Genomic DNA, 144,179 nt, shown 5'->3' on the forward strand with positions numbered 1-144,179 from the left:
ATCTCAGCCACACCTCATAGGGATCAGTAAAAGAAGGAAAGGGCTGACCCCCTTCTACAGGTTTCTTCACACACTGACAACAGGAACTACAGTTCCACTCTTCACTCGTCCTCTCCACCTTCAAGAAGACTTATCAGCATCCCTCTGTCAAAAGGACTGCCTCGACTTTCTAATGGGGAAGCCTGTCTCCTCTTTCCCACTTCGGTGTTTGGGTTCCTTCCCTCATGTCTCAGAGATATCAGTAGTATACTTCCACTGTCCGAGAAAGCAACTTCAACTCCATCTTGTGCACATGAACAGGCCAGGGATTTCCAAAATTAAACACATAGGTCTGGATCACTCTAGTGCACTCATGCAGTATGTAAAATGCCACTTGAACACAACACATACTGCTCCCCATGCTATGCATCTTGGCACTAGGCTTCCAGATTCACCGTTAGCGTCAGAAATGTATTCTTGTGAGCTAGTAGGCTTCCACTCCCGTGACAGGGGTAAAAAGGCCTGGTCATGCCATCATGCCAAGATCAATAGAAATGTCGGTATACTGCCACCACCATGCTAAACGCATCAACCAATGACAGGGACATGAGTTTTCTGCCACAACTGAGGGATCACTTGGTGTGCCCCTCATGATCCAGGACAAGTCTAAGACCAGTCTTGGATCATAGGCATGTTTAGACCTTTGTGCACCTGCTAGGTTAGTGGGAGGCTGGGGTCAAAAAATAAAAACCTAGCAAACCAGATATTCACAGTTGGACATGCAGGACAGGGGACACTTATGTACACCATCAGAGGGGACACTACTATATACAACATTGCCATCCCGATACGACTAGTAACTTTCCTGAATGTAGAAAATAGGTACATCCTATACATTTCAGCATACATGCCCCTCCATGAAGTGGTGTGTTAGGAAGTAGTAATCCAGGATGTGATGCATTATGCAACCAACCATTTTGTATGCAGCCTCGCTGTTATTTGAAATGTGCAAGTAATTGTTATGTTTAGGAGATTATGGAGGCAGAAGTATATTGAAAGAGCTTCAATGTTAATTCTCGGAAGCCCGCCCAGCCCCACAGAGCACGCACGCAACCTGGGAAGAATCCTGGAGTTCGAGCTCAAAGTGGACCGCCAGAGCAACTCCGTCTCGTCCTCCTGCTTCCACACCCTCCGCCTCCTACGTAAGACCTTCAAATGGATCCCCCTCGAACACAGAAAGACAGTCACTCACGCCCTGATCACCAGCAGACTCGACTACGGTAACGCACTCTACGCTGGAATAAACAAAAACCTCACCCGAAAGCAACAAAAAAATCCAGAACACCGCCGCAAGACTGGTGCTCGACCTGCCAAGACACTGCCACATCTCCCAGCACCTGCGCACATTCCACTGGATGCCCATCGAAGCTAGTGTCACCTTCAAGATGCTCACCCACGGCCACAAGGCCCTCCACGACACCGGGCCAGCATACCTGAACAGCCGACTCAAATTCAAAGCACCCCAGAGGACCCTACGATCAGCCCAGCTCTCCTACGCTGTGGTCTCCCGCACCAGAAAGACCATATCAGGAGGCTGCTCCTTCTCCTTCCTCGCAGCCAGAGCCTGGAACGCCCTTCTGCTCCACCTCAGACAGACAACATCTTTCCCCATCTTCGCAAGAAACCTCAAAACCTGGCTCTTCGAAAGTCATCCCCCCTTTGATGGACTAGAAACTGCTACCCCCCCCCCCCGCGCCTTGAGACCTTGCACCAAAGGTAAACCCATTCAGACAGGTGTTCTCCTGCCCATGACTACAGAAGTAGTTGCCCTCTTTGTCCTGCATAACTTGAGGATGGAAGTGGATGGCTGAGGTGTATACATAGTGATGCTATTTGGATTTCTCTGAAGTCTTTATACCATTGACCATCCATCTCGTCTCAAATGCCTCTTTGATCACAGGATCAGCGACGCTGCTCTTCAGAGGCTTACATCTGGCTTTAGGCAGTCAGTGACCAATCCACCATTCCACTCACCTCCAGAAGCAAGTACATGTGAAATCCTGCTGGGCTGTGGTGTCAAACCACTGCCTTTCAACTGCTGTTGACACAAATCAGCCAGATTTGTGAATGTCTGTGGAGGACAACCTTCAACTATGCAATTGACCTAGAAATTATTCTGAACCAGTAGAATCTTCTGATTAATCTTCAGGTCCTGTCAGATCATATCTGGTTATAATGACATGGTAACTGTTGCAAACTGTCTGAGGCTCACCACAAACAAATAAAAAATCCTTCTCATTACTAACAACTCTCCATTTCGTGATGGAAGACTGGGTGATATTGATTGGTTTTGCATCTTGATTGAGACAAAATCCTGCTCAGTTTCCTCCGCACTGCAAAACAACTAATCAGGAGACTCAAGGTGCACAACTGGATTGCTTCAATGCTTGGGGAACTTCACTGTTGCCCAGGTGCACCCTCATCTTTGAACTCTAGTTCATCGCCTTGAAGGCGGTAAATATACTACTGTGCCTGGAAAGTAAGACCATGATCTCTGGTGGTCCTCACAACACCTACAGCAATCATACTGCCAGGCTTGAGGTTTGAAAGTGTAAGATGGAGAAAACTAGGCAATGCAGGTTACCTGCTATGCACCCAGGATGTAAAACCGTACCCTGACTCAGATCTGAGAAGCTCCATCCCAACATCACTTCCTGAAGAAACTGAAGACACCTCATCTTGATTGGCACCACCCCTTCCCTACCCTTGCTCCTCTCCCCCTCACTCCCCTCATCCTCCCGTGATACCTCTGTCAGCCCCAGCACTTCTATGGTGGGCTCCTTGCATCCCTCTACATGTACCCCTCCCTGCTCGACCACACCCAGATCGATCCCCACCTGCCATCACTTCATGTCTACAGTTCTGTCTCATTCATTGAGTCTGTGCTGAAGGGCTGTAAGCCTTGAGGAAGCATTCATACTAGAGCCACAATCAGCCTCTTTCTGGATGGCGTTTATTTATTCCGTTTTTGTATAACATAATCATAACCCTATTCAAGGGCGCCAGGGCGCTTCAAAAATAGAGAAAGGCAGTTTCTCAAACCAGTAGAGTTTAGCGTTTTAGGCATACGTATGTACAGGCTGACCTAAGTATGCTAGAGCATTGTTGGTAACATATTGGTCGATAGATATACCAGGGGGGTTTAGATCGATTACAGCCAAGAGAATGTCAGACTTGTGTGGGAAGGCTGGACTACACTGCTGGGACTGGCTATAGCCTTCAGGCAGCAGTGGAGGATCTGGGCCACACTGACGGGATTGGCTGTATCCTTCAGGTAGCAGTGGGGTGGCTGGACCACACTGCTAGGACGGGCTATAGCCTTCAGGCCGCAGTGGGGGGGGTCGGGCCACACTGCTGGGATTGGCTGACGCCTTCTGGCAGCAGTGGAGGGGCTGGACCACGCTGCTGAGATTGGCGGTGGTCTTCAGACAGCAGTAGAGGGTTTAGACCACACTGCTGGGACTGGCTGTATCCTTCAGGCATCAGTGGCGGGGCTGGGCCACACTGCTGGGACTGGCTGTATCCTTCTGGGACTGGCTGTATCCTTCAGGCATCAGTGGCGGGGCTGGGCCACACTGCTGGGACTGGCTGTATCCTTCAGGCATCAGTGGCGGGGCTGGGCCACACTGCTGGGATTGGCTGTATCCTTCAGGCATCAGTGGCGGGGCTGGGCCACACTGCTGGGACTGGCTGTATCCTTCAGGCATCAGTGGCGGGGCTGGGCCACACTGCTGGGACTGGCTGTATCCTTCAGGCATCAGTGGCGGGGCTGGGCCACACTGCTGGGACTGGCTGTATCCTTCTGGGACTGGCTGTATCCTTCAGGCATCAGTGGCGGGGCTGGGCCACACTGCTGGACCAGCTGTATCCTTCAGGCATCAGTGGCGGGGCTGGGCCACACTGCTGGAACTGGCTGTATCCTTCTGGGACTGGCTGTATCCTTCAGGCATCAGTGGCGGGGCTGGGCCACACTGCTGGGACTGGCTGTATCCTTCAGGCATCAGTGGCGGGGCTGGGCCACACTGCTGGGATTGGCTGTATCCTTCAGGCATCAGTGGCGGGGCTGGGCCACACTGCTGGGATTGGCTGTATCCTTCAGGCATCAGTGGCGGGGCTGGGCCACACTGCTGGGATTGGCTGTATCCTTCAGGCATCAGTGGCGGGGCGGGGCCACACTGCTGGGATTGGCTGTATCCTTCAGGCATCAGTGGAGGGGCTGACCACACTGCTGGGATTGGCTGTATCCTTCAGGCATCAGTGAAGTGTCAGGACCACCCTGCTGGGACTGGCTTCAGCCTTCATGCAGTAGTGGAGGGACTGGGCCACACTGCTTTGATTGGCTACAGCCTTCAGGCAGCAGGTTGCTGTAGGTGTTTCTGTAGGTTGATTTGAACAATGTGAATGAGGGAGGGAGCTCTGAGAACCTTTGTCGGTAGGGAGTGTCAGCCCTGTGCAATAATTCTATTGTCCCCTGCTCTGGTGGTGTGTGTAGTTATAAGTGCTTAGTTGGGGCATACCCACATGAGTTATACATAAAAAAAAAGAACGCCTACGACGACTGATCAGAAGGGGCTGCACGTGGTGGCCGACACCTACCCACCAATGTACGCCCCGCGGATACCAATGGCGGGCAGGAGAGGTTTACCAGGCTTCGGACGCTTGGCCTGCAGCAGAGGTCTGTGTATCATCGCAGGCAGGGCACGTGATGTAATCCGACCAGGGCTGACTCAGCCTTCCATCCTTCTAATGCCAATAAAATGAGAGCCACTGAGCTGGGTAATAATAACAACCATTGCTCAACTCAGGGGGCAGTCGGTTTGTGGTGTGCTCGGATTGCACGATCGCCGCTGTTATTTTGGTTTCGTAAATCATCTGGCCAGGTGGCATGCCCGACCTCAAGGGGTTCTGATATCCGGAAGTAGATCTACGTCGGAAGGTCACGTACAAGGGTGCTTTACTGGGCTCTGGGGTCAAATAGCAGTTGATTTCTCAGCGCACTCCAAGGTCACAGCCTTAAACATCTGGATAATTTCCCCACCACAATGGCACGGCTTTCAGAGCCGGCAGCTCTCCAGACCCAAGGCGTTTAAAGTCGCCGCGGTCTCCTTCCTTTCGAGGTGAACACATTCCCAGAATTTCAGTAAAAATGTAACTGAAAACTTTTTAAGTTGCAGGAGGGAAGCCCAAGAGTGTGGTATTCCCTCCCAGCCACTCATCTGTCCAATCAGAGTGCAAACTGGACCCCCACCCCACAATCTCGCGCACACATCGGTCCTGACAACTATGTAGTAAGTCAGCTCAGCTAGACGCTCCCCTAAAAAAGTTAAAATAACTTCCTCTCTCCCTCTGCGAGAGACCTCATCATTTTTTGTACACCCTCTCCTTGAAATAGGAGCCTGCGAGAAACTGGGAAAACCGTCCGCTCAGCAATTCTTGCCTTTTTTCTGTTTTTCCAAAAACCATTTTGGGCTGGTGAATAATACTTTACTTCCAAGCGCCCGCAGACTTGGATGGGGGAACCAGAGGGGAACGTGGGAGACGCACGGCTCTTGGAAGCGGCCCCCGGGAGGATGGAGGACACGGCGTCGTCGTCGAGGTCCTCCCTGTCGTCGACGGACACCTCGGAGACGAGCGAAGAGGAGAGGGAAAAGAAGCCCAACCGGCTTGGAAAAAAGAAGAGAAGCGACAACAGGAAGTCCGCCGAGGAGGACGAGGGCTTCCCAAGCCCTGGCAAGAGGGGCAAAAAGCCCACCTCTGGCCCCCAAACCTACGAGGAGCTCCAGAACCAGAGGCTCTTGGCCAACATCAGGGAGAGGCAGCGGACTCAGTCTCTCAACGAGGCCTTCGCTGCCCTGAGGAAGATCATCCCCACACTGCCCTCTGACAAGCTGAGCAAGATCCAGACCCTCAAGCTGGCTTCCAGGTACATAGACTTCCTGTGGCAGGTGCTGCAGAATGAGGACAGCGCGGTCAAGCTGGCCAGCTGCGGGGCCGCTGCCCATGACCGGCTCAGCTACGCCTTCTCTGTGTGGCGGATGGAGGGGGCCTGGTCGGTGTCCGCCATGCACTAGGGGGATGAAGCCTGGAAAAGGTGCAAAGTCAACGTCCCAAATGGTAGGTGGCCACTTTTACTGTGACAACTGAAAATGTTGACCTCTGGCTCCAACAGGAAGGGTGAGTGGCAGGTGATGGGAGTGTTGAAAAATAGAGATTGGTCAAATGTGGTCATGTGACCATGCTCCAGACAGCCCTTTCTGCATTAGGGGGTGATAGTCGAGGTCAGTGCAACTTGAACAATGAGCAATGACATCACAAAGCTCTTTTTAAGGCTCACAGTATAACAAACTAACTTCACAGCACTGTACCTGATCCCACTCATTGGCATTTGATTTATCACCCTTGAAAGGGTGGAAGGTTGGGTCTGCCCTATAAGAATTCCAACCTATGGTTACACGATGCCTCATTTCCAAGCATGACAAGTCCCTGTAAAAGAAAGTGTGACAAAGGGCAAACACATTTGCCCAGTTTTTAGTTGAGAAAACAAATATGAAGGTCAGTGCATTTAAGATTTTGATCTTTGGGAACGTTTTAAAGGAAAGGTTGGGTGAAGTTTTCTAGTGGCACTTAATGCGGTGCTTGGCGTGCTCCTTCTTACAATGGGTGCACAGGAGGACTGGCTAACAGGAAGGTAAAGGGACCTGCTCAGTGGGGTGGCAAAGATGCTCTGGGGCCTGGTACAAGGAGACAAAATTGCCCCTTTGTCCACCACTTGGGAATTAAACAATGGCTATAATAAATCGGGGTTCAGTTGTCCCCCTTGGACTATTTGCAGCTACGCCCCTAATCCCGCTCAGAATCACACAAATTGGTCAAATTGGGTATAAGGATTAGAGTTTGTGGGCCCTGGTTCGACTGTCAACAATGGTATCTCCTAGGCCGCAGTCCATTGCTTTCAGAAAAGTTATTGTTGCTTCCTGGCACACTTCTTCGTCTAGTCACTCTGCTGTGATGGCCGCATAGGTGTCATGCCTTAGGCCAGTATAAGGCACCAAATCCTAAAATTTGAAAGTTCGATATCACAGTTACACCCCACGATGTGCTCTGAAAGGATTTTACACACACCTGTGACATTGGTCACATGACCGGTATATGTATGGCGTTTTCGTAAATCGGTCCATGTCACATTCCTGCTGACCCAGAACACCTCAAAAGAGGAGGGTATGAGGCCGGTCTCGCCTCTCGAGGTGTGACACACGGGCATGAAGCCCGGGCCTCTGACTGGTAAAGGGGGCGACGGGCACCGCTGGTATGCCGCCCCAGGCTGCAGACAGACGGACTATATCTGCTTGCAGGCCAGGAGGGGAGTAGACGCAGAGGCCCACGGGGTCGTCAGGTGTCTCGCGGGCGGCCTCTGACAGGCAGCAGGTGTCAGGTGATGAGTAACGGTAGAGGTGCGCGCGCCACTGAAGGCTTCAAAAGGCTCGAGCCACATGCATAGCTCAAGGCTCAGCTCGAGGTTCTCTTGGAACCTCGAGCCCAAAACGAACCGAGCTTTCATGTAGCTTCTGCCTGACACCCAGGCTGCAATGTCTGCACCAAGAAAAAAAGCCAAATGATTAACCTGAAAAAGGTTAACGGTATGGCCGTCTAGTGGCTACATTCCATAACCTGAAGGCTAAAAACCAGAGTTCAATCCCGGCTTCACCAAGTTGGGTGTGATCCTAGGATATTTTTTTTCACCAAGCCTCCTTTTTCTTCATTATCCATACGAGACCCCCATGAGATATGTGAGATCAAAAGGTTCGCTTTAGAAAAAAAACTCTAGTGTCTGATTTAACATACTATAATGCTGCCCCATGTGCAATAAGAATCCATTCCATATCTAGGGTGGATATGACATAAGACTATCCTCTTAGTTCACTAATGGCCTATTCCTCAGTTAAGCACATTTTTAAAAACGATCACTTTTAATAAATGTCTTATAATACAGTGTACTAAGATGAGACTATCCTGTGTGTTAAAGAAATACGCTTCTTCTAATGTTAAAACGACTTCATCATAGTTGTAAAAGATGTTTGTCTCACAAAGAGCATTTTTCAGGATTGGCTTGTGTACGGGCCCTTAGAGCCAAGCCACACAACTGGCTCGGCTCCGACTTTCAATTCGTTGGCTCGCTCACGTCTATAAAAGAGTTAGTCACGTGTCAGGCGGCTGCCGAACATGAGGCATATCTCACCCCACATCACCGTCACGTATATCGTTTACACCACTGGTCCCATGCAGGTTGCATTATAAGTCAATGTTTTTCCATCTGGATGGCAAGTCGGTGGAGCCTATTCAGAAAGGCATATGTAGTATGGATCTAATACTCTTTTAAGTACTCTTATATAAATGTCACAAACAGTGCTTAATTTACGTCCGTGGTTGCAGGTGGGGAACAGCATTTATTTTTCCTCAACAAACCTTGATCAAGCGCAAGAGAGAGCGAAAGGCACTAAAGGTGTAAAAACAAAGAAAGAGAGGACTGAAAAACAGGGACAAAGGCAGGAAGTAGGGATGAAAAAGAACCCTCAAGAGTGATATTAAGAAGCAGGGAGTTTTTGGTGATGGGTTAAAGGACAATGAGGTGCAATCGAGGCTACACAGCCTGGATATTTGGCGCCCGGACCTTCAATTGCTCCGGCAAGGGGCTTCTGAACAAAACTTTGGTCCCCAGCACTTATTCTTTAACAAATTAGGCAATGTTCACTAAACATCTAAAATAGGAATACTGATGGAATATTCATATACCGTTAGTACAAACAGTAAGGAGTGTCCTCTCTTTGTTCTTTTACTAACTGGGAGTTAGATGTTTTGGGGCAGATTCACAAAGATGTACTAGAGTGCATGACAGCATACTCTGGTAGTACTACTTCCCACACTCAGTAATAGCACAAAGGCATTACCTGTGAGGTTTGCTTCCTTCTGTAAGTTTACCATAACGTCAGCGCAGCTTCGACTCTCTCTAAATGAAGGACCAAAGTTGTTGCTCTCACACAAGAGCCTTAGGTCCCACTGCAAGACGTCGGTCTTCATATAGCGCATCATTGGCCCCTTCGGGGTGCTGTGGGCCTCCAGAGTGAGTGGGATGACGAAGGAGAAGGGAGTACATGTGAAGAGGTGGTGGGAGTATAAGAGAAGGTGGGTCAGGGGAGAATTTCAATGCACAATGAGAGAGAGAGATAATGGAAAGAGGAAATAGGTTCTTCTGGATTCTGTAGTGAGAGAGAGGGGGAGTGGAAAGTTCCTGAATACCACAGTTTGCATTGTGGGACAGTGTGCTTTCCTAGGATTGCACTTCACGGTGCTTTTTCAAGTAACCCTGTAATACACTGTACTTTGGTGGTTTTTTGTATCCCCAAGGGAATATGCGTGTGTGTTTTATTGGTGTGCTGAATTGCTTTCAGGGTTCAAACTGCCCTATAGAGCAATCAGGCTGTGCCAGGAGGGCTGGTCTGACAGGTCAGTGGGTGTGCTGATTTTTTTATGATCTGGCTTGGTAATGCAGCTGTTGCCAGCCAATTATGTAAGTATCGCAAGAAGGGGTTTTGGCTCCTCCCACATGTTGGGAGCCAGTAGTACATGTTTTGCTTGGCCAGAGGTTGTGTGCTTCCACAAAAAAAGTGCTTGCCTTCCACTCAGCTGTGATCATTTTGTTTATTTATCCAGCTGCCTGACCTTGAACTTTTAGGGGCACACATGACATTATAATGCTAATAAAGTGTCCTAGATAATTTATGGTGTTTTTATCTGGCGGCAGCACAGATGGGAGGAGGGCAGTCATTAATCTGCATGGGTGTTAAGACATGTCTTGAAAGTGCAACTGCCTCCTGGTCTTATATCCTTTACAAATATTATTCTACAGTTCTTTGCTTCTACACAAACAGATACCCGTTCCCATGCAATGTACTTGTAGTACTTCATATTACCACATGCCATTCTTTTAAAGCCAGACCTATTGGCATTGCCAATGCTTGTTGGTGTTTGTGGACTTGTCTATGGTCTGGTGTACCAAGGTTTATTGCGGATTTCTCTAGCATCATAATCATTGGCTGCAGCAAACCCAGGGGTATTTTTTATCCAGAAAATTCAGGACTATACAGAATCCTGTATTGATTTTCCAGATTTTAAGTTTTTGCGAGATTGTAACTTCCTCTTAGAATTTACAAACAACCCGGACAACCATCATTTGGTGGACAATTTCAACAGCTTAAGCCATTCACAGATTATAAATGAACCCACTCATCCAGCCAGCCATACTCTTGATGGTGTATTTACTAACAACCTTAACCTGAGTTTGGCTAAGGTTATGCCGATAGTATGGGCTGATCATAAGGCCATCTTTCTTTCACTTAATGTTTTCCCTGACAAGGGCCCAGACGTAAGTGTATCCAGAACCTTCAAATACAGATCTTGGAAAATCTTAACTTTGAAGAGTTAAAGGTTAGTCTTTCCGACTCAATACCAGTGTTAGACAATAATGTACAAATTGCTGCAGAGAATTACACCCAATAGTTAGAATCGGCAGCCCTAAGACTGGTGCCAGAAAATCTAATTAAGTGCCACAGAAAAAAATCACCGCCGTGGTATTCACATGAGTTAAAAACCATCAAATGGAAATGTAGGCTCCAAGAGCGCAGATGGAGGAAAGAGTACTGCCTAGAAGAAAAAAACAAGTTTAAAAGGATCCTCACCGATTGCAATGCTCTAACCATTGCTGCCAAGTCCAAAAACTTCACTGAAAAGATAAACTCAGTTAAAGGCACCACCAGAGAACTATTTAAAACAGTGAAGACCTTGTCCAACTTTAGTAGTGGCTGCACATTTTACCCCGACCAATCCTACTGAAATCAACTCGCAGATTTCTTCTAAACCAAAGTTAATACTATCTTCTAAGTTAATAAGAAAAATTAGACAACCGCCTGTGCAGGAGATGCTCCAGCCACCGCAGATGGCCTAGACACCCAATTATCCCTCAAAAGCCCTGATGATACAAATTTTGATCAATTGAGCCCACTCTCTAAAGAAAAGGTGATCAAATTAATCATCTCCACCAAATCGGAGGACCCAGCAGATCTATGTCCCCCCTCAGGTCCTGCATACGCTCTCCAGTTTAGTAGCAGGGCGGCTTACAGATTTGTTTAATAAAACATTGACCATGGGTCAGTTCCCAGCTATTTGGAAAAAAGCCTCTATTTTACCGTTGGTAAAAAAAAACTCACTGGACCCAAATGATGTGAAATATCACAAGCCCATATCGTGCCTCCCTTTCCTGGCGAAAAAATTAGAGAAAGTCATGAATGACGAAATTGTATCGTTTCTAGAAGCAAATCAGCTCCTTGACGCCTCACGTTATGGTTTTAGAGAAAACCAGGGTACTGAATCGGCCCTAGTAGCAGCCACCGAAGAATTTATAATGGTAGTGGACAAGGGCAGAAAGGCGGCATTGATTCTAATAGATCTTTCTGCCGCCTTTGACACAGTTCACCTCTCACTCCTTTTTTTTTAAAGGTTTTTATTGAAGAAGACAAGAGAATTTTACATACATCGGGTGTCATACATAGAATACAATATAGCGATAGGTGAGCGAATAGACCAATGCAGAGAAATCAATTCACAGGAGTATGCAACGTTAGCAAAGATAGGTACATTAAAGAGGAGAAAGCACGATCAACAATCCAGCAAAGCAGCAGCCTGCAAGGTTCGCCCACCCATAATTCAGGATAGTGAAGACCAAATTAGACACCCGGATAAGTAAGAAAATCGATACAGGATAAACGACCCATCTCTTGTGAAAGGAAAAAGGAAAAAAAAAAGGCCATAGAACTAAACAAAGGCAAAATAACAAACCCCTCCCCATTCCCCCCACCCTGCACCCCTGCAATGGCTACAGCCCATCCCCACTAGCAGTGTGCCTGTCGCCCCGGAACTAGACCTAAAAGTAGGAAAAAGAGTGGAGGAGGAAATATCAAACAGGCCCCCGGTCTCCCTTACCCCCCGCCAGCAGCAAACCACCCCTACACACATCCAGAATAATAGAAGGCAACAATTAAAATCCAACGGGGGGGAACTTGTAAGAACTACCCAACTCTCGCGGCATTATAAGGTACAAGTCCCGTACAAATACAAAGTCTGACTTCAGCGTGGGGCCTTCTGTCTCAGTCGGAGCTTGCTCCGCGGGTAAAACAGCTTGTTCCAGAACCATCAAAGGGTCGTAGTCCGGTCTCCGGCAGATAATATTGGCTGTCATGACCATCCTCTGGATGATGGCGGTGACCTGTGAGTGGAGCTCCCCAATGGCGGCCATTACGGTGTGCAGCGACGGCATACATTCCACCCGTTCCATCGCCACTCACGAAGCGGCAGAGCAAGTATTTGAACCCCGGAGGTCAACTACTCCGGGGTACCAAGCACAGACAGTTCCAATGACAACTGTGGGCACTCGCAAAATCGCGATCTCAACGCCGTCGCCGCCAGCGAGGATCCAAGCCCGTCGACCCCGGGAACGCAACGGGGCCTCCGGGCAACGGACCCCCGACCACAGCAACCGGTGCGTCACGCCACCATAGCTGCAAAATCAAACTGCCACAGTACCACCATCCAAAACGGTCAGGAAACACTCCACTTCGGGAGACCGGACGCTACCCACGTCCCGCGGCCAATGTTATTCAACTCCAACCCGGCTGGGTTAGAAATCGAGGCCCCGGCTTCCAAGCCGGGTTAGGCCGAGAGTGGAACACGGCATATCTTCGTTATTCGAGAAGATGGAAATCTCGGGATTGCACCTTTAGACTCAGTAACACCTCAGCTACACGGGAGTCCGGTGCGAATGCAGGATAATCGTCAGGATTTGTGAGCAACTGGCGGAGGTCGGTGGAGCCGGGAGCTTATGCGGCCATCTTGGCTGCAAGCGTAGCTCCTCCTCCCTCTCACTCCTTCTTAATCAGCTTCAGTTGCTAGGCTTTGGCAAGTCAGCACTGGCCTTGCTGAGCTCATTCTTAAGTGACATACAACAGACCGTGGAGCTGGGAGACTCCATCTCGGACCCTTTCTCTCTCCTCTGTAGGGTGCCTACGAGGTCCTCCCTCAGCCCCACGCTTTTCAATGTCTATGTCACTCCTCTGATGAAGCTCATTTGCAGGTACAGCCTCTCTGTTGTTTCCTACACTGATGACACTCAAATTTTGGGGGCCATATCATCTGACATTGAAAAGGAAGCACTGAACTTCTGCTGCTGCATGTCTCACACAGCCAAGTGGATGCAGGAAAACTGCCTGATGCTAAACTCAAATAAAACTGAGGTTCCGCTCTTTGGGACTCACACCTCTTTTAGGAACACGTCATGGTGGCCATCTGATCGTGGCTCCCTTCCTGTTCCTGTTTAAAAAGCCAGAAATGTGGGTGTCATTTTTGATTTGAAATTATGTTTCTCTCAGCAAATTAACCAAACTACATCATCATGCTTTTTCCTGCTTAGGATGCTAAAGAAGATTTTCCCTTTCATTCCGGTGGAGCTACAAAAACATTAACATTGGCAATTGTCATCTCAAGGATAGACTACTGGAATGCCCTGTACCTTGGTACACAAAAGCAACCAGTGAAAAACTCCAATCCCTGCAAAATGCAGCTGCCAGATTGAATTTGAAAATCCTCAAATTTGCCCCCTATCGCTCAGGCATTGCAAGGGCTGCACTGGCTTCCAGTGAGGGATAGGGTACTGTGTCTGGTTCACAAGGCCCTGCACCGGACTGGGCCAGAATATTTTCAAAAAATCTTCTCATGGCACTCTACTAATCGAATCCTCCAAGTTCAGGTTCAAGTTAGTCATTTGTATAGCGCACTACTCACCCATAGGGTCTCAAGGCGCTTGTGGGAGGGGGTGAATTATTTATCGAATAGCCAGGTTTTAAGTTCCTTTCTGAAGGAAATGTGGTTCTGTGTGAGGCGGAGGTGAGTGGGGAGAGAGTTCCAGGTCTTGGCCGCCAGGTAGGAGAAAGATCTTCCTCCCATGGTGGATCTGTGGATGCGCGGAACTGCGGCAAGCGCTTGGTTGGAGGATCTTAGTTGGCGGGTGGGTGTGTAGAAGGACAGTCGTGTGTTGAGGCATTCGGGTCCTAGTTTGTAGAGGGCCTTGTGAGCGTGGGTGAGGAGACGGAACGATATTCTCTTGTTGACGGGAAGCCAGTGGAGGTCTTTCAGGTGGCCGGTAATGTGAGCTTGGCGGGGGATGTCCAAAATGAGTCTGGCAGATGCGTTTTGGATGCGTTGGAGTTTTTTTTGTAATTTGGCTGTGGTACCGGCGTAGAGTGTGTTTCCATAGTCTAGTCGGCTAGTGACCAGTGCGTGGGTGACCGTCTTTCTTGTTTCGGTGGGGATCCAGCGGAAGATTTTTTTGAGCATACGGAGTACGTTGAAGCAAGAGGATGAGACGGCGTTAACTTGTCTGGTCATAGAGAGGGAGGAGTCAAGGATGAAGCCCAGGTTGCGTGCGTGGTCTGTGGGTATGGGTGCTGTACCCAGGGCCGATGGCCACCAAGAGTCGTCCCAGGCAGAGGGTGAAGATCCTAGGATGAGAACTTCCGTTTTGTCTGAGTTAAGTTTTAGGCGGCTGTTTTTCATCCATTCGGCTACTTCTTTCATGCCTTCATGAAGATTGGTTTTGGCGGTGTTAGGGTCTTTGGTGAGGGAAAGGATCAGCTGGGTGTCGTCTGCGTAGGAGACGATGTTGAGGTTATGTTGTCGCGCGATGGATGCGAGGGGACTCATGTAAACGTTGAAGAGGGTGGGACTGAGTGATGATCCTTGTGGGACTCCGCAGATGACTTCGGTGGCCTCAGATTTGAATGGGGGGAGTCGGACTCTCTGGGTTCTTCCGGCGAGGAAGGAGATGATCCAGTCCAAGGCTTTTCCTTGTATTCCAACGTTGCTGAGGCGTTGTATGAGGGTGCTATGGCAGACTGTGTCGAAGGCGGCGGAGAGGTCGAGTAGGATGAGGGCAACTGTTTCTCCGTTGTCTAGGAGCGTTCGGATGTCATCTGTCGCTGCGATGAGGGCGGTTTCGGTGCTGTGTTTGGCTCGAAAGCCGGACTGTGAGGGGTCGAGGAGGTTGTTGGATTCAAGGAAGGCTTTCTCAATGACTTTGGCCGGGAAAGGGAGGAGGGAAATGGGGCGGTAGTTCTTAAGTTCAGAGGGGTCTGCTGTGGGTTTCTTCAGGAGTGCACTGAGTTCGGCGTGTTTCCAGCTTTCAGGGAAGGTAGCGGAGTTGAAGGAGCAGTTGATGACATCGCGGAGATGGGGTGCGATGATGGAGTCTGCTTTGTTGAAGATGTGGTGGGGACAGGGGTCGGTTGGTGAACCTGAATGGATGGAGTTCATTAGGCGGATGGTGTCTTCAGTGGTGATCGGGTTCCAGGCGCTGAGGTTGTTAGAGAGCGGTTCGGGATTGGAAATGGGTGGGGTGGGCTGTTCTTTCGAGATGTTCTTAAAGCTGTTATGTATATTGGCGATTTTGTTGTAGAAGAAAGAGGATAGCGAGTCGCAGAGGTCTTGGGAGGGAGTGATGCCGTTTGAGGCTGCGGTGGGGTTGGTAAATTCTTTGACGATGTTGAATAGTTCCTTGCTGTTGTGGGCGTTGTTGTCGAGTCGATCCTTGAATGCTGATTTCTTGGTGGATCGGATCAATTGGTGGGGTTTGCGGGTGGCTGCCTTGAAGGTGGTCAGGTTGTCATTTGTTGGCTATTTTCTCCATGTTTTTTCGTGAGGACGGCATAGTTTCTTGGAGTTCTTGAGGTCATCGTTGAACCAGGGGGCATTTTTGCTACCTTGTTTGATCTGGTGGTTTTTTAGGGGTGCTAGTTCGTCAGCGCTGAGAGTGATCCATTGTTTGAGTTTGGTGGCAGCTTCGTTTGGGTCCGATGTGAGGGTTGGAGGGTTTTGGTATGCGATGTGAGGAGTTGGTCGGTGGTGATTTTGTTCCAGTTTCTTCGAGGAATAGGTTGTGGGGGGGTTGTGAGTCGTGGTAGTTTTGTAGCTGAAGTGAACACAGCTGTGGTCCGTCCAATGGAGAGCTGTGGTGTGATTGAAGGAGATGTGTTTGCTGGAGGTGAAGATAGGGTCGAGCGTGTGTCAGGCTAAGTGGGTGGGGGTGTCAACAAGTTGTTTGAGTCCGAGATTGGCTAGGTTGTCCAGAAGGGTGGTGGTGTTGCAGTCGTTTTTCTTTTCTAGGTGGAAGTTGAAGTCTCCCAGTAGAATGTAGTTCTCGGAGGGGAGGGCATGTGGGCTGATGAAGTCAGTGATGTCTTCGCTGAATTGTTTACGGGTTCCTGGTGGTCTGTAGATGAGGGTGCCTCTAAGAGTGGACCTGGGGTCTGTGTGGATCTGGAAGTGAAGGTGTTCGGCGGTTGCAAGGTGGTCGTCGAAGCTGGTCGTGATTCTGATGGTGTTCTTATGGACGATGGCGATGCCGCCTCCTGTTTGGTTGGTACGGTCTTTTCGGATGATCTTGTAAGCGTCCGGAATGGCTATGGCGATGTCGGGTGTTGATGATGCGTTCATCCAGGTTTCTGTGAGGAAGGCGATGTCTGGTGACGCAGTGTCGAGTAGGTCCCAGAGTTCTGTGGCGTGTTTGTGGATCGAGCGGGTGTTTAGCAGGATGCATTTCAGGTGGTTGGAGTCGGAGCTGTGTATGGAGGTCGTGGATTTGGTGTGGCTTTTGATGCAGGCGAACTTGCAGGAGTGGCAGGCGAAGGGACCGTGTGTGCGTCCTGGGGTAGCCTCGTAGCATTGTGGTGTGCGTCCGGGGTTAAGGGCTAGGAGGGTGGGGGCGTCAAACATTATGTGGGAGGAGTGCGGTTTGCGAGGACCAGGGGGTCTGGCGCTGGGCGCGGTCCAGGCGCGGACCGGCGTAGACGGGCTTACCTTTGGCGCACCTTTGGCGCGCATGGGGCGCGACCGCTGCGCGTGAACGCTGCGCGCAAAAGCATCTGTCATATGTGGATAGTGGAGTGGGGAGGGGCGAGGGCGGGGCAGCTGGGAGGCGGGAGCGTGGTGGGGAACTGGGCTGGGGGGTCCAACAACAAACAACAAAATGGCTGCGAGCCAAAATCCTAACACGAAGATATTAGTGCACGACCTGAATTATGGCTAGGGAATGGGCAATGGCGCCAGCACAATCAACCAGAAATCGATTGCACAGACTAAAGGCAGCAAAGCGCTATTGATTGGTGATTACTGCGCACTGTAGCAGTATAGCGCTCTGAATAAATTCGATCAGCTATATAGCGATACGAAAATTAAACAACAATCTGGCACATGTGAAAAGCGGCAGTAATGCGAGCAGAGCGCTATTTCATTCAATCAGTCATGCACAAAAGAAAGCAACAGTAATGCGAGCAGAGCGCTATCTTATACAATCAGTCAGGTACAAATGAAAGCAACTGTAATGTGAGCAGAGCGGGCACAGATGAAAGCAGCTGAGATGCGAGCAGAACGTTATTAATTAGTTCCAGCAAGTAGCAGTCTGGCAAAATATCGCTACGATACCAGCTTCTTCAAGTTGGTATAGCTCTCTTGCGATTTTGGCAACGACTAGAAATAGGCGCAATTACTAAAATTTCACAATGGTGCAAAAATGAAATTCAGGATAGTGAACTAAAGTGGGCAAGAGAGATCAGGGGGAAATTAACAAAATTATGTAAGAAGATGAGCGTTAATATAGGCCCTACTGTCTCCGTGGCTAATATTGATAAAAAGTTACTCAGGTCAGCGGGGAAAGAACTATCGCATGCACAGGACAAAAACTATCTCGCTAGTAAAACTTCGATCTGTTTTATGATTGACGCATGGAATAATGATAAATGTTTCCCTTACACTGATAAGTTACCGGACCGCAAATTACGGAATGAGGTTCGGAGGGTAAGAATTGGGGTAAACCCTTGTTACATGAACAATTCTGTAAAGCGGGCTATGATCAATGAGGAGGGAATCTGCTTTTGCTCTATGGGGTCCAAATGTGATATGCTACACATCTTATTTGATTGCTTGAAATTTTTGGACTTGCGTATTACATTTTTAAAACCAATTTTTATGAAATATGGTATTAAAACTAGGACCCAGGCTGTGACACTGATGACAGAAATGGCCCACTTAGATATTGCTGTGGCGATGGGGAAATATATGCAAAAAGTGAAGGCAGTTTTATATCTTTTTACCGAGTTTTAATAAATAGTAATTTTTAGATCAGATAATTGTAGGTTTTTAGATTAAATATGTTTAGGAGGTTTTATGTGGGTTAATGAAATACTTTGTTTTATTTGATTGAATGAACCTTTTATCGACATGTATTGTTTGTGGACCAATGGTCCGAATAAACGTAAAATAAACTTGACTTGATACCAGCTTCTGGGTCAGGGCAGGGAGCAGCGTTAGGAGCGACCGCTTCTGGCGAGTGCAGGACGGTCACTAATCGAATCCTCCGAGTCAGTTCAGCCAGACTGGCAACTGTCCCCAGAATAAATTAAGCTAAATGGGGCGGGCGAACCTTTGCCTTCGTTGCAGGTAAACTCTGGAACTCGTTGCCTTTAACTTTGAGATCTCAGTCTAATCTGCTGCAGTTTAGAAAACAGTTAAAACATGGCTTTTCACTGAATCAATTAGGTAGGCTCTAGGATTCAATTTTTCTCTACTGACTTCTACCGTCTAACCGTTGGCACTAAGACACCTTTGGGTAATTGCACGCTTTATAACACAAATTTATATTACATTTACATTATAAATGCATGCATTCTCGAATACCTTGCAAAACATTGTCTTTTCAAGTTCAAAACTGCCCTGATATGCAAAAGAGGGTCACTTTTTTTTTTAGCTGACATACTAATGGGAGACGCTTTTTATTTGGATGCCCATGCCTATTTTCTGCCCCAGTCTGACTCGGATTGCATTTTAATAAAGTCTTATCTCAGAGAACTGCATTGTAAATCAGTATTTTTCCTTGCGTCCCATAGGAACAATCCGTGGGCCTTTGCTATGTCAAGAAGACTCCACTGTAAATCACAGTTTTTTCAATTTTTGTCAAAGGATTAAATTATAAATCAATATCTTTCTATGTTTTCCATATGTGCTCACAGTATGTCAGTCATGGATCCCTTGGGATTGCATTTTAAGTCACAATTTTTTCCTGTATCTCACAGAATTGCATTGGAAGTGGGTGCTTTTTCACGAGTACAATAGAATGATCTTTCGGTGTGACGCATGGGATCGCATAATAGGTCTATTTTCCACTGTTGCAATAGGATACGTTGAGTAACACTGTTTTTTCGTGTGTCCCACAGAAATGTATTGTAAAACACAGTTTTTTTTGTGTGCATCTTTCGACTACGTTGTAAGGGAGTTTTTGTTCATGTGTTTCATACAGATGGCATTGTAAGCCAGTGTTCTCATGACTGCCATAGGGTTGTGTTGTAAATCTGTACTTTTCATGTGCTCTTTAGGACTGCATTGCAATTCCGTGCTGTTTTCGTTGATCTGAGGAGGATCGCAACGTGTCAGTGTTTTTTCCGTGTCACAGATCACTTTCTGAGTGTTAATTTTATGGGGCACATGCATCAATATTGCATTTTGCGATTCCTTAATTGCGAAAAATAAGGAATCGCAATTAAGGAATTGCAAACTGCAATGCATCAAGAAATCGCTATAAAAATAGCGATTTCTTAAAATTCCTTAATTGCGATTCTCTAATTGAGAATCACAATTAAGGAATACCTCCCCATCCATTCCTATGGGCCTAGAGGCCCATAGGAATGAATGGAAAGACATTCTTAATTTGCAATTCACCATTAGAAATTCGCAAATTAAGAATGCAATTTCAAGGGTGCAGGGGTGTCCAAAGGACACCCTGTTGCACCCCTGAAATCTGCTTAGAAGTACATTTTGCACACTCACATGCCTCAAGGGCTCCCCTTATTTGCGAATTCGCTAATTTTTAGAGTTTGATGCATTGCATTTAAGGAATCTCAAATTGAGATTGCGATTTCTTAAATTGTGAAAATTACAAAAATGTTAATCCATCCCAAAAAATGGGAATTGCATTCGCAAACGGCCGAATTTTGCGATTCGCACCATTTGCGAATGCAATTTCCTTTGATGCATGTGCCCCTAAATGTCCTAAGAAAATTGCATAGTTAAATCTGTGTGATCCATATATCCCTTCGATTTCCATTGTACATCAGTTCTTTTTTCGTGTCCCATAGGATCATATTTTAATACAGTTTTCTTTCATGGTAATAAGTGCTTTTCAATGTTTTCTGTAGGACCACACTGTATACTTGTGCTGTCGTGTGATCAGATCGCACTGCAAGGCAGTGTTTTGTTATGTGTCCCATACGGTTGCATGTGATTCTCAGCAAAACAAATTCTAAGGACACCAGTTCTGAGAAACCATTTCAACAAAATTTTCAAGATGAATGGCATTTCCTGTTTACTAGAAACCAAATAATTTTTCGATATTGCCATATACATGTTTTCTTTTAAAAACCATTCATATGGAAAGTGGCTTTTCTCTGTAGTTTTTTTCTTCCAGGATTGCCAGAATACTTTCATCCTTCACCCACTAAGCCTTTCCATCTCTTTTCACTGGGTGATGTTTCACTTTCTTAAAAATATTTTAAGCTTCGGTGGCTACCCCGAAATACTGTCCCTCTTTTCTCGGTCTTTTCTGGTCATTCTCCCTTTCTCCTCATCCTCCTGCATGTGTTTTTGGCACTGCCTCCCATCACCTCTACTTTATCCATCTATCAAATTAGCTTACTTACATCCTTACTTACATCCTCCCATTTTCTCTTCCCCTTTCGTTTTTTTGTGGGAAGGTTCCATTCTATGCCCACATTCCTCCTCTTTATTCTTTCCTTACACTACTTCCCTTCACATTTTGTCTGCAGCCTCTTTTTTCCCCACTTCTGTATTAAAATGATGTTTTCTAACTAGGATGGATAATGGCTCTTGCATTTTTTTTTTTTTACTTTTTTTAGTATTTAAACATTTTTTTTAAATTACTTTCAACCACATTGTATTGCTGCACTTGTAGTTGCACTTAAACATGAGTGACACAGAGAGATGTAAATGTGAAGCTGTTCCTTTTCAGTAAATTTACCATTTTGGGTGGTTCATTAGAAGCTGTCCTGGTGCTTGTATGTATTTGTAGGGTGTAGGCTTGTAGTCTGACCTAAGTGCAAAGTTTGTGGTGTCATTTATAAGTTTCAAGAAGGCACTTCAGCCCTGATACAATGATCTTGAAGCTGCATCCATGCTTCACGTGTGGTAGAAGAGTGCAAGAAGGGTACTTGAGGATAAGTATCGTCCTTTTCCAAGATGAAGGTAATATGAATGAGCCATCTTTTCGGGAACACTCAGTCTTTTTTCACTCCTTTTTGACCTATTGGTTATCATGGTGTTCCTCATCCTTGAGACCTGGAGCTCCAGAGACGGACTAGCTACACAGAGAAGGAAGTATCTCGTACCCACATATTTCTGAAGGGAGGCAGGGTCAGGAGTGGAGCCTTTCTGAATAGAGCATCCTACTTTGAGCCTATCTCTACAATTCTAGTTAGAGGAAGGAAGGTCTGATGCCATGGATGGCCTGGTGGTTGAAGTACAGAGTCTTGAATGGCCTATGTCTGCCAGAGCTAACCAGTGGAGGGGCTGCTGGACTGGGTGTAGCATTCTGGATTTTATGGAGTCTTTGCAGTACGTAGAGGGGGCTTCACTATATAGTTGCATGTTTTAATCTAGGCATGAGAGGACCAAGGCAGTGTTGGCCGGAAGTCAGTGATGGAAGCCGCGGTGAGGGAAGAAGCTGCATATTGTTCCTACTGTGTACCTTTTGCTCACCTTGAAGCACATCTGGCTCAACTGAAAGGTTGTGTGCTGTTACTGTGCTTTGGTATGTACACTTTAACAGATGGGGAGGCTGCTTTAGCCTTCAGTGCTCAACAGTTATATGAGTGGCACAGAGCGAAACAAAACATTAAATAAAACAGTACTTTCCTCTCCCTTACCCCGATTTCATACTCAACAAGAAACTGAAAACATGACTCTTCAACTAGACTCGTCCTGGACACAGCCCACATAGCACCTGCCTATCAGTGCCAGGACACCTCCCGGGTCAGTCATGCGCTCTACAAATATCGATAGTGTAGGAGAACAAGGGTACCCCGAAATGTGAACCTGGGTTTAGAGTGTGTTTGATGAGAACAATGGTTCAGGGTTGGCCTCAATAGGTCCAGAGCAAGAAACCCCAAGGGGGCAATGCAACTTCAATTTAAACTAGACAATTAATCGTTAAGGGAGCAAGAATGAAGGGAAACATATATAGTGTGTAGAGTTTATTTTACACTGGTTTGAATTGGTACTACAAAGTATTGTTAGGTGATCACATAAGTGAAAAAGTGCGCAATGTGACAGAGTGAGGGTGAACTAAAAGCATAACATCACATTGACAAAAAGATTGGAACTCCACATGAATAAATACAATAGAAGGGGTACTTGTTGTAAGGGTCGACGGTGTTTCGATCTTTTAGTTAATTAAGATCATCTTCAGGACATATAGTGAGCAATCTGAAACTGAATTAGAACAATGCATGATTACCATATGTCTCTACGTAAGAACTCTATGCAGTGAGTCAGTGCTCCCAGTGTTATTATAATAAAAAACAAATTACAACGCACTCTCTATGAAATTATGATCAGTACAATTTATGTAACAGCATGGGGAAGGGAACCCAGGGAGAGTGGGGAGGGTGGATGGGCGCGTGAGGGACAGAGTTGATTAAATGTAATTAATAAACGAGTATGAGCAAATGGGCACATTGTGGAGAACTTACTCTCAATAGTTGTTGCTATCCATGGGGAGAGTTGAACCACTAGTCACTTAGTCACTTAAGCGGTGTTGTACAGCCTCATGCGTGGGGAGGCAATGTAGATATGATGATGGGGGAGAGAGCGTTAGTCAGTGCCCACGTGGATCAACTGGGCGTAATGAGTGTATGTGACCTGGGAGTCAAGGTGAAATAAAAGATGAAAAAGTTGGCAGGTTCTATCAGTTAGCGTCAGTGGTGCCTGCTGAGACCTTAAGAATTTCGAGCGCTATACTCACAGGTTAAGTTGCTTGGCCAGTTCCGAAACCTATCAGTGGGGTAAATCAAGGGGTCAGAGTCGGGTGTAAATATCGATGGCATAACATAACATACAGCTAGGCACTTTTTCGGAGCATTTGTTTTCATTATGTTTCAGTTTGAAGTGTCATATACAAAAAGCCCTGAAAGTGCAGATGATGAGAGAATGAGAGTGAGCAAGTTGGAGGGAACCTGCCAATCGCTCCTTGGTGGTTGCTTACGTGAGGCACAGATTTTACTTACTTTTCAACACGTGAGAAACAGCTTTTGAGCATAGGACCTGTATTTGTTTTCACATATATACATGGGAGGGTTCATAAGTGGATATTATACCCTTCCCCACTAGAATAGAAGAAGTGGGGCCCATGAAATATCGACATTATGTGTAGGGTGCAATAAGGGCTTTTTTGTATATGGTATTGTTGAGTGGAGGGCGCCATTTTTTGCTATTTCCTTCTAAGGCTCCTTCTTGATGAAGTTCAGTTTGAAGTGTGCCTGAGGTATGTCTATACTTTACAAGCAGCTCACTTATCAAACCACTTTACAAAGATGGTAATCCTACTGCTAGGAGCAGGAAAACATATGCATTTATATGAGAATGAAGGGAATCAAAGGACTGAGCAAAACGGGTGTGAAGAATTCCAAAATGTCCCCTCAAAGATCGCCTCCATCCTCTTACACCATAAAGCATTAGTGTCTACGCTTTGGAATTCGACCCACGTTTGATGTCCCATAGAAGCACAGAGCTTTGCCATCATATGCTCAGGATGGGACAAACTTGAGAATTGTAGTCTAGAGGTTGTTTCACAGCAGGGCTCTTGGACATGCTTTCCTATTCCATCTTTTCATGCAGTGACCTACTCAAATGTTCAGGGCTCGGAATCCTTCAGTGGGACATGGTTGGGAGCAGCAGTCGGGCAGGGCTCTGTAAGGTCACATACCTGGTTTCCCCAGTCCTTCTGGGACCCTAAACTTCACTTCTAAAAGATCTGAATGGGACGAACCAAGAATCTTGGCCACCATGAGTTACCTTAATTTGGGTAGCCTTGGCACCTGATCCTGGTGTTAAAAAGCGTAAAAAGCAAACCTTTCCACAACTTTACAAATGGCTAAGTATCTTCTTTCTAATAACTCCTACAGTTACAAACCTTTCCGCGCCAGCTCAAGGAGTGCCAGGCCACAGATAGCAATGGACAGCAGATTTCTCCACCACTTTCTTCAGTAAGCGCTACTGCCACTGTTTATTCCACTGACCTCTTGTTTATTCTTTCAATATCTCCTTAGTCCTGTTGTTCTTGAGGACTTTCAGGAGGCCCATGTCTCTGCCAAAGAAACAAATGGCTTCTAGCTCTAGAGAGTCAAGAGTCAGAGGTATTTCCTCAACCCTTCCTCGGGTGACAAGAGTACACCTCCTACAGGTTCTTAGGCTGTTAGTCAAGTTCTAGCAGCAATCTGTTTTCAAACCTCCTCCCCCACTGTGTCCTGTTTTCGTGAGGTGAATGCAGATGACATGGGGTCCAGCCTGTCTTAGTGTTGTAAGCTGCCCCAGTGTGCCCTTTTAACATCACAACTGCCCACTACTTTTTGCAATAATATTTTCTTCCTCTCCTGCCAGTTGCCCCAGAGCTGGCAGTTCTGCTGCTCCAAAAGGTACACCTTCCTCCAGGTAGAGGATTTGATGAGGGAACTTTACACTTTTCTAGCCAGAGATCTGAGGCTGGGGAAATCTCATTTCTGAACCGGTTTGGAACCAGGTTCGTTATGCAGAAATGTTTAACCTTTCTAGAAATGATTACTGTGGTATTTGTACTGATCACAACTACGTTTAACACTGAATAAACATTTCATTATTTAGTGGAATATCATAAGAATTAAATGTTTAGTTTGTTTCTAATTCTAGAGGTGAATTTTAATGTTTAAATATTGTGCAGTCTTTGGAAAACTGCTATAAAGCCAATTAGCATTTTGGTTTATGTTGGAGTAAGTACAATTTACATGTGTTCTGCTTCTGAACATTATGTAACTGGGTCTGCAGGCTCCAGGGCACACTTTAGAGTTGACTTATTTATCGTCAGAGTTAAGCCTAAGCCTGTCCGGTTTGTTGGCCGCAATAACACATGGCTGCTTGCCAGCCCATCTGTAATTTTTTTTAAATCTCACATGTAGGTGGTATGAGGCCACATTATGTCCAATATTGCACATTTGTGCCACTGCCTCAGTTGTAACCTGAACTGATCCAAAAGACAAATACGCCACCTGCTGTTTGTCCATTAGTCGACCTGTTTTATGGGGTGAACATATGTGGACTAAAAGGTGTTTCGCATGCTGTCAGTGCTCAGAGGGCTGAAACTGCTTGCAACCTAGGTACATAAAAGCGAAGAAAGCTGGAGGAATGTGCAAAAAAAATAAATCCGTTTTTGTTTTACCGCAGGGAATTTCAAAGTTTGCTGGCTTGGACCGAGAAGGAATAATATTTTGATATTCATTGATATTTTGAAGCGTGGCACCTATATTAGTTTGAGTGAGTTTAATTTTCGCTGGTGTAACTTTGACTCGATTCCTTGGAGTGCAAGATGTATTATGCGCCATGGGTAGTGGATCGGCAGACTAATGCATCTACTCCAGGGATCTGTGTTTGACGTCATCACCACAGGTTCGAATCACAGCTGGTCGCTCAGCCATTCATCATTCTGAGCTTGATTAAATGAGTACCACTGAGTTGGGTAACAATGAACATGTTATATCAACACCCAGATACCTTTCAGGGAGATTGTGAGCTTTACAAATACACGTGTTATTTTATGTTATGTTATTGCATGCAAAGAGCCTTAAAAGTGATTCAGCATTTAACTGGAAGCTTAAGCAGATTTAACAGAGATAGGATAATGTGATCCCAGGGTTTAAGGTGTCGGAAAAGTGTTGCTGTGAAGTATGCAACCCATTGCAATTTTAGGATGAATTTTTGTGCTTCTAGATAAAGTCCACTCACACAATCTTGGTGGGTATTGAATGAAGAAGACAGGTCTGGAAGAATCAGTGGAATAAATCCACTGGGTGTAGTCTGTTTTCTAAATTAATGCAAAGTAGATAGTGGAACAGATTTTAAACTGCTGAGGAGACTGTCATTTTTTCAGTAAATTCCAGCATTTGAGTATGAGCTGCATTTTCTATCAGTTTTTCCAGTTTGCTATCTGGTCTGTATTTGCTTGCTTAGAAGCACCAAGACCTGGTTTCTTTAGAAGTGTTTTAATGAATGCACAATTAAGCGAGTTTTGTCATGGTACAAGTACAGAAAGAAACCTTGCTGAACCTTACTGCTGCCTCCAAGTTAAGTTTAATAACTTGGATTTCCTTGAAGGTCCTACTGGGCTCGCTGTCTAATGCTAGCCCCAAGACGCCTTCGAGCATTCGCGTGCTTTATAAGTCTTTTCCTGACTTACTTACTTGCAAGGGAGCGTGGGTGGCCAAGCAATTCTGAGTTTTTACTGTGTAACATCAGTTCTTTAATAGAATATTCTGAGTTGGGGAGGAAGCCACTATACTTGTTAGGTCGAGCCTAGCGCAGCGCGCATGCGTTGCTCTAGGAGATGACCTTTAGAAATCAGTCTGCACTTTTCCTCACACTCGTGCGTGTGACGGCATCCACCTTGCGGGAGCCAACAACGGGGTGCAGGGGCCATCTGTCTGAAATTAGCGTGGCCGCGCTGGCTTGCTTTTGCCTGTGCACTCCCGCAACCCCTCCCACTTGTTTACTTCACGGGCGCCCGTTAGGAAGCATACCCAGGGCGTCACTTCCGTTCTGTTCACTCTCCCCCACCCCTCCCCCTTGTTTATTTCATGGGCCTGCACTCGCCCGCCGCTGTCCCAGATAGCGACTTCCAGATTGCCAACCTGCCTGCCCCAGTCCCTGCTCTTGGCCACGCTCCCCCCACTTGTTGTATTTCACGGGCCTGCACTCGCCTGCCGCCGTCACGGACATCGGGTCGGCATTGTAGTTCATGCATGTTTCCTGCTCCCACTTTCTGCCCTGCCCATTCGGAGCTCTTCTTCCCCCGCACATCGCCGCCGCCCACGTGTGCCCACAGTCTCTGTCTCATGCTGCTCCAGCGCCTGCCGTTGCACAGTCCCCCCGCCGTCTGCACACGCTGCAGAAGGATACCACCATGACCAAGCTCTTTATTGGCGGCCTCCCCTACCACACTACAGACGCCTCGCTCAGGAAGTACTTCGAGGTGTTCGGGGACATCGAGGAGGCCGTAGTCATCACCAACCATCAGACTGGCAAGTCCAGAGGTTACAGCTTTGTAAGTGCTGCCCGGATATAGCGCTCTCTGCGTGGACGCACTGACTAGTGGTTTTATTTAGGCACTGCTGAGCTTGTACTAGTGTGGGGACTTTGTACTGGACTTTACATTTATGTTCTTATGTGAGGGGGCCTGGATACATAGCGCTCTTTACACGAAAGTGGTTAACTGTATATTGCAGATGGTCAGGTGGCCTGTGGGGTCCATAGAGAGTTTTTGGGTTATTTCCTTACCCTAGGTCTGGATCAAGCGCTCCGTGAAAGTAGCCTCACTGCCTTACATGTAGGGAGTTGTTACAGATTTTCTTTTGGGTTTTGTGAAACGCGCAGAAATACCCAAGCCGCTAGAGAGCTCTGAGTTAGGAATACCTAAAGCAGGGGAGATTGCCGTGGATACAGAGTGGTGCACGAGCACTACGAGGCAAGGTGCTGTATTTTCTTTCCAAACACTTGAGGCTAGTGCTGCGGCTGCACCTGCCTGGCCTCCTTTATTATACGCTTTGCAACTGCCTCGCAGTCGACTAACTGCCTAGTGTGGATCAACAACATCCCTCGGCATACCCCAGCCCGGGGTTGTGACTTTAAATGTATAGTAGATGGATAGAGTGACAAGTGTGGATGAAACACTAATCAGCAAAGCTGCTGGTCTGCACCCGTCCTGCGCCTGCCCGCTCGAGGCGCTGCTTTCACTGCTTTGTGCCGCTTATGTCCTACCCGGTCTCGCGTCCTGTTGTCATTTTACTTTATTTGATGAGGAGCTAAGTACAGAAATGGTAAGCTGGAGCAGGGCTGAACTGAATCTCATTTCATTGACAAGTGGCGCTATATAACAAGCATTGGCATAGCCAATAGGTCTCGCCTTTGGGACATTATAAGTATTTAATTTTTCAGCACAATATTCTTGGTGCAACATCAACTGTTGCATGGCTAAACACTTATAATTGAATACTTTGGTATGACTGCGCACTACTTTTATTTAAACAATCTTAATGAAAGTTGGATCGTGCTCCTCAGGTGTACTCCCTGCGTTGGAGTAAAGACTATAAACATGAAGGTTGCACCTACACAAACGGTGTGAGTGTCTCCTGGGGCACAGAAATGTGCGATATATCTGCGACTGTTTTTTCAAATTTAAACGAATAACACTATGGAGTGTATTTCCAAAGTATTTTAATCATACTTCATTTCTGTTTATCTTCAATTCCATGAATCAACAAAATTTCAAAACAATCAGCTTCGGTGATTTTCATTCAACAATTTCCATATTAACATTCCTTTTCGTTCCAATGCATTTCGACAATTGATTTGCCTTCATCAGGGAAATCTGCAAAAAACAATAAACCATTCTAATATTTCACCTCTAAACTCAATGATAGCACTATGTACTAACTTTCAACAAATGATCCAACAATAGACTAGTTATCTCTGTATTCAATGATATCGAAAACTCATAGTCTTTAAATGTATACAGTTTGTGGTTATAAACACTTAAAAATAAACGTAACGTGACGAAAACAGACAGTCATTCTAATGTTGACTATATCAAACTGGTTGCTGTATCGGGTAATTAAATGATCTTTTACAACGTACTAAATGATGCAACATATGTAGCTAGGACCTCTCATGCACAATGTTAATAAATCAGATCAAAAGTAATGAGGCAATTATAAACACAAGCAGAAAAGAAATTATATACATCATCACGGTATAACGTGCATTATGTCAAACCTGTTAAACAACGCTGGGAATAATAAAGTGTCAGCACGCGATAATGAGTTAACGCGTGTATGTGGTATATCGAGCTATATCAATGCAACAATGTATCAGGGTGCATTATACGCTACTCGCGAGTGTGTATATAGTTAGCTAATGTTATACGTATAATATTATGCCGTCCTGCCGTGTACGCGGCTGAACGAATATCTAAATATGCCAAATTAGCGCTTACCGTTCAAATACTGGAAATTTAACAAGACGTCAAGCTTCGTGTATACCGTAGCTGAAACCGGAGTGCACAAGTAACCGTTACGGGTTCACTCGTCGTTTGGAGTTGGCGTGTGACGTGCGGTAGGGGGAGGGTTATAGCGAATGGCTGCTGAATGCAAAATAAGTTAAACGGGAATGCGCAAAGCTAGTGTGAACAAATAAAGTTCAAACAAAGTAGGGAAAAAACAACTCTGTTAGCGCTAAACATGTGGGTTTGAATGCACAGTGTCGAAATTCATTATAGAAGGCGTGATGCATTAATGTATACGATCATTAAATACAGAATGTTCCAACATAGGGAGTAATGGAGAGTTAATTCAATTGAGTCTTATGGTTGGTAAAGCGATCAACTACAGCGCTGAAAATATCAATAGTTACAAACATTAAATATGAAGCTACTATGCAATAAAGTTCAAGTAAAGAAGGTATCATTATAAGTAGAAATTAAATTCGGTCCTGTCATTCATCCCTTTGGGCTTCAATGTCTGTAAATTATATATCCAATAATTTTCTCTTTGAAGCAAGGTTTTTTTGTTGTCTCTATCAATTCTTTTCTCAATTATCTCCAAAACACAGGTTTTGATCTGACTTATCTGATGGTTAGCTTCAATGAAATGGGTTGCCACGACTGATTTCAAAGCTTTAGCCCTGATGTTACTTTTGTGTTCATTCAACCGTATTTTTAATTTACGTTCAATTTGTCCGATATAGGCTTTGCCGCATGGGCATTTGATCATGTAGATGATATTAGTAGTATCGCAGGTCGCATTTACTTTCAAACTGATTTTGTTACCCCTCATCGGGTGAGTGATAGTATTACCTTGTAAGATATTGTTGCAGTTCCCGCAATTTCTACATGGGATGGTTCCTTTGAATTTTTGTACATCAGGTGGTTTCAATGGTCGTTTGATTAATTCACCCAAGTTTCTACCTCTGTTGAAGGCAAAGATAGGCGGATCATTGAAAATGTCTTTGAAATCTGGTTCTGTTTGTAGAATATGCCAATTCTTTTTAATGATCCTTTTATATTGAGGAGATATTGTAGAAAATTTACTGACACGTTATTTTTGGCTCTTTAACTGTTGTTTTTGATACCAGCAAGCTCTGTCTGTCCCGACTATTGACTCGTTCAATGGCTTGTTTCAAAATCCTTTCTGGGTATCCTCTTTGCTCAAAACGCTGTACCATTTTTTCTGATTGCTTAATGAATTCCTCGGGGTCAGAAACGATCCTTTTTACTCGTAACAGTTGTGAGTAAGGTAAATGTTGTCTGAGTGTTTGAGGATGGAAGCTCTTGAAAGCCAGCAGGTTGTTGCGATCAGTTTTTTTGGTGAATAAAGTAGTTTCAAATTTATTGGAATTCCTCCTTACTGTGACATCTAAGTAGTTAATACAATTTTCGTGCATCTCGAAAGTAAACTGTATCCTGGAATCAATTGTATTTAGTTCCTTGATGTTTTCAGTCAACTCATTTTTAGCACCTTTCCATAAGATGAATATATCATCAATGAATCTGAGATACAAACGTAGTTGATTCTGCCATTTGATGTTATGTAAAATGTGATCATGTTCGAATTGATGCATAGCTCGATATACCACATACACGCGTTAACTCATTATCGCGTGCTGACACTTTATTATTCCCAGCGTTGTTTAACAGGTTTGACATAATGCACGTTATATCGTGATGATGTATATAATTACTTTTCTGCTTGTGTTTATAATTGCCTCATTACTTGTGATCTGATTTATTAACATTGTGCATGAGAGGTCCTAGCTACATATGTTACATCATTTAGTACGTTGTAAAAGATAATTTAATTACCCGATACAGCAACCAGTTTGATATAGTCAACATTAGAATGACTGTCTGTTTTCGTCACGTTACGTTTATTTTTAAGTGTTTATAACCGCAAACTGTATACATTTAAAGACAATGAGTTTTCGATATCATTGAATACAGAGATAACTAGTCTATTGTTGGATCATTTGTTGAAAGTTAGTACATAGTGCTATCATTAAGTTTAGAGGTGAAATTTTAGAATGGTTTATTGTTTTTTGCAGATTTCCCTGATGAAGGCAAATCAATTGCCGAAATACATTGGAACGAAAAGGAATGTTAATATGGAAATTGTTGAATGAAAATCACCGAAGCTGATTGTTTTGAAATTTTGTTGATTCATGGAATTGAAGATAAACAGAAATGAAGTATGATTGAAATACTTTGAAGATACACTCCATAGTGTTATTCGTTTAAATTTGAAAAAACAGTTGCAGATATATCGCACATTTCTGTGCCCTAGGAGACACTCACACCGTTTGTGTAGGTGCAACCTTCATGTAAACACTTATAATGTCCCACAGGCGAGACCTATTGGCTATGCCAATGCTTGTTATTTCAGTTGTCAGCAAATCTGAATCAAGGTGCATATTTTTGTTGTTTCATCTCATCTGTGAGCTCAGAAAAAGTGTGTAGCTCTTTGGCCTTTCCCAGAAAGTGAGAGGCAAGGGCACATAGAATATTCGTTCAAGAAGCCTTTTTCTCTGGGCAAACTGTCAGATTATAGAATTCTAACATAATCCTAAGGATCTTCCTTGAAAGCCTGATGGAGGGGCGAGAAGAATGTTTCTTTCCTTTACAGATTGCTCCACTGTAAATGTGAAACTGGTGGGTGTACTGATGTCTGGGTCTCAGATTTTTCTGCATTTTCTCATCAGTGTTGTGTTGGTGACCTCATGGCTCAAACTTCTTTGGCCCGCCCAGCCCAGTCAGGGGACTCCTGTTTAGACCACGTTTTTTTTGTGTTGTTAAATGTTATAAACCAATGGCAAATATGGCTCATACCAGCACTATTCAGTTACTCGATGTTAATGCTGAAAATTCAATAAAATGGTTAAAAGCAGCGAAGTAACTCCGCAGAGCCTGGGCACAATGTACTGTATAAGAGAAAGGGTTTTGAGCATGGATGGACTGGGACTGCATCATTTCCAGGGATTAATTTGTAAAAAAAATAAAAAAATTAAATTGCTGGGGCCCTAGTTAGGAGGCGACTTTAGCTTGCACCACTCATTGCCCCATCACTACCAATACCAGGTATTTCAATAGCGCAAACTAATCACCTGTAAGAGTCTTAAGGTGCTGTGGGCCATTGGGAGATTAAGTGAGCTATTGCCCAGAGTCGCAGGATGCTGAGCAGATCTGCCTCCAGAACTGGGGATCGAACCGTGAGCCCTGCGCTCAGAAGTCAGCCGCCCTGGCTGCTGCGCCACACCTCTACCAATGACCGTAACCCTCACAGCCCTACAAACCGGACTATTTCAGGCCCCCAAAGCTATAACAATAGCTTTGGTGGCAGATGTTAGTCATTTTTATGTATATTAAACTAATAAACAACTGAAGTTGTGCTAATTTGTAAATAAGACTAACAGGGCCATCATGTGGCAGACCGTCATAAGTGCTGTTGAGAATTAAGTGCAGGTGCTCAGCACTGGAAACCACTGGCTCAAATTAAGCACTAATTATTTCTCAACAATAACTGTGTTATTTATCACAGAAAAAAATAGATTTTAATATGTATACATTTCTTTCCAAGCGTTTTTCTTTTGTGACGCAGCATTAGAACACACACAGAACAGCATTAGAACAAACATAAACCAATCAGCCACAAAAGAACAACATAAATATGTGAGCACAAAAGATGTGTTATAAATTAAATCAAATGATATATATGGATTCTATTGGACGACCTATGGATGTATTGTGGACAAAACACTGATAGACATCCACTCTGCTTTGAAAAACGACAGGCAAGGAATGGGTGAGTCGCTTTGGACTCCAAAACTGTTGGAAAAGAGAAACATCAGCTCTGATGCCAATTAACAGAATTGGCTTTATCATTTGTTCCATTTCTTAAAGGAATGTTATGTGTTCGCTACATTGTTGTGCTGTCTTTTGTGGCTGATCTGTTTATGTTTGTTCTAATGCTCTGTTTGTTCTGTCTGGGGTCACAAAAGAAACTGTTTGAAACGAAGAGTATACAGATTAAATCTCTTTTCCAATGATAAATATCACGTCATTGTTGAGGAATCATGCAGCGCTATCCCATCCCTCTACAGAGCCCTGTTATATAGAAAATTCAATAGAGCTCTTTAAAAAAGAAATGCGCCACGTTGTTGCTGGGTGGAGGGGGCAGGGGGAGCAGGGCTCATCACACAGGGCAGCCAGTGGGCTCTGTGCAAGGGTTTGTAGGGCATTCGAAGTGGTTGGTCCTCTGGAAGGGGCCAGGACCCAGGATGTGACCGAGGCAAAGGAGAGAAGAGAGTAGGGGAGGTGAAAGGAGGGAGTGGAATAGCATGAGCGCGAGAGGCCCCTCTACCACTGGCCTCCCCTCCCGCTCTCCATTGGTCCCCGCCGCCCCTCCTGTGATCTGCGTTTTGGGTAAAGCAGGCTCTGAAGCCGAGGGTGAGGCTGCAGAAAGGACAGCTCGGTTGTCACGGCGCCAGCAGAGGGAGTGGGTTCGGAGACAGGCTGGACGCGCTAATCTCAGACTTTCATCCGAAAGCCTTGCTCGGTCCCCTCAGGGCGGCGCGAGGAAAGAGGCCAGGACGACTCCGGCAGTGTGATCAGATGGGACGCGGGCCAGGCCCGGGCCAGAGAAGAGCAGTCCCCAGACAGGAAGGGGAGGCGGTCCCGGGAGGACCGCGGCATGAGTCAGGGCACAGGATGGACTGACATATCATAGAAAGACAGACAGACGTACGGATGGACAACCTCTGGGGAGGTGGGCTGCCTGAGAGCAAAATCCTAACACAAACAGGGTCGGACCGGGACAGAAAACAGGCCCGGCACCAAAATAAAAGTGCCCCCCATTAATGAACTTTTTAGTTAGAAAAACAGGGCCACGTTGCAAATTGGGGAAGTTTTTTTTTTTTAGTTTGAAAGCTTTATTGAAATAAAGAATTAGCGATACAATAAGGTGACAACAGCAGAATAAAATGAGAAAGGGCAATCATAGGAGAATAACATGAAGTCAGCTGATGGCACAATGAGGGAACAAAGCATTTTAAGAGTTTTAAGGGAGGGAAAGGGGGGGAGGGGAAGGGAAAATAGAACAATGTATAATACAGTTAAGACTACAATATAAGAGAAGCAAATTAGGTAATGGCAAATAGAACAGTAAATGCACGAGTGACTAATAAATGCACAAGTTAAAACCTTATTAATATATGAATAAACAAAGGAAAAAGGAAACTTCCAATAGTGAGAACTGAAGTATAAACTGACAAGCAGAAGTACAAACGTTCAAGGGGGTTTAAAATTGTCAGGGGACAATGAAGTATAAGTCTTTTTGGTGGAATTGAGGTAACGGGTTTTTAGGAACCCGTTTGGTGCCAGGGGATAACACCCGAAGACCTCTGAGTTCTCCCTGTTCCGGACCACAGAAACACGGAGTCTTCTAGTCGAGTCAGAGATCAAGTTTTATTGATAGCTACCAAGTAACAGGTGTCCTAGAAGCACGACAAACACGGGTCATGTGTTCTCAGGAGACTGTTCGTTTTTACAGAACCAGCCTTCTCCTTATATACAGAAATAATAGCTGCGAGCGAGAATTCTTGAGTTTATGATATGGCTATACACATATTTCTACAATAATACAAAAGAGCGAAGTCATGTAGGCAAGCCCGTATTTTAGATGTCCAATGCGTGATAGATTACTCAGCCAAGCCCGGAACTCCCATCAGATATCGATGAAACCCCAATAAAGGAAGGCACCTCCTAGTCATAAAACTGGCCATAAACAGGGAACAGGACAGGTGTGTGTTTGTAGAAAGCATGGTTTGTATGTAGTGAATGGTTTGAGGAATGTTATGTATCGATGCTATCGCATTTGGCCACTGGGCGAGGGGCTGCCCAGACAGGTTTGGCTAAAGGCAATGGAGTCAGTTGGGACAGGTCAGGGGGGAGTCAGGGAAGGAGGACGTGTCCTTTTAGATCAAGCTCGACCTTTAATTGACTTATCATGAGGGCAAGACGTAAGATGAATGTCGTTCACAAAATGGAGTCTAAGGGGTCGGGACGGAAACTACGATTTGGGGGTGCTGGCGACCCTCGATTATGACGCAAATGTATGGGAATGATGCCCTAATCATTATCGGTTCGCTGACACCAAATTCGTCATGGTACGTTGATATTTTGTGACACGGGTATTGGACCTCGTTATTGGGACGACAACAGGGTCCAGATTTTTAGAACCACAGACCCTCCTTTTGCCCTTATGTAAGGCAATAAATCATATTAATCTGAGTCCAAATCCGTATGAAGGAATTCGTGGAGATGCTGCTGTAACATCATTCTGTTGCTCAGTTCGCCTCTTGACACAGGCTTCCGTACACATGACGTAGCACAGAGGCCACATAGTGAAGGAGCGCACTGTATACACAGGCAGAACATAAACAGAAGTGCTAAGATCATCCCAATGAAGATCAGTGTTTTCCATCCCCATGTAGCGATCAGTTCCCAGAACCACCCTAGTAAGGACCAATCTCCATTTTCCACGTGGAGGGAATCAGATATTTCGTGTAGTTTAGAGATGGCTTGGTACACTGTCGGTGCGTTATCAGGGATGAAAATGCAACAACTGGATTGGATCACTCTACACACACCACCACGATCGGCGAGTATGATATCTAGGGCAACTCGGTTCTGGAGGGTCATAAGTCGATCCGACTGAAGTTCGGTCGTCAAGTTTCCAAGGGCTCCGGCTGTTGTAGTCACGGCGGATTCAACTATCCTCGATAACTGGCGAATATTCCTGCTGTTTACCATAGGCCCCCAAAATGGCAGAAAACCCTTTGCGAAGTCAGCGAATTCCTGACCCGCGGTGTCGTCTTTGCTCACGACACCTCTAGCTGTCCTTGTCCGATGGTAATCTGGTCTGGCCGTGTAGGTGGGAGGCAGCAGAAATGCGATAAAGCATGTACCTGAGAAGTCAGGGGGTAACCACGTGTAAGCTTGGTCATGGCAGACGAAGTACGTGCCTTTGGCTGCTAATAATATAGGGGAAGTTCGGGAAGCGAACACATATGTTTCCGCGCATATACTCTTTCCTAATTGAGCTTTGGGATCCCTGCCGATACCCTGTAAACATAAGTGACCTCGGTTGGGTACTATCCAAACTGGGCGGGATTTCTTTGCTGTCTGGCTCTTACTCAGGTAAACCCCATATTTAGTTACGTTCCAACGAGTGTACGGAGTGAGTTCATCTTTGGGAATCGTAAGATAGGTGTCGAACTCTCTACTCATATTTCTTATCCCTGCTATTAGTGCCTTGTTACTGGAATCACTTTCCGTAGAACGTGTCGGGTATGGTTCTAGGGCGAATAGGAACATGGTCTGGAAAGCCCACAGAGAACCATAATAACTGAAAGGCAGGATGAAGTATGGGATACCCTTATCAGTCGTGTGTGGCATGAATCTTTAATTACGCAGATGATACTCAGCTCTTAGTCCGGCTGGACAACACCAAAGAGGCCCAGGATTCAGTGAGGAATCTGCTCTCATTCACAGTCAACTGGATGACTAACAATCTGTTGAAAGTGAATGCTGATAAGACGGAGGTGCTGGTGATTAGCAACAAAGAGGATCCCTGGAGTGACCTGTACTGGCCCCCCGAGCTAGGAACCACTCCGTCTCCTGGCTCTGTGGTAAAAAGCTTGGGGTTAAGGATCGATGCAGACCTCTCAATGGCCCCGCAAGTTTCTGCTGTGGCAGGATCTTGCATAGGTGTGTTGAGGCAATTGCGAAAGCTAGTCCCCATCTTATCTGCCTCCACCCTGCAATCGATCGTATCCGCCACAGTCATTTCGAGACTTGATTATGGGAATGCCTTATACCTAGGCCTACCACAGAAGCTGTTGAGGAAGCTGCAGGTAATACAAAACGATGCGGCCAGGCTGATCCATTCTTTGCCTAGAAACGCGCATGTAACCCCACTGCTTCAGAAGCTGCACTGGCTCCCAGTGAAATTCCGAGTGCAGTTCAAATGTCTCTGTATGGCCCATAAGGCACTCTTTGGGAAAGCCCCAGAGTACATTAGGCAACGTCTAAAGAGGTACACCCCGGGGAGGCTACTGCACTCAGGAACAACCTCCAACCTGTTTCAACCTAGGTTCAAATTAAAGACCAAAGGAGGCAGGGCCCTGTCCGTGCTCCTTCCACAACTGTGGAACGAGCTTCCACCTACCTTGAAAGCGGAATCGCAACTTCTACCTTTCAGAAAGAAACTAAAAACTTATCTTTTCAGAAAGGCTTTCATGACATCATAGGAGGTGAAACAACTGAGGTTCTAGGGTCATCAGTGTGTTATGTTCTTTCTGGTTAAGCGCTTAGAGACCGGCGGTGATAGGCGCTATACAAGCAATCTCTAACATAACATAACATAACATGAGTCCACATATCCAACAGTTCGATGTGTTCATGATGGACTGGTGTTGGTGTAGGAGTTGAATAAATGAGTTATTTACAAATTCGAGTCTTCTGGCAGATTCGTGTTCAGGTAGAGGGTGAAAGTAGTGTGGAGAGATAGTAGGAGGAGGCTGTGGCCGGGTGTCATTTGAAAAGGTAACTTGGAATACGAATAGAGTATAACCAGTCAAAAACATCGTTATGCTACACAACATTAAAATACATGTTATCAAAAACTTTCTTTTGGCCAGTACAGTGCATAATTGTCTTTCAAAGTTTGGGAGTCTGGTAGGTCTCTTTACCCTAGGAAACTCCATCCTCTAGTTGCTGCCCGCGGTGGTAGGTTGGTTCTCCCAGGGAGTGCGCTCTGTTCAGTCCGGGGTAACTCCCTTGGACCAACCAGAACCGTTGACCTAAACGTCCCCAGTTGCACTCCCCAGACTTCAACCGCGACCCTAGCAGCAGAACCGGATGGCGGTTCGAAAATCAAAAATGAGCTAGTTTCCTGAGAGTGAGAGAGCTGAAAAATCAAAAATAGTTCTTGGGGGAGGGAAAATCACATTAGTTTGTTTTTATTTAGTCTCTTCGTTTAGTCCTCAAGTTGTACCGTCGTTTTCCTGGCACAGTGTGGTCTTCAAACAATGCCTCAGGTTCGGTAGTGTCCAACTGCGTAGACTGTGGCACAAATCCTTGTAAAATATGATCACTCTCCTTTTCGGTACCAGTTTCTTTTAAACGTGCATCGCTGAAAGGGATGAAACGAGGTATGGATTCTGTCTCGGAGTCGGCAATTCCTTCGTTGACCCACCGGTCGTATGGAAGGGGCAGAGGGACCCGTTTACAATGGGTCCCGTGTACCCAGTTCTTTTTGCCGTCCCCCCGAACCGCTGACCTCGTGGAAAGAAGTACCAGGTAAGGTCCGGTCCACCTCGGCTGTCCGTTGTTGGTGCGCTGGAAGTTCCGCACCAAGACCCACGTGCCGGGTGTGATGGAGTGACCTGGATCGTCAGAGGCTGGTGGAGAGGAACTGTGAACCTGTTGGTGTAAAACACGCAATTTAGTTGTCAATTCGCACAAATAGTCAAGCAGTACGGGGTGCTCTATTTCGCTAAGTTTCTTTGGTCTTGGCACGCCCCAGACGTTGCCTGGGCGGCCAAACACTATCTCGTGAGGGCTAAGTCCTAATCTGGAATGGGCAGTCATCCTAGTTGACAAGAGTGCTAGGGGCAAGGCGTCGGGCCATTTAAGACCTGTACTGGCTTGGATCTTGGCTAATTTGAGCTTTAAAGTGCCGTTGTAGCACTCTACCAATCCAGCTGATTGGGGGTGATTAGCAGAGTGGAATTTTTGCTGTATGCCTAAACATTCACACACTCTCTTCATCACGCGTCCTACGAATTCACTTCCATTATCACTCCAGACGATTCTAGGCATGCCAAATCTCGGGAAGAACTCTTTAACAAGGGCTTTGGCGGTTGACAAGGCAGTATTATCTTTAAGGGGGTACGCTTCCACCCACCTGGAGAAAGCGCAAACAACAACGAGCACATACTTCAGATTGTTGCATCTCTCCATGTGGATGAAATCGAGCTGCAAAACCTCGAACGGATACGTTGGAGGCGCAAAATGACCAGCTGGAGTTGGGGTTCCCCTACCGGGATTGTACTTCAAACACACCATACAGTTTCTGACCACATTCTCTGCATATTTCGGGATGTTGCTATTTTGCCATACTGGGGCCAATACTTTACAGATTCCTCTCCAACTGATGTGTGCAAATCCGTGAGCCATTGTTACTACTGCAAGTACATAGGCGTTAGGCAATAACCATCGCTGGTGTTCTGACAATTCGACCCAACAACCATTCGTATCTAATCTACCCTTACTTTCTCTCCATTCATTCACCTCTTTCTCAGTTGCCTCGGCTTGTATAGATTTCACGCTTTCAATGGTGTCCTCACACATTCCTACATCAGTAATCCATCTAGCGGGACCTACAACATACATCTGACTCATTGTGTTCCTTGCAGTCTCTTTCGTAACCTCGTCTGCAAATGCATTCCCGCGGCCAACATCATCCTGAATCTTTTTGTGTGCACTACATTTTATAATGGCAACTTGTAGTGGCAAGGTCAGTGACTGGAGGAGCTCATTAACTAGCTGACCATGTTGTATCTTTGCACCATGTGACGTAAGAAACCCACGTTCACGCCACAATCTCCCAAAACTGTGAGCCACACCAAAGGCGTATTGGCTGTCAGTGTACACATTCACTCGCTTTCCTTTCGCTAACACACATGCTCTGGTAAGCGCAATTAGCTCTGCAGCTTGTGCAGAATTATGGGAAATGCGCGCAGTCTCTATAATGGTGTGTAATGTCGTTACGGCATATGCTGCAGTCGTATCACCATTCGGCAGCTTGAAACATGAACCATCAACCCATAAAGTATCATTGCATTCAGGAAGGGGAGTGTCCTGTAAGTCTACTCTCCCTTTTGTCTCTTCTTCTGTCCTAAAGCAGCAGTCATGTTTATCAATCTCGTCTGTTCCTGTCGGAATGGGTAATAACGTTGCGGGATTCAGTGTATCGCACCTCTTTATGTGGATGTGACTTGCTAGCAGCGTAAGTTCGTAACTGGATAGTCGAGCGCTAGTAAGGTGTTGTGTCTTCGTCCTGTTTAGTAAAATGTCTACTGCATGCGGAACCATAACGATCAGAGTATTATTCATGACTAATCCAGCGGACTGTCGGATGCAGACAGCTGCTGCGGCGGTAGCCCTCAGACAACTTGGTAGGGCTTTAGCCACAGGGTCTAGAGTTGCCGAAAAATACGAGCATGGGCGCTGTCTGTCCCCAAAATGTTGTGTTAAAACTGATAATGCACAACCTTCCTTCTCGTGGACATATAATGTAAAAGGCTTACTGTAGTTGGGGTTTCCCAACACAGGAGCCGAACATAATGCATCACGCAACTTGTGGAAACTCGTCTGGCAATCTTCAGACCAAGGCATAGGATTTGGCGTGTCTTTACAGAGTAGTGCCAGCAAGGGTTTAGCTAGTAGTGAGAAATTCGGTATCCATTGTCTACAGTACGCTGTAATGCCCAAGAAGGCTCGAACCTCTCTCTGTGTCCTTGGGGCACTTAGTTCTGCGATTGCCTGTATTCTTTCTGGTGTCAGTCTCCTTCCCTCCTTCGACAAGATGTGACCTAAGTAGGTTACCTCTTGTCTGCAAAATTGTAGTTTGGAGAGAGAGACTTTGTGCCTCATGTCACATAAGTGATGCAATAATGATAACGTAGCTTTCTTGCAAATCTCTTCAGTGTCTGCAGCGATCAGTAGATCGTCTACATACTGAATCAGAGTTGAACCATTTGGTAGAACAATCGTGTCTAGTTGTGTTTTCAGGGCCTGACTGAATATTGATGGGCTTTCGCAGTAGCCTTGAGGAGCGCACTTGAAGCGGAAACTTCGTCCTCCTAAATTAAATCCGAAAATATCTCTACTCTCCTCAGCAATCGGGATACTGAAGAAAGCGTTCTTCAGGTCAATCACCGAGAACCAATTTGCTGAAGCTGGAACCATCGTCAGCAAAGCAGTAATGTCGGGGACAACTGGAAACTGTGGGATAACTATCTTGTTCACTTCTCTGAGGTCGATCACGAACCTATACACAGGGGGCTGTGAAGGATCAGTACGTTTTAAGACGGGCAAAACTGGACTGTTACAAACATTTCCTGTTGTTTCTTCGATGACGTCTTTATCAATCAGGTCATAAACAATCGTCAATAACGCCTTTTCACATTCGCTAGATATTTTGTATTGGGGAATACGTGGTAACCTAATGTTGGCTTTCAACGTTATGACATACGGTGCTATCTCCAAACGACCTACATCATTAGAACCGTTTGCCCAGAGTACATCAGAAAGACACGACAATTCAGTTGCAATATTTTCTTTTGACACATACATTGGAGAAACGATTTTCTTACCTAAAGTAAGTTGTACTCCTAATGGTGAACAGTACAAAGTCGCATATAACCTTTTTAGCAAATCCAATCCTAACAAATTTTCACCGCAACCTGTGGTAAGAATGAGGGGTGCCTCTAATTCGCATGGGCCAATGGAAAGAGATACAGGACTGGAGATCGGGTTTCTAACAGGGGCGCCAGAGAAACCTACTGAAACATTCATTTCGCCAGACAAAGGTGCGCCAGGAAGTTTCGAGTGCATGATAGAACTTTTTGTAGCACCAGTATCCAGCAGAAATGGCTCTGACACTCCTGAGGCTATTACCTCGACATAAGGTCCATTCTGATCTACTGGAACTGAAACAACTCCCTCTCTTTGTCCATGGCTGTCCTAGCAATCGTTACCCTCATATTCATGTTCGGTGTAATAGTCGTCAGCATAGTACTGAGCTGACCTGGTCGACGCATTATTCTGTTGGTCGAAGCTGTTCATCGAATTCTGAGGCGTAAAAGAAGTTGTATTCTGCGTGAAATTTCCACGGCCCCTACCTCTAGGGGCATGTTGAACACCTCTTCCCCTTACACCCGAAGCACCGCTCAAACGTCGCGCAAGAGCCGGACAATTACCTTTAAAGTGACCCTCTTCCTTGCAATATGCACATTGATTCGGGCCATAAGCAATACGCTGGTGGGAAAACTCGTTTCCTTGCGCGTTTCTCGAATACTGATGTTGCGGTTGATAACTGGGCTGACTAGCCGTACGAGGCGGATAAGCTTGCTGGAGAAGAACTTTCGTTTTTAAATCTTTTGTCTTTCTGTCTACTTTATCTAGCTCGTCTTTGCGCCTATTTTCATAGTACTGGGCTGTAGCTAAAATTTGAGCTGACGTAGAGACAGCCCAAGCACTCTCTGAATCTTTCAATTTATTACACAGTTCAGGGATTAAGTTATGTACGAACTTGTCTACAAACAATCTTTGGCCACCCTCGGTAGCCATATCCTGACCACTATGATCGGTGAAAGTCTCCTCGAATCTTGTGAAAAAGTCAGACACATTCTCATCTTTCTTCTGCTTGCATGCAGATAGCTTGTCCCAGTTTACGCGTACTTCAGGCATTATTGTTTTCATGTACGCAATAATTCGACCGGGAAGTTCAGCTATTAGCGGCTCAGGTTTAGAACCACCAATTTGTCTAGCATCTATAGCGGCAATGTTCGCCCATGAGTCACCTAGTTCTTGGGCATGGTTCGTATGACGTATTTTGCTCCATAGAGGATGTGGAACAACGTTCCCAAACAACATGTCTATGTCCGCTAAATTCATTATACATGAGCTTGCAGTTTGCGATAACTCCTTATAATACCCAGTCGGGTTTTTACGAGGATCAGGCAATGTCTGCTTGAGCGCTAAGACTTCGGATCGTTTCCAGGGGACATGTACCCATACACGCTGGAAATGAGGCAGAATTGGCGGTACTACATTGGCATCGCCTTCCCTCCAAACCGGAGGAACCTCTCTCATGGGGTACTGTCTCGCTCTTTTCCTATCTGATACGTCGTCTTCGTACAATGATCTAGAGACGTTTCCTTTACTCCTATAAGAGAGTAATAACTCTATCGCGTTCTCAACATCTCTGCCTGTAATCATGCCTTCGTGGAACTTAAAGCGTGTATGCCATAGTTCGTTCATTGTGTATGTGGGATAATTTGTCTCCAAATCTTCGCCCAGGTATACACACATTTCTTCGAATACGTATCTCTGAGTGGGTGCATTCCATTGACGGAAAACTTCCATAACAGACTGAACGTCATATCTAACAGTATCCGTAATCCATTTACGGGCTAGTTCATTTAGCACTTTTCTTTCCTCGTAATCAGGCAGTTGACTACGTAACTGTCTATCTTCTGTTTTAGGGGTCGTCTTAGGCGACCCGAAGAAAGGTGAAAGCAGACCAGTGACGGTACCTGTCACTCTTTGTCTAATAGAAGGAGAAGCTTGCGGAGGAGCAAGTGCATTGGAAAAAACAGGCTGAGGCAAAGAAGAAGTAGAGGCAATAGTAGAGGAGATTGAAGTAGTAGCAGACGCTGTATCATAGATAATAGCTGGAGCTGTAGGCAAAGTCGTAGAAGTAGATGGAGTAGGTAGCAAAGATGGCGGCCCTTGAGAAGGCTGCGCCGGAGAAGTAGGAACCAGCTGAAGAGTAGCTGGCGTGTGTGCAAAAGCTGTGTTTCGTGCGCCGGGGCGTGGTATAGAAAAACGCTTTGGCGTTGTAGTAGCATCTAACGCATAAGGTGGAGGTGAGCTTAATAAGTGGGACATTAATGGATCTTTCTCGGATCTTCCCTCTTGACCTTGTCCCTTATTTGGTAACATCGGGTAGCATTTATCTACTGCTAGTTTCTTGCTCCTAAGTATTTGTTCGCTTTCTTGCTCTTCCTCGTTATCCCTGTATGCAACTGCAGCTTGCACCATTGACATACCTTTTTTATTCCTTTTCGCTAACTTTATTTCTTTCTGTTTGGCTTCTTTGCGCCATAAGCGAAAAGAGTCAAACATCGCCGGCCGGGCTTTTCTCTTAAATAATTTGACCTCTAGGTTATCTAATATTTCTGAGTCGAAACTACCATATTGGGGCCATTTTAAAACACCATCCTTGCGGGTGTATTTTATCCACACTTCATTATATGTGATAGGGCCTACGCCGTGCTTTACGTAGAGCTCATATGTTGGAGTTCCAATCGGAGGAACCGGACAGGAATCCTCTAATCGGGAGTCCTTACTATAACCAAGACAAAACAAGTTTCCAAGTCTGCTAAAACCAGGCATCTTTGCTCACTAGTCTAGCTTCAAACTTCAAAGGATTATCGATTACGATATTTCTCGTGAAAACACAAGTCCTTCGGCTTTGGGGCTTGCAAGTACCAAATCAAGGCGTATCTCGAGGATACCGAAAAACTAAGGACAAACTAAGGACTGGGAGACGCTCCACTTATACTTAACTGAAGTATTTGAAGATCGGTGACGTCGCTAGAAGACTCGTCTATCGTTTCGCTCTACCAAGGATCACTGGGTCCAAAACAAGGCGATAGTCAGGGCAGCAGTCCTTCGTAGCCGTCGGGACGCGGGGAACCTCGCAGCAAAGACCTTCGGAACCACGTCGACATACAGGGGTCGCTGAAGTGGCTGGCCGTCCTCCGGAATTTTCACACGAAGCTCCTCACGAACATCTGGCTTGGACCGTCGCCGCTTGATACCGCCCCGAGTTGGGCGCCAACTGAGGTAACGGGTTTTTAGGAACCCGTTTGGTGCCAGGGGATAACACCCGAAGACCTCTGAGTTCTCCCTGTTCCGGACCACAGAAACACGGAGTCTTCTAGTCGAGTCAGAGATCAAGTTTTATTGATAGCTACCAAGTAACAGGTGTCCTAGAAGCACGACAAACACGGGTCATGTGTTCTCAGGAGACTGTTCGTTTTTACAGAACCAGCCTTCTCCTTATATACAGAAATAATAGCTGCGAGCGAGAATTCTTGAGTTTATGATATGGCTATACACATATTTCTACAATAATACAAAAGAGCGAAGTCATGTAGGCAAGCCCGTATTTTAGATGTCCAATGCGTGATAGATTACTCAGCCAAGCCCGGAACTCCCATCAGATATCGATGAAACCCCAATAAAGGAAGGCACCTCCTAGTCATAAAACTGGCCATAAACAGGGAACAGGACAGGTGTGTGTTTGTAGAAAGCATGGTTTGTATGTAGTGAATGGTTTGAGGAATGTTATGTATCGATGCTATCGCATTTGGCCACTGGGCGAGGGGCTGCCCAGACAGGTTTGGCTAAAGGCAATGGAGTCAGTTGGGACAGGTCAGGGGGGAGTCAGGGAAGGAGGACGTGTCCTTTTAGATCAAGCTCGACCTTTAATTGACTTATCATGAGGGCAAGACGTAAGATGAATGTCGTTCACAAAATGGAGTCTAAGGGGTCGGGACGGAAACTACGATTTGGGGGTGCTGGCGACCCTCGATTATGACGCAAATGTATGGGAATGATGCCCTAATCATTATCGGTTCGCTGACACCAAATTCGTCATGGTACGTTGATATTTTGTGACACGGGTATTGGAACTCGTTATTGGGACGACAACAGGGTCCAGATTTTCAGAACCACAGAATGATCTAAGTATAAGGTGAGAGGTAACCAGTAGAGTTCAACATTTCGAGGGGGTTTGCAGGAGGATGCAAAGGCAACATCCAATCTATGAGAATGATATAGTAAATTCCACCAGGAGGTTATGGAGAGGTTGTTCAAGGATTTCCAATTGGAGGCGATATGTTGGAGTGCAAGTGCTAAAAAAAGGTCAAAAAGACCACGTGAATGTGGGGGGAGATCTAAAGCTTCTGAGAGGCTACCTAGAAAAACCAAAGAGGTAGAGAAGGAAATAGAGAGATGAAAGATTCGAGAGATGCGGGACCACACTTGAAACCAAAAGCGACAGACAGAAGGACAGAGAAAGAAAAGATGATAGAGATCAGCATTAGAAGCATCACAGGTCCAACAGTTGGTGGTAGAAGAAGAAAGAAAACGAGAGAGAGAAAGAGGAGAAAGATAGAGTCTGTGATAGAAAAAGAATAAGGATTGAGTGAGAGATGCAGTGCGAGAGGTCTTCAAGGATTTCGCCCAAAGTTTGTCCCAAAGAGAGGTCGGCCACGAGCAGTTTAAGTCCTTTTCCCAAGAGAGTTCCAACTTTGATTTGGGGCGATCAGGGTCAGGAGCAGAGAAGTATCGATAAATAAGAGAAGCTTTAGGAATAGTAGAGAGAATGGTTAGTAAGGAGGAAAGGGAGGTGGAGAGTTCATCAGAGGATAAAGAGTAGTAACGATCAAGAACAATGTCCATGAGAATGTAATATTTCTTTGCAAACGATATAGGACAATGAAACTGGGCTTGAAATTGGGGGAAGGAACGAGGAGACGAACCGTCAAAAAGAAGATGAACCCATATAATACCTTTTGATCTCCACGAAGTCCAGGCAATAGGTCTATTCCGTATGAGAATGGATGAGTTATACCAAATGGGTGACGTTAAAAAGGATTCACGAGAGAGAGAGGCGGTGGACAGCAAGGGTCGCAAAAGAGAGGAGGTATGTTTGAACAATGGAGGGTTTAGACAAGGAGCCTTGGTAGTAAAGCGCAGCGCATCCTGAAAGGAATAAGGAAGGAGTAACTCACGTTCAACCGATAACCATAAAGGGGCCAAAGGGTTCACATCTTGCGATAACCATCGTGAGTCCTGGCAAAGAGAGAAGGACTTGTGATAAAGACGGAAGTTAGGAAAATTAATCCCCCCATTTGATTTAGATTTACGAAGAGCTGAGAGAGATATACGAGCTTTCTTCTGCTTCCAAAGGAATTTGGATAAAAGAGAATCAATGCGACGGAAGTAGAGAGCTGGGATATGTACAGGGAGCATGGAGAGTAAATAGATCAAAATCGGAGCAATCATCATTTTAATCGAGTCAAGACGACCCCACCAGGAAAGGTATAAAGGATTCCAGGAAGAGAGAAGCGAATCAATTCTAGAAATGACTGCAGTCATGTTAAGTCGGATAGAAGAGAGGATAGAATTAGAGAAGAGGACGCCAAGATATTTTATTTTCGTACTGTTCCAGGCAAAACCGGTGGAAGCAAAGAAATGTGGAAGGCAGAATTTAGTTATAGGGAGAATCTCCGTCTTATCCGAGTTAATTTTATATCCTGAAGCCTGGGAAAATCTCTCAAATTCATGCATTAGGGCTGGGACAGAAGTATGTGGATCTGAAATGAATAAAAGGATGTCATCCGCATAAGCCGATAACTTAAGTTGACGCTCACCATATGGGAAACCAGAAATGGAAGGGTTGTTACGAATAGAAGAAATGAAGGGTTCAAGAGCTAAAATAAAAAGAAGAGGGGAAAGAGGACAGCCCTGACGCACACCTCGTTGAAGGGTAAAGGGGGAGGTAAGTTGACCATTAACAAGGACCGATGCTTTGGGCATTGAATACATCAAAGAAACGTAGGAGATAAATTTCGGACCAAAGCCATGCCATTTCAGTGAAGCCATCAGAAAGGACCAATCAACTCGATCGAAGGCTTTTTCGGCATCAACCGAGATAGCCGCGAGGGGGATAGAGAGAGAGGAAGCCTTGTTGAGAACATTGAGGAGGAGTCTGGAGTTGTCTGAGGTGAGGCGGCCCTTAACAAAACCGCATTGTTCCTTCCCAATAAGATGCGGTATAAAAAGATCAAGACGAAGGGCTAATAGTTTTGCATAGATTTTATAGTCCACATTGACTAGGGAAATTGGGCGATAATTCTTGCAGTATTTTGGGTCACGCCCTTCCTTAGGTATGAGGCATATGGTCGTATCTTGAAAGGAGCCTTGAGCCAAACCTGCGGAGCAAAAAGATTAAAAAAGAAAAAGAAGTTTAGGTAAGAGGAGATCAGAGAAGTGTAAGTAAAATTCAACGGGAAAGCCATCAGGCCCCGGGGTCTTGCCCTTGGTTAGAGAAGATAGCGCTGTGGATAATTCAGAGAGGGTAAAATCCGCCTCAATGTCTGAGAAATTAAGTGTAGAAGCATCTGGTTTAGGCAAGCCCTCAAAATATGATTGTAGGAGATCTGGGGTAGGGGGATTCTCAGGAGAATATAAAGATTCATAGAAGGACTGGAAGTGTTGTAGAATGTCTTTATCTGTGTGCAAGAGGACATTGGAAGGGGAATAGATAGAGTCTATGAGAGTTCTTTCTTTACGTGATTTCAGATAATTAGCAAGCAATTTGCCCGATTTGTTGCGCCCCCCATAATACCGCGCACTACCTCGAAGGAGAAAGGAGGAAGCCGAATCTGTAGTAAGTTTGTTAAATGCAATTTTAGCTTGAAGAAGTTCAGAAGGTATTTGATTTGGAGGGGAGGTATAAAATTGTGTTCAAGCGATTTGATATGTGTAAGAGCAACTTTGCGCTTTTGGAGAAACTTTTTCTTTTTTTTGGAAACAAAATCAATAATAAATCCGCGGCCTGTGGCCTTGAAAGAGTCCCAAAGAACATGGGGAGAGATATCGGGATCAGAGTTAAGCTGGAAGAATTCAGACGTGAAAGAGCGAAAAGAGGAGGAAAAAAGAGGGTCTGTAAGTAGGGAAGAATTAAAACGCCAACGAGAAGATTTAGGAGGTGGAAGAGAAAGATCAAAATCAGTGATAATAGGGGCATGATCAGAAATGACAATAGGTTCAATAGACGAGGATATAAGATTTTGAGATAAGGAGGAAGAGAGAAAAATATAATCTAAACGGGAAAAGGAGGCGTGTGGTGGGGAGAAAAAAGAAAAATCTATAGTGTCTGGGTGTGTGAGCCCCCATGAGTCTACAAGGTGAACCTGTGTGATAGTATCGAGAAACTGTTTATGGGGTTTGTGGGGGGTGAATCGTACAGAGGATTTGCGGTCTAAAAAGGGGTCAATGATTTGATTACAATCCCCGCCCAAAAGGAAGGAATCATCTTTATGTTGGATACATTTTGCAGTAATTACGGGCCAAAAAGAGGAATCAAAACCTGTAGGACCATAAACATTGAACAAGGAAATTGGGATATTATTAAGAAGCAACTTAACTAGAATCCAACGCCCCTCATCATCTTTGTCTTCGAGAAGTATTTTACATTTGTGACGTTTGTGAATTAAAATAGCAACACCATTCTTTTTATGGGAGGCCGGAGAAAACAAAACATTGCCGACCCATAGTCTTTTAAGTTTCAAGGATTCAACATCTGAAAGATGGGTTTCTTGAATGAGAACAATATCGGGATTATAAGAGGAGAGGTGGGAGAGTACTTTCTGCCGTTTAATAGGATGGTTAAATCCTTTCACATTCCATGAAATAACTTTGAAAATCACAACATAATAACTGTTCAAAATTGAAAGGTGCAAGAACATACTGTACAAGAAATAAAGCAAGCAATAGCTTGATAAAAATTACGGTAACCAGTAGAGTAGTAGAAGGAAGAATAAGGAAAAATAGGAGAAAGAGGGGAGAAAGGAAAAGGAATAAGAAAAGAGGAAGGGGAAATAGTGGAGAAAAAGGAATATGGAATGAGAAAGGTAGAAAGGAAAGAAAAGAGAGAATGCATAGAAGACAGTGCAAATCCATACGGATGACTGTAGGAGACATACCTGAAAAGAAGGGTACACGAAGGGAGGTGGGGAAGTGGTGATGCGGAACAAGACGGGGAAACTAGGATCAGGAACACAGCCGCGCCGAAACCTCACAGGGGTACAAAGGATAATACACGGAGAAGGGGAGACTGAGACACATCTGTATGGGGAAGGAGAGAGAAAAAAAAACCAATGAGATCAGGAACATATTACATATATTCTAAGCACTATGAGAAAGATCTAAGTCAAGAGGGATCCAATATAATGGAGGACAATCGAAAAAACTGGTCAATGCAGGGAAAGAGCAAACAACAGCAAATAACATCAAATACACAAGGAGTATAAGAGAATCAATCAGCCACTAGTAGAAGGTGAGGATTCCATTCCATCGTTGTTGTGCAGAAGAAGGAAGTTACGGAGCTCGCCAGGTTCTTGAAAGGACCAAGACTTATTCTGATGGGTGACTCTGAAGGTACATGGATGGAACAAGCCATAACGGGCCCCTAGAGAACGCAGAGATGGTCGTAGAGCCAGGAATTCCTTGCGTCTGGATGCAGTGGCATTAGAAACATCTTGAGATATGTAGATACGCTGACCTTGCCAGGTTAACTGTCTTTTGCCTCTAGCAGCAGAGAGGATGGATAATAAATCAGTAAATTTCAAAAATAAAATGATAACACCACGAGGCTTAGTAGAAGTGGACGAATGTGCTCCAAGTCTGTGGGCTCTCTGAATGCTGATGGAGGTGGACGGTGGCATGCCCAATAATTTCGGAAGAAAGGAGGTAAAAAAGGTGACTGGATCATCCCCCTCAAGAGTTTCCGGTAAACCATAAAGGCGTAGGTTGTTCCTCCTGTTACGATTTTCCAAATCCTCTGTGTGTCTTTGCAGAGAGAGGACAGTCTTCTCCAGGGACTCTATGCGTTGCGTGTTGGAGTGGACCTCAGGAAGTTGCTGTTCTATTGAGGAAATGCGAGTGTCCATTACTTCCCATTTGTCCTTCAAAAGTTGCATATCTCTGCTCGTGTCCTCAATGAATGGACGCAACGCACGGATCTCTTCCAAAATCAAGTCCATAGAAGGTGGAGGAGGAGAGTCAGGTGTAGGAGAGTTTTGCTTCAACCTTTTGATTGACGATGCAGAGGGTGAAGACTTATTTGATGGTGGATTGCCTGAAGAAGAGCGCTGAGTGACGGGAGTCGACATTTTGACAGAATGTGAGGAGGTACCCAAGATGGAAGAACTCACAGGAATCCTCTCAGAGGGATTAAACACAAACCTGGGTGTGCGTAACCGCACTATAGATGAACGTGAATCAAGAGGAAGATACCTGGCAAAGGAATGTATATAGAAACTCCGTCCAGCGAACAGTAGGGACTTTTAATCCACCTGAATATCAATAACAAAGGCGCTGATGCAACGAAAGCTTGGAAGTGTTCATCCAGAGTAAATCAAACAGAGCCTCAAGTGGATTAGCATACAGCGAGTCAGTTGAAGATAACGTTTACTATCTTATAACAGCATCCAAGGTGCAGGTAACTCCATTTGGTATGAGTGACTGTTTCCAAATGAAAGAAATATAGGATGATATACTGCATATAAACAAGCAGAAAGCCTAGTCAGCTGTATTTGTAGATAATCTAGATCAAAGCTCAATTACAAAATCCAAGAAAGTATCGGGCAAAAAGCATGAATCCCTCAGAGAAAAGAACGTGCGCATGACACAGTAACCAATAACGCATGGATAGTCATATAACATTGACCTCAGGACATGTCGCAGCTAAGGGTCCGTGTGCAGCAGGAGGTCACAGTCACAATAGTGAAGGAAGCGTGTAACAGGATGGAGATAATGCGCCAAAAGGAGGAACCGCGACTTTCAAATCAGCCGCGGTAATCTTAAAATGGCGGCTGCAACACCTCAAGGTGAAAGGCGCGTCTGAACACAAGAGGGGTGGCAAGAGCCATGAAATAATTCCCAACGCTCACCTCCAAGAATTGTCGGCATAATGCAGGGACCGAAATAAGGATAATCTTCTCAGCAAGTAGAAGGGTAGAAGTTCGTCAGAGGAGCCGCTGACGCCGAGGCATTGCTCAAAATGGCGGATCTCGGCATCTCGTTCTCGGTCTCCGACTTCAAAACCTCAGGGGAGGTCCGAAAAAGGCCACAAAAGTTACAAACTGCTCACACCATGGTCCGGTTGAGAAATCCGTAGAGTTGCGACAGAAATATCCCACTTCACCGCCGGGAAGACAGAAGGAGGTGATACGGCACGGAGGAGTTCTTCACCTAGCCGACCATCTTGCGCGGCACCCAAGCCACGCCCCCCAAATTGGGGAAGTTTTGATCTTGTAAAGACACGCTGTGTAAGTGTTTTGCAACCTATCGAAGACTTAATGGATTTAAACTTGCTGCAGGTAATATTTGGGTATAATATCAGGGCTATCAACAGTAAAAAAAAAAAAAGAACAGCAGACCATAAAGTCGGCCCACAAACAGCCAAAACAAGCATTTGCAATGCAATAGGTCTTGCATTAGGAAAGTTTGAGCTATTGGTATTGTAAATGACAATTTTTTTATTTATGTGTTGGCTTTGAAAATAGCGAAATTAATAGCTTTGTCATTTACAATGCCAATAGTTTTAACTTTCGCAAACGTGACACCTATAGCATTTGTAATGCACTATGTGTTGTTTACATGACTTAGATGTATTAATATTACAAATAACAATGGCTTTTATTTTTTTAATAATGAATACTTAAATAAAAGTTATTGTAATTTATAATGCAATAGCTTAAACTTTAGTAAATAACTTTTGGGAAGATTATGTTCAGTGTATTTTATTGTGATGAAAATCCAAGAACAGAAGTGAAATATTAACATCTTTTTGTGACATTTGTAATAAAGCTTGAAACATTGAGAGAACATATTAGACCCAGTTGTTGTTGAATGGTTGCACAGAGTGATGCTGTGGCGTTCAGTGGTGCTGAGTGATGCTGTGGCCTTCAGTGGTGCTGAGTGATGCTGTGGCCTTCAGTGGTGCTGAGTGATGCTGTGGCGTTCAGTGGTGCTGAGTGATGCTGTGGCATTCAGTGGTGCTGAGTGATGCTGTGGCGTTTAGTGGTGCTGTGGCGTTGAGTGGTGCTGTGGCGTTGATTGATGCTGTGCCATTGATTGATGCTGTGGCGTTGAGTGATGCTGTGGCGTTGAGTGATGCTGTGGCGTTGAGTGATGCTGTGGCGTTGAGTGATGCTGTGGCGTTGAGTGATGCTGTGGCGTTGAGTGATGCTGTGGCGTTGAGTGATGCTGTGGCGTTGAGTGATGCTGTGGCGTTGAGTGATGCTGTGGCATTGAGTGATGCTGTGGCGTTGAGTGATGCTGTGGCGTTGAGTGATGCTGTGGCGCTGAGTGGTGCTGTGGCGTTGAGTGGTGCTGTGGCGTTGAGTGGTGCTGTGGCGTTGAGTGGTGCTGTGGCGTTGAGTGGTGCTGTGGCGTTGAGTGGTGCTGTGGCGTTGAGTGGTGCTGTGGCGTTGAGTGGTGCTGTGGCGTTGAGTGGTGCTGTGGCGTTGAGTGGTGCTGTGGCGTTGAGGGGTGCTGTGGCGTTGAGGGGTGCTGTGGCGTTGAGGGGTGCTGTGGCATTCAGTGGTGCTGAGTGATGCTGTGGCGTTGAGTGATGCTGTGGCGTTGAGTGATGCTGTGGCGTTGAGTGGTGCTGTGGCGTTGAGTGGTGCTGTGGCGTTGAGTGGTGCTGTGGCGTTGAGTGGTGCTGTGGCGTTGAGTGGTGCTGTGGCGTTGAGTGGTGCTGTGGCGTTGAGTGGTGCTGTGGTGTTGAGTGGTGCTGTGGTGTTGAGTGGTGCTGTGGCGTTGAGTGGTGCTGTGGCGTTGAGTGATGCTGTGGCGTTGAGTGATGCTGTGGCATGGAGTGATGCTGTGGCGTTGAGTAATGCTGTGGCATTGAGTGATGCTGTGGCGTTGAGTGATGCTGTGGCATTGAGGGATGCTGTGCGCTGAGTGGTGCTATGGCGTTGAGTGGTGTTGTGGCATTGAGTGGTGTTGTGGCATTGAGTGGTGCTGTGGCGTTGAGGGGTGCTGTGGCATTCAGTGGTGCTGAGTGATGCTGTGGCGCTGAGTGATGCTGTTGCATTGAGTGATGCTGTGGCGTTGAGTGGTGCTGTGTTGTTGAGTGGAGCTGTGGTGTTGAGTGATTCTGTGGCGTTGAGTGGTATTGAGTGATGCTATGGCGTTGAGTGATGCTGGGGCGTTGAGTGATGCTGTGGCGTGGCGTTGAGTGATGCTGTGGCATTGAGTGATGCTGTGGCGTTGAGTGATGCTGTGGCGTTGAGTGATGCTGTGGCGTTGAGTGATGCTGTGGCGTTGAGTGATGCTGTGGCATTCAGTGGTACTGAGTGATGCTGTGGCGTTGAGTGATGCTGTGTCGTTGAGTGATGCTGTGGCGTTGAGTGATGCTGTGGCGTTGAGTGATGCTGTGGCATTGAGTGGTGCTGTGGCGTTGAGTGGTGCTGTGGCGTTGAGTGGTGCTATGGCGTTGAGTGGTGCTATGGCGTTGAGTGGTGCTGTGGCGTTGAGTGGTGCTGTGGCGTTGAGTGGTGCTGTGGCGTTGAGTGGCGCTGTGGCGTCGAGTGGTGCTGAGTGATGCTGTGGCATTGAGTGGTGCTGTGGTGTGGAGTGGTGCTGTGGCATTGAGTGGTGCTATGGCATTGAGTGGTGCTGTGGCATTGAGTGGTGCTGTGGCATTGAGTGGTGCTGTGGCATTCAGTGGTACTGAGTGATGCTGTTGCGTTGAGTGATGCTGTGTCGTTGAGTGATGCTGTTGCGTTGAGTGATGCTGTTGCGTTGAGTGATGCTGTGTCGTTGAGTGATGCTGTGGCGTTGAGTGATGCTGTGGTGTTGAGTGGTGCTGTGGTGTTGAGTGGTGTTGTGGTGTTGAGTGGTGCTGTGGCGTTGAGTGATGCTGTGGCGTTGAGTGATGCTGTGGCGTTGAGTGATGCTTTGGTGTTGCGGGATGCTGTGCGCTGAGTGGTGCTGTGGCGTTGAGTGGTGTGGTATTGAGTGGTGCTGTGGCGTTGAGGGGTGCTGTGGCATTCAGTGGTTCTGAGTGATTCTGTGGTGCTGAGTGATGCTGTGGTGTTGAGGGATGCTGTGGCGTTGAGTGGTGCTGTGGTGTTGAGTGGTGGTGTTGAGTGGTGCTGTGGCTTTGAGTGGTGCTGTGGCATTGAGTGGTGCTGTGGCATTGAGTGGTGCTGTGGCATTGAGTGGTGCTGAGTGATGCTGTGGAGTTGAGTGATGCTGTGGCGTTGAGTGATGCTGTGGCGTTGAGTGATGCTGTGGCGTTGAGTGATGCTGTGGCGTTGAGTGATGCTGTGGCGTTGAGTGATGCTGTGGCGTTGAGTGATGCTGTGGCGTTGAGTGATGCTGTGGCGTTGAGTGATGCTGTGGCGTTGAGTGATGCTGTGGCATTGAGTAATGCTGTGGCATTGAGTAATGCTGTGGCGTTGAGGGATGCTGTGCGCTGAGTGGTGCTGTGGCATTGAGTGGTGCTGTGGCATTTAGTGGTGCTGCAGCGTTGAGGGGTGCTGTGGCATTCAGTGGTGCTGAGTGATTCTGTGGCGCTGAGTGATGCTGTGGCGTTGAGTGGTGCTGTGGTGTTGAGTGGTGCTGTGGTGTTGAGTGGTGCTGTGCTGTTGAGTGGTGCTGTGGCGTTGAGTGGTGCTGTGGCGTTGAGTGGTGCTGTGGTGTTGAGGGGTGCTGTTGCATTGAGTGGTGCTGTGGCATTCAGTGGTACTGAGTGATGCTGTTGCATTGAGTGATGCTGTGGCGTTGAGTGATGCTGTGGCGTTGAGTGATGCTGTGGCTTTGAGTGGTGCTGTGGCGTTGAGTGGTGCTGTGGCGTTGAGTGGTGCTGTGGTGTTGAGTGGTGCTGTGGTGTTGAGTGGTGCTGTGGTGTTGAGTGATGCTGTGGTGTTGAGTGGTGCTGTGGCGTTGAGTGGTGCTGAGTGATGCTGTGGCATTGAGTGATGCTGTCGCATTGAATGATGCTGTGGCGTTGAGTAATGCTGTGGCGTTGAGTGATGCTGTGGTGTTGCGGGATGCTGTGCGCTGAGTGGTGCTGTGGCATTGAGTGGAGTTGTGGTATTGAGTGGTGCTGTGGCGTTGAGGGGTGCTGTGGCATTCAGTGTTTCTGAGTGATTCTGTGGCACTGAGTGATGCTGTCGCGTTGAGTGGTGCTGTGGTGTTGAGTGGTGCTGTGGTGTTGAGTGGTGCTGTGGTGTTGAGTGGTTCTGTGGCTTTGAGTGGTGCTGTGGCGTTGAGTGGTGCTGTGGTGTTGAGTGGTGCTGTGGTGTTGAGTGGTGCTGTGGCGTTGAGTGGTGCTGAGTGATGCTGTGGCGTTGAGTGATGCTGTGGCGTTGAGTGGTGCTGTGGCGTTGAGTGGTGCTGTGGCGTTGAGTGGTGCTGTGGCGTTGAGTGGTGCTGTGGCGTTGAGTGGTGCTGTGGCGTTGAGTGGGGCTGTGGCGTTGAGTGGGGCTGTGGCGTTGAGTGGGGCTGTGGCGTTGAGTGGGGCTGTGGCGTTGAGTGGGGCTGTGGCGTTGAGTGGGGCTGTGGCGTTGAGTGGAGCTGTGGCATTAAGTGGAGCTGGGGCATTAAGTGGTGCTGTGGCATTAAGTGGTGCTGTGGCGTTGAGGGGTGCTGTGGCGTTTAGGGGTGCTGTGGCGTTTAGGGGTGCTGAGGCATTCAGTGGTGCTGAGTGATTGATTCTGTGGCGCTGAGTGATGCTGTGGCGTTGAGTGATGCTGTGGCATTGAGTAATGCTGTGGCATTGAGGGATGCTGTGCACTGAGTGGTGCTGTGGCGTTGAGTGGTGCTGTGGCGTTGAGTGGTGCTGTGGCATTGAGTGGTGCTGTGGCATTGAGTGGTGCTGTGGCATTGAGTGGTGCTGCGGCGTTGAGGGGTGCTGTGGCATTCAGTGGTGCTGAGTGATTCTGTGGCGTTGAGTGGTGCTGTGCTGTTGAGTGGTGCTGTGCTGTTGAGTGGTGCTGTGGCGTTGAGTGGTGCTGTGGTGTTGAGTGGTGCTGTGGCGTTGAGTGGTGCTGTGGTGTTGAGATGGTGCTGTGGCGTTTAGTGGTGCTGTGGCATTCAGTGGTACTGAGTGATGCTGTGGCATTGAGTGATGCTGTGTCGTTGAGTGATGCTGTGTCGTTGAGTGATGCTGTGGCATGGAGTGATGCTGTGGCATGGAGTGGTGCTGTGGTATTGAGTGGTGCTGTGGGGTTGAGTGGTGCTGTTGCGTTGAGTGGTGCTATGGCATTGAGTGGTGCTGAGTGATGCTGTTGCATTGAGTGGTGCTGTGGTGTTGAGTGGTGCTGTGGCATTGAGTAGTGCTGTGGCATTGAGTGGTGCTGTGGCATTGAGTGGTGCTGTGGCGTTGAGTGGTGCTGTGGCATTCAGTGGTACTGAGTGATGCTGTGTCGTTGAGTGATGCTTTGGCGTTGAGTGATGCTGTGGCGTTGAGTGGTGCTGTGGCGTTGAGTGGTGCTGTGGTGTTGAGTGGTGCTGTGGTGTTGAGTGGTGCTGTAGTGTTGAGTGGTGCTGTGGTGTTGAGTGGTGCTGTGGCGTTGAGTGATGCTGTGGCGTTGAGTAATGCTGTGGCATTGAGTAATGCTGTGGCATTGAGGGATGCTGTGCACTGAGTGGTGCTGTGGCATTGAGTGGTGCTGTGGCGTTGAGTGGTGCTGTGGCATTGAGTGGTGCTGTGGCATTGAGTGGTGCTGTGGCATTGAGTGGTGCTGCGGCGTTGAGGGGTGCTGTGGCATTCAGTGGTGCTGAGTGATTCTGTGGCGTTGAGTGGTGCTGTGGTGTTGAGTGGTGCTGTGCTGTTGAGTGGTGCTGTGGCGTTGAGTGGTGCTGTGGTGTTGAGTGGTGCTGTGGCGTTGAGTGGTGCTGTGGTGTTGAGTGGTGCTGTGGCGTTTAGTGGTGCTGTGGCATTCAGTGGTACTGAGTGATGCTGTGGCATTGAGTGATGCTGTGTCGTTGAGTGATGCTGTGTCGTTGAGTGATGCTGTGGCGTTGAGTGATGCTGTGGCGTTGAGTGATGCTGTGGCATGGAGTGATGCTGTGGCATGGAGTGGTGCTGTGGTATTGAGTGGTGCTGTGGGGTTGAGTGGTGCTGTTGCGTTGAGTGGTGCTATGGCATTGAGTGGTGCTGAGTGATGCTGTTGCATTGAGTGGTGCTGTGGTGTTGAGTGGTGCTGTGGCATTGAGTGGTGCTGTGGCATTGAGTGGTGCTGTGGCGTTGAGTGGTGCTGTGGCGTTGAGTGGTGCTGTGGCATTCAGTGGTACTGAGTGATGCTGTGTCGTTGAGTGATGCTTTGGCGTTGAGTGATGCTGTGGCGTTGAGTGGTGCTGTGGCGTTGAGTGGTGCTGTGGTGTTGAGTGGTGCTGTAGTGTTGAGTGGTGCTGTAGTGTTGAGTGGTGCTGTAGTGTTGAGTGGTGCTGTAGTGGTGCTGTGGTGTTGAGTGGTGCTGTGGTGTTGAGTGGTGCTGTGGCGTTGAGTGGTGCTGAGTGATGCTGTGGCGTTGAGTGATGCTGTCGCATTGAATGATGCAGTGGCGTTGAGTAATGCTGTGGCGTTGAGTGATGCTGTGGTGTTGCGGGATGCTGTGCGCTGAGTGGTGCTGTGGCATTGAGTGGAGTTGTGGTATTGAGTGGTGCTGTGGTGTTGAGGGGTGCTGTGGCATTCAGTGGCACTGAGTGATGCTGTGGCGTTGGGTGGTGCTGTGGTGTTGAGTGGTGCTGTGGTGTTGAGTGGTTCTGTGGCGTTGAGTGGTGCTGTGGCGTTGAGTGGTGCTGTGGCATTCAGTGGTACTGAGTGATGCTGTGGCGTTGAGTGATGTTGTGTCTTTGAGTGATGCTGTGGCGTTGAGTGGTGCTAAGTGATGCTGTGGCATTCAGTGGTGCCACAGATTCGCATACACATCACGCAGATGCAGAAGTAGTTTGACCAACGGGAGCCAAGAGTCACAAAAACAACACAATTAAAAGGAAAACAGAGACAAAGCACCCTACCAGTAGAAAAACAAGTATTGGCAAAGTCTGGTGTTGGCTGCCAGACTTCTGACTTTGTCAATGCTTGTTTGGTTCTGTTGGGAAAGCTACTGGGCCCTCGTAGGTTTTAAAAGAAAACATTTTTAAAAAATCGTGAGAAGAGGATAAGCAGATAAGCACTAAAAGAAAAGGGTGAAAAGTAGCCGGCAGAGGAAAGGCAGCGCTGGGAGGGGGCTGGGCAACCATGCCAGCATCCCGATTCACGAGCGATATCGAGGGTACGCGGAGGCAATTTCCTTGGTTTTTTTTTTTACTAGTTGGGAAACTGCATCCATACTCTTGGGTGCAAGTGTATTTAAAAATAAAATTGTGCGCTATCTATCCCCATTGAAAGGCATATCGGCTCGCCCTGCCCTGCCTTAAATAAAATATGAAAAAATTATTCTACCCTATGAAGACGAATGCTGTAAAAATCAGCTGCTGGCTGAAACGCCACTGCACAACCCTCATGCAGAAAAGCAAATAGCAGCATTGTACATAATCTCCAGTAAAGAAGTTTGCTCCAAAGGACGGGGCCAGATAGGTGTCCAGGTTGCCCCTGCGCGTAGAGAAATAAACTTGAAAAGTGGAAAATGAACATTAATGATCAGCGCGGCGGCCGTGAGATGAGTGCAGCGATGAGCGAAATGAATGCCTGTAATGGGGGGGTTGTGGGAGGGAGTTACTGACCAGCGCGGCGACTGTGAGATGGGAGTCGCGCTGAGAAAAATAAATGCTTGAAATGCCAGAAACCGGTCCTCGGAAGCTTGTTTCCGGTCCAGGGAAGGCATGGCTTGGCAGTTCGGGCTGGACTGTTCCCATGAGGCACAGGGTCAGACTGATTTGCATATGGCCATGTCTGAACTGGGGTGGCAGAGTGGGCTAAAGAACGGTGATGGATTAAACCCATATCTTTTGACTGGGTGTGAGTGTTTGATTGGTTCAGATGCTCCGTCCATCACCACCCCCTTTTGTACCGCTTTGGCCGCCATAAGTGTGGCAGGGTATGCTCAGACGTGAGTCCCTTGCTCACTTTGCCACTGGATTCAAGCAAGTCGGGCTGAATCGCGGCTGTAATGCCAGAAACCGGTCCCCGGAAGCTTGTTTCCGGTCCAGGGAAGGCATGGCTTGGCAGTTCGGGCTGGACTGTTCCCATGAGGCACAGGGTCAGACTGATTTGCATATAGCCATGTCTGAACTGGGGTGGCAGAGTGGGCTAAAGAACGGTGATGGATCAAACCCAGATCTTTTGACTGGGTGTGAGTGTTTGATTGGTTCAGATGCTTCGTCCATCACCACCCCCTTTTGTATCGCAGATGAAGTGTGGCAGCAGTGTGTGGCTCTCTGATGGAAAGCGATCTCATGCCTGTGTGAGCCAAGGTTAAACGGCTGAATATGGGAGTGGCATTAAAATTAGGGATCTGAAGTGAAAAGGTTGGTGGCCATCTTAGAAAGAGAAAAGAGAGCAAGAAAGAAGGAAAGTGTGATCAAGTAGGGCAAGAATAAAGATTAAGTGCCAGATGTATGTAGACCTCATTTTGCTATTCCCTAATTGCGAATGACGAGGATTCGCAATTAAGAAATAGCAAAATGCAATGTATGAAGGTGTATAGTACACCTTTTGCGATTCCTAAGTGTTTGACTTGGGCCTTCTGGCAGGTTCACCCCTGAACTTTTGGCCTTGAATTATAGTGATTTCTGGTCTTTGCGCACTTTGACACTGTGGCGCAGTGTAAAGTGCGTGCGCTCCCTGAGTGCGTGTGTGAGATTGGCCTGCCCTCCCATAGGAATGCATGGGGGATGTCTGTGTCCCTGGTAGTTCCTGATGCGTGAGGTGTGCATGCTCGAGTTTGGTATGTGCTAACTCGTGTGATTGAATGCTTCGCAACGATGTATGTGGCATGATTGTGTCTTGTGCGGAAGTGCCACTTCTAGGAGTTGGCATATTAGTGTAAAATATGCCTGGCGTGTGATTGGCTGGAGCTGGCTGGTGAGCCTGGCTCCAGGAAGGCTGGATGGGTCTGCCCGTTGGTGAGTGGGAAATCAGCATGCTGATGGCTGGGGAGGAGTGCCCCTGTGTCTTGAATGGGGCTGGGCTTTCCCCCACACAATGCTGGCTCCACCCCCCTGTGGTGCGTCTAACGACCCTAGCCCTGCCAGTGAATGAAAAGGGTGAATGAGCACATCAACAGTGCTCACCAACCAGCTGCGACTGGTTTCTCCCCTCACCCTGTGCCAGAACAAAGGAATGTGGTGTATAAAAATGGGGCTGTGTCTCCACAGAAGTTGTTCTCTTCCAGGATCCTGATAGGAGGGGGCTGCTGCTGGTGGGGCCCAGGAGGGACCGCCATGGGGGCTGTCTCCTGCCCTGTGCGCTGGCCCCTGGGCCCTGCATGCCCCTCCTGATGCCCAGGACCTTCTGCTGTGCCTTTGTCCTTGCCCCAGGGCTGTGGCTGCCCCTAGCGCCCCGAGAGCACTTTATTTTGTCCTAGCGCTAGGAGAGCTGTGCTCCTTTGCCTGGTGGCCCCCTTTGCGAGGGAATCCCCTGGGGGGGGATTCCCCGTGACTCCTGCCCCACTTATTTAATTATTTTTAGCGGGAGCCTACTCCGCTTTATGGGGGTTGCGTGGTCACCCAAGTCCAACACTAAGGGGTTGCAATTGACCTACCTCATGAATATTAATGAGGTAGGTCGCAATTTGCGACCCCCTAGGAATCCCAAAAATCACAGGGATGTTGGCCTGCTAAGATCAGCAGACCACCATGTCCGTGATTGCTTTTCAATCAACAATCTTTTTTTTTTTTTGTAAAGCAACCCGTCTTTACAAAACAAAAAAATTAAAAGTTTTCTTTTCATTTTTTAAGAGCAGGCAGTGGTCCCTGGGACCACTGCCTGCTCTTAAAAATAGTTTTACAAACATTCACAAAGAGGAAGGGGTCCCTAGGGGACACCTTCCCATTTGCGGATGGATTACCACCTACTTGAAGTAGGTGGTAAAATGCGAATGTTGTGCGACCACAATTGCGGTCACAAAACATTCATACATACCAATGCGATTCAGTATTAGGAAGGGACGCCCTAAACACGCCCCTTCCTAATACCGAATCGCAAACCTATTTTGCGATTCAGTAACAGGTTACCAAATCTCAAAATTGGGTTTGCTGCTTAGGAATAGCAATTGTTGCCTTTTAATTGAAAAAGATCCACCAGAGGTGCACCGCTCACTTTGCAGCGGATGCGACTCCTGTCCTGGCAGATGTGTATGCATACTTTCTGAGTTGTCTGTCCGATGTAGATCAATTGACAAGGGCAAATAATGGCATATATGACATTTACTGTGTTACAATTTTAAATTGTTTCAACACAATGTTAATACGATTGTAAGTGAAGTTTTTTGTGTTAGAGGTAAAAGGACAGATGCTGCAATTGCCGCATTTGCAATGCCCAAACAGGGGCGTTAGGCCCCAAATTTCAGATAAAGTCTGTGATGGTTTAATTGAGGGAAGTCTGGCTCTTATTAAATGATCTTTATTGCTCTTATTTTTGCGAACTGCGCAAAGTGTTTTTTCAATTTGCAATCTGCCCGCGTTAACAACTGGCCAATGTTTGAGTATACATTTCTTGACTTGGTTGGATAGTGGTAAAAAAGGTGGTAGCACAAACCATCGGACTGTGTTTGGCATCTTTTGCAGATTTGAGACTCAGTAATGTTTCAAGTGGGCAATACCATGCTCGTTTCATAGATTGTTTCACCAGTTTTTTGGGGTAACCTCTGTTTTGTAATTTGGCACACACAATTTTAATTTCGAATAGTAATCTTGTTTGTAAGTGGAGTTTTTTCTGAGTCAGAGGAATTGGGAAAATGGTAGATAGTCACGTAAGGCATGGGGATGGTGACTTGTGTATGCCAGGAGACTTTGCTTCGGTTTTCGGAATAATGAAGTAAATAGGCCATCTGGGGAGGATCGAATCATTAGATCAAGGAAAGGGATTTCTGTCCTACTGTGTAATGGCGAAAATTTAAGACCACTACAGTTCTTCCTGTTGCTTCCTTGTTCAGCTGTCTTCTTTGGAAACATTTATTAAAATTACTATGAATGTGACCCCATTCTAGGTTGCTATAGAAATTATTTTGTTTTCTATAGATAATATCTAATCCATTTCTCTGGTAAGGGAACTCTTGTTCCTTTATAACTTAACTTCACCCATGGTCGCTGGCATATCTTTGGGTTCCCTTGTTTACTGTAACATAGAAGTCACTAGTGGTCTAAAGGTTACTAGAGGTTGTAAGGGAACCGTGCAAATCCAAAGTTAAGGCCAACCACGACGGAGGGCAGGCCATCTACAGTACCCAAGCAGGGCCCACTGCGAAAGTACCTTGGATGGAGCATAGCGTCGACACTGAGGGCTCAATGTGTCGATTTTTTCCATGCAGTCGGGTCGCTGCATGGTCGTCAAGAAAATGGTGCGGACATTTTTCGTTTGTTGCAGCAGCGAGTATGCCACTGAGGAAGGGATTCTTTATCCTGAAACGCGTATGGCAGCAATAAATTGAGGTTTCGAACTCACCCCATCAGTCTGCAGCCTTCATCTGAAAGTGTGGCGTTATTTGCTTACTTGGCGGCTCTTCTAGGGTAACTCTGCTTTTGGAAATGTTTAGCGGCCGACCCGACTGCAAAAGAGCTGCCACCTCAGGAGAGGGCCCGAGGACTCATCTATCGATGCCTCCAATCTACACGGGAGTAAGCCCCAGGCGATGTGAGGCGTGAATTATGCAACCGGCAGTGGACTGGTGAACTGAACATCATCCCACTGGGGTTTTGAACAATTTTACTACAGGGCTGCAACAAACGGATTTACTCCGCACTACGGGTCCCAGAAGGCCCTTTGGTGGGCCACGCCCACTTGGGCAAGACTTTTAAAAGGAGAAAATGGTGCGGACATTTTTCGTTTGTTGCAGCAGCGAGTATGCCACTGAGGAAGGGATTCTTTATCCTGAAACGCGTATGGCAGCAATAAATTAATGTTTCAAACTCACCCCATCAGTCTGCAGCCTTCATCTGAAAGTGTGGGGTTATTTGCTTACTTGGCGGCTCTTCTAGGGTAACTCTGCTTTTGGAAATGTTTAGCGGCCGACCCGGCTGCATAAGAGCTGCCACCTCAGGAGAGGGCCCGAAGAGTCATCTATTGATGCCTCCAATCTACACGGGAGTAAGGGCCAGGCGATGTGAGGCGTGAAGTAGGAAACCTGCGGTGAACTGGTGAACTAAACATCATCCCAATGGGGTTTTGAACAATTTTACTACAGGGCTGAAACGAACGGATTTACTCCGCACTACGGGTCCCAGAAGGCCCTTTGGTGGGCCACGCCCACTTGAGCAGGACTTTTAAAAGGAGAAAATGGTGCGGACATTTTTCGTCTGTTGCAGCAGCGAGTATGCCACTGAGGAAGGGATTCTTTATCCTGAAACACGTATGGCAGCAATAAATTGATGTTTCAAACTCACCCCATCAGTCTGCAGCCTTCATCTGAAAGTGTGGGGTTATTTGCTTACTTGGCGGCTCTTCTAGGGTAACTCTGCTTTTGGAAATGTTTAGCGGCCGACCCGGCTGCAAAAGAGCTGCCACCTCAGGAGAGGGCCCGAGGAGTCATCTATGGATGCCTCCAATCTACACGGGAGTAAGCCCCAGGCGATGTGAGGCCTGAATTAGGCAACCGGCGGTTAACTGATGAACTGAACATCATCCCAATGGGGCTTTGAACAATTTTACTATAGGGCTGCAACAAACGGATTTACTCCGCACTACGGGTCCCAGAAGGCCCTTTGGTGGGCCACGCCCACTTGGGCAGGACTTTTAAAAGGAGAAAATGGTGCGGACATTTTTCGTTTGTTGCAGCAGCGGGTATGCCACTGAGGAAGGGATTCTTTATCCTGAAACGCGTATGGCAGCAATAAATTGAGGTTTCGAACTCACCCCATCAGTCTGCAGCCTTCATCTGAAAGTGTGGGGTTATTTGCTTACTTGGCGGCTCTTCTAGGGTAACTCTGCTTTTGGAAATGTTTAGCGGCCGACCCGACTGCAAAAGAGCTGCCACCTCAGGAGAGGGCCCGAGGACTCATCTATCGATGCCTCCAATCTACACGGGAGTAAGCCCCAGGCGATGTGAGGCGTGAATTATGCAACCGGCGGTGGACTGGTGAACTGAACATCATCCCACTGGGGTTTTGAACAATTTTACTACAGGGCTGCAACAAACGGATTTACTCCGCACTACGGGTCCCAGAAGGCCCTTTGGTGGGCCACGCCCACTTGGGCAAGACTTTTAAAAGGAGAAAATGGTTCAGACATTTTTCGTTTGTTGTAGCAGAGAGTATGCCACTGAGGAAGGGATTCTTTATCCTGAAACGCGTATGGCAGCAATAAATTGATGTTTCAAACTCACCCCATCAGTCTGCAGCCTTCATCTGAAAGTGTGGGGTTATTTGCTTACTTGGCGGCTCTTCTAGGGTAACTCTGCTTTTGGAAATGTTTAGCGGCCGACCCGGCTGCATAAGAGCTGCCACCTCAGGAGAGGGCCCGAGGAGTCATCTATCGATGCCTCCAATCTACACGGGAGTAAGCCCCAGGCGATGTGAGGCTTGAATTAGGCAACCTGCGGTGAACTGGTGAACTGAACATCATCCCAATGGGGTTTCGAACAATTTTACTACAGGGCTGCAACAAACGGATTTACTCCGCACTACGGATCCCAGAAGGCCCTTTGGTGGGCCACGCCCACTTGGGCAGGACTTTTAAAAGGAGAAAATGGTGCGGACATTTTTCGTTTGTTGCAGCAGCGAGTATGACACTGAGGAAGGGATTCTTTATCCTGAAACACGTATGGCAGCAATAAATTGATGTTTCGAACTCACCCCATCAGTCTGCAGCCTTCATCAGAAAGTGTGGGGTTATTAGCTTACTTGGTGGCTCTTCTAGGGTAACTCTGCTTTTGGAAATGTTTAGCGGCCGACCCGGCTGCAAAAGAGCTGCCACCACAGGAGAGGGCCCGAGGAGTCATCTATCGATGCCTCCAATCTACACGGGAGTGAGCCCCAGGCGATGTGAGGCATGAATTATGCAACCGGCCATGAACTGGTGAACTGAACATCATCCCACTGGGGTTTTGAACAATTTTACTACAGGGCTGCAACGAACGGATTTACTCCGCACTACGGGTCCCAGAAGGCCCTTTGGTGGGCCATGCCCACTTGGGCAGGACTTTTAAAAGGAGAAAATGGTGGGGACATTTTTCGTTTGTTGCAGCAGCGAGTATGCCACTGAGGAAGGGATTCTTTATCCTGAAACGCGTATGGCATCAATAAATTGATGTTTCAAACTCACCCCATCAGTCTGCAGCCTTCATCTGAAAGTGTGGGGTTATTTGCTTACTTGGCGGTTCTTCTAAAGTAACTCTGCTTTTGGAAATGTTTAGCGGCCGACCCGGCTGCAAAAGAGCTGCCACCTCAGGAGAGGGCCCGAGGAGTCATCTATGGATGCCTCCAATCTACACCGGAGTAAGCCCCAGGCGATGTGAGGCGTGAATTAGGCAACCGGCGGTCAACTGGTGAACTGAACATCATCCCACTGGGGCTTTGAACAATTTTACTACAGGTCTGCAACAAACGGATTTACTCCGCACTACGGGTCCCAGAATGCCCTTTGGTGGGCCACGCCCACTTGGGCAGGACTTTTAAAAGGAGAAAATGGTGCCGACATTTTTCGTTTGTTGCAGCAGCGGGTATGCCACTGAGGAAGGGATTCTTTATCCTGAAATGCGTATGGCAGCAATAAATTGAGGTTTCAAACTCACCCCATCAGTCTGCAGCCTTCATCTGAAAGTGTGGGGTTATTTGCTTACTTGGCGGCTCTTCTAGGGTAACTCTGCTTTTGGAAATGTTTAGCGGCGACCCGGCTGCAAAAGAGCTGCCACCTCAGGAGAGGGCCCGAGGACTCATCTATCGATGCCTCCAATCTACACGGGAGTAAGCCCCAGGCGATGTGAGGCGTGAATTATGCAACCGGCTGTGGACTGGTGAACTGAACATCATCCCACTGGGGTTTTGAACAATTTTACTACAGAGCTGCAACAAACGGATTTACTCCGCACTACGGGTCCCAGAAGGCCCTTTGGTGGGCCACGTCCACTTGGGCAAGACTTTTAAAAGGAGAAAATGGTGCGGACATTTTTAGTTTGTTGCAGCAGCGAGTATGCCACTGAGGAAGGGATTCTTTATCCTGAAACGCGTATGGCAGCAATAAATTGATGTTTCGAACTCACCCCATCAGTCTGCAGCCTTCATCAGAAAGTGTGGGGTTATTAGCTTACTTGGTGGCTCTTCTAGGGTAACTCTGCTTTTGGAAATGTTTAGCGGCCGACCCGGCTGCAAAAGAGCTGCCACCACAGGAGAGGGCCCGAGGAGTCATCTATCGATGCCTCCAATCTACACGGGAGTAAGCCCCAGGCGATGTGAGGCATGAATTATGCAACCGGCCGTGAACTGGTGAACTGAACATCATCCCACTGGGGTTTTGAACAATTTTACTACAGGGCTGCAACAAACGGATTTACTCCGCACTACGGGTCCCAGAAGGCCCTTTGGTGGGCCATGCCCACTTGGGCAGGACTTTTAAAAGGAGAAAATGGTGGGGACATTTTTCGTTTGTTGCAGCAGCGAGTATGCCACTGAGGAAGGGATTCTTTATCCTGAAACGCGTATGGCAGCAATAAATTGATGTTTCAAACTCACCCCATCAGTCTGCAGCCTTCATCTGAAAGTGTGGGGTTATTTGCTTACTTGGCGGTTCTTCTAGAGTAACTCTGCTTTTGGAAATGTTTAGCGGCCGACCCGGCTGCAAAAGAGCTGCCACCTCAGGAGAGGGCCCGAGGAGTCATCTATGGATGCCTCCAATCTACACGGGAGTAAGCCCCAGGCGATGTTAAGCGTGAATTAGGCAACCGGCGGTCAACTGGTGAACTGAACATCATCCCACTGGGGCTTTGTTTCGAACTCACCCCATCAGTCTGCAGCCTTCATCTGAAAGTGTGTGGTTATTTGCTTACTTGGCGGCTCTTCTAGGGTAACTCTGCTTTTGGAAATATATATATCAGAGCGGGAAGGTGAAATAAATACCTTTCTGCCTTGTTCCTTGTGGTCCGCCTTCTTCATTTCACCGGGAGCGGGTGTTTTGGAGGATTGTTGCTAGTGATATATATATATATATATGTATATATATATATATATATATACATATATATATATATATATAATGAGATGTTGCTTTATCCCCTTTTTATTGATTGAGAGGAGTCGTCATGGTTTTGTATGTTTTATGAACAATCATGTTATTGAGCGAAATAAACTACTACTACAAGTACATGTCCTACCTTTTACAAACATAGCACCCTGTCCTTAGGGTTGCCTCGGGCCTACCTCAGGGGTGACATATATAGTAAAAGGGGAGTTTAAGCCTTGGCAAGAAGTTTTAAATGCCTAGCCAAAGTGACAGGAAACTGCACACACAGGCACTGCAGTGACAAGCCTGAGACAGGTTTGAAAGGCTACTTCTGTGGGTAGCACAATCTGCGCTGAAGGCCACTAGTAGCATTTGAAGTATAGGACCTGAGTATATGGTATACCCCTTTACAAGAGACTTAGCAGTACAACAAATGTGCCAATCAGGTACACACCAATGTCATCATGTTTATGGGAGAAGCACACGCACTTTAGCACTGGTTAGCTGTGGTAAAGTGCTCAGAGTTCTAAGGCCAACAAAAAGAACAACAAAACGTGGAGGCAAAGGGCTAAAAGTCAAGCGGAAGACCACCCTAAGGATGCCACGTCTAACAGGGCGCACATTATAGATACAGAGAGACAGAAGGACATTAGGGAGGATGCCTAGCAGTGAACTCACCATTTTTCTTCTGCCAAGATTATCCGATGATGAAGATACAGACATGGTGTTTAATTGTGCTGGGGGTCATTGGCACTCATTTGTTGGGACTAGGAGATATTTTTCATTGTCAGATTTTGGCTAAAAGCAAGAGAGAGAAAGCATAAATGTAGAGAGAACATGGAAAAGAAAGTAATTTGGTGAGAAATGGAGAAAGAATTGAAAAGAACCTGCATGAGTGCAATAAAGAGGTATGAATACGCTGGTGGCTACATTTGCAGTGAAATGCTGAACAAGAAAAAAGTCAAAGTGCTGTGTTCTTCTGAAAATTGACAACTTGACTAAAATCAAGCATATCAACAAGTTGGGAGGAACGAAATACAGACTCCTGGCAGACCTAATTAAGAACTTCTGAAAGTTCTGCCTGGACCTCAATGTGTCAGTGACACCAGAATGCTTGTCAGGCAAAATCAAGAGGGGTTAAAGCATACCACTCTGCACCCCTTACCAATATATCCTCGGAAAAGGGCTCGGAATAGAGTTCTTGTGTGGTGAGTAGTAGCTGCATTCCCTCGGAAGGGCACGGAATTGAGGGCTGCAGACTTTGCTGGTGTGTGAGGAAGGAATGGCAGAATGTTCACTTATGGCTCAAAATATAAAAACACCTGCTTCCTCTGTACTCTGTCATTTATCTCTCTTGTTCCACATGGCTAGTCTGGACTCTGCTTACTATGACCCACATTACATAACAACTATATTATCCAAATGTGTCAACCCCCAGGGTTGGACTGGCCTATAGGGTAATCAGGCAGTGCCAGAAGGGCGGGTCTAACAGGTCAGTATATGGACTGGTTTTTGGCTGTTTGTGGACCTGTTTTAGGGCGACAGGGCAGTTTTTATTGTCGATTTCCCTTATATTGCCACAAACATTGCCGACAGAAAGAACAAATGCATACACTCTTCCCTACCTTGCAAAATTTCTGTAAAGCGTATCTTTACAAGTTCAAAACTGCTCTGATTTGCAAATATGTGCTACTTTTTTAGCTATAGGATTCCCTAATTGAGGTTTCTTTTATTTTGGTGCCCAGGTCTAATTTCTATCCCAGTCCGACCCTGTCAAACCCTGCCTCTTATCACACAAAAAAAATTGGTAAACACATTCCTGTATACAACTATGAAAGCAGGGGCAGGCTCATAATTAAGCGCAATTCCCAGCAGAGGAACAGAAAACATCCATAAAAACAAACCCATCCATCTACACCTACAACAAACACGAATTTCTGTGAGTGTCAGTAATCCACTTAGCAAGGTATGACCAAACATTGTGGCCTCTCATCTACTATTCAATAGGAGGCAGATGTGTAATCGATTATGTAAGTCGTGCGGTTATTTGTATAGTGCTTTATACCCCCAGCGCCTGGATACCTTCAGAGGCGACAAGAAGCACTCTACAAATCTACCGATTGGTTGTTTGAACGTGGTCTTAAACTGCTAAAGTATAAAGTTAAACCAGTAGCAGGTGGGGTTCTTGTGAAGCATTGAGGGGGTGAGTGTTCCGTCCTTGGTGGCGCTTTCTTTTTTATGGAGCAACACCCAGGGACTTTGTGTGCTTTGGTACTTCTTTATTTCAATATTTATTTATTGTTTCTGAATAGGGTGAGCACGCTCTAGCAGATGCTTTAAATGAGATCGCTCCAAACAGCAGGGCGGGGCGAGAGCGAGGAAAGAGGGAATTGCGACATAAGCTGAATGCTGGGCCAATTTCAGCCGTGAACCCTAAAGGCTTCCAGAGCTTTCTGGAGAGTTCCTCGAGGCGGAAAGTCAAAGTAAAAACAAGCATTTACAATGCAACGGCCTTGCCTTTACAAAAATTAGAGCTATTGGCATTGTAAATGACAACATTTTTGTTTATGTGTTGGTTTTGAAAACAGATAAATAAATGGCATTGTAATTTACAATGCCAATAGCTTAATCTCTCGCAAATGCCGGTATATCTCTCGTAAATTTGGTATACTCCCGGGTGCCGCGATTATACCAAAATGAAAGAAATAGAAAAAACATCCATTTCTTTCATTTTGGTATAATCGTGGCATTACTTTAAAAATGTTATAAGTAAAGCGTGGGTGGCGCGATTATACTAAAAATCTATTTCTTTCATTTTGAGTGAATACCAGGCTGTACTTGGAGGCGGAATGTGGCCAGAATAGCAAAGAAATTACATGATAAAACATAATACACATATATTTGAGAATAAAATGTTAATATTGGTATAATGATGAATGATAATGAATATCAAAAAAGCAATAATTATACCGGTAGCAGTAATTATAGTATTGTTGTAATTTAATAAGTAGATTCTATATCTCATATAAATATTCACAATAACAATCAATGTGAACTTTATGTTAATGGTTTGTCCCTTCCTCCCCTTTCCTTGGTTACTGGTTGAACGTTCCAAAGGAGCCTGCTTTAGAATGCTCAGGCAGATGACAGTTGTGTCCGTTATGGAGCGTGGGTACTTAATAAAGAAGACTCTACCTTACCTCTTCAGTGCTTCGTCTATTATTTATACTCTAAATAAGTATATTTAATAATAATTGGGTTTCTTTTGGACGTCCGTCTTGAGGGACGCTGTGTGGTTCAAACAAGGCTTTCAGTGAAAATGTACACTGGGTTGGATAGCAATACAATTGTGGTTCAGGCTGTGACACAAAAACACGAATATTACGGGGCTCCCACATTCCACATGAGGTTGTGAGGATGAGTGAGGACGCTGTGTGGTTCAAAGAAGGCTTTCAGTGGAAATGTTCACTGGGTTGGAAAGCAATAAAATTGTGGTTCAGGATGTGACACGAAAGCACGAATATTACGGGGCTCCCACATTCCATGTGTGGTTGTGAGGATGAGTGACGACTGACCCAGGGCGTGCTCGGGGGATGCTCAAGTGCACTCCACGTGCCTCTGTAGAGAAACAAATGTGATAAAAACACACAAGTGTCAGATTTTGGCCGCACAACAGGGCCACAGCGCGGCGGAATGCGCGCTCGGACAGCCCCGGCAGCGTGTATTCCCCGGCGGCCGCGCGCCATGTGCCAAGCCTCGCCGGTTAATCACTGCCAGCGCCCCACAGACACCCGCTCTCCGCCACAGCAGTGGAAAGAAAGGAGCACACGGGTGTAGCCGAATGACTAAAACACGAAGAGCTGTTTTAAGCTCCCAACGGCTGAGCCTTTCGGAGCGCCAGCCAGAGTTTCTGGGCTTGAAAGAAAAGACGGTGAAGGGGGGAAGAAAACTGTGCGACGTGCGCCCTCCTCCGCCTCCCCGGGCTTGTGTGGAGCTCCCTATGCTGGCTGCTGGGTGGTGCAGGATTCAGCCCCGTAGCAGTGGGCTGCACCCCCGGAGCCCCGAGCAGCAGGAGGCTGCACTCCCGAAGCTCCGAGCACCAGACTGCACCCCCGGATCCCGCGGGTTGGAGCTGCCCATTTGTGCAGGAGATAAGGATGGGGAAAACTAGCAAGACACCGGTTTCTACACTGTGAATTTGATCCTGCAGGCATTCCAACTTAAAAACAAAGCAGCGAGTAAGACAAGAGATCCCTTTGAGAACCAAGTCAGCACGAAGAGCTCCTTTGTTCGAGTCTCTTAGGCGTCTTTTGCGGCTGTGTTTTTGCTACTATCTGGGAAGTAGGGATGGGCGACTTGAATATTTTTATCCCCTGTTTTTTCTGCCTTCGGTGCACACTGTAAGGCATCAGAGCGCCAGAGTGAAATGGAGGCAGGGAGATCTACTAACAAAGAGGAGGAGAGCAGAGACTCAGCCTGACTTACATGTGTGGTAAAAGCTTTCTTATCTTCTTTATGGGGCCATCTGTTTCGCCCCATAAAGAAGATGAGAAAGCTTTTACCGCAGCAGTAAGTCAAGTAAGCCAGTCTGAAAAGGACGGGGTTTACAGAGAAAGAAGAACGTCACTAGGACCTCTTCTCCAATGGCTGGCCACCGTTTAGCATGAACGGTGACGCCAGCAAATGGAAAAGAGGGGCCGGGCTTAACCTCGCTAGTGAAAAATACTCTACCTCATTGAATCTCGCCAGCTCGAATGCGCATGTGCGCAGTCTTTCGCAGGCCGAGACCTAACAAAAGAAGGAGCCTTGTGAGTGGAGTGACATCGCACAAATCGCTTCAGTGTTTGTGGCTTCAGAGCTGGAGAGCCAGGTTTGAGTCTCGGCTCGGCTCAGCATCCTGTAATTCTGGGCAAAACACTTAATCTCCCAGTGCCTACCATAAAGGAATGTGTTCTTAACTGGTGCTCATGAAAAGCGCCGGTGTTGATGACTAAGTGCTGAGCATCAGAAACCACGGGCTCAAATTAAGACACTGCTGCCAATCCATCCCCATAAACTGATCAGGGTGCTATGAAACAAGCATCTGCCCTGTTCATGATTACAAACACCAGGGGAGCGCCCCACTTATCTGGAAGCATTTTTTAACCGCTACTCACCAGCTTTTTGCAAAGTGGAGTGGGTGGAACACACAGTGGCGTAACAAAACTTGAGGGGGCCCCCTGCAAACTACATGAAGGCCACCACACATTCTCCGTGCCAGTCTAGAGCTCTCAGGCCAGCGACCCGCCTTACTGCAGGGGATGCAGGGCTATTGTTACGCCACTGTCACCAATACCACCGTTATAAGTAACACTGGATGGTGGAGTTAAAAATTGGGCTTAGTCTGCCAGCAGGCTATCATACGTGGTGGTCCATTCATTACAGGGTCCCTGCCATCAGTAGGCCGGGGAAGTTTGCCCAATTTTAGTTGGGTTTCCTGCTGCAGACTCCTGTCATAATATACAGCATCGGGCCCACTCATCGTTCAGTTTTGACAAAAGTGCATCCACTGCTCCTTCTCGTTTCCATTTTAAAACATTAGACAATGTGACAACGCAGTATTTCAAAAGCAGATGTAACTACAAAGAGCAAATTTTTATAATACATTTTTATTAGTAGACAATAGCAATCTTAAGAGGTATTTCATAGCTTCATACACACGTTGACCCAAATTCCATCACAGTCTCTCTCTCTCTGTCTCTCAGTCAGTCAGTCTCTCTATTTCAGTCAGCCAGTCCCTCTCTCTCTCTCTCTCTCTCTCTCTCTCTCTGTCAGTCAGTCAGTCTCTCTCAATCAGTCAGTCTCTCTCAGTCAGTCAGTCTGTCTCTCTCTCTCTCTCTGTCAGTCTCTCTATCTCTCGCTTTCTGTCAGTCTCTCTCAGTCAGTCAGTAGCTCTCTTAGTCATTCTCTCTCTCAGTTTTTCAGTCTCTCTCTCTCTCTCTCTCAGTCAGTCAGACTCTCTCTGTTAGTCAGTCTCTCTCTCTGTTGGTCAGTCTCTCTTTCTCTGTCAGTCTCTCCTTCTCTGTCAGTCAGTCTATCTCTCAGTCAGTCTCTCTCGGTCAGTCAGTCTGTCAGTCTCTCTCTCTCTCTATCTCTCTCTTTCTGTCAGTCTCTCTCTGTCAGTCAGTCAGTCAGTCTCTCAGTTTTTCAGTCTCTCTCTCTCTCTCTGTCAGTTTTTCTCTCTCTCTCTCTCAGTCAGTCAGTCTCTCTCAGTCAGTCTCTCTCTGTCAGTCAGTCTTTCCCTTTCTGTCAGTTAGTCTCTCAGTCAGTCTCTCTCTCTCTCAGTCAGTTTCTCTCTCTCTCTATGTCAGTCAGTCTCTCTCTGTCAGTCTCTCTCTCTGTCAGTCAGTCTCTCTCTGTCAGTCTCTCTCTCTCTCTTATTCTTTTTCTCTCTGTCAGTCAGGCTCTCTCTCAGTGTCTCAGTCTCTCTCTCTCTGTCAGTCTCTCTCTCTCTCTCTCTCTCTCTCTCTCAGTCAGTCAGTCTCTCTCACTCAGTCTCTCTCTCTGTCAGTCCCTCTCTGTGTCAGTCTATCTCTCTCAGTCAATCAGCCTCTCTCCCTGTCATTCCCTCTCTCTGTCAGTCTTTCTCTCTCAGTCTCTCTCTCTCTGTCAGTCAGTCTTCCAGACAGTCTCTCTCCCTCTGTCAGTCTCGCTCAGTCAGTCATTCTCTCTCTCTCTCGCTCTCTCTCTCTCTCTCTCTCTCAGTCAGCCCCTTTCAGTCAGTCTCTCTGTCAGTGAGTGACTCTCTCAGTCAGTCTCTCTCTCTCTCTGTCAGTCTCTGTCTCTCAGTCAGCTCTCTCTGTTAGTCAGTCTCTCTCTGTCTGTCGGTCAGTCTCTCTTTCTCTGTCAGTCTCTCAGTCTCTCTGTCAGTCAGTCTCTCTCTCTGTCAGTCTCTCTCTCAGCCAGTCAGTCTCTCAGCCAGTCAGTCTCTCAGTCTCTCTCTCTTAGTCTCTCTCTCTCCCAGTCAGTCAGTCTCTCTCAGTCAGTCATTTTCTCTCTACCTCAGTCAGTCAGCCTCTCTAAGTCAGTCAGTCTCTCTCTCTCTCTCTGAGTCACTCTCTCTTAGTCGGTCTCTCTCAGTCAGTCAGTCCCTCTCGCAGTCAATCAGTCTCTCTCTCTTAGTCAGTCAGTCTCTGCCTCTCTCGCTCAGTCTCTCTCTCTCTCTCTCTCTCTCTCTCTGTCAGTCAGTCTCTCTCTCTCAGTCAGTCAGTATCGCTCTACCTGAGTCAGTCAGTCAGTCTCACTCTCTCTCAATCAGTCTCTCTCTCTCTGTCAGCAGCCAGCCTTTCTCTCAGTCAGCCAGTCTCTCTCTCTCTCAGTCAGTCTCTCAGCCAGTCAGTCTCTAGGTCGGTCAGTATTCAGTCTCTGAGTCAATCAGTCAGTCTCTACTCTCTCTCCAGTCTTTACTCTCTCTCTCTCCATTCTCTCTCTCAACTCTGTCCACTCTATCTCAACCCTGTCCACTCTATCTCCACTGTCTCACTCTCCACTCTCTCTCTCTCCACTTTGGCTCTCTCCACTCTCTCTCCACTCTCTCTCTCTCTCTACTCTCTCTCCACCCTCTCGCTCCACTCTCTCTCCACTCTCTCTCCACTCTCCCTCTCCACTGTCTCCCTCCATTCTCTCTCCACTCTCTCTCCACTCTCTCTCTCCACTCTCTCTCTCCACTCTCTCTCTCTCCACTGTCTCCCTCCACTCTCTCTCTCCACTCTCTCTCTCCACTCTCTCTCTCCACTCTCTCTCTCCACTCTCTCTCTCCACACTCTCTCTCTCCCCACCCTCTCTCCCCACTCTCTCTCCACTCACTCTCTCTCTCCACTGTCTCTCTCCACTCTCTCTCCACTCTCTCTCTCTCTCCACTGTCTCTCTCCACTGTCTCTCTCCTCTCTCTCTCTCTCTCTACTCTCTCTCTACTCTCGCTCCACGGTCTCTCTCTTCAATCTCTCTCTCCTCTCTCTCTCTCTCTCTCTCTCTCTCTCCTCTCTCTCTCTCTCTCTCTCCACTCTCTCTGTCAGTCTCTCTCGCTCTCTCTTAGTCTCTCTCTCTCTCAGTCAGTCTCTCTCTGTGTCGGTCAGTCTCTCTCTCTCTCTGTTAGTGTCTCAGTCTCTCTCTCAGTCAGTCTCTCTTTCAGTCAGTGTTTCTCAGTCAGTCAGTCTCTCTCTCTCGGTCAGTCTCTCTCTCAGTCAGTCAGCCTCTCTATATGTCAGTCCCTCTCTCTGTCAGTCTCTCTCTGTCTCTCTCTCTCAGTCAGTCAGTCATCCAGACAGTCTCTCTCTCTCTACCACCTCTGTCAGTTTCTCTTAGTCAGTCATTCTCTCTCTCTCCAAGTCAGCCAGTCTTTCTCAGTCAGTCTCTCTCTCTCAGTCAATGACTCTCTCTGTCAGTCGCTCTCTCTGTCAGTCAGTCGCTCTCTCTCTCTCTCTCTCTGTCAGTCAGTCTCTCTCTGTCAGTCTCTCTCTCTCAGTCAGTCTCTCTGTCAGTCAGTCTCGCTCTCTCTCTGTCGGTCGGTCAGTCTCTCTTTCTCTGTCAGTCTTTCAGTCTCTCTGTCAGTCTCTCTCTTTCTCTTAGTCTCTCTCTCTCTCAGTCAGTCACTCTCAGTCAGTCATCCTCTCTCTACCTCAGCCAGTCTCTCTCTCTTTGTCAGTCAGTCTCTCTCAGTCAGCCAGTCTCTCTCTCTGTCAGTCAGTCTCTCTCTCAGTTAGTCAGTCTCTCAGTCTCTCTCAGTTAGTCAGTCTCTCAGTCTCTCTCTCCCAGTCAGTCAGTCTCTCTGTCAGTCATTCTCTCTCTAACTCAGTCAGTCAGTCTCTCTCTCTCTGTCAGTCGGTCTCTGTCAGTCAGTCAGTCGCTCTCGGTCACCCAGTCTCTCTCTCTCTCTCTCTCTGTCAGTCTCTCTCTCTCAGTCAGTCTCTCTCAGTCAGTCAGTCTCTCTCGCAGTCAATCAGTCTCTCTTTCTCAGTCAGTCAGTCTCTGCCTCTCTCTATCAGTCTCTCTCTCTCTGTCAGTCAGTCTCACTCTCTCTCAGTCATCCAGTCTCTCTCTCTCTCTCTCTCACAGTCAGTCTCTCAGCCAGTCAGTCTCTGAGTCAGTCAGGCAGTCTATCTGCTCTCTCTCCACTCTCTCTCTCTCCACTCTCTCTCTTTCTCTCTACTCTCTCTCTACTCTCTCTCCACTCTCACTCTCTCTACTCTGTCCACTCTATCTCCACTGTCTCTCTCTCTCTCCACTGTCTCCACTCTCTCTCCACTTTCTCTCCACTCCCTCCACTCTCTATCCACTCTCTCTCCACTGTCTCTCCACTCTCTCTCCCCAACCTCTCCACTCTCTCTCTCTCCACTCTCTCTCTCCACTCTCTCTCCACTGTCTCTCTCTCCACTCTCTCTCCTCTCTCTCGCTCTCTCTACTCTCTCTCCATTCTCTCTCTCTCCACTGTCTCTCCCCACTGTCTCTCTCCACTCTCTCTCTCCACTCTCTTTCTCTCTACTCTGTATCCACTCTCGATCTCTACTCTCTCCACGCTCTCTCCCCACTCTCTCGCCACTGTCTCCCTCCACTGTCTCTCTCTACTTTCTCTCTCTCCACTCTAACTTGTTACATTGTTTCTCTTCAGTCCTGGGTCAGCAGGATCTCAGAGCAGGCTGCAGACTGCAGCTGCATGAGAGAAATCCCCTCACAGGTCTCTACCGATGAGCTGAGGGGGCCCCCTTCATGTACTGAAGACTGCCCCTCCCTCGCACCGCGGGGAGCTGCGGGGGTGTTTGTTACGCCCCTGGGAACACATGCACACACTCGCCCTTGGCCAAAGACGGGAGGATGGTTAAGAGCCCCCATTGCCACCTTGTGAATGAGCAATGCAGGGGCGAACATGGAGAGAGGACATGCAGTTTGGAGGATAACATCTCTCAATGGTTGGGCATGGCAAGTAGAGGGCAACAAATACTTCCCCACCATTGGATAAAATGGGAAGTGAAGATCACTCAATGACCCACCCCCCACCTCCTGCACAAACTTTTAAATGGGGAAGTTGCTTGGTTTGGTGCAAAACAGGTCAGTAGTTTTTAGATAAATTAGCAATAATAAAATGTATCAGTGTGCTTGAAAGAATTAAATTATAGAGATACATGGACTAGTGTTTGTAATCTGTAATCAAACTTTTTGCTCGAGGACAGTTTGCAAAATCAAATTTAATAAATATTAAATAGGCCAAACATCATAGTTTTTTGGTCCATAAACTCGGAATCGAGTTTGCAGACCTGAGGTCTTTTATTGGCTGGTCGCAAAAGAAAAAAGTTCTGGCGCTGCATTTACAGAATGAAGGAAACTTTCAAAGGCCTGGAAAATAAATAAAATAGAATATAAAGCAGGAATGGGTTTTTCCAAAAGGGAAGGGGGTGGAACCAAAGGATTCACCTACAAATTCTAAAAAAAAAAATGTTTATTATGCAGGGTCTACAAAATCAGTTTGCAAACCCAGTCATACGCCAACAACCGTGTCAAGGTTCTGAAGTTCACGAACCCCCAATACAGGGTCTGTGGACTCGTTTTTTTGTCGACCCATCCTGAGTCCTCTTCTTTTGTTGCGGACTCTGTACTGGGGTTCATGAACTATAAAACGTGTAGACACATGGTCACCCTACTTTAGTTTTCAGGCTCTGTTGCAGGTTCACAAACTATAAAATGAGGGCCTAATATATGGGTAATTTGTGTAGGAAAGAGCCTCAAATAATCTTGCAGCGCTGCCCAACACCAAAGTGAAAGGGCAGGAATGTACCTTAATGAAATACGATGCATTCCTGTCCCTTCCCACCTGCGCTGGCTCACCATTTTCGGCCTAGCGCCAATGCAGGCACACTTGCACCATGGTGCAATGCGTTGTTTGCAGGATTGTTTTTGTGTAGGAAGGGGCACCTTCCTGCACAAAACAATCCAGAGAGGCATTTTCTTCTTTCCATGTATGCTGCAGAATGAGGAGAAATTAAAAATGTTCTCCTCGCTATGCTTGCTCTAGGGAGGCATAAGGTTTAGGCGCTGCCTCTAGGTTTACATGATTGAGTAAATCTGGGCAGCATCAAAATCTATGGGTTTTGCTTGGGAAAACTCACTGCAACGCCCATGGAATACCTGCCTCTCTGGCACTGTGTAAGGCAAGGCAGTGACTTGCTCTGCTCTGTTTTACTCCATATCTATGAGGCCATGCAAATCCATCAAAGGTGGCTCTGCATGGCTGCATAGATATGGTTGAGAGGTTTGTGCCACCGAAGAGGCAGAAAAAGTAACTCTCCGGCGGTGCAAGGCTTTCATACATAAGCCCTTAAGTCTACTGTTAAATTTGTGAACTATGAAACTCCCCTTCCGTAGTTTGAGAACAACACTCATCATATAGGTGTGCTGTAAATCTGCAGGATTAATTTAACCCTTTAGACGCTCATGACGAGCTCAGCTCGTTATGAGGTACACCTCTCGTACGCTCATGACGAGCTGAGCTCGTCATGAACCGCGGGTTTTTGAAATTTTCAGCGCACCGCGGAAATCTGCACCGCACGCATGGTGTTAAAGTCTGCAAACTACAGACATATTCGACCACCGTTTAAAATGTAAAAAAAAATGCATTACGTGCTCACAATGTTGTTGTTTTAGGAGTAGACTGGTGTAAGATTGTGTTTTAAGGGGTGCATTTATAGTGAGCTCAAGATGTTCAGAATTTTCAGACTCAAGCTCAAGTTATGAACTTGGTACAATTGGCAGCAAGGGCCGGACTACCTTTAAAGTTATGCAGATTGGTATCAGAGTACACCTGATTTTTGATAACTTGAAGAGCATTCTGGGGTTTTCATTGGCTGAAGTGTCATATATCCTTCCACCACGTCAACAAGTATCTGTTGGAGAGGAGCAATTTCATTCTGCTTTCTGGAGAAGTGACTGCAGTGACACCACTTTCCCAGGACTGTGGCTCCCATTGGAAGGGAAGAGGATGTGGTTTGACAGCCAGAATCAACTCTCTTTACTTTGCTGTAGCACTTGTAATACATTTGTGGTTCTTAAGTTGTGGACGAGGGACCCTAGGGACCCCTGGGGCTCCATGACGCCTGCTCAAGGGGTCCATGACTGCTTTGCAAATTAGAAATTATTAAGAGAATAACAAAGTATATATAAAGAAACAAAATGAAAAATTGAACATTATAAAACATTCTCTAAACGTGAAGAAAATTGAAACATGAGGTTAAAAATTAAGTTGTTATCTTCAGATTGATTTGTGGGAGCAGTGCAAGTGTATCAAACAAAATATAGTATGGAGAATTGGTGGCCTCAATTGAATTTTAAAAAGCTCTAACCCGTTAAAATTTAAATTTGATGTTTTTAGATTGTTTTTTTAATTAAATAAATGATTTAATAATTTGTGTATTTGTTTGATGAATTCTTGCTTCTGTGAGTTCTGTGTATTGGTTTGAGGTTCAAATCATCGACACTGCTTAGGCCAGGGTCCCCTAATTCCTATTTTGACTCATCCTCTGCCTACAAGAGACCTGGTCTACGACAGATATTGACTTCGATGGCTTTGTGTCCTATAACTGTCCAGCGCAAGAGTCTATTATGGGTAGGGCAAAAGGTGGGCTCGTAACTCTACTCTCTGTCAACTTCCCAGTACATGTGAAATCCCTTTCTATTGTGGGATTCCATTCACAAATACTATGGCTGGAACAAAGAGGGGGCCGTGACACCTTGTTAATTAATCACTACAATAATATGTTTGACGCCACTAGTACCCGTGTTGTAAATGAACTTGAGTCAGCTGTCAGGAAAATTTGTAGGGATATTCATAATCCTTATGATATTGTCTGGGGAGGGGACTTCAATATTCGAATCTGTCCCTACTCATTCACAAATGTATGTGGGTTTGATGGGGTTAATGGAGAGGATCGGGCCCATTTTATTCATACACCCTATGGCGACTCCCTTAATACCCTTTTGTTAAATTTTGATTTGTTAATCATTCAACCTGCTGTGGATAAAGAGGGTAATATTGTGCCGACTTTCATAGGGAGGAACGCCGCCACCGTTATAGATCATCTGTTGATCTCGGTGCATATCGCTCCACTCTGTGCCGTTCCTACCATTGTTGATTTTGGTCTTAGTGATCACAATGCCATTACTATGTCGACTTCTATCTGGGGGACTATGCCCACACTTAAGCATAGGATTATTGATGAAATTACCCCTTGCAGGCAAAATGGTATTAGGATCAAATGGTGTGGGGATAACTCTGATAAATTGTTGCAGAAAATAGTGGGAGCAGGTTCTGAAGAGTTATTCCGCTGCCTTGATGATGATGCTGCCCCTTGGTGTATTATCGCCGATTTCGAAAAACTCGGCGAAATAATTAAAAGGTCCCCCACCATCACTAAGGGTATATCAAAGAGGGCATCGGTAGGTTGGTTTGACAGAGCCTGTACGAACTCATTACAAGAACTAAAGAGGGCACTGTCAAGCCACCCTAGAAACAGGGAAGCCGTTATACACCTCAGGGCAAGCTACAAAAAACAGCTAACCCGTAGAAAACAGGAGCTTAGAGAGGAAGCTTTGGACAACCTGACTAAAGCGGCAGAGCTGCGTGATAGTAAGTTATTCTGGAGTACTGTTAACAGCCCATTCCTCCAAAAGGAGGAATTTCCAGTTTTAACAGCCCAGGTTAGTGAGGACAACTGGGTCCAATATTTTACAGGAATCTTCGATCCTGCCAGAGAGGATCATGATAGTTCAAGTGCTGTTATCTTAGGATCTATACAACCTCTGGGGATTACACTTTCTGAAGTTGATAATGCTATCCGCACCAGCAAGGGGGGGAAGGCCCCATGACCGGACGGAGTTCCGGTCGACCTGTATAAGACCGATACGGCGCTTTGGTGCCCCCTCCTGACCCAGGTTTTTAATGCCTCCGTTAGTGATAATACACCTTCCACATGGAGTGAGTCCATAATTTTGCAGATTTATAAGAAGGGCGATAGAGGTGAGGCCAAGAACTACCGCCCTATCTCCCTTCTGGATTCTTCGTTAAAAATTATGAGCAGGGTCCTACTGTTACGACTAGAGGAATGGGCTGAAGCCAACAATATCCTTGCGGACTCCCAATTTGGTTTCCGTAAGGGTCTCGGCACTATTGAGCAGTGCATTAATTTAGATCTTGTCATTGGGAAATATACCAAAGCTAAGCAGGGCTCTTTATTTCTCTGCTTCGCAGACCTCTCTAGTGCCTTTGATCTGGTGGATCATACTCTCCTATGGTCCACCTTTACTCGAAATGGGAGCCCAGCTGCTATAATTCACTTCTTAGCCAGACTATATAACAAGTTGTCAGCACAGATTCGCTTCGGCCTAGCGGGGGAATGTACGAAGAAGATTAAGGTTAAATCCGGCATTAGGCAAGGTTGTGTCTTGGCCCCGTTACTCTTCTCCCTTTTTATAAATGCTATGGAATCCGACTTGAGGAAGGTCCAAGATGATGCTCCTCAAGTCGAGGGCCAAGCTATCCCGGTACTGCTCTATGCTGACAATACTGTCTTACTCTCGAGAACTCCGATAGGTCTGCAAAAATTAATGAATCACTTTTATGATTTTATTAAGGGGAGGAAATTAAAAATCAATAATTCTAAAAGTTTTATTATGGCTTGCGGGAAAAAGGTGAATCAACTTAAATCATTCCAGTTTAAGGATCATAGAATTGAGGTTGTGGACACATTCTGTTATTTAGGTATAACTTTTAGCAATAATGGGTTGTGGGCCCCAGAGATACTTAATATTAAGGCCAAGATGGGCAAGGGGTCTTCAGGAGTTTTTCGTTTTGCTTCCAAATTAGGTAGTCGTCGCATTCCTGATATGTTAAATGTCTACCGGCACAGATGTGCCCCGGTTGCTCTTTACGGTTCAGGAGTTTGGGGACATTGGAATCAAGGGGACTTGCAAGTAGCTGAAAATACATTCCTTAAGAGACTCCTTTGCCTCCCCCCTCGGCATCTACCGAACTGATTCATAAAGAGGTGGGGCTGGAATATCTGACTGACCTAACAGGATTGAGACCACTTATGGTTTAGAGGTCAATCTGGGCCAAGGATGAAACAGTATTTACCAGGCGAATAATACAAGACTGTTTTCGCTTGGACAAAGTCCGCCAGATCCCCTGGTTGAAATATGTCTTAACATCTTATAAGGAAATGTTTGATTTGGATGTTTTTAGTGACCCCACATGTGCTATCAATATACCTAAACAGGAGGTCAAAAGTGTTTTTCTGGGGAACAAATCTAAAATGCGCCAAGATAAATGTAGTCATTTAACAACTCATGTATTTTATCAATCTAATAATGAGGAAGGCTATGGCATGCCTAAGTATTTAAAAGTAATTACCAAACAGTCACATCAGTATGTTCTTACAAGGCTGAGATTGGGCATAGTCCATAACCTGGTGGCATTCCCTCGGATGAAATACTATACGTCATCCCCATGCCCGTGCGATGGAACCTCCAAACAGAGCACGATGCATTTTATGCTAATCTGCCCCCTGTATTTGCACCTCCGTATTTGTTATCTCAAACCTCTTTTTAAGAAACATTCTGTGTTTACAGTTGCAAACGCCCTGAGATTTTTATTTGCACTTGATACCTTGGATATCTGTTTTTTTACTGCAACTTTTATTTTAAAATCAGTGTGCATTAGAAAAAGCCTGGAATTCTAATTTTGCCTTTTATATAATCAACTGCTGCTATGTCTATGGTATTCCTCTCAACTGAACTGTTCAATATCTTGTAGTATATTGTAACTCTCTTTTAACAATTTTAATTTGATTGTCTTTTTATATTCTGTGTGCTTTTATGATTGTTTATTGAATAATCGAATAAAGCTTATGAATTGAATTTACTCAGTGGGGGGCCCACATTGCAGTAATGATAAAGTAGGCATTCACAGTAGTTAAGATCCACTGAAATAAAGAATAATTGAACATATAAATAATGAGTACTTCAAATACATATTGACTATTGCGTCTCCTATGACTTCGATAACTTCCTCAAGTTCTATCACTGTGCCCTCTCTGTGGACTATGAGTTATAGTTTCTACTTGACTCTTGCAGCTCTGCAAGATAATCAACAATGTTAAAACTCTTCTACCATTTTTAAGTCTTAGCAATTTGTGTAAGCATACCCTTCGGACTCTCCTAGCCAATCACGACGCTGCATAAGCAGTTCCGTGATTGGTCTGAGCGGCATGTTTGGTCATTCAGGCAGTGCCTGGAAGGCTGGGCATTTACTTCATGGGGCTGTGCAACACTGCCCCGTGGAGAACATTGTAAGTGCACATAATGGTTTGGCAGGCCAAAAGGTATAGCCAAACCATCATGCGCACCTAGAGGAGTGCAAACCACTCATCACTTTGCTCTGGCATCACAGAACCCACTCCCGCCCGACTCCGAGTGCCGTATAGAAAAAGAAGATGACAATAATGTCCTGTTATTATCATTTTCTTTTTTTTTTTATGCACTGCTGAATTAGCAGTGGGGTGACGTTCCTCCGCCTTAGCGGAGGAGCTGCCACCATTCCCCCCTACTGCCTTTGGTGTAATCTTTCATAAAGTTCCCAATTAACCAATCAGGCCTGCAGCTTTTAACACTGCATTATCGCCATAGCTAGCGCCAGCTTTCCCCGAAAGGCAACTTTCAGGTGTGGTCATAAAAAGCAAAATTACAGTTACAAAACAATGTAAACCCCTCCTAACAGCTGAGAGGACCTAACACAGATTATCAAAGTGTAAATTCTCCACCTCAGGGTCTGCAAGAGGGAGTAATCACACCAAAACCGTTTCCTACTATGGTAATCTGTGAGGTTCCATGTATTACAATGCTTGTCAACAGGCTTTAATACATGCCTCGAAGGCCTACTGGCCCCAGCATGTGTTTTTCAGAAGGTCAAACTTACTGGCTTTTTTGTAACCTCCTTTTATAATAAATAGTTTGAAGGCATCAGACATACATTTTGCCAATAATCAAAACAGAGCTATGGTCTTTATCCTTGATTTTTCACCATAAACAACTCAGACCTACTGTATTGAGCACAGGTTTACCCACAAGGAAGCCTTTAGTCAGAACAGTCATAAAATACCAAATGAGAACAAAACGACACTTGAAACTAACAATAAGCAACCCCCCTAGGAGGATATAACAGGATATATCACAGCGCACATCTTGTACCTTCAGGGCTTCTCAGAGGGGGTAACTAGCACCAATGAACTACTATGGTAATCTCTGAACTTCCACGTGACAAAATACCTGTCTAAGGACTTTGACACAGAGTAATAACAATCCGGCCATAAATGCAAAGAACATTAAAGATCGAGCTCTCTCTAGAGGATCGCCTTTAACCCCCAAATGATGGTCCGCCCCTCAATAGAGAAGACAGGAACCCACTCAGTCAATCCACAAACAACTGGAAAACCGTCGAACCCATCACTGAAGCTGAAATTATTGAATTAACCTCCGAATCCAAACCCTCTCCACACGTTGAAGACACCCTCCCTGCCCAACTGGCTAAAACACTCAAACTCTCCCTAGCCCCACTCTGGTCAAAGATTATAAACAGCTCCCTGAAAATTTGAATCATGCCTGACTTCCTCAAAATCTGGCAAGTAACACCCTTACTGAAAATAGCAGGCGCTGACCCAAACGATCTCAACAACTTCACGCCTGTCTCCAATCTCCCATTCTTAGCCAAAATACTAGAAAAATTTGTTCTCCGTTAACTCAACCATCATATGGACAACAACCACCTCCTTGAAAGTGCTCTTTCTTAATTGAGCGCTCTCGACGTGACAACGGACACACACAACGGAACCGCACCTAACTGAAGATCCAATCACTTGGATAAAAACAAACTCCATCAAGCCCACTCCCCTTGAACTGCACCCTTCCCCCCCTTCGACTATGACTACTACTACTACTACTACTCTGCATTCGAATGCTACGTGACATATGCTCTGTTTACTGTTACAACTCTGTGTATACTCAACAGTCACTTGACAAATGCTGTAAAGCGCTCCGATACCTTCGGATCTAGCCCGCGCTATATAAAACTCAGAAATAAAAAAAATAAAAAATATACATGGTTTTCATAATATTAATTTAAACGTATTGCCTTTGTTGTAATCTTTCATAATAAACAGATCAGACCGGAGACATCGGGCATAGCATTTGCCAATGAACTAATCAGGCCTAAAACATTTATTATTAGTCACCTTAACCAACTCAGGGCTAGCATATGGATCTTTCCCACAGAGCGCAAATAAGCCATACATGTCATATAATTACAATTATATACATCATTACATTTGGTGGAACAATATACAACGCCTCCTAAGGGGGATTGACAAGGATTATCAAAGTGCAAATATTCTACACTCAGGGTTTGTCAGAGGGGAACCAAAACCAAAACCATTTTATACTATAGCAATATGTGAGATTCCATATTAAAAATGACCTGTCTGCAGGCTTTAACCCCTTAACTGCGGGGCTAATTCCCCTGCTGTGCTGGGGGCAGGGGCACGTGCAGCGCCCCGGTGCTAATGATGAGATCAGCTCGTCATGAGCCACGGTGGCCGTGTGCTCATGACGAGCTGAGCTCATCATGACCACGCCCGTTCCAATGGAACGCCCAGCACAGCAGGGGAATTATCCCCGCGTTGGCGCGGTGCAACGGTCATGACGAGCTCAGCTCGTCATGAGTTCACGGCCACGTGGCTCATGACGAGCTGAGCTCATCATGAGCATGGGAGGGGTTAACATATCCTTTTCACAATAAATAAGTTAGGCCTACTAACCTTTTTGTAACATTTCATTAAGATCAGATCAATATTGATCATTGGCTTGTCACCATACCAACTCTTGCCTAGTGTATCGAGCATAAGGTGTCCTGCACTCTTTTTTAATGGAAGCACACATCTTCTGCCCAATCAAAAACCTTTGGTGAGAAAGATCAATATGTGGGCAAAGTCTTAACTGCTTTTTAGTAGTGCTTCTTATAGCTCTTATTCTGGTGATAGTATAAGGTCAGGCAAAAGCTGCACAGTAAAGCCAGACCTATAACCCCTTCGCAGCGGGGGTAATTCCCTTCCTCAGCTCGTCATGAGGCACAGTGCTCATGTGCTCATGACGAGCTCAGCTCGTCACGGCCACACCCGTTTGTGTGGATTGCTCAGCACAGCAGGGGAATTATCCCCGCGTGTGAGCGTTCCATGGCTCATGACGAGCTCAGCTCGTTATGAGCACACGAGCACCGTGCCTCATGGCGAGCTCAGCTCGTTATGATCATGGAAGGAGTTAAAAAACAAATTACCAAGGAGTTAAATAGACTTGGTGTAAGGAGGCTAACTGAGCATGTTTAAGTAGGAGTCTCCTCTCACAGTAAAAACAGCACTAGAATGAACAAATGAGCATGTTATTGACAAAATTAAAATACCCGAGAATACCTTTTTTTCAGGGGACCTGTAAAATACACTTGGCAGATAAACACCAACAGCTACAAAAAGATACAGGGTAATATAAAAAAAGTGAAAGATGCCTTTCTCTTTTCAGAACATCAATGGGAATCCAAGGTTAGTTTAAGAAACAACATGAACTATTGGGAAGGATGCCCCTTTGTTATGGACTGAGGGGTGCTCTTGTGTGTGTCTGTGACGAATGGAAGTAATCTCATACAACATATCATAAATAAGATCACTTTGTAACTGTAACTTATTTCTCTTTTCAGGATGTCAACCATGAAGAGCTGAGACAGACCTTAATCAAGAAATTTGTACGAATGCAAATTGCAATCCCAAACACCGCATAGAAGTTCCAATCATTCAGAAGTACTTTCGGGAGCCCCCACATTGCTAAAGACTTTGAAAGGTTGATGTTGATTGCAATGATCCTGGAATACTTCTCTAATTCCCAACAATATTAGAGTTCCTCTTGTTCATGCAAAACCTTGAGGGATTTCAATTGTGTCAAGAATGTTCAAGTATTTCCTTTGCTTCAATGTCTTTGCAAATTCCCTTCTTTCGTAAGGACCAAAGACCTCCCCAAATCTGCACGGCTCCCAAGGTAATCTGTGTGATCCTCCAAGAGAGCATTCAATGCTCTCTTAACCCACACTGATCACCAATAATTATTAATCTTCCTCAGAACACTGAGCAAACTTCAAAAGACCTGAACACATTTTCCTTTTCCAAAAACACTGTGATAATTTATCTTGTTTGCAAAGCCATCAATGAATAGTCATTGGCACCAAAGATCTTTAATGATGGCCTCACAAAGGACATCCTTGAAGAAATCCATTAAATCTGAATTCCCTGAAGTACTTCTCTTATTCCTTATTCCCAAAGTCCATGAATCATTCTCTATTCCCAAAGACCTTGAATAATTACCATTTAACACAAAGACAAATACATTGTATTGATTTCCATTGACCTTAAAAGGTTCTCCTCATTCCCAAAAAACTGTTGGATTGCCATTGATTCTTAAGACTTTGAAGAAGACCTCCTACTCATCAAAAACGGATGGAATGTTTTTGTTCCCAAAGAATTGAAGGAGTCATCTTGTTCCGAAGACATTTTGGAATGCTTTTGCTACTAAGGCCTTGAAGGACTCATTCTGATTCCAAAGGCTGTTATTTGGACCTCATTTCCAGGGATCTTGAAGGAGACATCTTGATCCCAAAAATATTAAAGAATTACCCCCACTCTTTACCCATGTATCAACCTTTGAGCAACTGGACATGTTGCCTTTCCCCAGAGGAGAAACCCTAAGACGGACATTGTTTTCAGAAAGGCAGTAAGTGAGCCCCGCATCTACTATCTACTTGAACTGAAAAAGGAACTCTTCAGAGTAGATGCAGGAATCCTATTGAATATGTTTTTTGTTATAAAAATTAATTAGGGGTTCAACAATATTTGTTTTTAAAACCAAGTCCTGCATCAGAAGTCTATGTCTCCTTGGTATCTCTCCATTAAGTCCTGTTTTCTCCTCCAGTTATGGTTCACTCCTGTGTTTTCTTTTCTGAGTCTGTGACTCAGTTTGTCTTATTTATTGCCCACGACGTTCTCTTCCAGGTGAACAGAACGTTTCAGTGATCAATAAAGAGTGGCTCAAATCCATTTGTCAATGGTCAGTTTTCTAATCCTCAAATGAGTTGTCATTCGCCAGATAGCTCAGGATTAAGTCGTCAATGGGATAGGAAATGCCACCATCCAGGATATAGTATGTTGAATTCAGCTTGGAACAGATTCAGAATAAGTCCAATAAATTACATCTCAATGATGGAGAAAAAAAATCTTTTCCCATTACCTAGCTTATAAGATGAAATAATTGTATTTCTTTAGATTTCTACTTTTTTGCTTAATCAATCAGGTTTATAACTAGTGTGGTCAGTACACCCCTCGGACACCAAACACGTTTCCAGTCTTGGGCTTTCCTTTTATAAAATATTGTTATCATGTGCATTAGTTCAATTGAAGCAGATGAAGGCTACATTTCCCAGATGGGCACTAGTTTGTTATATAAAAGTTATGACATGATTTTTATTTATTTATGTGTTTTATAGAGCGCAAACTTGACCTGTTAGGGTATCAGAGCGCTTTACAGGAGAGCAAAGCAATATACAGACAGGCTTAGAAACAACCAGTAACAGATCGAGTAGTAGATACGTAAGGGAAAGAAGAGTATGTATTTACAGTTTACATAACCAATTACTCAAGACAAGATAACATATTTACAAATTACGTTTACAATTATTCAAGACAGGCCCCAAGTTTCTGATGGGGTGACTAGGTAGTCCAAAGGGAGGCAGTGGACAGCCATAGATCGGGCCATAGTGGTGGTTGAGGCAACATTTAAACGAGAAATGTACCCATAAGGAAGGTTTTGGCATCATTTTTGAAGCGAGTCAGAGTGGAGATTCTTCTGATGTCGGGTGGGAGAGAGTTCCATATTCTTGGAGCAGCCCCGGAGAAGGCTCGATTGTAAGTTTTTTTCCCCAGAAGCGTGCAGGTTGGAGCACGAGGTCTCTGGCAGATCGGGAGTTTCTTGTTACTCCGGAGATCACAAGTTTCTGTGCCAGATATGCAGGGGAGTTAGAGTATAAAGCTTTGTGCGTGATGCATGCTAGTTTGAGCTGTATTCTTGCCTCCAGGGGAAGCCAGTTGAGAGCTACATGATGCCATGTCTAACAGACGTGGAGTGATCCGGCAACCCTATGTATAGAGTCAAAGACAAGTTTTTTCTTTGGAGATTACCAGAACCTTCAGAAAATTACAATAAACAAAAGTCAAGTGGAGACTGACTTATGTATGATTTAACAACAGCCATGTGCTTGTGACAAGAGTAGGTGGGTTGACGAGCGAACCACATGTATACAAATTATGCTAGTCCAGTACAGAAAGCCACGTACATAGCAATGCCACTTCGCCCGAATCTGTCCTTCAGCACCCTTCTTCCCTCACTATTCCAGTACTAGGACCCACACGTGGCTCTGTCTGCATCTGGGCTGCAGCACATCCACTATTTTAGTTCCTAGACTCCTACACAGTGTTGCCAATTGATCATACTTCTGTGCAGTTATGGTCACTACACTCGAATCCACTAGAGTATGCCACACAACCCTTTGGCAGTGCACTTTAATCCTAAAATGTAACACTCCTCTTTTTCAAGAGCTGGAACTCAAACACATATTTACTGATACACCACACTCCTCGTCCTTGGAGACCCTGGCTGCCCTAGAACATTTTCAGGATCTGGGACCGAAGCATAGCTTGCCCTGTTCACCTCAGTCTTTGTCAGCAATACCATTTGTTCACCATTACTGATGATTCATACAGTTCTGCTAAAGTACCACAATTCTTGCCCTGTTTTTGGTTTGCAATGCATCGATTGGTACATTATTCACTGCAGCCAGCACCCGTAGTCCTTGCAAAAGTATTAGTATTACCGCACAAAATGCCTGCCCAAGTAAGGGGATCTACGTTTATTAGCGTCCTCGCCTGCCCCAGACTTGAAGGCTGTGAACATAACATTACTTCCAAAAACAATACCATGGAGTATCCAGTCCAAGCTTGCTTAGCTCTATAAATTTTCAGCACAGTTTCACCTCACATAGTCCTTCAGATTCACAGGGGTGCTGGAACGAGGTAAAACTGTAAGGAGACTCCACGAATCATTGCAACTCAGACACTTTCTCTGGCATCCTTTCATTAGCTGATTTTTCTCCTCCAAAGCCGCGATCGCCCTCCTCTGCTTGTCCAGTGGCAATCAGCGAGAGAGGCGCTATGTTGTTCACTGTGCCGTCAAATAGTTCCTGTGAATCTTTTTGTTCTCAGACATAGACATAGTTTCATTTGGTAGCATCCATTCTGATAGTGAAGACATTTACCCTCGTAACCTTGTCCGTGGCCAGTCACCATGAGTGGTTGAGGTTCGATGCATATCTTGCCTTCTGAATGTTACTATAGGACCAAGACCATGTCAACCAAGCTGGATTTCCCATGATCAGGTGCCTCTCAGTTTACCTGCGATTTTTTCTGCCATCGTTGTCTACCCACATCTGATCGAGACACAGGCGTCCTCATTTTATGCTCAGGTAGTGTCATGGGTATGGGCTGACCTAACAACACAGTCATCGGGGTACATACAAGTAAGAAATGTGGGGCAGGGGTTCCATATTCTCAAATAAACCGTATCAGGGTCAATTCTAAGTCAAACATTTGCTCTTCTGCAATATTTAGCGACTTCCTTAACATGTGCATGAGCCACTTAATTTCTCTACTGGGCTGTAGTCAATTGGACATGATCCAGTGATGATAAATACCAAGTGTTTCCATAGATCCCTGGGATTCCTTATGTCCTTATCTTGAAAGGGTGGTGCATTTTCCACTTTCTCTCTTGAGGGCGCCCATAAGTGGCTGCTATGTTTTACAGTTTGAAAAGGATGTCCTCGGCTGATGTTAATTATATGAATGGAGCCTCCGATAGCGGGTGAACCTGGCTAATTACTAAAAACAGTAATCCGCATCATCAGGTGTGTTGCACAGGCCCACACCGACACATTCAAAGGGGTGAATGCTATCTTTCTTTCTAGAGCTGGTTTATTTCCTTGACAGAGGCTTAGTAGGTGAACCTCTGGATCAGACCTTCTGCACGTTCATGGCCAACATATCCCATTTGGTGATGATGATTGAACAGCCCCTGATGTGGAACCTGAGGAAGACACAGATAGCTGTTGCCTGATGTTCATTCACATATGTAAGTTCTTGTTGGTGCCTTTTGTGCGGTGATGATTGTGTTGTAGGATATTTCTTTATTTGTTCTCTCCTTTTGCTACCATCAGTAATTGCAGGTATTTGTCCTGAGCAGTGAATGTAAGCACCTCATCCTGGGGCATAGAAACGTCGCTTGCAAGCCTCCTGTACTCTTCAATCTCATTTGCTTCATTGCGCACTCTCACCGTTACTGGCACTGAGTGCCTCAACAGGTCAACAGCTGGTTTGCCAGCCCAAGGACTGAGCTGCCACTTCTAACTGGTGTTCCTTTACCTTGATGACCCATTATTTGTTATTTGTGAGAGTTGCAGGGTGCAAATCATTAAGACTCCAACTCATGCCTTGTGATAACTGATGTCTGGGAAGAGGACAAACAGATGGGAATGATGACACACTCAGAAGATGGCAATTCACTTTTTTTTGTATCTGCAAACACTGATTTCATAGGTGTCCGTGCACTTCAACCATTTGGCCTTCTGGGGTAGCATGGCTCCCATCAACAAATATTGGCATAAACCATGTGGTTTGTTTGATGAAGGCGTTTAAATAGGCCCCTGAGGTTGCGGCTGAGAGCTCCTCCCTTGTTGGCTTGGTTGTCTTTCGGGTGTTTCTGAGTAAACGTCCACTCCATCTAGATTTGCAAAAAGCACTTGCAACAGCTCGGTTACTGAAGTTTCTGGGGTGTTTACACCGCCCATTGTAGAGGGTCTCACTGAAAACTAGCTGCCACTGTTATAACTATTCACTTATTGGAGTTCTGCAGACACACAATAGACTAAAGATTTTTGTCTTGATGTAGTAAGAATCCATTCCCAAGAAACCTAAGGGGAAGGGCAGGTTTTGGTGGGTTTGTGGAAGTCTTGTGTTGTCAAACTTTTAAAAGATTAGGTTGCAACTGCAGGTGTAATCTGCAAGGGGAGGATGGTGCTACTAAAATGCAAATTTGGGCAATGTTGTTGCGAAAGCTAGGGTTGGGATGGGGTATCTGGGGCATCTGACAGCCTGGGGTCTCAGTGGCTCCATCCCACCATCCACAGGGATTTGTCTACTTTTTCCTACAACTCTGTGTCCACAGGTCTGAGTTTGGTCATCCCTCAATCAGGCACCTCACAAACAATAACATTGTTACCTTCAGGTTAGAAGATAACCAGCCTTGGAACCAGTCCCTTCACATTTATACTTTAACAACCATTGCCAGTACCAACAAAAGATGACCAGAGCCTGTAGTGCATATAGGGCACACTTTAACTAGGTGCGCTGCGGGGCACAGGGTCCGTGCACCTATTACAATGAATGCGCCTTTCCCAGGCCCCTTGTTCCATTCACACTAAGTGCCAATGGGGGTAGAACAGGCGCACACACCTGCTTTCAAGACCCATGGTGCACTTTGGCATTATGGAAGGGGATGCTTGGCAGCTCTTTCTGTGATCTCAATGGGGTGCTCCCTCATTTGCACACTTTGCCTCTGCACCTGTGCTATGTTACATATGCATGCAAAAAGAACAATTGATGGACAGAATGCAGAACAATGTCATACATTCACCCAAGTACAGCGGTCTGGTTCTCAAACCATAGTTTTTTTGCTCACCATGCCAATGGGCTGTAGTCAATTGGAAAGGGTATGCCCAGACGTGGGTCCCGTGCTCACTACATCACTGGATTCAAGCTAGCTTGGCTGATGAAGGGTGATGCCCTGAAACCGGTCCCAGGTGTGGTGAGTAAAAGAATTATGGATTTAACCCAGATCCTTGTGACTGGGGGTAAACATTTGCATTGTCCAGCATTCCGTCCATCAATTGTTTCTTTTGCGTATGTCGCCCAAGTGGGAAGGGTATGCCCAGACGTGGGTTCCATGCTCACTACACCACTGGATTCAAGCTAGCCTGCATATATCGCCCTAAGAGGGAAGGGTATGTCCAGACGTGGGTCCTGTGCTCACTACACCACTGGATTCAAGCTAGCCTGGCTGATGAAGGATGGTGCCATGAAATCGGTCCCAGGATGCTTTGATTTTAATGGTACCTGTGTGCTTAACTGTGCCCACGGAAGTATTTTAATTGGCATTACCTTTATTTTCATTACTTGTGCCCCAATATCGGCGTGTTAGCCTTTGTTTTCTGTTTTCTGCTTGTTGCCATTTGGTTGTGCCTCCAGCCCGTCCCTCCCCCCACGCTCCCGCCTCCCAGCCGCCCCGCCCACGCTCCGCCCCCCTCCACCCTCCATTAATGATAGCTGGACAATCGCGCAGCATTTACACGCAGCGGTCGCGCCCCATGCGCGCCGAAGGTGCGCCAAAGGTAAGCCCGTCTATGCCCGTCCGCGCCTGGACCGCGCCCAGCGCCATTCCCCCTGGTCCCCGCCGCTCCCAACCCTCTAGATTCACATATGATGCCGCTACTCTCCTCGCCCTCAACCCCGGACGTACACCACTATGCAGCGAAGCTACTCCTGGACGTACTCACGGCCCATTCGCTTGCCTCTCCTGCAAGTTCAAGTGCTTCAGGACTCTCGCCAAATCCATGTCCTCCAATCACAGTTCCGACTCTAACTGCCTAAATTGCATCCTGCTCAATACCCGCTCGATCCACAAACACGCAACAGAACTTTGGGACCTACTCGACACTGCGTCACCTGACATCGCCTTCCTTACTGAAACATGGATGAACACATCATCAGCACCCGACATCGCCATAGCCATACCGGACACATACAAGATCATTCGAAAAAACCGCACCAATCAAACTGGAGGAGGCATCGCCATCGTCCACAGAAACACCATCAAAATCACAACCAACTCCGACGACAATCTTGCAACCGCCGAACATCTCCACTTTCAGATCCACACCGACCCCAGGACCACACTTAGAAGCACCCTCATCTACAGGCCTCCAGGTACCCGCTCTCAATTCAGCAATGACATCACGGACTTCATCAGCCCACACGCCCTCGCCTCCGAGAACTACATTCTACTAGGAGACCTCAACTACCACCTTGAAAACAAACACGACAGCAACACCACCACCCTTCTGGACAACCTGGCCAATCTCGGACTCAAACAACTTGTGGACACCCCCACCCATGTAGCCGGACACACGCTCGACCCCATCTTCACCTCCAGCAAGCACATCTCCTTCGATCGCACTACTGCTCTCCACTGCACGGATCACAGCTGTGTTCACTTCAGCTACAAAACCACCCTGACCCTTAACCGTCCACAGCCTATACCTCGGAGAAACTGGAACAAAATCACCTCCGACCAACTCCTCACATCACTCAACCAAAACCCTCCCACCATCTCAATGGACCCAAACCAAGCGGCCATCAACCTCAGGCAATGGATTACCCACAGTGCTGACGAATTAGCACCCCTGAAAAAGCACCAGATGAAATCAGCCAGAAAAAAGGCTCCCTGGTTCAATGACGAACTTAAAAAATCCAAGAAGCTATGCCGCACCCTGGAAAAGATATGGAGAAAAAACCCAACCTCCGACAACATGGCATCCCTCAAGTCAGCCACCCGCAAACACCACCAATTGATTCGATCCGCCAAGAAATCAGCTTTCAAGGATCGTCTCGACAACAACTCTCATAACAGCAAGGAACTCTTCAACATCGTTAAAGAATTCACCAACCCCACCGCAGCATCCAACGACATCACTCCCTCCCAAGACCTCTGCGACGCGTTATCCTCCTTCTTCTACAACAAAATTGCCGACATCCACAACAGCTTCGAGAATACTCCCAGCGATCTACCCTCCCCACCCCCCTCAGATCCTGCTCCGCCAACTAACAACCTCAGCGCCTGGAACCCAATCACCACTGAAGACACCATTCGCCTGATGAACTCAATCCACTCTGGCTCGCCCACCGACCCCTGCCCCCACCACATCTTCAACAAAGCTGACTCCGTCATCGCACCCCATCTCCGTGATGTCATCAACTGCTCGTTCAACTCTGCCTCCTTTCCAGAAAGCTGGAATTACGCCGAACTCAGTGCCCTTCTGAAGAAACCCACAGCAGACCCTTCTGAACTTAAAAACTACCGACCCATAGCCCTCCTCCCTTTCCCGGCCAAAGTCATCGAGAAAGCCGTCAACAGCCAACTCGCTGCCTTCCTCGAATCCAACAACTCCCTTGATCCATCCCAATCCGGGTTTCGAGCCAAACACAGCACCGAAACCGCCCTCATTGCAGCGACCGACGACATCCGAACACTCCTGGACAACGGAGAAACAGTGGCCCTCGTCCTACTCGACCTATCCGCCGCTTTCGACACAGTCTGCCACAGTACCCTTATACATCGCCTCAGCAACATCGGCATACAAGGAAAAGCCTTGGACTGGATCATCTCATTCCTCGCTGGAAGAACTCAAAGAGTCAGACTTCCACCATTCTACTCAAAGGCCACCGAAGTCATCTGCGGCGTACCACAAGGATCATCACTCAGTCCCACCCTCTTCAACGTCTACATGAGTCCTCTCGCCTCCATCACGCGTCAACACAACCTTAACATCATCTCTTACGCCGACGACACCCAGTTAATCCTTTCCCTCACCAAAGACCCCAACACCGCCAAAACCAACCTTCACGAAGGCATGAAAGAAGTAGCTGAATGGATGAAACATAGCTGCCTTAAACTCAACTCAGACAAAACGGAGGTGCTCATCCTAGGATCTTCCCCCTCAGCCTGGGACGACTCTTGGTGGCCTTCCGCTCTGGGCGCAGCACCCACACCCACAGACCATGCACGTAACCTTGGCTTCATCCTAGACTCCTCTCTCTCGATGTCCAGACAAGTCAACGCCGTCTCGTCCTCCTGCTTCAACGTACTTCGCATTCTCAAAAAGATCTTCCGCTGGATCCCCCTCGAGACAAGAAAGACTATCACCCACGCTTTGGTCACGAGTCGACTGGATTATGGTAACACACTATACGCCGGAATCTCAGCAAAACTACAGAAAAAACTCCAGCGCATCCAAACGCGTCAGCAAGACTCATATTAGACATCCCTCGCCAAGATCACATCTCCGGACATCTAAAAGACCTCCACTGGCTACCCGTCATCAAAAGTATTACTTTCCGCCTTCTCACCCACGCACACAAAGCCCTCTACAACCTAGGACCCGAATGCCTCAACACTCGACTGTCTTTCTACAAACCCACCCGCCAACTAAGATCGTCCAATCAAGCCCTCGCCGCAATCCCGCGCATCCGGAAATCCACCATGGGTGGCAGATCCTTCTCCTTCCTGGCTGCCAAGACCTGGAACTCTCTCCCCACCCACCTCCGCCTTACTCAGAACCACATCTCCTTCAGAAAAGAACTCAAAACCTGGCTATTCGACAAATACTGAACCCCTTCCCCCAGCGCCTTGAGACCCTCTGGGTGAGTAGTGCGCTATACAAATGATCGAACTAGGGAGGATTTGGCTTGGCAGTTCGGGCTGGACTGTTCCCACAAGGAACAGGGTCAAGACTGATTTGCCTATGGCTGGGTCCAATCTGGGGTGGTGTGGTGAGCATTAGAATGATGGCTTTAACCCAAATCCTTGTTACTGAGGGTGAATGTTTGCATTGTCCAGCATGCCGTCCATCAATTGTTTCTTTTGCATATGTTACCTTAAGTGGGAAGAGTATGACCAGACGTGGGCCCCGTGCTCACTACACACTGGATTCAAGCTAGCCTGGCTGATGAAGGGTGGTGCCCTGAAACCTGTCCCAGGATGCTTGTTTCCGGTCCAAGGGGGGACCTGTCTTGGCAGTTTGGGCTGGACAGTTCCCACAAGGAACAGGGCAAGACTGATTTGTATATGGCTGGGTCCAATCTGGGGTGGTGTGGTGAGCAAATAAATTATCGATTTAACCCAGATCCTTGTGACTGGGGGTGAATGCTTGCATTGTCCAGAATTCCGTCCATCAATTGTTTCTTTTGCATATGTCGCCCTAAGTGGAAAGGGTATGCCCAGACGTGGGTCCCATGCTCACTGCACCACTGGATTTAACCCCTTCCGTGCTCATGACGAGCTCAGCTCGTCATGAGGTATACCTCTAGGGTGCTCATGACCAGCTGAGCTCGCCATGACCACACCCATTTACATTAAGGTCCAGCACAGGGGATGGATCTGACAAGCAGCCAAGGTGTTAAGCTAGCCTGGCTGATGAAGGGTGGTGCCCTGAAACCAGTCCCAGGATGCTTGTTTCCGGTCCAGGGAGAACCTGGCTTGGCAGTTTGGGCTGGACTGTTCCAATAGGGAACAGGGTCAAGACTGATTTGCATATGGCTGGGTCCAATCTGGGGTGGTGTGGTGAGCAAAAGAATTATGGATTTAACACAGATCCTTCGGACTGAGGGTGAATGTTTGCATTGTCCAGCATTCCGTCCATCAATTGTTTCTTTTGCATATGTTACAGATGCAGGCACAAAGATAAAGAAGCTGCCAGGGAGCAGACTGACCTTGCACCACACTGAGCCCGGCAGACAATCAGTGCACCCTCTAGAGCCCTTGAAAGGGATGAATGGAGCTCACTCTGTAAGTGCATGCCGGCTACCAGACCTCCTTTAAAATGCAGGTTGGTTTGCTGTCTTCACAGTAAAAGGCAGACTGGCAGCTTCAAACAGCCAGCCCATATTTCACTACTGTATTGTTCCTCGTGCAGTTCTCGCCTGCCCTAGCAATAGTGCATTTGTTTTGATATAGTAGGCCAGTAACCTGTATCCATAATATGGCCCCAGACGTTGCATACAATGTAGGGAATTCACCAGAACTGTCCATGCTTTCACAACAATTAAACATATTTCTTCCAAAGGAGGAGGTGTGGCCCCCTTTCTTTTCGCACTATTGAGCATTGTGAGCATGTATGGGGTACAAGAGGATTGGATGGTAAGAAAGTTGTGAGAATGGAAGTCTAAGGTTATCACACTATTGGCACACTGGTAAGGTATGCCCATTACTGGTATGTGAAATGCAGAACAGTGACTCCACACACAAGAGCAAGGTGAAAAGGTACTGGAGGGTGATGCATTCCCATTTCCACATTTTTAGTTTAAGGTCCCACGATTCATATCGTTTTGCCCAACATAGTCAACTTCTGAAGTGCAAAATAAAATTGAGTTCCTGACTTTCTGCCTCTGTTTCTGGTAAGCAACGAAGGGTTAACCCCTTGCGTGCTCATAACGGAACCATTCCATCACGAGCCACGGTGGGGCTGTGCTGGTGATGGAATGGTTTCGTCACGACCCGGCCGCCGCACCTGCGCGGCGCTGATTTTGCGCCTGCGCGGCACGTTCTATTGAGCGGGCGGGGCCGTGACGGAACCATTCCGTCACATGCACAGCGCCACCGCGGCTCGTGACGGAGTGGTTCCGTCACGAGCATGGCGGCGCCGCGTGGCCCCCCCTGCCCCTAGCGCCGGCCAAGGGGTTAAACAGCCAAGTGGACGAGAAGGCACAGACAGCCTTTATAGTGCAGATAGGAGTATCTCACTGGTAATGGGCTAACGTAACACTTCTTGGATAAACAGATTGATGGATTGAAAGGGAATTTTCCAGTACAATACTATTAGCTAACATGTATGTGGAGTCACTGATAAAAGAAAAAAATATGCTGACATCCTTCTTCCTGAGCGCATCCTTGGCCTATAGCTAGGCCTAGGGTCTTTTGCTTTTCACAATCTTAAACTTTGACACTTAAACCATGCTTAATATTACTTGCAAACCTTCGTATCATTATCATTTAGCGCGCTTCAGGTCCATTTCAACAATTTATGGCAGACCATCTGAATGCCTGTCCCATTTGGGAGATGGGCGCAAAGGCCTGAATTGCCGACCTCGGAACTACGGAACCAGGTTTGAGTTCCGGCTCATGTTCAGCACCCTGTGATTCTGAGCAAATCACTGTGTCTAAAATAAATAAATAATAGTATAATGTAATCTAATTCTCATTTAAAGTGCTTTACTGCCCTTGGGACAAGTTTGTGTTATAAAAAAGAGCAGAATTTGAGTTCTGCAGAAATGTGGTCAAATCATGTGTTTGAGTAGGAAGGAGAAGGAGGTTTTAAAGCATCAAGGCTAAAAATTTGGAAATGTGAAAGCCATTGTTGAAAAGATCATTGATTCAAGTACTGAATATCAAATGAATTATTGAAATGTAATGATTGTGGTGTGTATTTTGAATGCAAACCTAGTCCTTTTTAGGTCGCGCATAGGCAGTGCATGTGCTGTCTCGTCAAAATATGCTGAATTTACTCTGTAGGCTTACAGCCCACCCATTGCCTTTTTATTTGTCCCTTCGATTGTCGTTCAAAAATGCTTGCATGCTAGTGGGTATTCCTTTCTATTTGTCCCTCCTTTTTGTGTTTGGTTCCCTCCCACAGAGCACCTCCCAATTACTGTTAACATTACCCTTCTGTGTTTATGTGCTCATTTGGGGAACTATTTTTTTCTTTGCTTCCTGCTCATGTCACTGTTTGCCGATCTTTGGTGGTTCAGTTGAGACACTCATCGCTAATTTTCCCTGTCCCGTTCAAATACAGGATAAAATGTCAGACGCTTCAGACAACATTTTCAACATCGCCTCTTTAATATTCTCGGACTTAAAAGTGTGAGGATTTCCACCAAACCCTTCCCCGCTTCGCTGCTTGCTGCTTTAGCAAGCCTCGTCATCGGACTTCAGTAGCCCAATCTTGCAGCAAAGTTTAGGGCAATGCTTGGGCCACCCCTGTCGCATTTTCTCTGTCTCGTGTTTATATAATGTGAACTCAAGCCACCTGAATGTGTTGGAGTGCTTTAAATGATTGCTTGTTACATTATGCAATGTCAGATTCATTTTTGGAGGCATTTTTATAGAGTGCAAACTCAACTAACCCAAAGGTATTGAAGCGCTTTACCAAAGCGCCAGTTACATTAAACAAGGTCAGGTTAAATTTTTTGTTTTTAGGTGTGCGACATTAAGTGATGCCGACACGGTCCCTGTTCATTCATTATTTCCCCTCTACTTGACAAATGGGAGCATTTTGTTGTTGTTGCTATGTCCAATGCTCCTATACCAAGTGGGCTGGGATAGAGGGTGGGCCACAGGCTTGCTGGTAAACAGATGACGTGAGCAGTGTTTTGAATAGAAAACTCTGGAGAGGGGTGCCTGATGAATAGAGACCTGGGGGAGGAGGGATGTGACATATCCGCCATAGGAAAGGACTTCACTGATTTTTTTCATAGGCTGTTCAATACTCTAGTGATGCAGTCACATACAGAATGTTATAGTGATGTTGACTTGTATCGCAACACTTATCTTTCTGTCTGTGCGTTAAAAAGCCTTGGAATGTGCCCATAAATGTTTCCTGAGGCAAACTGCATGACCCAGTGTGTGTATAGCTATTCAATCCACTGCAGCACAGGACCCAGGATAATGTGTTGCATGGATCAACACTTACAAGGTCCCAAAGGCGCAACCTATTGGCTGTGCCAATGCTTGTTTAGTTATATTAGATTCAATGTTTTTTTTAAAAGAAGAGATTGTTTCTACAAAGAAGAAGAACCCATCATAATTCACAATACATAAAGGAAGAAAGTTTGATGCAAGCAATCTCCATTTGAATATGTTAGTTTTAAGTACGGTGAAAGAGGAAAAATAGATGACAAGAATGAAATTAATGGTGACAGAATTAACCCCTTGGCTGCGGGGCTGTTTCCCCCGCTGTGCTGGGGTGTGGGGGGGCGCGCACAGCGCCCCCGTGCTCATGACTAGGTCAGCTCATCATGAGCCACGGTGCTAGTGTGCTCATGACGAGCTGAGCTCGTCATGACCACACCCGTTTGTGTGGAACGCTCGCACAGCAGGGGAATTAGCCCAGAGTGCGAGCGTTCCAACGGTCATGACGAGCTCAGCTCGTCATGAGCACACGAGCACCATTGCTCGTGACGAGCTGACCTCGTCAAGAGCATAGGAGGGGTTAATGAAAACAATTCACAGAAAGTGAAAACATTACTGAATTGTGTTTAAGCTATATAAAAAATGAACTTCATGTAAACTGTGCACAGTGCCTGCAAACAGTAAGCTTCGACTAATATTACTGAAGTTTTTATTTGCACTTTTCATATTACGTAATGATAAATTTAAAACAACGCACCCACGCATTGCCCATGAGCATCTTGTTGCTCTCAGGACCCTAAAATGCTGGTCACAGCGCTGGCGGTACCTACACCTCTGACACTGGGTCTCTCCCAGCCCACCGAATGGACATAATCCGGCACACCTCTCATACCTCTCACACACTTCGAGAAATGTCTCTTTCAGACATAATGAATCTTGTTAATAGAGGCATTATAACATTTGCAATGTGTGCCTACCGCCTACTTTATGGAAAACAGCATAATGCAATATCTGACACATTATTGATATTAAAAAATGAAGTGTCTGACACATTATTGATTTTAAAATTGAAGTGTGTAGGTCTTCGGCCGTGGGCCTCTGTGACGTCCGGAGGGTGTGGAACCCCCGTAGGGAGCAATACACCAACACATCGGCTGCTCACCATACCCACTCCCGTATAGACCTTGTTCTAATGCCCGCCACGGACTGCCAGCTGGTGTCTGGGGCCGATATATTGCCCAGAGGGATCTCCGACCATTCCCCTATCTCTCTCCACATTGGGTCCTCCGCTGCGGGCCCAAGGGCGACCTGGCGGTTGAACACATGGTTCCTGCAGGACTCTGCGCTGGTGGAATCCCTCGGGCAGGAATTACATCACTACTTCTCCATTAATATGGGCTCGGTCCCTTCACCGGGGACGTAATGCGAGGCCGGTAAGGCGGTCGTTCGGGGTGTGGCCAGAGGATTGGTCCACGTGAAACCCATGGAACAGGCCGCCCAGCTTGTGCAGTTGGAGACATGGGCCGTGCAGCTGGAACGTGTCCAACTGACCAACGGTAGCGATGACTCCTCTAGACAACTAGCATTGGTCCGTGAAGAGATTCAGCGGATCTCCCTGGAGTCCGCTAAAATGCTCTTGTGCTCCTCGGTGGCACGTATTTATGGATGGGGGACTAAAATAGCAAACTTCTCCACAACCTAGCGTCCTACCCCAGAGCTAACAGTATCATCCCGGAGATTCGGATGGTCACAGGGTCTCGCCAGGTGACGTAATCGGCCATTGCGCAAACTTTTGCGAGCTATTATGCGGCCTTATACACCGTTCGCCCTCCCTGTGCCTCCCTGGCTAGTTTGCTGGAGGAAACCGTTACCTAGCTGCCATGTCTCCCCCAGGAGACCGCTGATACATTGGATCACCCTTTCACCCCGGAAGAAATTCACGGGGCAATTTCTCTGTTGAATCCAGGCAGGACGCCCAGACCTGACGGGTTCCCCCAGGAGTATTACGCCGCCTTCCGAGATTACCTGGTTCCCCATTTGATGGATCTCTTCCACCGTGTGGTTGAGGAGGGGTACTTCTTGTCTGAATCCGATGTGGCTACCATTGGGGTCAGGACCCTCTCATCCGGGGTTGGGCTTGGGACCTGAGCCAGGTCGATAAGATAGCTCTCTATGAGGACGACGTTCTGCTTTACCTGGCGGATCCAGACCGCTCCGGCCCTAGAAGCCTGGAGGCTCTCTCTGCGTTTGAGCGGGTCTCGGGGCTCCGACTTAACCTGGCGAAATCAACCTTGGTCCCTCTGCACCCCTCTCGGGCGTGTTTTGATTGCCTCCGGAGGGGAATCACCGCCTGCCAATCATTCAAATACCTGGGTGTGTGGGTCACCCTCCTGCCCGAGCTTGAATGGGCCCTGAATGTCGCACCCCTGGTCGCTTGGATGAAGGCAGACCTCAAGAACGGATGTATGACGTTACAACGCGATATATTACAACGCACTCCGTTACAACGCATTTTTTACAACGCAGGATCCATTACATCGCATGCCTTTACAACGCATGACATTACATAGCAGATGCTATTACAACGCATGCCATTACAATGTAAGTATAGGTAAGTATATTATTTTTTTTTAAATGTAAGTAATTTAAATTTAATTAATTAAATAAATTAAATTGTTTTTAAATAATTATTTAGTACATATATTACTTTAAGTTTATTTTTAAAAGAACTTTTAATAATAAAGAACTATTTTTAATAAATAATAAAATTATTAAAATTAATTTTTTTAATTAAAATAAAAGATTGTATTTTAAAACTAAACCCTAAAACAAAACTGTACCCCAAAACCCAAACCCAGACCTGAACCATAAAAATCCCCCTGTACCCCAAAACCCAAACCCAGCCCTGAACCCTAAAAATACCCCTGTACCCCAAAACCCAAACCTGAAACCTAAAAATACCCCTGTACCCCAAAACCCAAACCCAGCCCTGAAACCTAAAAATACCCCTGTACCCCAAAACCAGCCCTGAAACCTAAAAATACCCCTGTACCCCAAAACCCAAACCCAGCCCTGAAACCTAAAAATACCCCTGTACCCAAAAACCCAAACCCAACCCTGAAACCTAAAAATACCCCTGTTCCCCAAAACCCAAACCCAGCCCTGAAACCTAAAAATACCCCTGTACCCCAAAACCCAAACCCAGCCCTGAAACTTAAAAATACCCCTGTACCACAAAACCAAAACCTGAAACCTAAAAATACCCCTGTACCCCAAAACCCAAACCCAGCCCTGAAACCTAAAAATACCCCTGTACCCCAAAACACAAACCCAGCCCTGAAACCTAAAAATACCCCTGTACCCCAAAACACAAACCCAACCCTGAAACCTAAAAATACCCCTGTACCCCAAAACCCAAACCCAGCCCTGAAACCTAAAAATACCCCTGTACCCCAAAACCCAAACCCAACCCTGAAACCTAAAAATACCCCTGTACCCCAAAACCCAAACCCAACCCTGAAACCTAAAAATACCCCTGCACCCCAAAACCCAAACCCAACCCTGAAACATAAAAATACCCTTGTACCCCAAAACCCAAACCCAACCCTGAAACCTAATACCCCTGTACCCAAAAACCCAAACCCAACCCTGAAACCTAAAAATACCCCTGTTCCCCAAAACCAGCCCTGAAACCTAAAAATACCCCTGTACCCCAAAACCCAAACCCAGCCCTGAAACCAAAAAATACCCCTGTACCACAAAACCAAAACCTGAAACCTAAAAATACCCCTGTACCCCAAAACCCAAACCCAGCCCTGAAACTTAAAAATACCCCTGTACCCCAAAACACAAACCCAGCCGTGAAACCTAAAAATACCCCTGTACCCCAAAACACAAACCCAACCCTGAAACCTAAAAATACCCCTGTACCCCAAAACCCAAACCCAGCCCTGAAACCTAAAAATACCCCTGTACCCCAAAACCCAAACCCAACCCTGAAACCTAAAAATACCCCTGTACCCCAAAACCCAAACCCAACCCTGAAACCTAAAAATACCCCTGTACCCCAAAACCCAAACCCAACCCTGAAACCTAAAAATACCCTTGTACCCCAAAACCCAAACCCAACCCTAAAACCTAAAAATACCCCTGTACCCCAAAACCCAAACCCAACCCTGAAACCTAAAAATACCCCTGTACCCCAAAACCCAAACCCAGCCCTGAAACCTAAAAATACCCCAAAACCCCAAAACCCAAACCCAAACCCAACCCTGAAACCTAAAAATACCCCTGTACCCCAAAACCCAATCCTATATAAAAAAACATAAATTAATATATTTATTTTTAATATTAAATAAAATAATTAAATAATGTTAAATAAAATATCAAATAAAATTATATACTTACCTATACTTACGATGTAATGGCATGCGTTGTAATAGCATCTGCTATGTAATGTCATGCGTTGTTAAAGGCATGCGATGTAATGGATCCAGCGTTGTAAAAGTTGCGTTGTAATAGAAGTGCGTTGTAAAAGTTGCGATGTAACGGCTGTTTCCCCTCAAGAACTGGCAGTCCCTCCCCCTCAACCCACTGGGTAGGAGTGCGCTTTTTAAAATGATGATCCTCCCCCGCTTTCTTTACATTTTGCAGAATATCACTTTCTACCTCCCAGGTAGCTGGTTTCGGGAACTGGACGGCGCACTCACCCGGTTTCTGTGGGGGGTGGGCGGTCGCGAATGTCCCTGGCACACTGTCGTATTCCCCCCTTTGACGGAGGTATGGGGGTTACTAATCTCCACCTCTACTACTTGGCCACGAGACTCATTGTGATCAACAATTGCTTTGCGGGAGGCTGGTCCGACCCAGCTTACCGGGTGGAGCTCAGAACAATAGACTTCGCACAGATCCAGGGGTTCTTATACGGCTGCCCAGTGCCAGGGGCCCTGCCCCCAGTCACTAGGACGGTGCTCGTGGCCTGGCGTACAGGCCTCCGTCATGTGCAATTGGACCGGATGCTCACTAGACAGACGCCGTTGTGGAATGGGGCTTGGCTGAGGGAGGTCTCGTCCTTGGGGGGGGGTTTTGCAGCTGGGATCTTGTGGGGGTCTCGCTGCTTGGGGACGTGTGGGTGGGAGACCACATTCAATCCTTTGCTGACCTACAACAATGTCATGCCCTTCTTCATTCTCAATTCTATAAATACCTACAACTCCGACATGCTCTCCGCGCACACATTCCAGCCTCCACCTCTCTCCCAGAATTCAGCCCCCTGGAGGCTCAGGTGATGATGGGGAACCTGGGGAGGGGGTGTCCCGAATATACCGGTCACTGGTGAACAACGGTCCTGCATCACTGGACCAACTTCGGGAGCGCTGGGAGGGTCCTCTAGAAGAGGCGGACTGGCGGGACGCCCTTATAGCACCTAAAACCCTGACTACATCCTCTAGGTTACGCCTGGTCCAACTTTACTACCTCCACGCGGCGTAACTCGCCCCGGCACGTCTCTTCCGAGCCGGCATGAGATCCTCCCCGGCATGTGCGTGCTGCGCTTCTACTCCAGCAGATTTTTACCACATGGTGTGGCAATGCCCGGCCCTGGCGCCGTTCTGGAAGGGGGTGGAACTCGAGCTCATGCAGGCCCTGGGGTGGGAGGTTCCCCATGAACCGTGCCGCTTGCTGTTGGGGGTGTTAGATGGCCTGGATGACTCCAGGGCAGACAAGCGTTTCCTGGCGGTGGCGAAAAGAGACATAGATGCCCTCTGGTCCCAGACGGCGGCACCAACTGTGTGGAAATGGAGGAGGGGGGTGGATTGGTGTGATGTACAGGAGGAGTCTCTCTTTGAGGTCCGGGGTTGCCCAGAATTATTCTGTAAAGTGTGGGGCAAATGGTTCGGTTTATTACCAGTGTGAAGACCCAAGTCTTATTGTACAGTTGCATTGTCTGGGGATTACCACACCCACTCAGTGGGAGCCACCTTTACCTTTGTCGATTGTCTATGAGGAGATGTGTTTTAACTGTGATGCTTGATTTGCTACCAATGAATTTGATTGTTCTTAAACATTTTAATAAAATTGATTATCAAAAAAAAAATTGAAGTGTGCAAAGTGAGTTGACTTGAATTGTGGAAACTGGGAATTTGTCAAAAACAACAAAGTTTACTATTTGGGAAATTCTGGAAATCTACAATATGTGCTTCCAGGGACCCTTTGGAGGCTTCTTAAGTTATTTTAATCCAGATGCAATTATTTTGCAGTGCAATGTTCTCCATGGGTCACTAGGGAGGTTGGCAAGAGTTCATCCTAGGAGCTTTTGGTAGCTTGCAGGGTAGAGTTTGCTATCATATGCATCATGAAAACGTGTATCTGGTAGATTGTACAAACATCGTTTATGGCTCCTGGTTACTAACAGTTTGCAAGTACTTGGTCTATTTAGCTGCAAAGGCTTTTCCACCGCCAGTGCTGAGCCTATGTTTTGATTTTAGTGGCACTTCATGCTTAGACCTTCCTTACTTTTCTCCCACAAAAGGAACCCATGCCAAATTTATGTTCTATTTCCCACATCTTGGGGATTCTAAAGTTACCCAGGGTTATCTGGATTAAACCAAGAAAATAGCCAAAATGTTTTTGTTGGAAAAATGGGAAAGAGTCCTGTGCACGAAAGCTTATGATTTTTTTTACCCTAAAATTGGCATCAACAAAAGGTTTGGTGTGCAAGATAGCCACCTTCCAAGCTTTCAAAACCAAGCAGGGTTGTAAAAGAAAATCTTAATTTTTCTAACCAGTTAGTACATTTTTCTAACTGGTAGTTATTTTTCCTATAATTTGTGGTATCAATCATCTAAAGTTTGTGATGGAAACAGGAGTGAAACCCAAAGGGGACCTTGAAAAGCTATACATTTCTGAAAACTAGACAAAATTCCAAAATCAGAAAGAGGTCATTTGAGTAGATTGCTCGTGGTTTTTTAAAAGAAACTAATCGTTGAAATTTTTAAAAAAATGAAAATAAGTCAGAAAAAAAGAGCAACTGTTTTTTATCTGATGGCCTATTTGCTAAAGTAAAACATCATTACATCTTTTAGAGTCTTCTGGTCAGATGGATATATAATGTCTGCTGCTATCCAAAAAAGTACAATACCTACTTCCAACAACTGAGCTGCAACTTGTGACAATTTTTCATTGTGTACTGAACATGCAGGAATTCATATGGTAAAATCTATTACACAAAAAACCGGCATGAAGGTAGTCTATGTATTTTTTAAACGTCTACAAGATACAGAATTTAAGAAAGTTGGGTACATGTACACCTCTTAATTTGGTGTTACCCATACTATCATATGATCCAGAGGGCATTTTGGGTAATTTGTTGTTTACTGGACATTGGAAATTGAGGGAAATCCTATTGGTAATAACAAATTTTGTACTGTTCTGTTTTTCACACTTCTAATACAAATGCCACCTATTGTGTGGGTAGGCTTATCGCCAATGACAAAAGAGAATTCAAAATGCTTTGTGGAGACCTCACATTTTTGGCATGAAAAATACCCTTTTGGGGATATGGATAGTTGTGGATTTTGGGGCCAGGCTTGGTCACCACCTAGAGAAACCTAGCACTCCCAGACAAAATTCCTACCACCCAGCGTTTCCAAAACTCTCCCAATCAAAGTAATACCCCGCTTGTGCTGGCAGGTGATTGGAACTTTGTGAGTCCCTGCAGATTCCAGGACTTTACTTCACAGAAATGTGAGGAAAATGTGTGAATTTAGCCAAAGTTTGAGGTTTACAGGGTACTCCTGGAAAGAAAACATAGTGGTACCCACGCATGTCACACCACGTTTGACTCTCTTGCATGTCTAATGTTCAGAAATGTCTGGGTTTGGTAGGTTTCCCTGGGTGGCAGCCAAGCATGAATGGTGCAGCACTTCAGCATGGCAACTGAGAGGAAATTTGAATGTACCCCACTCTACTGGTCTATATGTCAAAACTTCACACAAAAGAATCCACATTTCCTTGTGCTTGTCACGAGGATGCTCTAGGCTGGCAGAAAGAGTGTTAGGGGTTTAGTGCTGGAGAATAGGCCTAAAGCCTAGGTAGTCAGCGTATACATGAAAAATACTGTTGGGCCCATTCTTGGGCTGACCACTATCACCTCTATTTTTTCTGACCATTTCCCCCTACTGCCTAATGGGCTTTCTGCCTCTCCAGGTGGCAGAAAAACGTTTGGGCATCTTCTAGGGTGGGGGCACAGACCAATGCATGGGCAGGCTGCTCCTACTCCCTCTTTTTTGTATTTATTTTTTCTGTCCACCCCCTACAGGGGGAACAGAAAGACTGGTGTGCCCGGGTGTGAGGAGGAGCCAAGCCATTACTAGGAGGCCACTCACTGCAAGCAGTAAATACAATTATACCCTGGTGGTCTACTGGAATTTCTAAACTGCCCGCTCACACCTGTGGGGTCTCAGACTGGAGGAAAATATCCTCCCGAAGGTAAGCAGAAAAAACGTTGTACAAAAGGGTGACAGAAACACAAGACCATGTCAGCCACCCCCCCTCAAACAGTAAATAAAGTCATTCTCTCATGGTTCAGTAGGTTATCTATGTCTCTAGGGGGAAGAAAGACTTTTGGGCCTACTGGAGGGTGCAGCACAGACCAACGCATGGACGGGCAGCACCCAACTCTTCCTTTGTTTGGTCCTTTCCCTTGTATCTAGTGGGCTTTTTGCCCCCACTCCAGAGATTAGATAGGGTGTAAACCCCCTATCCACCCCAGGGTGGACATTAGACTGTTATCGGTGGGAGTGGGAAGAAGTACAGGCCCATTACCAGGGGGCCAATTCCTAAAAAAATGATCCTCTGGTGATCTAGTAGACCTTCTGCCCCCACCCCACCCCGAGTGTGGCAGGAGGCTTCATATTGGGAGTAAACATCCCATCCTCCCCAAAGGTGGGGGGGCGGGCAGACAGACTATTGTGCTCACAAGACTATGACCAGGTTGGCCACGCCCCCTCAAACAGTAAAAACCCATCATTCTCTGGTGGTCTAGTGGGCTTTTGACCCCCCTACCATTCCCCTTTCCAGATATAGGAACAGGGTCCGAACTTGAGAAGGTGTCTCTGTCACGGAATTTGCCAGTCTGTGGAAGGAGCTGGGCATTAGCTCATCAGGTGGCATCACAGCAGAGAATGAGCTACCTGTGAAGCTTGTGGAGGTGGTTAGGGCTTTGAGGCAAAAAGAGATTGCAGGCAGCTCCTCAGGCTATGGAAACATACATGCCCTTCAACATCAAGGGAGACAGGGGAAGCTCCGTACTGTTATTGAAAGGGAGACTGCTTCAGCCCCGACCCTCCCCTGTGCTGAGGGAGCCTGTGGATGCTTCCAATTATCATCTGTAGCTGTTGAAGAACCTATCATTTGGACCTTTGGTCTCCGCCCTTGGACTTGCATAGTCTCCAGCTTTGTCCTTGCTTGTCTCTCGCTATTAGCCTATAGCACCACCTCTGTGAGTGCCCTGCAGTTGGAAACTCTAGACTGAGACCAGTGGGTTCTGTGGTACAGTCCCTTTCCCTTTTGGTATCATCTGAAGGCATCCGGCTCGCGTGGCTAAGCTGGCTAAGATGGCGGACGGACTCCCTTAGAGCTCCGGTCAGCCACTCGCCACGCCAACGATTTTAGCTGCCGCCGCATGCCTTGATCACCACCAACAGATGTAGGAAATTGCAGGGACCTCCTGGGACGCCTCGAGGACAAACGGCGGATCCGAGTTATGCCCGCACTGGCCCTGGAAGACCTCGACCGAGCCTTCACCAAAATGGCGGCGCCCAGTTACTGACGAGGAGGGTCCCGAGTGACCAGTGCGACCCTTTCTGCTGGGTCCCGGAGTGCGCCACACACCGCATCGGAAGCGCTGCCCCTTGCTAAACGCGGCGGTGTCGGGGGAGGAGTCGCGATACCAGGACCCGCCGAGGAGACCCGGCGACCAGAAGTCGGCGCGGGACCTTTCTACCACGGGAGACTCGAACGGAGGTGACCCCTGGAGGCCCAATGCACCAGGGGGACGCGGAAGCCGGTGAGGACCCAGCCGACCACCCCTGGACACTGGAAAGGCCGCCCGCAGATATCCCTGAGACCTTCCCATTCCAAGATGGCGCCGCCGAAATGAGCCCGCGAGGGACAGGGGCAGAACGACCATAGCGACCAGTGGGGGTCCCTTGAGACTGGCGCCCAAGTGACAATTCCAGTGGCAACCCGAGGCGGAGGGTGACAGGACGCAGCAACACGTGCGTCCCCGAGGTGAGCTCTGACTCCCCAACTTGAGCCCCAGACCCAAACCCCTCCGGGGAGCATCGACTAGCTGTAACTATATTCTGCAGGGGAACCGGGAGTGGCGGGCAGCAGTGAAGGAGTCCCCCGACCACCCCGGTGACACGATAGAAGATCAGACGGAACGGGGTACGCTCACTCGGAGGGCCCCCTACCTCTCATATCGAGGGCGAACCACAAGCCCCCCCCAGTCGGGTGTCAGGGGACCCACCTGGAAGAACTACAATAGGCGGAGGGGAAGTCGGAAGCTCGTTCTGCTTGGCGCCGCCGCACATAGGGGGTTTGCATCACATCAGCCGGGCCGGATCGGACCGGTAGATCACCCGCACCACCCATGGGGCAAACGCAGCGAGCGGTGCCAACAACACCGGCGCCGGCACAGAGAAGATCACCATCCCCGGGCCCCTCACGTGGATCAAAGACCGGGGGTCCTATACAGGAATCGGACATGTCCACGAAGCTGGACAAAGTCCTGGCGGCCATCGAGCACTCACGAGTCTCCATGGAAACGAAGTTCGGAGAACTGGCCTCGGATATCACCCTATTGCGAGACGACCATAGAAAGCTGGCAGATAAGGTGAAGCAGGAGAGCCACACGCTCCAAGAACTAAAACCTCAGGTCCAGCTCAACCAAAAAGCCATCAAGGACCTGCAGGAGAAGGTCACCTTCCTGGAACACAAGGCGGACGATTTAGAAGGACGCTCCCGTCGGAGCAACATACGTCTGATCAATCTGCCGGAAGGAGTGGAGAAAGAAGACCCTATTCGATATATCGAGTCTTGGATAAAAACGTTCACCCGGACCCAAGACCTGACGCCGTTCTTCTCAGTAGAAAGGGCACACAGGGTGCCGACTGGACGACCTCGAGCTGGCTTCCCACCCAGGCCATTCCTTTTGAAACTTCTGCATTATCAGGACAGGGACGCAATCCTGCGGGCGGCCAGGCAAGCGAAAGTCCTCAGGGTGGAAGACAAAACTGTGATGGTGTTCCCGGACTATTCCCAAGCAGTACAACGCCAACGCGCCACATTCCTCACAGTAAAGCAAGCCTTGCGTCAACTTAAGATACCATATGCCCTTCTGTTTCCGGCCCGCCTCAAGATCATCTATGAGGATGCCACACACTTCTTCACGGACCCGGCGGAGGCTCGACACTGGTTGGATCACCGCAGTCAGCCGCGATCGGACCACGAGGACACACCGTCGAGCACGGCATCCAGCAGACGGCGGCGACTTCGTGCCAGAAAGGTCATGCTCACACAGATGAACCGACCACCGTCGCCCAACGTCAAACGTGTCCCAGACTTGGAACAAATCATAGCAGAGCGACGGAAAGCCATACAGGCAGCGGCGGGGATCGAGCAACTGAACGCCGAACGGGAGGTGGATCGAGGCCCCCACATCTTTACATCCGAAGATGAAGGTCAGAGCGACGTCCGCACCTCCAGAGATGGTTCCGCCTCCCCGCCACTGGTGACCCCACAGACGGCGGACACACTCATCTGATGGTGCCAGACACGCCCAGCGGTAAGATTGCGATGGAAGAGCATCCAGCCGACGGCGGAAGCCGAGAAGACACGCCTAAGGTATGGGTGGTAGCATACACACACACAGAGACACATTATGGCGAGTGGCCTTGACCCCAGATCGGGGTTCCGCCGCCTTACCACCCCCTCACACCAAACGAACTAGAGACAGTACGAGATGTACAGTTTGGGCTCATCGTGCCTTGCAATGGGCCCCTTCAGTTGGGACTGTTTCCCATATGTTGTTACCATGTTAAGCCCCTTTCCTTTTAACCCTGATACCTACACGGGAGGTGGTGTTCTGGTCACGGTGAAATCAAGTATGGAGGGAGGTGATGTGAGCGAGAACGATTCTAGACGTAGCCGAGAGTTGGCGGAGGAGCCAACCATTACGACGGACACAATCACATGACGAAGCCCCCTAACACGGACTTTACCTTTATCACACTAAACGTCAGGGGGCTGCATACGGCAAGTAAACGGTATGCAGTCTATGCCTATCTAAAGAGACAACAGGCACATATAGCTCTCTTACAAGAGACTCACCTGACGACAGCGGAAGTCGACAAGTTACAGAGGAAGTGGAGGGGCGTGATCTGTGCCACAGGGTACTCTGCATTTGCCAGGGGCACACTAATCTGGATCAGACCGGGAGTCCCCTTCTGTGAACAATCCAGGGTGGTAGATAAGGAGGGGCGCTACGTATTATTGGAAGGACAACTGGATGGGCAACCTATCCTGATAGGCAGCATCTATGCCCCCAATGTAGAGCAGAACGTCTTTTGGTCTCGCCTCACAAACACATTGGCACATTACACCCACACCCCTTGGCTCCTAGGAGGGGATTATAACAGTGTTCTAGACACGGCCCTCGACCGGTCCCGTCCCCCACCACCACGATCACCGATATACAGACAGACGGAACTCTTCAACACATGGGTTCGACACTGGGCACTGACGGACACGTGGAGAGCATTGAACCCCACGACGAAACTGTACTCGTTTCACTCCATTCCACACGACCTTCGAGTGCGACTTGACCGATTTCTCTGCTCACCTGATATACACGCCAAAGCTAGACACACAGACTACTTAGGCAGAGTACTGTCAGATCACGACGCCCACGCCCTGACCCTCCGATGGAGACCACCCCACCCCCCAGTTCCTACCTGGAAACTCCCTCGGGAGTGCCTCACAGATCAGGTATTCACACATGAACACGGGGAACACCTGCAGGAACACTTCAGACTCAATGCGGGCTCGGCATCGTCTAGTCTCGTGGAATGGGATGCACACAAAGTGGTGGCGAGGGGACACTGCATCCAACAAGTACTAGGGGTACGACAAGGGCTAGAGCGCGCATTACATGACACAGAACAGAAGTTGGCGACCATGCTACGAGCGGATGACCGCGGCGAAGTGACCCAGCGGCAAATAGCAGAAGCTAAATCAAAATATGCTGAGACACTGCGAGACCTGCGTAAATACAACTTCAGAAAATATGCCGGTAGGATGCACCGGGAGGGCAACAGGGGTGGCACACTCTTGGCATGGGTAGCGCGACAGGATCCCGACCTGAAACCTATCACGGAAATCACAGATCAGACCGGCCATCTCCAAACATCCCAGATAGCAATCATGCAGGTTTTTCACACATATTACTCGCAAATATACCAGACCCCTAACCAAGGCGACACCCTCGCGGCGTCTAACTTCCTAATCCCGTTGCCTATCCCCCAAGTCTCGCCGGCGCTCCGGAAGGACCTAGACAGGAAATTAACACAAGCCGAGATCAAGGCCGCAATAGGGATGCTAGCCAGAAACAAGGCCCCAGGCATGGACGGCTTCCCCCTCGAGTATTACCAGACCTTCTTGCCTTACCTTGTCCCGCGTCTGACGATTATGTTCGAAGATGCACTCGGATTGGGAGTCCTCCCATGCTCCCTCAGGGAATCAATAATAGTATCGTTCCTGAAACCACATAGGGACCCCCTGCTCCCCTCATCCTACAGGCCGATCACACTACTTAACTCGGACTGTAAAATTCTAGGTAAACTGTTAGCGACGAGGTATGCCCAAGTCGTGCCCCAGTTGGTCCATCCCGACCAAAACGGGTTTGTGCCAAACCGCAACACATCCCAAAATCTCCGTAGGCTCTTCCATGTCCAAGACATAACTAGAGCCCAGTTCCCGAATGCAGCTTGCCTCATACTAGACCTCGAAAAGGCGTTTGACACCCTCCTATGGTCATATTTGTTCGACGTCATCGCTAAGAACAACTTTGGCTCCCGCCTAATCGCCTATACCAAGCTCCTGTACACACAACTCAAATCCAGGGTCCGGATCGGCACCTATATCTCCTCGGAATTCACCGTGGACAGAGGGACTAGACAAGGGTGCCCGTTGTCACCCCTCCTGTTTGCCCTGGCGGTCGAACCCTTGGCGATACGCCTAAGACGGGAGGGTGAAGCTTGGGGTATCCCCCTAGCGCACACGTGGCACTGCGTATCTCTATACGCAGATGACCTCCTGATTTATGTTAGGGATGCCACGAGCGACCTGACGTGCATCTGGAGGACACTAGAGGAGTTTGCGATGGTATCGGGCCTAAAAGTCAACTGGGGGAAATCCTCCATATACCCGTTGAGCCCCCATGTGGCCCCCTTCGAGATTCAGATGGGCACACAAACACTGGCCTGGAATGCCGATGCCCCCGATACCTGGGAGTACGGTTGTACCACACCCCGGAAGACTTATACACAGGGAATCACCGTAGGACGCTAGCTGGTCTTCGATCAGCGGTCACCTTCTGGAAGACACTCCCGCTGGCACCAATAGGCAGAGTGGCATTAGCAAAAATGATTATGGTCCCCCGCCTGCTGTATAGTTTCGCGAATCTCCCAGTGATCCCACCGCGTGCATTCTTTGGGGAACTGAACACTCTTCTGACGGACCTGATTTGGGGAGGGGGTCGAAAACGAGTAGCACTCACCACACTCTACCTACCTACCACGGAGGGAGGACTGGGGGCACCGGCCTTCGAGGCATACTTTCTGGCGGCCCAGCTCCAGTGGTTGTCTTATTGGACGGCGGGACGACACACAGGAGAGATCGTCACAGCTAACGGCCCGCTCTCGCAGGCCGCGATTGTCAGACTCCTGCTGCCAGGCACTAAACCACTGCGGACATATCCACGGCAGGTGTCCGTTGCCCGAACGTGCATGATGCGTATACATCGCATGTCCAAAACACAGCCACCATATTCGCCTCTGTTGCCACTGGTGGGTTTTCCTCGTAGAGAGTCGTATTATTCCCCGGGAAGGCTTAGGGTCTGGACAGAACTGGCAATCACGGAAATCGGATCTCTGTTCGAAGATGGACAGTTACAAACGTTCGAACAGATGATGGACCGCTACGACTTGCCCCCCGGACAGTTTTTGCTCCATAGGCAAATACTAGATAGCAGTAATACACACTGGAACTCGGAGGCCGGGGAGCCTGCGACACATCCGGTCATTCACACGATCATGCACATGGGGGTGGGGAGACACCTGGTAACATGGCTTTACAGAGCGATACGATCGCTACTCCTCCCATCCCTCCAGTCTTTACGCCAGAAGTGGGAGACAGACTTCGGCAGAGTGGTCCACGACGGGGAATGGAAATCAGCCCTGGAATTTCCCAAAAAAGTCTCCAGAAACGCAAGGTTCCGTAACATACAATTTAACATACTACACAGGGCCTATCTCACACCGGGCCGCCTCCAACGATTCTTCCCGGATACCCACTTCGAATGCCCCCGATGTCGCACCCCGGGGGCTGACTTCAGACACATGTTTTGGGATTGCCCCACTATCCGCCTGTATTGGGACACGATCCATCGAATACTGGAGGAGGTTACGGGCATTGCCACCATGCCCACGTGGGAGGCAAGCGCACTCGGGATTTTCCGCAAACGGAAGACTGAGAAAACGCAATGCCGATTCCTATCACTAGCAATCCTCCTGGCGAAACGCAGTATTGCCATGCACTGGAGGACCCCAGCGGGGCCACCAGAGGCGGCATGGATCGGTGCGGTACGTAAATGGGGTAAGGCGGAGGAGGAGATACTCCGGGAGGAGGAGGTGCGGGGACATCGCAAACATCCCATATCCCAGGAGTGGGCGCAACTACTATATTCCTTCACACAAGCGACTAGCCCTCAGGAGCCACCTACAGCCCCGCAATCCCCGATACGTCCGACGACACCAACCCCCACGCTTACATAAGCATATCACAGATGCTACGTACATGTCGTGAGCAACCACACTCGGCGACCCAACAACACCTAGACACAAAATACCGACGCTCACTATAGGCATATACCCAATGACCGGAGAATATGTACTCTGTGCTTGGACACAGGTGACCTTGAAAACCCCCCCCTCCCGTCCTTCCCCCACACCCATCCCTCCCCCGAGTTCACTGGTTCACCCCCATAGTTACTGGGTATGGAGACGAGATCGAGTTCGACAGAGTGCACCTCATATATGTTACTCAAGAATTGACTGCAAACATAGAGACACCACGATGCCGCAGGTGTAGTTCACAGACTCACATATCTGAGACGATCCCGCCCACGGGGTGCGCAGATACATTGATGGGATGCCGCATGATGCGCGCTACCAAAGCACACAGAAAGGGACGATCGACAGACACTGGCCCTGAATTGTGAAATGTATAACAGAACCCTGATCTCCAATTGTATCTCAACGACTTACAACATTTTTTGTACTGAACGTTTACCTCGATTGATCACTGAAGTATTGTTTATGTAAATGCAACCAAAAAACCCAATAAACAAATTCAAACAAAAAAATCTGAAGGCATCCGGCTGGAATGCAACTGGCCTGCCACTACCCTCCAACAGATAGCCCAGTGACTACTGGACTATTGGGACTTCAGTAACTGTTCCTAGACACAAGGCAATCGTAACAGAGCTCTGACACCACCAGAGTGGTGTATTCGCCAAGGAAAGGTGGGCACTTCTGTTGCTTTGGGTAGTGGGACAGTGGGCAGACCAGGACATTTGACTTCAAATGAACTGATGAAGCTACATTACTGAAATACAAGTATTGGTTCCATTGCTGCAAGGCTGATAAAGCATATCCCTTTTAAACATCACATCTCTCCACATTTACGCATGCTACATTGGCTGCCAGTGGCTAGTAGAATAAAAATTTAAGGCTCTCACCCTGGCTTTCAGAGCCTTACATGGATCCTGCCCGAATTACTTAAAAACTCGCTTGCCTAGATATACTCAGGCGAGATCCCTCCGCTCCAACCGCTTGGTTCTACTACTCGTTCCATGAGTCAGAAGAGCGCGTTTGGGCGGCAGGACCTTTTCGGCAAGCACTGCACTCCTTTGGAACACTCTGCCACCTGCAATACAGCTGGCACCTTCTAAAACTTGTTTTAGGAGATTGCTGAAGACGTGGCTTTTTATGCATAAGATCTAAGCCACAGGCCCTTCTCTTATCTCCTAGTCTCCTGCTGCACACTCAGTGTCGGGACACTTCCGACGGAGGTAACCGTTCGCGCTTTATAAGATTCGTTATTATTATTATTATTATTATTGTTCTTGCTTTGAGGAGTAACCCTGTAGAACGTGGTCTGTATAATGCAATGTTAACTGTATAGTGCTTAGCATCTTGTGCAATAATAGTGTTTGGGGTCAGAACTCTGGCCAAAAGGGTCATAGAGACTTCTGGTTCTCACTGAGAACCTTAGTTCTATGTGTTGTATATTTTTATTGTATGTATTAAAGTTCTTTTGTTTTTTTAAAGTATAGCACTGACTGGACATTGATCTCATTAGCTAGTTTTACGGAGTATACTTTATTCTGAATGTTTAACCATCTCACGTCCCTGACTTCACTTTTGAACTGCCCTGCCTCGCTACCCTTAGAGAGTCAAGTGCTGGAGAGGGGTACTTAGGTATCCACTTTAGGGTCCAGTAGTTCTGTGGTCCAAGGACATCAGGGGTCATCAGTTCAATTCATGCAGCTGGAGACCAGTAGCCCCCAACTGCCCAGGTGCCTCAGAAAAACAGTTGTAACATCGGTGGTCAAGCGGTGTAGGACAACTAGACCTCAGACTCAGTAAACAAATATCAGCTGAAGAGTCCCGTAGCTAACCATAAGCTACACATAAAATGGCATATAACAAAGGGGAGGAATCTGAACTGCAAGATTTGACATAGCTAAATTAAAACAAATGTATGCTGATGTGTGCTGACTTGGGCTGAAAGGTCTTAAGGCTTAAGGGCAGGAAACAGTTAGCCACCAAAACATTCATTGAAGAAGAGGCCACTAGAACAAATGGTGAGGCAGCGGTAGAAAACTTAGAGGAGAGCACTATTGTCATATGCCATCAATGTTCTTCAGTGTAGGCTTCCTCCAGACCTTTCCCTAGAAGTTCTCCTAGGCTTGCCTTTAGACTTTCTCTCCTTCCCTGTCCCTAGAGTTAATGTTTCCACTACCCCAGAATTCACCTCCTTTGGGGACTGATCTTGCAGAGACATTGAAGACCCAAGAAGCAAAGGATTTAGAAGAGGACAAGGCAAGGGATTTTGTGATGGAGAAGCTAAGGGTGCCCCCCCCCTCCCCAAGCAGCTTCAGGAGCAGTGAAGGGACAGACTTGAAGAATAGTCTTGGAAGGAGAAGCAACAGAAGAGGGAGAAGTAGGAGAAGAAGATAGATAGGGAGGAGAAAGAGAGAGAGAGGGGGGATTTGGAGAAGGAGCAGATAGGCCTGGAAAAAGAAAAGCTCAGATTAGCAGTAGAGAAATGGCTCAGAGTGGGGACTGGGAGTTCCCCTCCAATTCTAAGGAAAACACCACCAATGAAACAAAGCAATTATATACATGTATGTCCCAAGAAATGATATTGTTGGCTGGATCCGTACTTCGGAACTCCAATGTAAGACTTAAAGTCTAAAGGATCAGGGCAACAACTCTACTGAGTTGCCTCACTGCTTCAAAGGATGACTTAGAATGACAATCATCTATAAGAGTACACGAAGAACGCTCTGATTAATGGTTTCGGTTGAAGCTGGACTAGTACTTACAGAGGTTCCTTGAGAACAAGAAGTGTATGGAGCACTGTTTGAGAATTGGATCCATGACATAGTGCGTGACTGGAAGGAGTGGGTGGGAGGCATTGAAGCAAATGATTACCAGTCCCTAAATTAGGTAATGATACCTGGCCCCACTCTAATCCCGGCTGACCTCTGTTCTCCAAGCACAGCACATGCCCCCTCCCACCTACCCTCCATGTCCAGCTTGCTGCCCCTCAATGATCAGCTTGCTGCATCTGCCCCCCCGCCTGCCCTCCATTCTCCATGCACTGCCCATGACTCTCTTCTTCCTGCCTTTTGCGCTCAGCTGCTTGCAACCCCCTGCCCCAACCTTTGTTAACGTGCTGCCCTTGCCCCACTCCTGGCTCCCATCCATTCTCTGTGCAATATCACTGCCAAACTCCCTCCTGCCCCCAGTGCTCAGCTTGCTGCGCCTGCTGTGGCCACTTTGCTGCTTCTGCCCCATCATCCCTGCCCTCCATTTTCTGTGTGCTGCTCCTCCCTCAATTTGCCTGCCCACCATGCTTAGCTTGCTGCCCCTTGCCCTATGTGGTCAGTTTGCTGTCCCCTCCCACCTGCCCTCGGTCCTCTGTGGCATGCCACCTGGCACTGCCCCCTCTCCCATCTGCCCTCCAGGCTTAGCTTGCTGCACCTGCTCCTCTGTGATCAGCCTTCTGCCCCTTCCCCATCATGCCTGCCCTCTTTTTCCGTGCTCTGCCCTTGCCTTCCTCTCCTCTGTGCTCAGCTTGCTGACCCTGCCTATACATAGTCTGTTTGCTGCCCCTTAACCCCTTCAATCTGCTCCCTGTTCTACGTGCACGGCCCCTGTCCCCTCCCCTCTGTGCTCAGCTTGCTGCCCCTGCCTCGTCATGGTAAACTTGCTACCCCATCCTCCTCCCACCTGCTTCCCCTCGCTTGTGCGCTGCTACTCCTCACTCCCACCTGCCCTATGTGCTCAGATTGCTGCCCATGCCAGACTCCCTCCTGTTCTCACTGCTCAGCTTGCTGTCCTTGCTTCCCAAATTCTGTGGGCTGCCTTGACCCCCTTCACTGTGTGCTCCCCTGCTCCCATTCTCTGTGCACTCCTCTGCCCCGTCCTCTGTGTGCTCCACTGCCCCGTTCTTTTTTTTTGATTTTTTTTTTTTATAAATTCTCCAGTATTCAATCTTTCATAGATTCACATGCTTGTATCTTCCCCGTCGTCATGGTGGGAGTCTCCCGGTATATAATAACCATAGCAGTAGAAGAAAAAACTGCCTGGAAGCCATAGAGTAGTGAAACCACTAGGTAACCTCTCCTCCTCATTATGTGGCCCAAACTACAGCCAATCAGCAGCCAGCACCAGCCTACACCATTCCCAGCAGAGCCACCATACCTCAGATTTCCAACCGCCTTCGTGTGAGAAGGAGTCTCCCTGAGCTCTGCTCAGCTTATTCTCTCTTCACTGAACTTTTGACCTTTCACAGTTGGAAGTCAGGTACTGTTCTTCATTATCAAACTTGATTTCTTTCAATATGGCTGAAAACCCCAAGAAGAGCCTTTTCAGAGCTTGCAGGTCCTGTGGCAAGGCCAGACTGTATTCTGAAGATCCTCACAAGGAATGCTTGTACTGTTTGTACCCTAAGCATATTCCTAAGGACTGCAAATATTGCCGCACCTTCTCTGCTAAAACACTGAAGGATAGAGAAGCGCGCCTCTTGTTATGGCTTCAGAAAAGGAAAACTCATGACTCGGAGTCTGAGGGAGAAGCCAAGGGACACACCTCTAAGAAATTGAAAAGAGGGTCCTCTGAGGAAAAGGGTGAGGTGAAGAAACAAAAATCAGGAAGATCTAAGGAAGGTGAACCTTCTACTTCACTCCCTCCAACTCCTCTCAAGCCTTCCTCAGAAAAGAAGGCTCCGTCGTCGCTTCCGTCGACGAAATCTACTGAAATTTCAGTCAGACCGTCGACGAGGCCGTCGACGACCTCGACGACGACCGTCTCGTCAACGACGACGACGACGACAATCTCGACGACGACAGCTTCGTCGACGACGATGACGACGACGACTCCGTCGACGGTGAGTGCCAGACCTTCGTCGACGGCAAGATCTTCGTCGACGAGTATCCCGCCGACGATGCGAATGATTGTCCCGTCGACGGCCCCGTCGACGGCCCCGTCGACGGCCCCGTCGACGGCCCCGTCGACGATGAAAAAATCGTTGGCGATGCCATCTCCAACAAGAATAACATCAACATATATTTCTATAAAGAGCATTGCTCCGTCGACGGGAGCGTTGACGAGCAAAAAAGGTGAATTTTCTACGCCCAAAATTTCACCCTTGCTGCCCTCTACCATTCTGGACTGTCAGGAATCAGAGGAGGAAGGTTCTTGTGGTGTTGCTTACAGTCCTTCGCAACTCCATATTAAACATCAGGATTCCGAGGAGGAAGACCACCAGGAGGCACAGGAACACTTCTCTTTTACGGAGCGGCCGGTCAAAGGCCAGATGAGATACGAGTCATTTCACCAGGCCTACCACTATGATGAGGAAGAAGAGGTGGATACGCCTGTGCGGGAAGAGGCCATGTCGGTGCCTATTTCTTTAATATCGGACCTTAGAAGCATGATTGATAGTTATTATCGTCGCTTTCCTGAAGATAATGCTCCTGCGGCCACTGGAAAAATCTCTCAACCTGCAAAGGAAATACCACTGGCTCAGCCGCCGCCTCCTCCTCTTCAGAAGGAGATCCAAAACGTTATTACAATTCGTGATGACTTAAATGATTCCGATCAGGATGATCAAGAGGAGGAAGGGGAACTTCCTCAGGATGAGGAAGTTGGAGATGAGTGGGATCAATATATTGCTCCAACGTCCCCGGCTTCACCTTTGCCTCAGTCAAGTTCTCCTCCAGAGGACATAGCAAGCTTTCATGATTTGATGGGAAAAGCGGCAAAGAGATTTAAGCTGGATATGCCAATCAAGGAAAGCGAATGCTTCCTTTATGATTTCAAGGAGTCCTCCAGGAAGTCGGTAAGAGCCATTCCTATTATTGAACATATATGGGATGAAGGGCTCAAACTAATGAAGAATCCTGCATCAGTCCCAGCATCCATACCCAAGCTGGACAAAAAGTATCGTGTTGTAGAGAAGGCTCCAGCATGTCTTATTGGTCATCCTCGGCCGGACTCAGTTGTAACTCAAGCAGCGCAAAAGCACTCCAAGAACCCTATGGCAACATGTCTGGTGCCCCCCGATAAGGAGGGCAAGAAGATGGACGGCATAGGTAAACGTTTTGCAGTCATGGCAGCAGCTTCTATCAAGGCTACCAACGCGATGGCCCTTCTGAGCCGATTCAATAGACAGATGTGGTCTGACATCGCTCCGTTACTGTCGCACCTTCCGGAGGACAAGAAAGAGGAGGCGACTACCATCCTGCAGGATGGGGCTAGAGCGGCGTCGGAGTCCATAGACGTGGCAATGGACATAGTGTCTATAGCTTTCCGCCAGATGGCAGGGGCGGTAACCTTACGGAGACAAGGATGGCTCAAGGCTACGTCCTTTCGGCCGGAAGTCCAGGCTAAAATATTGGACATGCCATTCGATGGCGAAAGCCTCTTTGGTAAACAGATTGATGAAACGTTACAAGGGATAAAAGCAGATACTGATACTGCTAGATCCTTGGGATCTTTACAGCAAGGTCGTTATCAGTCCTTTCGTGGACGAGGATCCAGAGGACGCTTTCAACAGCAACGTTCCTCTTACCAATCAAATCGGTACCAACCTTACAACCAACAGGGATACCGCCAATACTCCTCCAACCAGCAATACCGGTCCTCGAACTCTTCTTTCCAACAACAAGGAAGAAGAAGGTCCGCCGCCAGAGGGAAACAAGACTCTGGTCGCAGACAGTGATATTTATCAGGCGCCTCCAATTCCTCTTCAGATCGACCAGTTCCACTACCTCTCTCAGTTTCTTCCGCATTGGCAGTCCATAACATCGGACAGATGGGTATTAGACATCATTACACAGGGTCACACCCTGGAATTTTCGCAAAGGCCTCCAGATCGTCCTCCTCTCTGCAGAGTTCATCAACATATGGCAGCTCTCAAAGCAGAGATCTCATCACTCATTCTGAAAGGAGCGATAGAGGAAGTCCCATCAGACCAGCGAGGAACAGGGTTTTATTCACACTTCTTCCTTATAAGGAAAAAGCAATCATCAAAATGGAGGCAGGTACTGGATCTCAGAGATCTGAACACATACATAAAGAAAATTTCTTTCCGTATGCTGTCCTTGCAGGAAATTCTTCTACTGCTCCGCAAGGGAGACTACATGGTCTCTCTAGACCTGTTGGACGCATACTTCCACATTCCGATACACAAAAAACACAAGAAGTATCTGCGATTCATGGTGGCGGGGCGCCATTACCAGTTCAGAGTTTTGCCTTTCGGCCTGAAGTCTGCCCCCAGAATATTCACAAAATGCATGGCTCCAATAGCGGCGCATTTAAGACAACAAAGTCTCCAGGTGTTTCCATATCTGGACGACTGGTTAATAAAAGGACCATCGTTTCAGGCAACACAGAGATCCCTTCGGAGGTGCACAGATCTCTTCCACAAATTAGGCCTTCGGATAAACAAAGAAAAATCATGTTTTCTTCCGACTTGTACTCTGCAATTCCTAGGAGCAATCTTGAAAACTCAGGAAATGAAAGCTTACCCATCAGAAGAACGGGTAACAAAAATCTTGAATCTGACTGCATCTCTAGCAACAAAAAAGTTCACTTCCATCAGAATATTCAAGTCATTACTGGGAATGATGTCCTCTTGTATCCCATTGATTCCCAATTGCCGTTTACAGATGAGACCGTTGCAAGAAGCCCTGGACAAACAATGGGTCCAAGCCCTGGGTTCCTTCGAAGACAAGCTGGTCATAACCCATCAGATCAAATGTGCAATGTCATGGTGGGGTATCAGGAGCAACCTAACAAAGGGCCTGGTATTCGAAACTCAATCTCCAAGCTACGTCATGACATCAGATGCTTCATTACGAGGTTGGGGGGCACATCTACAAGACCTAGAGGTTCAAGGCCTTTGGTCTCCTCAGGAGACAACACTTCACATCAATCTCTTGGAATTGAAAGCTGTCTTCCTGGGTCTTCAGGCATTCCTTCCCAGGATCCAAGGTTCATCGGTCTTAGTGCGAACGGACAGCACGACAACAATGTTTTACCTGCGCAAGCAAGGTGGAACGAGATCAAAACCTCTGTCGATTCAGGCACAAAGAATCTGGAAATGGCTGCTGTGTCAAAACATATCGCTGCAAGTGGAACATGTTCCAGGAGTAGACAACTCAAAAGCGGATCTGTTAAGCAGGTCATCCGACATTTGCCACGAATGGGAACTATGTCGAATCCAGCTGAATCGGATTTTCAATGTGTGGGGCAAGCCAAGTCTGGACCTGTTTGCAACTCGAGACAACAAGAAGTGCAGACATTATGCCAGCAGGTTCCCCCAACAGGGCTCGAGAGGGAATGCTCTTCACCTCCGATGGACAGGGATATTTGCTTATGCCTTCCCTCCCTTTCCCCTAATTCCCTTATTATTGAGGAAAATGAGATCAGAACCTTGCCAAATAATACTGATAGCCCCAGCCTGGCCGAGGCAGTTTTGGTATACAGAGCTTCTCCAGTTGTCGGTGGAGCCAAGAATTCAGCTACCACCAACCAGGGATTTGATTTCCATGAACAAAGGCCAAGTACTTCATCCGCAATTGACATCTCTAAAATTGTCGGCTTGGAACCTTTTGAGCACGAGTTCCAGTCATTAAATATCACCCCGGAATGTCGTGAAATCTTGCAAAGTTCCGCAGCGCTGTCTACCAACAAAACATATTCCGCTAAATGGAAGCGATTCTGTATTTGGGGCCTTGCTCATGCAGTACATCCTTTGACGTCTTCTCCAGAGCAAATTCTTCCTTATTTATTGCATTTAGCCAGATCAGGGCTTGCGCACTCGTCTATTAAAGTCCATTTGGCAGCAATATCTAGATACAGAAGATCTCCAGGATGTCCATCTTTGTGGTCTAACAGACTGATCAAGGAGTTTTTAAAAGGACTATTCAGAAGGTTCCCTCCAATTAAGCGTCCTCCACCCACATGGCAACTTAACACAGTCTTGTCACAACTTATGAAAGCTCCGTTCGAGCCTATCCACAAATCTGAACTGCAATTTCTGTCATGGAAAGTTGCATTACTGCTGGCGCTCACATCAGCCAGAAGGGTTAGCGAGATCCAAGCTTTTTCTATACAGGATCCCTTCATACAATTCAGGCCAGATAAGGTGATGCTAAGAACTAATCCGAAGTTTGTACCTAAAATACCTTCGTCTTTTCATCTAAACGAACCAGTGATCCTACCTACATATTTTAAAAATCCTTCTACAGCGGCTGAGAAAGCTCTCCATACTTTAGACATTGGCAGATGCCTAAAGTTCTACATTGAAAAGACTAAAAGCTTTCGCAAATCAAACCAACTGTTTGTCTCCTACTCGGGGCCCAGAAAAGGTCTGGCCCTGTCACGTTCCTCCATCTCCAGATGGATTGCATCCGCCATTGTTTTTTGTCAGGAGAAAGCAGGAAGGCCTCTCGACATGAAAGTCCGTGCCCACGATACAAGGAAGATGGCGACGTCTTCTGCATTGCTAGCAGGAGTATCACTTCCAGACATATGCAGAGCAGCGACTTGGTCGAATGTGCATACATTCACGAAACATTACTGTCTGGACACGGAATGGAAAACAGATGCGGCAGTGGGACAGGCAGTTCTACGACATCTTTTTAAATAAGGTACATGTTTATGAATGTTATTCAAATGTTTTTTCTATATAATGTGGTTTTTCCATATGTGCTAATATCTGAAATAGCAAAGTTTTATTGTTAGTATTTTCTTTTTCTGAAAGGAATTTATGGCACGCAGCCCCGAGAAAAGAAAGGGGTCTAGCCTAGAAACGCTCTAACTACAAATACTGCTATCTACTCTGATACAAGCATGTGAATCTATGAAAGATTGAATACTGGAGAAAGAACTAGTTACTTACCTGTACACTATGGTTCTCCAGTATTATCTTTCATAGATTCACATGCGCCCTCCCGCCTCCCCGTTTCCTTTAGGCAGACCACCTTTTTATCTCTGGTTTCCTGCATAGCTCACTCTTGGGCGGTAGGAAATCTGAGGTATGGTGGCTCTGCTGGGAATGGTGTAGGCTGGTGCTGGCTGCTGATTGGCTGTAGTTTGGGCCACATAATGAGGAGGAGAGGTTACCTAGTGGTTTCACTACTCTATGGCTTCCAGGCAGTTTTTTCTTCTACTGCTATGGTTATTATATACCGGGAGACTCCCACCATGACGACGGGGAAGATACAAGCATGTGAATCTATGAAAGATAATACTGGAGAACCATAGTGTACAGGTAAGTAACTAGTTCTTTCTGTTAGAAACTGGAATACACAAAATATAAAATGGAAAGGCCAACAAATACATAAAACGCAAAGAGTTCCGCCAGAGCAAGGAAGGATCCGGTCCCCCCTCTGTGGTGGCATGGAAAAGAGGGCTAGATTTTTGCATGGGACTGGGGCAGCCGATTTTTGTAGCCCGAGGATGCCCACGAAAGCATTATAGAATCTGGAAACGCTGGGCTGAGTTCAGGGGCCTGTGGCTTGCGCCGCCGGTGGAACGGGAAGACACTCCGGAGGTGTGATGTAGGAGCCATGATAGCAAATATACATGGGCAGTCTTTTAGGTGTGCTATGTGTAGGAGACTTGCGGCAGATCTAGTGCGACTCGGGGGGGGGGGGTCCAGGGGAGGGGGGAGTTGGGGGAGGGGGAGTTGGGGTGGGTGGGAGCGGTGGGGGGTGTGGGGGGGTTGTCTAGTATGGTTTCTGTTTATATATTTGTTTTGGGAAAAGAAAAGATGATTGCATTTCACTTGCTGTTGTATATTTGTCCTGGAGATGCCTGTGGTGTGCAGAGCTCTGCAGAATGTGTGCAGTCTATCAATAAAATCTGTTTTAAAAAAAAAAAACAAAGAGTTCTCCAGATAATTAAAAATTAATGAATGCGAGATAAAACAAGACAAGAGACCGTAAAAACAGTTAATTAGTCTTGCAAATCCAACAATGATAATACAGCCTGTCGACATAGGGAAGCTTCCTTTAGACAGCGACATATGTAAACTTAAACATTCAGTAAATTATAAAACTCAGCAAATCACCATTACTCTAGAAGCCGAACAAGGCATCTCCAACCAGCCTCCTACACCACTCCCACATTTTCGATTGTGAGCGGGCGCTGGGCATTAACCCTCCATCCCTTGATGGAGGCCCAAATACTCAGTCCCAGCTCCCTCATCTTCCTACCTCTCCTTGAATATAGGGAGGATTCTATATTGTGTATCCCTAGGAGTCGAGCAAACCAAATTTGAAAGGTGGGGGCTAGGGGGCCCTTCCATCCTGCCGCTAAAAGTATCCAAAGGACTGCCATACATATAAAGACAAAAGTTTCCTCATCCTTACTGAAGCCCAGACTACTATCATGCCCCATTAACATTAGGGTAGGGAATAGGTCGATCTTAACTCCTAGCAGCCCCTCCCAAAAAAACACAATCTCTCCTAGAATTGCACTTAGTTTTTCACATTGATTAAACATGTGTATCAGATCGGCGGGCCCTTCTCCACACCTTGGACACTTATCCTCCTCTTTTCCCCAATCATACAATTTGGCTGGTGTAAAATAGAGATCGAAAAGGGTTTTATAGTGTTGGGCTCTTAGATTAGTAGATCGAAATAGTTTTCCTGCTAAATGCAGCGCCTTATACAAATCTATATCAGGATCATTTAGCTTCATTGCCCAAGAGGCCTCAAATTTTTCTAGATCATCTTGAACACTCAGTAGTAAAGAGCTATATATCATTTTAATTTTAGATCCGCCCCCTAATAAGTACTCAATCATGTTTATTCTACCCCCCAGAGATATCCGCGGCCTAATACCGATAAAATATTATGGATTTGTACAAATTTAAAGCCTTAATTTGCCTGAATACCAAATTTCTGCTGTATGGTACTGAATCCCAACATTAGATCCCCCTCGAAAATATCGCTAATTTTTCTAACTCCTTGTTGCTCCCAGATTCTACCCATCCTATCATATATCAATTGCGGGAATACGCTTGAGTTCCATAGAGGAGTATAGTAATTTATTTTTGGGATTACCAGAGTTCTTTGCATCACCTTCCACACCTCCCAGGCACTGGCCATTAACTTATACTGTATTTTTTTTAATAATATCGCCTATCTGTTTTACGGAGCAATAGCTCTATGGCCTCTCTGCCAAGCATCAACTCATATATAGTTGGAAGAATATGGCTGCTTGGTATCATAACCGTTTGGCTTCTTCCCGAGTCAAATAATTTTGCCATCTTACTCAGCAGGCAGGCCCAAAGATAAAATCTAACATTCGGGATCGCAAGCCCTCCCCTTTCCTGTGGGAGAGACATGAATTTCATAGCACGTCTGACTTTCCCATATTGCCACATGAAATTCATAAATGTTGACTCTATTGATTTCATTATTGCTTCATCGATCATACATGGAATAGATCGGAGCAGATACAATATTTTGGGAAGCATAGTCATTTTTAATACATTGCCCCTCCCTATTATAGACCAGTGCAAATCGTCTATTCTTTTTAGGTCAGCTGAGATTGACTTCATCAGCGGATCAAAATTAACCCTTATTATTGTATCTGTTGCGGGACTTATTCTAACCCCAAGATTGATTGCACTTTCTGTGCATCTTAAGTCATTCATTTTAATATTATTAGTGCAGACTATCTGGGTCTTACTTTATTTCAGTAGATAGCCTGACCTCTGCCCAAATTCCCTTGTAATCTCAGTGATTGATCTCATAGCTCTAACTGGATCCAGAGTTATTAAGGCCAGGTCGTCCGCATAGGCCAGTAGCTTGGTCTCAAAACCATTGGTAACTATTGGCTTGATGTTATGACAACTCAATAGTCTTTCTATCAACGGATCAATATATAAGGCGAAGAGTATTGGTGAGCAGGGACAGCCCTGTCTTGCCCCTCTAGAGATAAAGATCTTATCCGAGCTGCCCCCCATTAGTTGAATTCTAGACTTTGGCTCCAAGTACATTGCCTTAATGGCCTTAGTTATTCTGTGGCCGAACCCCCTTAATTCCAATATCCCCCACAAATACCTCCATGTGACTTAATCAACGGCTTTTTCCGCGTCGAGAAGAATCATGGCCATCTGTCCCCCTGTGGCCGCCTGAATATCTAAAAGTGTGATGGTCCGCCTTATATGATCCGTTGTTCCGCGCCCTGGGATAAACCCATGCTGCCACGGGGAGACCAAACCGCCAATGACCCTTCTCAACCTCTTCGCCAGCACCTTTGAATAAACTTTAGTATATGCATTGATGAGGGATATTGGTCGATAAGACGCTGGGTTATCTTTTGGTTTCCCTTTTTTGTGGAACACTACTATATTGGTTTCCTTCCAGGATTCTGGGATTTCACCAGTATACAATATACCATTAAATAGATACAGCAATATAGGGGCAATTTCTCTCTGGATACATTTATAAACTTCCAGGGGAATACAGTCAGGGCCAGCTGCCTTTCCTGATGACATTTGTTGAAGGGCTTCAGTAATTTCCTCTATCGAAATCTTTTTCTCTAATTCTTCCTGTGCCTGACTGTCCAACTGGGGTCCCACTCCCACATCTTCCATACTGTAGGCTTCCGTGCAAATCTCTTCTTTATACAGTTTTTGATATAGTCCTTAAAGACCTTGAGTATACCATCAGGCTCCGTATACACCTGATCCCCCTCCCGTATATCTGTTATTATATTCCTGGTACTTTCCTATCTAATACGGAGTGCTATAAGTTTACCCGCCTGTTCTCCCGTCTAATATACCCTACCCCTGTGTGTTTGGTACTCATCTGCGGCTTTCTGAGCTAACCATTTATGCAGCTCGGATTTAATGGTCAGGATCCTATACTGAATCTCGGAGACCTCTATTCCCTGGCCTATATCTTCAGTATTTTGTTCTTCTTCAATCGATAGCTCTCTCAGCAATCTATCATTTTCCATCCGTGCTTCTTTCCTTAACCTGGCAGTAAAACTAATCGTTTCCCCTCTAAAGGAGGCTTTAAATGTTTCCCAGACTGTGTTCCGGGACGCACTATATCAATTCATGTCGCAATAGGGTCGATACAGGAGTTCCACAAGGGTCGACACTGAGTCCCCTGCTTTTTAATGTTTATTTGACTCCCCTTGTTTACTTGGCTGAGAGATTGGGTGCGAAAATAATGGCCTATGCCGACGACACCCAACTTCTCTTCACTTGGGACAAGAATAATCTTTGTACTGATGGGGTCCGGCAGTGCTTGTCCTCAGTGTTCGCCTGGCTTGCCTGGGCCTGCATCAAGTGCAATGAGGACAAGTCAGAGATTCTTCTGTACGGGCATTTCCCGGTGGCTTTTAAGGAATCCATCTGGCCTAGTGGATTGCCTTGCCCCGTTGGGGACTGTGGGGTTGCAAGAAACTTGGGGATTTAGTTCGGAGCGGATTTATGCTTCCGGGAACAAATCACGCGACTGGCGGGTACTTGTTTTGGAACCCTAACCACTCTCCGGAAGTTTTTTCCTCTCCTTCCCCAAGAGGCAAAAGAAACAGTGGCCAGAGCACTTATATTCTCACGTCTGGATTACGCCCTTTACATCGGTGCGCCTGATTTTTTGCTTCGCAAATTACAGGTGGTTCAGAACGCGGCAGTAAGGCTGCTCTTTGACATCCCTAGGAGACTCAGCGTTCGTAAGCAGCTCTCACAGCTACATTGGCTACCAGTTACTCTTAGAGTAAGCTTTAAGATCTTGGTTCTGGCCTTCAAAGCCTTACATGGCCCATGTCCTTCCTACCTAAGGGACAGATTTGCTTTCTACCATCCTCCTCGTCAATTGCGATCTGCCTCCCTTAGATATCTGGTTATTCCCAGATTTAAGAGAGCTCGACTAGGGGGACAATCCTTGACGGTTAGAGCTGCTCAGCTGTGGAACAAACTTCCCGACGTCCTCAGGCATACGACTAACCTCACATATTTTAAAACACATTTGAAAACTCACTTATTCAGGCAAGCCTTGTAGACTATCTGTTTTTATTTCTGCTGACACCTGATCCTCTCCCGCACCAGGACAGTTTCGACTAATAGTTCGCGTTATAAGTAACTATATAACATACATTACATAACAATAGTCTTCCTGTCAAAGGTCCATTTTGAGTAGCTCTTATTTGGGGAGTCCATTTCAAGCTGTAGAACTAACGGATTATGATCAGATATTGCTTTTGGTAGTTTCTAAATCCTTGTTTTTTTTATTTCTGTTGCAGATATTTTAAAAAAATCCAGCTTTGTATACTTTTTATGCGGGCAGGAAAAATACGTAAATTCTGCCTTGTTGGGTTCTTTGTTCCCCCAAACATCTGCCAGCCCATGAGAGGTGATTAAAGAGTTCAAGGCTCGGTATACCTTGGGTTTACGCCCACGTACACATTATTATTAACCAGGTCAACAGAAATATTAAAGTCCTCGCTTAATACCATTGGTCTCGTCCATGTCAACTCCACTTCAAGTTGATAAAAAATCTCAGGGTCATCTTGGTTAGACCCATATATTGTACACAAGGTGATTCCTATTCCAAGTTCCACCACCACCCACCTCCCATGGGTATCTATTACTTTGCGTTTTACACCACCAAGGGCACACTTACCCAATATTGCTACGTCCCTGGTGGTAGATGTTTTGGGGGAACAAGCCAGTAAATCATATCCCTTGATATTCAATGAATTCCTTTTTGCCCAAGGTAAATGGGTCTCCTGTAAGCAAACCACAGCTACAGTGTTTGACCTTACAAATTCCCCCAACCGTTGCCTCTTACTCCAATCATTTAAGCCCCCTACATTCACTGTACATATCTTAAGCTTCCCCATTTTCCTTTATAGGATTGCACCATCCCTTATTACTCACATATTTCACCTGTTTTATGTTCAAGACCTTCAAACAAGTTTCAAAATAATGCTGGGTATTCTTTTCCTCCCCGTGACCCTCCCCACCTTCCCCTCCCCCCCCTTCCTAGTCCCCCACCTCCCCAGTGAAGAGCTCAGACCTTGGTCTGTGCATAGGATGTTCACAGCATTCGCGACATGGCTACTCCCGATCCGTAAATACCGTAAGTTACCCCAACTAATCCTATTATTTAATAGGTCTAGTTCCACTCGTTCATGACATTACCCTTTTTCTCCCCACTGACTTCCCCTACTCCATTCTTACCCTATATATATATATATATTTTTTATTTTTTTTTATTTTTAGACACCTCGCCTTTTGGAGTAAGAACTTATACCGCTTTCAACAAGGAAAGCTTATATATCATAAATATCCCCCCTCCTTTTTTTTCTTTATGTGTCCTTAGTGTTTAAATACTCCTTTGCTTTTATTTCCGACGTGAAGTAGCGTGTCTGCCCCTCATGGATCACTTTAAGCTGCGCTGGATTTATTAAATAAATCTGGATGTTTTTCTCCTGAAAGGGTTTTATAAGCTGCCATAACCTCCAGCGTCTCTCCACCGTAGAGTGGCAGAAATCCGGGCGCACGAAGAAGGAGATCTCCCCACTTGTTCTCTTAGACTCAGGTCTTGCCTTATCTGAGATTGCCTGGGAGAGAAGGAAATTGCCAAATAACACAAGTATCGCACTTGGCTTGGACCCTTCTCTTGCTTGCATCCGTGGCTTAAAGGGGGTACGATGTGCTCTTTCAACTTCTGCTGCCCAATTCCAGTCTGAGAGCTCGGGGAACGCAGACTTAAATAACTCAATTATGTATGACCTGGTGTCAGACCCTTCCAACCGCTCCGGAATCCCCAGCACCCTGAGGTTATTCCTCCTTTGTCTGTTTTCAAACTCCTGGAGCTTCCATTGGATATCTTGATTTGGGAGCCTTGAGCTTCCAACTGGGTCGATGCGCTTGCCGCCTCTGATACCGTAGAGACAATTCTCGCCTCGAGGTTAGTCACTCTTTCCCCTATGTTAATACAAGATTTGGAAAGCTTCTTGACAACCCCTTGCATTTTCCTCATAGCGGCCTGCGCTTTCCGGCTGTCTTGGCGTGTTTCTTCCCTGTATGATAAAATAGCCTGATGTATTACTTCCAATGTAGGGGAAGCCAAACTAACCTCTGTGGGGGTTGTGCCAGACAGAGAACCAGACAACTGAGTTGCAGATGAATAATCCCACTTTAAATCCTTTCTTTCACGCCTTTGTGTACCAAGGTGATGGTTAGTTTTTTTTGCTGTTATAGGTTGTGCTATGTCACTATCCTCAGGATCCTTGTCTAAATTGCTTGCCCCTGATGATGTGCTTAACCCATCCTCTGACCATTCTGCCCCCTCTGAGACCAAAAAGAAGCAGTCGCTTGGCTCTTTATCCATTATTCCTCTATTTTTATCCCCTACTAACAGGTCTGTTACCAAGTTCGAGTCGCTTCCCACAGCCACTAAATTGGGTTTCTGAGCTACATTTTCTGTTCTTTGTTGTAATTCAACACAGTCAATACCCGTCTTCTTACCAGCTGCTACCTGCTCTACCAAGGCAGCGCGAGATTCCGGAGAGACCGGTGACACACGGACTTCCGCAATTACAGCAGCACCTCCATTCTCTGCACCAGAGGCACTCTACTCCCTTGCATCAACAACTCCCATGGGGGGGGGGGGGCGGCATCCACCTCTACCCTTTGCCTAACATTAGGCAGATCAACCGCTACAACTCTTGGCAGTGGAGCGTCCCGAGTCTCATCCTGGCTCACCTCCTGACTTTGCTTTTGTTTGCCCTTCTCCCCGGTGACTGCTCCTGTCTGTGCCTCCTTCAAACGTTGCAGGAGCTCAGCCACCGAGGGGCAGGCAGGGCGAAGTTTCCCTGTTTCCCCACCTCTTCCTCTCTTCGCTACTGGTGGGTTGGCACCGGGCGTTTAAGGCTGCTGCTGACGTCCCGGTGTTTGCTCCGGCGAGTCAAGCTCTGCTGGGTTTTCTCCTCGCAGCTTTTGATCCCCCGCCAGCTTAGACACAGCGGGATTTGCGGCTACCTTCGGCCCCATTCCTCTGCGGTTCCCTGGCCGACGATGCTCCAGCTGATGCAGGTTCCTCACTGCGGCACACCTAAGGATCTGTAGTCCATCTTCGATCCAGGCCACCCAGACTCTATAGTAGGAACGCCGCGGTCTCCACATAGGGGGGACTTCAAGTTCGTTGAGCGAGTGTTTTTCTATACTCTTATGGGGATTGCCTGCTCTATACTGCCATGAATCACTAGTGCTGCTGCCGGCCTCCTAAGCGGCTGCCATCTTGCTTCTCGTGGATCCTGAAAACCCGCTGCCCCATTCTCTGTGTGCTGCCTTGCCCCTGTTCTATGTGCGCGTTCTATGTACGCGTGCCTGCCCCCTTTCTTTGTGCAATACCCTGCCCCCATTCTCCATGCACTGCCTTTCCCCCATTCTCTGTGCTTTGCCTTGCCCCCGTTCTCTGTGTGCTGCCTTGCCCCTGTTCTATGTGCGCGCCCCAGCCCCCATTCTCTGTGCTCTGCCTTGCCCCCATTCTCTGTGCACTCCCCTGCCCCATTCTCCGTGCACTGCTTTGCCCCTGTTTACTGTGTGCTCCCCTGCTCCCATTCTCTGTGCGCTCCCCTGCCCTTGTTCTCTGTGTGCTGCATTGCCCCCATTCTCTGTGCGCTGCCTTGCCCCTGTTTTATGCGTGCTCTCCTGCCCCTGTTCTCCATGTGCTGCCTTTCCCTGTTCTCTGTGTGCTGCCTTGCCCCTGTTCTATGCGTGCTCCCTTGCCCATTCTCTGTGCGCTCCCCTGCCCCGTTCTCTGTGCGCTCCCCTGCCCCTGTTCTCTGTGTGTCATGTTGCCCCATTCTCTGTGTGCTGACTTGCCCCTGTTCTATGCTTGCTCCCCTGCCAACTTTCTCTGTGTGCTCCCCTGCCAACTTTCTCTGTGCGCTACCCTGCCCCCATTCTCTGTGCGCTCACCTGCCCCCATTCTCTGTGCGCTCACCTGCCCCCATTCTCTGTGCGCTCCCCTGCCCCCATTCTCTGTGCCATCTCCTGCCCCCATTCTCTGTGCCCGCCCTGCCCCCATTCTCCATACCCTGCCTTGCCCTGTTCTCTGTGCGCTCCCTGTCCACCTCTTGCTTAACATCTATGCTCAGCTTGCTGCCTCCACTTTGCCACCGTTTTCCATGAGCTGTCCCAGCCTCCTTTCCTCTTGCCCTCTGCGCTCAGCCTGCTACCCCTGCTTTGTTCTTTGTGTGCTGATCCTGCACTTGTTTATTGTACTCAGCCCCTCCTGCCTGCCCTCCATGCTCAACTTGCTGCCCTTCTCCCTCTGTGGTCATCTTACTGCCCCTGCCCCCTCCTCCTTGCCCTCTGTTCTCCATGCACAGCCTCTGCCCCTCCTGCCTGCCCTCCATGCTCAGCTTGCTGCCACTATTTCTCTCTAGTCAGATTGCTGCCCCTGCCCCCTCCCGCGTTTCATTCTCCATGTGCTGGTCCTGCCAACTGACCTTTGTGCTCAGCTTGTTGCCCCTGCTCCACGACCCTCCCACCTACCCTCCATTCTCTGTGCATTGCCCCTGCCCCCTCCCGCCAGTTCTCTGTGCTCAGCTTGCTCCCCCTGCGCCCCTAGTGCCATTATCGGCAACTTCCCCCACCCACAGTCTGAGCATGCATGAATAAATAAATACACAAGACAACTTTTGTTATGGGAAAATATTGCTGCAGGTTTATTCCATACAAAAGTATGCAATATGGTTGGTTATCTTACGGGCGATCGAGTGCAGGCAGCTGTGCCAACCTATGCGACCCCACCCGCCTGATGAGCCAGCATGACTGAGTGGAACACCCAGTCACCTCCTCCGTTGGTCTCTTATTACTCACACCCTTTTCAGGCGGAGCGTAGCAGTGCAAACCCCGGTTGATCAGTCCCTCAACCGCCCGAAGGACTAACGGGGCACCATCGTGGTTTTCCAGGAACCTGCCCTGAGGCTCCTGGTCTTTGGCTCTGGCACCCCTACTGTGCCACGCAGAGGTACCCTTACTGTACACGTCTGCTGCAGAAATACCCTTACTCTACCAGTCTGCTTCCAGATCGCCCTGTAACTCCGCCTGCAACACAAAAAGAAAACATTAAAACATTCTGAGTACCTTGACCACCAGCCTGTCCGCCGGGTAACAGGTGGGGTGGGAGATGGCGTGGCTGGTGCAGCAGAGGACGCCAGGAGGGGCGGGGAAGGTATATATACCTTCCCTCCACCTTGGCGCACCGGATGTGACGCCCATATGGCGCCCTGGCTAGCGGACTCCTATAGGAGCCCAACCACTAGAGAGGGGTGAGCTGGTGCCCAAATGACACTAAAGGGCCGCCCTTTTGGAATGGCCCCCTGCCGGGGCCGTGGACAGCTGCATTCCCACTTGTCCTACATTCTCCATGCACCACCCCTGCCCCCGTCCCGCTGCCCTCTGTGATCAGCTTGCTGCCCCTGCACCCCCTCCCACTTGTCCCACCTTCTCGATGCGCCGCCCCTGCCTCCATCCCGCTGCCCTCCATGATTAACTTGTTACCCCTCCTTATGTTGAAACAGTTCTAGCTCTTGCATCTTTCTGAATAGTTCCTCTTTTATCACTGTTATGCACATCAAGAGCATTTTGTAACCACTTTGATTTTATCTAGACTTTGTTTTAAATATCTTACAAGTAAAAGTCACCGTTGCGATTGGGTATCTTCCAATAACTACCTTCCTTGCCTCCTCTTCGATACCTCTATTTGTGGCTGTGTTAGCACTGTGCTCACAGTACTGGTTAATCCCATCTACCAACCCATTCTGAAACTGCTTCGGGTAATGAACTGGAGTGAAAACCACCAGAGAAACCACTGGGAAACCACCTGAGGATAACACAAATTGCACCTGCAGCTCGACTTGCTAGCAAGCAGGTCCACACATACGTGGTGCCCTCCTTAGGAAAGATCTCCATCAGCACATCCCGACAGCGCTCTGTGCTGATTTGTTCATCAAAGCTTCATCAGGCCATTGGCTTCTACGGTCAGAGTTCTTGCTAATGCTAAACGAACAGGAGACACTGAGGACACTGCCCAGAGCCACTCTTCTGAAACCATCCCATTTCCTCGTGCTTACGGTGCACTTCCATCAAACAGCCCTACAGCATTTGCACATGCCCCTGTACCCATCCAATAAAGGCTAACTGGAAAGAACATAGATGCAAAGTGGAGATGCTAGCCTCCCACACTACAAACCTTAGGAACTTCAGGTGAAAGTGCTTAATCAGGATATCAAAACGAGTCTTTGCAGACCTAAAAGTGTGAGTCAGCCCTGCTACTCCAGTGCCTCATTCAACCTGGATGAATATTCATGAGTTGTTGAGGTGCGCAGATAAAAAAGCTCGGTTTAACATGTGTAGACACTCAATTTGATTATTTTTTTTAATAACAGAATGCAAATACTGTTGGGGTTGTGGCTGGTGCAATCATAGGCATGGTTTAAAAAAAGTAACATTTTGAATGAATGGGGTTTATATGGGGTTAGGTGAGTACATCTCCATATCTTTATGTACAATTAAAAGTTGCCCGAGGGTGTTGGTTTACACCATAGTTGCTTGCAGCACAGAAAGAGATAGGCTCTCGGTTTACATTTAAAAACTTGTTTTCATGTCACAGTAGGATTAGAAGACTTCCACAGGCAGCATCCTTGTGTGCAAAGCTGATATCCATAACACTACAGAAAACAACATCCAAAATAACCCTTGGGGATCTCCCTTTAGTAGTATGAAATTCCTCAACCACCAGAGGTGGTATGCTTCATCATTGGGATTCTCCACGTGAGGGGAAAACCTAGTCCAGCCATGGGCTACAATTCCCTCGCTGAGAGGGAGGAGCTCAGGTATGTTTTTATTCCTAATCTTGGATGTAGTAAAACTAGCTACCAGGTACATAATGAAACAAAGCTGATATCCCCCTGTGGTTTCAGCTTCTTCAGGGACCAAATATAGCAAAGGCCTCCCTCTCAATGGCACTCCAATGCTGCTCCACGGGGTGTAACCTTCAGCCTGTAAAAGAAAGAGGTTGGTCTTGTCCATCATCATCGGTCTGGAATAGGACTGCTCCTATCCCTAGCTCAGAGGCATCAGTCTGCACAATTAACTGATTGGAGTAATCAGGAGGCTTGAGAATAGGCACTGAGCACATTGCCTCTTTTAGGGTGTTGTTAGAAATGGGGATCTCTAGTTGGCAGAGGTAGGTACCTTTGTCCAAATAGGGACCCTGGCTTCTAGTCAGGTTAAGGGGGATACACACTCTAGATAACCCTTGCTCACCCCCTTGATAGCTTGGCTTGAGCAGACCGGCTTAACCCAAAGGCAATGTGTAAAGTATTTGTACCAACACTCACAGTAACACAGAGATAACATCACAAACTGACACCACACCAGTTTAGATAAATAAAGTATCTTTATCTAAACTTTAACCAGACCAAAACGACAAAAATCCAACATACAATTATTACGAAAAATGACTTTCAAAAGCTTTTAGCAACTGAGTCCATAGAAAAGCAAAGAGATGCGTTGATTCCTGAGACCTTTGTGGATGCGATGCGACAGTTCCGCTGGACACAGGGGAGCGGTGTGTCGGGTCCGGTCTGTAGGGGGAAGCGATGCGTCGATTCTTAGAAGACTCCGATCCGCGGGTGATGCGTCAGGGAAAACTTGCCACACAGGGACGATGCGTGGAAATCTGGGATGCGTCGGCGAACGATGCAGCGGCGCCGAGTGGCTCTGCGTCAGTTTCTTCAGCCGCGAGCCTTGGATGTGATGATTCTTGCAGCAGCGACAGGCACTGCGTCGGTTTTAGCAGCGGTGCGGCGGTGCAGGGAGATTCTTCTTTCACCATGACGTTGCGTCTGAAAAACAGGTTGCAAGAAGGGCAATGCATCGATTTTCTTGTTGCGTTGCTTTCCAGCTCCGAGCAGCAGAAACAACCTCCAGAGGCCCACACAGCCACAGGCACTCCTGGCTGGTCAGAACTCCCAGCAAGGAAGTTCAGGGGCGCTCGGGGTGAAGTCTTTGTGTTCCTGAGACTTCAAAACAGGAGGCAAGCTCCACTCAAGCCCTTGGAGACGTTCCTCAAGCCGGGGACACAGCACACAGCAAAGTCCTTCTCCTTTCCTTGACAGAAACAGCAGCTGCAGGCCAACACAGCAAGGGCAGTACTTCTCCTCAGTTTCTCCAGCTCTTCTCCTTGGCAAAGGTTCCTCTTGATTCCAGACGTAGTCTAAAGTTCAGGGGTGTCAGGTCTAATACTTATACCCCAAAATGTCTTTGTTCTCTTTGTGCAAGGGTCTCTGAGCCCAGTCCAAACCAGTTCTGTCTACTCTTGTGCAGTTGCCTGGCAGGAGGTAGAGACAGCATTGTGTAAGGCAGATGGGCCCTATTCAGGTGCAAGGGAAATCTGTCACCACTCTAAATGCAGACCGGGCCTACTCAGGTGCTAGTGAGAACTCCTCCCCCTACTCTGAATGCAGCTCCTGACTATTCAGCCCAGCCTTGACTCATTCAGGAAAGGCAGGACACACATCATCCCAACCCCACCCCCAGGCTGTCTGAGAGAATGCACCTTCCCAGCCCCTGTCACTCCAAAACCAGACAGTCAATGCACAAACAGGCAGAGGCACACAGAATGGTTAAACAAGAAAATGGCTACTTTCTAAAAGTGGCATTTTCAAACACACAATTTAAAAACCATCTTTAGTAAAAGATGTGTTATTAAATTCTGAGTTCAAAGAGCCTAAACATTATTTTTCTATCTTATCCCTATGGGAAGATATGCTTATAAAATGTTACAAAGCATTCCCCATTCTGTCCTATGGGGCAAGATAGCATTTCAATGGTGAGAAACAAAATTGGCAGTATTTCACTATCAGGACAGTTACACACATCAGTACATGTCCTACCTTTTATATACACTGCACCCTGCCCAGGGGGTTACCTTGGGCCTACCATAGGGGTGTCCTATATGTAAGAAAAGGGAAGGTTAGGGCCTGGCAAGTGGGTGCACTTGCCAAGTCGACATGGCAGTTAACAACTGCACACAGACATGTAAGTGGCAGGTCTGAGTTACCTTTTTAGAGCTACTCATGTGGGTGGCACAATCACTGCTGCAGGCGCACTATTAGTATTTGATTTACCAGCCCCGGAACACCCAGTGCACTTTACGTGGGACTGACCAGTAAATCAAAATTTGCCAATCAGGGAGAACCAATCATAATAACAATTTACACAGAGAGCATAAGCACTTTAGCATTGGTAAAGTGCCCAGAGTCCTAAAAACAACAGGTCAGTAAAAAATAGGAGGAAGAAGCAAATATTTGGGGATAACCATGCAAAAAGTGCCAAGTCCAACACAACCCCCTTCCAGCCTAAAGCCAGGGTAGGTCAATCCATACCTCGATGGTCTTTTCTGCTTGAGGTGATAGAACATGGAACCTGGCCCGCAACAGCAGGTGTCTATTACCGTTCTATGCCTTCCTGAACCTAGTTGGATCCCTCTATCCATACTCTCAGAGCCCACTAAGCTAACCCATTGGGATCCCTTATCCTCCCCTGTGGACCCCATCTGTGCAGCGCCTAAACTTACTTTGCTCACAGATGTGTCCCAACAGGCAGACAGTAGCCACATGGCCAACACAGTGGTGTGGCCCAGTCCACCCCCGGTTGTGACTCCTGTCCCCCTCCCAGGGGCATCTCTGTCCACCAGGACAGCAAGCCACAGTGGCCACTGACAACTGTCAGAGATGAGAGCCAGGTCTCATGCCTTTCAGGCCTCTCTAACCTTTGTGGCATCAGAAAGTGGAGGGCTGTAGCCCCAGGTGCCTGGCACCTTTTGTCCACTCTCCCTCCTGCCAAGTAAGGTATGGCATCCTGACACGGGCCCACCAGCCCAGGGTCTGTACAATGCGGCTGGACAGGAGAGTGGGGTGGGCTCTCCCACACCCTGTTCCTCTCCCCGGGGCTCTGCAATCCCCCTCGATTCCAGAATTGTCAGGGCACCTGTGGCAGGTGTTCTGCACAATTCTCTCACCAGTTCAGGGGTGCTCGCCTGCAACTGGTACACCAGCCCAGGGTCTGTACCCTGCGGCTAGACAAAGGGCTGGGGTGGGCTCTCCCACAGCCGGTCCTTCTCCCTGGGGCTCTGCACCCTCCCACCTGGAGCAGTACCCCCAAAGGACAAACTGGTAGGGGCAATGTTAGCAGTCACCCCTTCCTCCAGGTCAGGGGGACACCTTGAACCTGGTCCTCCAACACAGGGTCTATACCCTTAGGCTGGACCTGTGCCTCGCAACTCAGGAATTCCAGGGGAGTACACGACCCCCCCCCAAGGAAAACACACTCCTCATGAGTTGAGCGAGAGTCCACCTGGTGCAGGTCTCCAGCCTCCTGTCCATCTGACAGAGTATGAAGACCCCCCCAGGCCAGAAGTGGTCTTACTAGGGTCAGTCCTGGGGTGCTCTGACCTCAGAGCTGGCAACCCCATACCCACTGATCCTTCCCCTGGGGAATTCACCCCTCACCCTTTTCTCTGAACTCATGCACCCTCCCCACTGAAGGAGTGCTGCCAGACACCAGAACTGGTGGGATGTTTGTTACAGCAGTCCCCCCCCCAGGTCACCTGACACTTTGGGATCTCCCTCAGGGGATGGCCTCTCGGCACAGACTAGGCCCCCCTCCTGGTGTTCGCTCCATGAACCAACCAGGCCCTGGGACTGGGAATGGGTTTCA

The 144,179-nt window shown here is 47.1% G+C and overlaps 1 protein-coding gene across 1 annotated transcript; it reads left to right on the forward strand.

Moving 5' to 3' along the window:
- Positions 1–5,294: 5,294 nt before the first annotated feature.
- LOC144824823 (twist-related protein 2-like) lies at positions 5,295–89,741 on the forward strand. Its single transcript, XM_078683817.1, has 2 exons — positions 5,295–6,153; positions 88,357–89,741. Exon 1 carries the CDS (start codon positions 5,550–5,552, stop codon positions 6,108–6,110), a length of 561 nt encoding a protein of 186 aa, XP_078539943.1. The 5' UTR covers positions 5,295–5,549; the 3' UTR covers positions 6,111–6,153; positions 88,357–89,741.
- The last annotated feature ends 54,438 nt before the right edge of the window (positions 89,742–144,179 follow it).

Source organism: Lissotriton helveticus, chromosome 3_1 (genome assembly GCF_964261635.1).
Source record: "Lissotriton helveticus chromosome 3_1, aLisHel1.1, whole genome shotgun sequence".
Taxonomy (NCBI): Eukaryota; Metazoa; Chordata; class Amphibia; order Caudata; family Salamandridae; genus Lissotriton; species Lissotriton helveticus.

Bases quoted from the DNA above. Each gene is read 5' to 3' on its own strand.
- LOC144824823 (XM_078683817.1), top strand. From the start codon at position 5,550: ATGGGGGAACCAGAGGGGAACGTGGGAGACGCACGGCTCTTGGAAGCG.